We start from the raw sequence: 140,230 nt of genomic DNA, 5'->3' as shown, positions 1-140,230 counted from the left end.
ATTAGGTTAAGAAAAGAAGTAGTAATTATAGTATTAGTCAGTGTTTGAAAGGATGTTTCTGGTTAGATTCCAAACCTTATGATAAAATAAAGAATTTGTTGCGTTATTGCAACTCTTTCCTTAAATAAATCTTAATTTTGTTGCATTATAGCTGTTCTTTCCTTGAATAAATCTTATCTTGTCTAATCTCAATTCATTTTTCTTTTGATCAATAATCTGAATCATTTTATCAACAAGAATCTTGATCATGTGGATTTGATGATTATACTCTAATCCTATACTTTCATTTAAAACAAAAAAAAAACAAAAGTTGATATAAGAACAATTTATAACAATTAAATAAGACTGGGTTTTTTTATTGGTTGATGATGGTACAATAAAAGAAAGTATAATGGTCGAAAATACTTACAACGTTTATGGATTTTTGGTTTTGTGCTGTTAACCTTTTTTTTTATTGATGTTATTTAACATTACGATTGTTTCAAAAATCAATCCAATTTTAAAGGAAAACGTCAATTGATCGCCAATCAAGCGTCGGTCAACGAAATAGCCTATGTGGCGTGCTGACATGTCAAAAATAAAGAATTAAAGATGAAATTAAAAAGAAATAAATAATTTATAACAAATAATTTTAACCCTAAAATTAAAATTGATCATTCCCTTATTCTCAAATCTTGAAATCCTTAAAACTATGAAATCGGTATATGTATTATAATTTTTGTTGTTTTTCAGAGCTTCAACAGACACCAATCAATTTATTCCTTCATCATTGCTCTCCATTGAAGGCAAACATTAAAAAGAGAGAGAGAGAGCGTAGAAAAGTAGTTATTTTGAATCCAGGTAACACAGAATCGATCTCCTTTCCACTTTGAACAAAAAGGCGAAAATGGATTTTACTCTTCCTGTGTTTCTAGTTGTTGGAAACTCATCGTCGATGATAGATTTTAGGGATTTCATGATTTGGGAATAAGGGATTATGGATTTTAATGATAGGTTTTAATTTTAGAGTTAATTTTTTTTACAATTTTTTTTATAATTTTATATTTAAACTTTTTATTTTTTACATGTAAGCACTCCACATAGGTTATTTTGTTGACCGACGCTTGACTGATGGTCAACTGACTTTTTCGTTAAAATTGAGTTGATTTGTGGAAATTTTGTAACATTGAGGGTGTCAATAAAAAAAAAAATCAGTGGCAAAAAACCAAAAACCTATAAATGTTGAGGATATTTTAGACAATTATGCCTTTAAAAAAAACTATTGATGAACTATAGGACTTCTACAACCTTCAATATTGCTTCTAAATTCTAAATCATTAATTGTTAATTCGAAGTATTATTATAATATTAATTAGGCAATTTTGATGGTTTTGGTGTTAAATACTAATTCATATTTGACATGAATTATATTAAAAGTACATGGACCAAAGTTTTAATATGTAAGAATCTATCACATGGATAGTTTACAATTAGCATCTTAAAGAAAAAACAAATAACTTATGACAAATGAAAGTAATACTCTTGGTTTCTTTGAAAAACCTTTAACCAAAAAAGTTAGATTCAAGGAATCAAGTACGGATGAGGGCTCTAATATGGCGGTTGATTCAGAACTTAAGTCTATGCTTTCTTGGAAAGATAAACTATTAGATGGTAGATAGGAAGGATCTAACGCGTCAGATGCCCGGTCTCGACTTGGTGAAGATGACGATTTTAAACTTTTGGATGGGAATATTACAAGATCCCTGATCAATGACATCCCTACGATTAGTTTCTCTGAAAGAATTCATCAGTTATTGATCAAAGTCATGGCAACAATGGTGATTATTAAGCTTTTGGGTCAGTCCATTGGATATAATGTTCTGCAAAGCAGAGTCAGCAATCTATGGAAGCCAATTTTGCCGTCCCACTTAATGGACATAGAGAACGATTATTTTTTTTTTGTGAAATTTCAGAACACAGAAGATTATGAAAAAGTACTTACCAAAGGGTTGTGGACCATCTTTGGGCAATATCTTACTGTGCAGCCTTGGACTATGGATTTCAATCCGATGCAGCCTTACCTCGAATGTTGTCAAGGATTGGATTAGACTTCCAATACTCCCATGGTTTTTATACAAATTGTAAATTCTTGAAGAAATTGGAGGGATAATTGGTAAAGTCTCAAAAATCAATTTTAACACAGATAGTAGAACGAGAGGAAAGTTCGCGAGAATGGCGGTATATGTTAACCTTGATAAGCCACTGATTTCTCAGGTATTGATAAATGACACTCTTTAACGGGTTGAGTTTGAATCACTACCGGTGGTATGCTTTAGCTGTGGTCGTTATGGCCACTTGAAGGATTTGTGTCCAAATAAAGTTATAGATCTGGTTCAGAATGAGGGGAAGACATCGATAGAGGCTTCAACAAGGACTAACCAAGTTACAACAAAGGAGGTTGCGGCCTATGGGCCATGGATGATAGTTGAGAGAAAGAATTGGTGAAATCCCAGGGAAAACAATTTTACCAACGAAGAAGGTGGATTTTGGATTGGTTGGGACCAGATTTGATACTCTATTTTTAGCAGACAAGAATGCCACTATTTTAGGTGATGAAGATGGAATTATATTAGGTAAGAAACAAGGGGTTAGGGTTAACTCAAATAGTTTCTATAAAGTGAATTTTTCTAGATATATAGGAAAAAATAGGCCCGTTTAGAACAGGGCTTAAGCAACCAAACACGTTGGGATATGGAACGAGTTTCGAGCCATTTGAAAAGGGAGATTCGACTAGTAATGGTCGAATTTTGGTCCAATTGGAGCAGTGGGCTAGTGCTTTCGAAATTCAACCTAATGAAATCTTGGATTTAAATTCGGATAGCAACATGGTGATGTAACCTGACTTGGCCCAAATTGAGGATATACAGGTTGGAATTTCTACTGCAGCCATGAACCAAAATTCAAATTCAATTCGCAACGATAATATTTCTCTTGAGAAGGTTTTTTTATCAGGTATGGCTCCTTTAATTCGCAACGATAATATTTCTCTTGAGAAGGTTTTTTTTTATCAGGTATGGCTCCAAACTCTATAACCTTTTCTAATCCCTTTTTTATAGGTTCTGTTGGCATGAAGATCGTTGTGGAAAATGGAACACTTGATCAAGGTAAGCATGCAGAATTTTTTTTAAAGAAAATACGACATAAACAAATGGAAAAATTTTCAAGAAAACCATTTCAGCAAATATAAGGAAGGGTATACATATAGACAAAGGACATGGATCCAGTGGTAAAATAGATTTAAGTAAGAGTGGTAAGGTCTTTAACAGAACTCTTAAGTGCCTTGATGATAAGTTTAAGGCATATGGTAATTCACGCATTCCTCTCTCGGAGTCCACGAATTCTATGGTGGAACTTATTAATTCCCAAATGGATACTGTTGACGATATAGAGGTCTAGACAAGGAATGAAACAGGTTTGCAGAGTTCTTTTCTCTTTAATTTGTAATGTTTGAGTGCACTTCTTTTTCATTGTGATTTTGTTATGAAACTGTCAGTTTTTTTGTGTGGAATTATCAAGGTTGTGATAGTGCAAAATTCTCGCGTATTTTTTGTGAATATAATTTAGAATACAAATCAAATATTGTTAGTTTGATTGAAACAAGAGTCAGTGGCTTAAAAGTAGATAACATTATTGCCAAATTGGATTTTCAGTTTTCTTATCGAGTGGAAGTTGTTGGTTTTTCCAGAAGAATTTGGGTTGGTTGAAAGTGGATAACATTATTGCCAAATTGGGTTTTTAGTTTTCTCATCGAGTGGAAGTTGTTGGTTTTTCCAGAAGAATTTGGGTTGGTTGAGAATCATGCATAATCATCCACAATTTATTTTGACTCGAGTTTTTGGTCCTTCTCAGAATCAACCCAGTTTTATAGCTTTTGTTTATGATAGTTCTGATAGACAGAAGCAAAAATTAATTTATGATGTTTTAAATACTACTATTCTTTCCGAAAATGTCCATTGGCTCATTGTTGGGGACTTTAATGCTCTATTGGCTGATGGTGAGAAGAAATGTGGTCGGATCAGAGGTAGGAGATGTCCTTATTTTGAGGGGTTTTATGGATTTTGTAGCCTTACATGATTTGAGATTTAGAGGCCCATCCTACATTTGGTGCAAATGGAGGACTCTTAAGAGACTAGATAGAGCTATTGGTAATTATGCTTGGCTGAACGTTTTTTTAATAGTTTAGTCACTCACCTTCCAAGGCTTAAGTCTGACTATTGACCGCTTTTCTGACTATTGACTGCTTTTCTTGTATATGAGGCTAGATCTTAGGGCTCCCAAAGAGCGCCCTTTTAGATTTTTTGCTGAATGGCTAGAGCATTCTAGGTTTCTAAATTTTATTAAGGATTAGTAAGGCCTTAACGGTAATTTGGTGAATTTCATTTCTAATCTTTCCGTTGAGCTTAAGAAGTGGAATCGTACTATTTACCGTCACTTAAGTATTCATAGAAAACACATTGTGAATAAGCTTTCTAATATTCAAAGGAGGATGGAGTTCTCAAATCCTAATATGCTCTTTTAAACTGGGTTAGAAACCTAATAAGAGCTGGAAAGAGTTATTAATCACGATGAAGTTCTTTGGAAACAAAAATCCATATGTAAGCGGCTTAAATTGGGAGACATGAATACTAATTTCTTTCACTATCATACTTTACAAAGAAGAAAGTAAAACCGTATTACGACTTTAAAGAGTGATAATGGTTCGTGGATCTATGATGATGAATCCCTCCAATATGAAGCTATTAAGTTATTCCAAAAACTGTTTGAAGAAGAACCGGAACCTATAAGTAATCTTTCTCATAGTTCTTTCCATATTCTTGCAAATTGCAATATCTAGTTTTTTGGAAAAGATGTGTCAATCGATGAAATTAAAATAACACTTTTTGATATGACCCCATTAAAAGCCTTAGGAAGTGATGACTTTTAAACACATTTCTTTCAAAAACACTGAGATTTAATTGGTTTGTCGATCTGTGAGTGGGTTAAATTAGTTTTTGCTAGAAGGGGTATTGAGCTTGAGCTAAATAACATTTTGTTAGTCCTCATTCCTAAAGTCCTTAAGCTTGAGGACTTTTCTCAATTTCATCCTATTAGTTTGTTTTTCGTGATGTATAAATTGGCGATGAAGGCCATTACTAATCGTTTTAAAATGGTGTTTCCTAATATTATTGCCTAGGAATAAGCATCTTTCATTGCAAGACATAATATCACTAATAACATCATGATTGTCAGAGTAAGCACAAGAACAGGAAGTGGATGGCTGTCAAAATTTATCTGGAAAAAACTTATGATAGAGTATGTTGGGATTTCATTAAGGCTTCACTTAAGGCTGCAGGTATTCCTAACATGTTTATAAATTTTATAATGTTTATTATTTCAAATTCTATTATGGAAGTGTTATAAAATGGTACTCCAACGCAAAAATTCAAGCCTGCGAAGGGTATTCGACAGGGATGTCCGCTTTCGCCATATCTGTTTATTCTATGCATAGAATAGCTTGGCCATAACTTTCATTAAGCCATAGATGGTGGTCTCTGACAACCTATTCAGTTATCAAGATCAAGTCCGTATCTCTCTAATATTTTCTTTGTAAATAATCTTGTCAGCTTTGGTTATGCAGATTTATAGCAAGCTCTGGTCCTCAAAGACGTTCTTGAGAGGTTTTGTCCATATTCCAGTCATCGGATCAATGCTCAGAAGACTGATATTTATTTTTCTAAGGGAACAGATGATGATATTGGCAGACAGTTGAATGAAATTCTTAGATTTCACAGGGTGCATAATCTTGGCACCTATTTGAGGGGTTCCTCTTCTTTATAAAAAGATTTTGAATAGTACTTTGTGTTTCATTATTGAAAAGGTTCGAAATAAACTGAACAGATGGGATGCTAGGAAGTTATCTTTAGTTGGTAGAGCTACCCTAGCGCAGTTTGTCCTGTTATCTGTTCCTAATTACTTCATGTAGTCCATGTTGATTACTAAGGTATTATGTGATGAGATTGAACATATCGTCAGGTAGTTTATTTGGGGGTCATCTGATAGCAAACAAAAGATGTCTTTAGTCAAATGAGAGTCTGTTTGTCAACCTCAATCTTGTGGAGGGCTTGGCTTTAGACATTTGAGGAATAAGAACACCTCTTTTATGTTGAAAGTCTAATATGTCGCCTACCAAGTCTAATTGGGGACATGTCTTGTCTTGGGTATCAGAGCGGATGACTCACAAAAGATAGAGACATAGATATAATTGACTGGACTAACAATACATCAGACTAGACCTAAGAAGAATAGATCTTGAATCCGTTTATGGATTTATTCACTTATGTTATTCAAAGTGTGTCATACATTAATCCTGAGTGGATGGTGGACTATGTATGCGTGACTCGTATACTTTGATGTAAGTAAAAACCCGAGTTCAAATAGATAAGGAACCAAAAGTTAGTGTGTTGGGTATACGACTTCTGCAGTATGTAGTGTCATTCACAACAGTGAAATTCATAGCCTGAGATATAGGTAAATGATATCCTCTCATTGGCATTACATGGTTGATGAAAAGTAAACGTGACCACATGTCGTTCGTATTTGTGATGAATGACTTGATTACTATTTGATAGTAATTGACTTTTTATGAATGAAGATATAATGGTTACCATGAGATAAAATATGATCATATTAGGAGAACAGATTTATCCCAAAAAGATTATGGATATCCTATGAGGGTAACACACTTATGACAAGGTTATTGGACGAGCACTGATCGAGTTACTTTCGTAATAGTATGTCATTAGGGAGAGCTCAGTCACGATACTATAATGAAATGACTTCGTGACTAAATGAGTTTTAATTAATAGGTGAAAAGCTAAAACTTAATTATAAATCATTTAAGCCTTAATCACATTTGTCCAACCGGTCCCTCCGCTAGCTCATTAAAACCATAAATGAATTGCATGTTGAATCAAATTAATAGAAATGGATAGAAATGGTAAAGTTAGAGAAATGAATGTGATTTCTTTAAATGGAAATGACTTGGATTAATTTATGATTTTTTGAATTATTATTTAATTGATTAATTGAATAATTAAAGTTCAAAAATAATACAAAAAAATAAAAATACCAAAATAGTATAACTTTTTTTTATTTACCACATTGGTACAAAAAGAATAGTTTAAAAAAAACCTGAAAGAAGGGCCTACCACAAGCGGCACCTTTGGTGCCTGTGGCAGAGGCGACACCAATTGTTCGTATTTTGGTCATTTGTTCGTATTTTTTCCCAGATTTTATTACTTTTAAAAAATATATTATTTTCTAATTTTATTATTTTACATTATTTTAGTACATTATGTTTGAAATGTATTAATTTAGTGTGTTTTTTAAATAAATTAAAAAAAACTCTTATTTCTGCCATTTGTTCGTACTTTTTCCTGGATTTTATTACTTTCAATAAAAATATATTATTTTCTAATTTTATTATTTTACATTATTTTAGTACATTATGTTTGAAATGTAATCATTTAGTGTGTTTTTTTAAATAAATTAAAAAAAACCTTATTTCGGCCATTTATTCGTATTTTTTCCCGAATTTTATTACTTTCAATAAAAATATATTATTTTCGTATTTTATTATTTTAAATTATTTTAGTACATTATGTTTGAAATGTTTTAATTAATTGTGTTTTTTAAATAAATTTAGTAAAAAAATCCTTATTTCGGCCCTTTGTTCGTATTTTTTTCTTGGATTTTATTACTTTTAAAAATATACTATTTTCTAATTTTATTATTTTACATTATTTTAGTACATTATGTTTGAAATGTATTCATTTAGTGTGTTTTGTAAATAAATTTAAAAAAAACCCTTATTTTGGCCCTTTGTTTGTATTTTTTCCGGATTTATTACTTTCAATAAAAACACACTAAATTAATACATTTCAAACATAATGTACTAAAATAATGTAAAATAATAAAATTAGAAAATAGTATATTTTTTTAAAGTAATAAAATCTGGGAAAAAAATACGAACAAAGGGCTGAAATACGAACATGTTGGTGCCGCCTAGAGGTGTTCATGGGCCGGGCGGCCCGGCTCGGCCCGACGGCCCACTCAAATATGAGAGGGTTCGGGTAAAAATATAAACCCGAAATATTTCGGGCCGGGCCAGGCTTGGGCCTAGGACGCGAGCCGAAATTTTTTCTGGGCCCGACCCATGAACACCTCTAGTGATGCCTCTACCACAGGCACTTTTGGTGCTGCCTATGACATCCCATTTTCTACTGTTTTTTTATACCATTTTGGTAAATAAAAAAGGGTATACTATTTTGGGTTTTTTTATTTTTTTATTATTTTAGTAAAAGACCCTGAATCCGTTGAATATAAAAATATTAAATATATTTTTTATAGATTCTTTTACGATAAAGTTGTCATGATTCTAACAAAATTAGAATTGGGTTGAGAAAATTATTTAATTGAGATATTAATTAATTAATTAAAATTAATTTAAAATGTGTATTTTAAAAAATAAAAAAATGAGTATCAGGTTGAATTGAATTATAAAGTATTAGATTAAAAATTTAAGAAATACTTATAATTAGACTCAATACAGGAAATGCTAAAAAAACCTCCCATGTTAAAGCTAAGAACTACAAACCTTAATTAGCGTCTCATCTAATCTTAATTAGACTAGAAGTTGGTTTTTTCTATGGAATGTGGAAGATTTTGTAAGCAAGTAAACCCTTGTTAAAGTCAAGCCAACTCTTTAGAATACATGAGATTGGGGAAATCGTTTGACCACAAAAACAACCTTCTTTTAAGTTAACCTTTAATTATCTAAATGCATTTCAAGGACTCGGCACGGAAAACACAAAAAACAGGACTACCCTTTTTCTTGAAAATATAAAAAGTTGAGTTAATTTTTCGTATTTATCAGACTCTGGAAAAAGTCGAAAATTTTGTCAAATGTTTCGTTTTGGGGTTTGAAAATTGGAACTTGAAGAAAGTGCACACGTGAGACTACTTTGTCTCAAATTTGCCCAAAATGACGTACGATCTTTCGTAACGCTTGCGTAATCAAGCGAATCGGAACCGTCAAATTGAACGTGGGACCCGTTGAAGCCATTTATTATTAAATTAATGAAAAGCCATGTTTAGTGCTGAAATGATGGAAGGGATTAAGTGGTTGATTAAGGAAAATGTGGTAAAGCTGATTATAATAAAACTACAAGTGTTGGGGGAAGGTGAAACAATAGTCAAAATGGGTGACAAAATTTGTCGCCTATCAAACAAACGCCTTTGACGTGGCATTTAAGTTAAGCCTTCCGTACGTCTCGAAAGCAGCATGAGTGCCGGCATGATTCACAAATGGTTTCATTTATATTTAATTTTATATTGTGGATTGAATCATGAACTTATAATAAAATTATTAAAAAATAAATTTATATTATTGATTTGAAAATCATCCATTTTTGATACAATTAATCAATCAAATTTCTACATTTCTAATAGTAATATAATAATTTTATATGATTTTTGAGAGGTTTACTTTTAATGCTTTTTAATTGATAAGTATTGGTCTACGACACTTTGTTTTTTACACACGCAAAAAATAATTTATTTATTTTTACAAACATTATAAATAAATTGTTAGAATTTGATTTTCATAGTTTACAAAGAAAAGTTAATTCAATTAACTAACATCTTAAATTCTTTTAAAATCAACAATTCAACCATTTATATAAAAAATAGCAAAAATTAAAGTTTAGAAATTTATATGTAGTGAATTAACAAAACAATGGTTTAAGTTCACATATTTATCAATAATTGGATTAATTTTTCAATTTTCATATACAGTAAAGATCAAATTTTGACAAATTCAAAAGATTAATTTCTCAATTTTTATAAAATAAAAGAATAAAAATCATAATTAAATACATAAAAAAAACAAGTAGAGTGCCTTATGAGCAATTTTCAAAGGAGATAAAAAGCATAAAATGAAATATCCCATGATTACTTTATTTTTATCTCTAAAGGTTAAAATCAATTATTCTCATGGTTTTTTCTTTCCTATTTTGTTCATTTTCAATACCTTTTTAATGTTTGATATTGTTAAAAATAAATTTAATCATCAAAATTAAAAAAAATCAGAATTAAATAAGAAGGCTAATTGTAATGACAAAACTACTTTTAATTATTTTATAAGCTAGATCACCAACTATGAGCAATATAGAAAAAGGTTATCATGTACTTAATTATGTAAAATTAGAGTGATTTTATATTTTTCTGTAAATTTTTATATGATTAATATTCGAATAATCTAACCATTCAATCTGTCAAGATATTTATACTTGACATGCATGTAAAATTTAAATCGATATGATATATTTATCATATCGATCTAAATTGTTATCCATATTAATATGTATTTAACAATTAAAAGGTTTTACATAAAAGAAATAGTTTAAAAAATTTAATTTATGCAAAACTTAATACGCATTATCCATATAAATAGAGAATGAAATATGACAGTTGAATAATTAAAACATTACGGAGTGCTATAAAACTATTTTAATTTTACATCTATTCAATTACATCCCCTCTCATATTTATATATTATATTCAATTCTTTCTCATATTCCAATCACTAATGCTATTAAAAAATCTCATTAGTCAATTGATTTGAAATTAGGAAAAAGTGTCCAAAAGATGGGTCTTTTTGATGTATATGAAATACAAACTAAAATAGGATTATTTAGTAAAATGATTGAAATGGACACTCAGAGGACTTTGCAGTTAGGTCTTCAACCATTTTGCTAAATAACCCAGAATTTCGTCTATTTTACTAAATTATTTTATTTTATATATATGAAAAAACCCCCAAAAGAGGAGGGTAGGTTAATTTGTTTTTTTTTTAAATAGAAAATAATGAAAAGAACTATTTTTACAAGTATAATTTCACCTCATAAATGACCTTGTAAAGGGAAATTAATTTAAGTTTTGGATATTTTTAAATTCATATAAGTCAATTAACAATTTCTTTTGAATAATATTTGGATTAAAGCATAACATTAATAATAGTAAAAATATTTAATTATACCAAATTAAAATATAAAAATTGAATTCCAAAATTAAGTATACTAATTATAATGGCACTACAACAAAATCATTATAATTAAAATCAATCATTATAAAATATAATCTATCAGAAAAAAATATAATCCACACATTATCATATATATTATAGTAATTCGAGGGTAATTTACCAAAAAAAGCTTAATTTTTTTAAATTTATCAAAATAGGCCAGGTATTTTATTATTTACCGGAATGGACCCATTTCCCTAAATCGCGTCCACGTCAGGGAGAAGTCAGGGGATGTGTCAGCAAATCGCGTCCACGTCAGCGCGCTTTGCTTACGTGGCAACAAAGCGCGACCTTCAGAATGCGATTTGTGTCCACGTCAGCATAACGAGCTGACGTGGAAGCGACTTGCTGCAACATGGCGCGCCCTTGGGGACGTGATTTCGCCGTCTTTTCCACGTTAGGATTTTTATGGTTTTTCAGATTTTTCGGGTTCTGAAAAAATTATTTCGAGTTGACGTTTCTGAGCAAATAGTATAAAATCGATTCTACTAAGATGCTTTATGAGAAGAATTTGTGAAATTGCGCCTACGTGGACACGTTTTTGCTACAATAGGTCCTGAAAAAATTATTTCGAGTTAACGTTTCTGAGCAAATAGTATAAAAAACGCTTCAAGCAGGATGCGATCTGAGAAGAATTTCTGAAATCGCGCCCTCGTGGACGCGCTTTTGCTACAGTTGGTCCTGAAAGAAATAATTTCGAGTTGACGTTTTTGAGCAAATAGTATAAAATGGCTTCTAGCAGACTGCTTTATGAGAAGAATTTATGAAATCGCGCCCACGTGGATGCGCTTTTGCTAGAGTACCATGTTTGGGCTGAGGCTATAAATGAGGCAAAAAATGTTCTCAGAATGCATAAGTCACAGCAGAAACAATTTAGAGAGGCTAAGAAGGTTAGAGTTTCAAATATGAGTGAACGTATTACTGCTGTTATTTACTACGATGGTGAGGTTTGCCACACAGAGAATGGTGTTGTTTTTTTGTCAAAGAATACGGTGCGACTGGTTTTTAACCAGAACATAGATTTGACAGAACTTCGTAAAAGAATTAGGCGTAAGATTTTTGGAACGACGCCAATGAAAGTTCTGTCTATCACGTATTGATTTTGTTCTTCTGTTGATCCGGTGACATATAACTCGTTCAACATAAAAGGTGCTCGTAGCTTGGAGGCAATGGTGCAGACTCATCTTGCTAGTGGAGCACCTTATATTGAGTTATATGTATAATTTACACTGCCAAATGATGTACTTGCGACCGGTGTTCGATATGTATACACGACCCCTGGCCGACACTCGGTTAGCGAGTTACAAAACACGGAACAACCTATATTGGGTAGCGGTGTCGAATGCACATCCCCTGCAAGACACTCTGTCGGTGGATGGGACATGTACGTCGGTGGCTCGATGTTTGATGTTGAAAATATGTACTGAGGAACGGCATCAAGTTATAGTGGGTGGCAATCTACATCCAATTGGAGACGTTATGAAATGCCCAGAAGAAGGGATGATGTACTCCCTACGACGTCAATCGGTGAGGGGACCTCGTACGCTGTAGATGATTGTGGGTTAGAAGATGACTTTGATGTGGATCCACCTTGAGAGCCCGGGCCCGATGGTGCAGAAGTTGGCTTATTTTCTGAACCGGAGCCTAATCCAAGAGAACCTGAAGATGCTGAAAGGAGTTTAGATGAAGAAGAAAATTCACGATTCAGAGCATACTCACCTCTAGCCCACATGCATAATGTCGATCTGTCTGCAGATGATGCGTTAGAGTTTCCAGATCTACCATACCGGTTGCGTGATCGTACAAGTTCGGGGCTAGATTCGGGTGAATTTAAAGTTGGCAATCAGTTTACCAACAAGGATAGTTTTATTGGTGCTTTGAAACAACATAACATCAAAAACGGTGTTAACTACCACGTCGTTAAATCGAAATCTGATAAGTTTGAGGCGAAGTGTGCGGTGCAAGACGGCACATGTTCATGAAAAATCTACGCCTCGTTAAGGAAAAGGACAGGGTTGTGGGAGATTAAAAAGTACAAAGGTCCACATACATGTGCTGCAAGTACAGTATTGACGGTTTCTGAATAATACTTTTATTATGTAATGTTGCATTATTTAATGTACTCTGTTTATAGGTGTTTCACAAGATCATCCCAAGATGGATTCAGCTATGTTAGCTAGCTTGATACTACCCACGATAAAAGCAGATCCCAAGACTTCATTGCCGGTGTTAATTGTCAATATCCGTAGCCAAATAGGGTACACGCCCTCTTACCGCAAGGCTTGGATAGCTAAGGAAAAGGCGTTGGAGAAGATGCATAGTGGGTGAGACACCTCATATAACAAAATATGGCAGTGGTGTCAAGTGTTAGAGAGGTACGTCCTAGGTGCCATCACAGACCTTCAAACGGAACATGCGTACTACAACGACCGATTGCTACGTGGATGCCGAGTGTTCAAACGCCTGTTTTGGACCTTTAAGCAATGGCAAGATGCATTTCTATACTGCAATCCATTGGTACAAATTGACGGTAACTTTATGTTTGGTAGGTATACTCATCGGCTATTGCTTGTAGTGACACAAGATGGCGGTGGGAGAATTCTTCCAATTGCATTTGCAATAATATCGGGGGAGTCGTCTGATGACTGACATTTCTTTCTCTTTAGGTTAAGGAGGCATGTGTGCCCCCAACCTGATATCTGTGTTATTTCAAATCGGGGTGCCGATATACTAGCTGTATTTGATCGAGAGGGAAGCTTATGGCAACGCACACACCATCGATATTGCCTAAGACACGTTGCTTCCAACTACTACAGTCAATATCCATCTAAGAGCGAACGACGACACGTGACTAACATGGGTATTTAGTCTATATCTGTCTTATTTCGTTTGTCAATTTGAATTAGTTTTATTGGTATAAGTGGTATGTAATATTCCTTATGAACTTATATTGACAGGGTATGAAATAAATAAAGACCATTTTCACGAGATGTTGGCAATTTTACGTTTAATTAACGGAGAATGGGCGGACTACCTTTGTAACATACGTTTCGAATAGTGGGCACAAACATACGACGACGGCCTACGATATGGCCATATGACGTCAAACCTGGCTGAATGCATAAATTCTGTTCTTAAAGGAACGCGTCATCTACTGATAACATCGATTGTGCGAGAGACATATTTTTATTTGGCGGCACTATTTCCAAAGCGAGCAGCAAGTTATGCAGGCCAAATGTAGGGAGGCCATGTATGGTGCAGTAAAGTAGTTCAAGAAATTAACGAGGCCAAGGCGCGAGCAAATGCCATGCACACAGTGTGTCACGATCGAAACAACTTATGGTTTCGCGTGACAGAGTTTGACAGACCGCACTAAGGGATTTTGATGCACTTCGTTATCCATGCGCTTATGTTATTGCAGCTTGTCAGAATCTCCGTCTGGATCTGATGAGCTATGTGGACGAAGTGTACAAAATAGAATACATATACAACGTCTGGAGACACGTTTTCCCACCGGTCCAGATGAACGTAAGTGGCCGCCCGTATCTCTTGCTCCTTTTAAACTGTTACCGGAAAAAGAATTGCGTCATAAACCAAAGGGTCGACCTTGCTCGACTAGAATACGCAACAATATGGATATCCAAGAAACAACAAGTCAACAAAAGTTGTGCGGATGGTGTAGGAATCCAGGCCATACAAGTCGATCATGCCCTAATCGCAATACTTGAAAGTAATTGCCGCTAATTATATTTTTTCAATTATTAATTGATAATTGTATTAATTGTTAGTAAAATTATGAAATTATATCAAATTATTAATTGTTAGTACCAGTCAAAACATTTTTCCAAATCTAACATTACGTGAATGTAAAATTATTAACTGATAATTGTATTAATGGTTAGTAAAATTATCAAATTATATTTAAGTTAATGGACAATGATAGTTTTTAAGCCTTTATGTTAGGGTTTTTATGTTAAGGGTTTAGGGTTTTTAGGTTGAGGGTTAGAGTTTTTAGGTTTAGGGTTTAGAGTTTTATGGTTTAAGGTTAGGGTTTTAAGTTAAAGGTTAGGGTTTTTAGGTTTAGGGTTTAGGGTTTAGGTTAAAAGTTTATGGAATTTAGGTTAATGGTTTAGGGTTTTAGGGTTCAAGGTTAAGGTTTTTAGGTTAAAGGTTAGTGTTTTTAGGTTAAGGGTTTAGGGTTTTTAAGTTTAAAGTTTAGGGTTTAAAGTTTAAGGTTTTTAGGTTAATGGTTAGGGTTTAGGGTTAAGGGTTTATGGAATTTAGGTTAAAGGTTTAGTGTTTTCGATTGAGGGTTAAGGTTTTTAAGTTTAGAGTTAGGGTTTTAGGTTAAGGGTTTAAGGTTTTATGTTAAGAGTTTAAGGTTTTAGGTTAAGGGTTTATGGAATTTAGGTTAAGGGTTTATGGTTTTATGGTTTAGGATTAGGGTTTTTATGTTAAAGGTTTACGGTCTTAGGTTAAGGGTTTATGGGGTTTAGGTTAAGGGTTAGGGTTTTAGGTTAAGGATTTATGGAATTTAGGATTTAGGGTTTATGGTTTATATAATTTAAGTTAAAGGTTTAGGGTTTTTAGGTTGAGAGTTAGGGTTTTTAGGTTAAGAGTTTATGGAATTTAGGTTAAGAGTTAATGGTTTTTAAGTTAAAGGTTAGGGTTTTTAGGTTAAGGGTTTAGGGTTTTTAGGTTGATGGTTAGTGTTTTTTGGTTTAGGGTTTTAAGGTTAAGGGTTTAAGATTTTTAGGTTGAGGGTTAGTGTTTTTTGGTTTAGGGGCTTTAGGTTAAGGGTTAGGGTTTTAGGTGAAGGGTTTAGGGTTTTAAGTTTAGTGTGTAGGGTTTTTAGGTTTGGGGTTTAAAGGTTAGAGTTTTAGCTTAAGGGTTTATGGTTTTTAGGTTTAGGGTTTAGTGTTTTGAATTTAAGGGTTAGAGTTTTTAAGTTAAGGGTTAGGATTAGGGTTAGGGTTTTTAGTTTAGGGGTTTAAAGTTATAAATTTATAAATTCTTAATAAATTAGTTTAGGGTTTTTAAGTAATAACTCAAAAAAATTTCTATTTTATTACATCAAATAATATCAAAATATTTAAAATATTTGTACAAATAAATTTAAATACAAAAATCTATGTTTGTGTCTGCCGAATTCAGTGCCATATGGCGGCCGTCGATGGTTACGCGCTGGATTCCTCCTTTGTCTAACTTTCGGCTGCAGTTGTGGTTTTTGCGGCGGGGATTCTAGTTCTTCCGGTAGGGCATCTGGTTGTCGGAGTTGGGACGATGATCCATCTTCAAAGAATAGTGAATGTGGAGGTGTTTGCATCACCAACAGCGACGGTGTTTGAAACCCATACGGTGGTAGGGATTGGGAAAAAGAAGAGCTCCCCGATGGCCCCTCTTGCGATCCCTCATGCACCGCTGGCATATACATCGGCGGTCCACTCGGCATAATAGGAAATGGAGCTGAACCGGGCCATTGGCTCCAACCTTCCATAGGACTCGAAAACAGATACATATAAGGGTTAGGATACATAAAAAAGCTAGGAAACACACCTGGCATCATCTGAAAAGGCGGTTGCGTGGGTATCATCGGTTGAACTGCTTTGTCGGGTGACTGTGTCGATGCTCTCGTTGGGCCTGGTGATTGCATGGCCACTGATGATGGATACGTATTTGCCGTTGCCTCTCCTCTGGCATCAATAAATATAGCTTGTCATGGATCCTAAACCATGGCATGTATTCTGGCACGCACGCTAACTCCGGAACGATGATTGGTTCCAGAGTAGGTATATATTCATACCGATCTTCCCACATTTCCATGTACTCGGACCAGTATCTCGGCCAATCTGTATTCAATTGTCGAAGGTTGACTTTGTGTTGATCGTCAAACACCTCAGGTTCCACGAGAATCGGTTGTCTACATCCAAACTGTCGTAGCACTCTGTCTGACTGGTGCAGCTCCACGGTCGCGTAGTTGATCAACGCAACTTTTACGTGCCAAGCGTTTCAATTTTGTAAGAACTCATCTGAAATTACTGCCCGAATTGCCGGATCCTCGTATGGTGTCCATTGAAACTATATGAACATTATAGAAATATTAGTTATATACATAATACTAAATTCTAAATACTATTTACCATTCGACTAGCGAATGATAGAAATATCAATTTTATTTAATACTTACATGTGCTTCCGACTGTTGGTCAAATAGAAGCCGTATATCTTCAAGTTCGGTAGGTAATCGAACATGACTTGCCGGATGGTTCCACCTAATTAAATAAACTTTTAGCATACTTTTATTTTTAAATATCTACATAATAATTGTCAAATCTAATATAAAATTTACCTCGTTATGAGTGGGAATGTATATGGGTGGTCCACTCGAGGACGTAGAAATGGAAAGCGAAACCGTGCCCATGACTACAGTAGTGACAAGCAACCTCCGATTTTTGCTCTCCTCGGTCGCGTTGCCCAGCACATCTCCTGATATAATGTGGCCAAGACGGCAAACCCCCAACTCAATTCACTGGCTGCTCTAAAATCAATGACTTTCAGCAGCCATCTTAGATGTACGCAGCTCCGTGACAAGCCCGGCATCAGATAACCTCCAATTAACTGAAGAATGTATGCCCGAGCATATCAGATTCTTTCTATTTTGGTTGAATCTTCATCCGGATCCGAGAATGTGTCTCGCAACCAGCCCATCTCGATCTTACCTCCGTCCATTTTATCCAGAATAGCGCCTAGAAGCTCGTAGCACACCGCTGGCCAATCGCTAGATTGGGCAGACCCGGTGACTGGGTACCCGTCCATCGGTAATCCCAATTGCAGGCTGACGTCTTCCAAAGTGACAGTGCACTCTCCACATGGAAGATGGAATGTGTGCGTCTCGGGTCTCCGCCTCTCGATCAACGCACTGATTAGTTTCGGGTCCACCTTGCATCCCCAGCCTACCATCGCCACGTGCCAAAAACCAGCTTCCCGCAGGTAGTTCTCTACCAACGGTGATGGAGGAGCATGCATATTCTGGATATTGCATTCCAATACCCGATCTACAGACTTTTATAATAAATAATAAATTAATAATTATCTAAAAATGCATAAATAATAAATCTATTTACCGTCTTCATTTGTTCCACGGATATGTGGTGATTATCAAGGCGAGTCAATTCTTCGGCCATTACTGAAATCGTACAAATTTTTTCAGTTTAAAAAATATGATTTAAGAGAAATTTTTTTCGGTTTAAAAAAATCAATTTGTTTAAAATTATTTAAAAAATAGGGATTTAAGAGAGATTTAAAAGAAAATTGAGAGCTAATTGAGATTAAATATGAATTTGAAAGAAATTTGGAAGGAAATTGAGAGGAAATTTGAGAGAGGATTTGTTTGTGAAAAAAAAAGCGTGGGGGTATTTATAGTTTTTTTTACCGTTGGGGGTGTGGCAACGGTCAAAAATTTGACCGTTGCACTGTTCTTGCGCAGTGTAAATCGCGTCCACGTCAGCGTGCTATGCTGACGTGGACACAAATTGCGTTCTTAAGGCTGCGCTTTGTTGCCACGCAAGCAAAGCGCACTGACGTGGACGCGATTTGCTGACACATCCCCTGACTTCGCGCTGACATGGACGCGATTTACAGGAAAGGGGTCATTCCGGTAAATAATAAAATACCGGGTCCATTTCAGTAAGTTTAAAAAAATTAGGCCTTTTTTAGTATTTTTCCCGAAATTCGAAAGAAAATAAATAATTATGTTCATATTATAGTTTTTTTTATACATGACATCCTCTATTTATTGTACTTATTGATAATTTGGGTATATTATGCTTCTACTCGTTGCCTTTTAATTTTTTTAAAAAAATATTAATTATATAAAAATTACGGAAAGATGTAAAATTATTTTAGTTTTACATGGTGCAAGTAGATCCCTCCCGTAATATTAATATTCAAACCATGATGAATTTTTGTATTTATTATTAATGATTTTTTAAGAAATTCATTAAAAATTTTAAACAAAAACTAATGTTATAAAAAATTATAAATTTAATATACATAATTGATCCATACATCGCACGGTAATACAAACTAGCATATGTATTATAAAAATATGCGGTTACAAAAAAAATAGAGGAAATAATAGCTATATTCAAATTACAGCTTTTTGACATATGACACTCTCAATTTAAAGCACTTATTTACGAATTTGGTAAATTTCTCTTTTACTTGTCTTTTAATTTCTCTTAAGTTATTTTGTTAGTCCTGGTTTTTCAAATGTTGTAAAGTTATTTTCAAGTTCTTACAAACTCATCAAATGACTAAAGTTGTAAAATGCTTTTGAAAACTATTGGGTCAAGATAAATTTTACCTTATTGGGACAGTTGTATCGATACAAGATCTAATTGTATTTGTCGAAACCATTTTTTTGAAATCAAATTTTTATTTAAAAACGAAAATTAGAGTCGTCACTAATCCTTTTTAGGAGGTGTGATCGGGTCACCTCATAATTTAATTGTTTTGATAAGAAGTTTGATTTATTAAAACAATATTTTTCAGTCTAAAAAATTCGAGAAATGGGTCCGAGAGTTGGTTACGCATGAGGAATGATTAGCACTCTCGTAACACTCAAAATTGGTACCTAGTTGATTAATTAAAGCCTTAGTATTGTGAATTAAAAAATTGAAAACAATTAAAACACGATCCTTTTTGTATTAAGGCATTACTAAATTAATTTTCACGGAAAGAGCTTATTTCAAGTTAATCGAGAAGGAAGCATCATGACCTGTAAGTTAGGATACAATGCTTTAAATCCCCAAAAATAAGAATAAACGCAAATTTTTTTATTTATTTTTAAAATATATTAGATTATCTCGGTTTTAGAAAGAAGACATATTTCGTAAGTTAAGAACATGACTTTTCTAATTCTAAGATGATGAACATTACCTTGGTTTTAAATGTTTCTTATACATTCCCCTTTTTAAAACAACATTTATTTTTATTCTTATATTTGTTTATTTAAAAAAATACATTTAAATTTCGCAAAACGAATGGATATATTTGAACTCGAGACATGATATGATAATTTGGTGAGAATGAACAAAACAATGGTGGAAAAATGATACGATGATGTTAAAACGGAAAATAAGCGAATGAGTAAATAAGTAAGTAAATAAAGGAGAATAAGAAGATAAAGCCCAAAAAATGCTATGCTAATGAATAATATCGATACTTTTGTGATGATAACAAAACAACGATTAAACGATAATCATGTTGCAGTCATTATCTTAGTATTAAATTGAATGAAGAATAATAAAAAAAACAAAGAATAATATATGCAAATGAATAATATAGTGGATAAAATAAAATAAAATATAAAGATAAAATATATAAATTTTTTTGCATGAAAACCTGGCTGATATATTAAAATCACACGGCTCAAGGCAAAGATGAAAAGACATAGTCAAAACAGAAAATGAAAAGACAAAGAAATTAAAAGGTCCCAACTAAAAGCCTACACACACCTAAAAAACAATCAAAACCAAAACAGCATAAGAAAAACCACCCTGAACCCAAAACTGCAGCTAATTTCAAAACCCAATATCAGCCAATGGACGTATCGCTTCTCCTTTTGAAAAAGATCTTAAGATTAAGAAGAGAAGAGAACGAAGCTTTGAATCCATAATTGGATGAGCAGTGAGTCTTCGCCATTTTCAAAGCTGAGTCAAGAAAAACCCTGGTATTTTTTATTCCAAGCCAATCGATCCATCATCGCCATCGTCTTTACAGAATCAGAAACTCCATCTGGCCAGACACCACAAGCCTGTTGCCTCCGGCTTTCTAGCGCCAGTGTGTGAGCGATCCTATTAACATTTCGGGGCACAAAAGTGCAAGTTACAAAATCAAAGCATTTTTCCAGCAAACTAATTTGATGCGTTATTGGCCTAAAAACTGATTTATCTTTTTCCTTTTTCTTAATGCTCTTGATGACTGTTAAAGAGTCCCCTTCAACGATCAGGCACCAATAACCCATCTCAACTGCAAGCAGATGAGCCCTTTCACATACCCTAGCTTCAGCCACGCAAGCATCAATCACCTCCGTAAAAAGATAAGTTTCCGCTCCTATTAATTCTCCTGCCGAGTCTCTTGTTAAAACTACTGTTGTAACGATTCGAAATTCATTTTGAAAAGACGCATCAAAATTTAGTTTGATGACTCCACATTCTGGAGGTTGCCAAAACTCTTTTACCATAGATTTAGGAGAAGGGCGAAGACTAACTTGACTTAGGTTAAGATCTTGAACATAACCACGAATAAATCTCAACAGTTCCTGAAAAGAAAGTTTGACCCATTCATGAATAAGTTTATTTCTTCTAAACCATAGGCTCCATAAAGAGATTGCCATAACTTGTCTTTATTGATCATCTGTAGTGGAAAAAGTATGAAGAAAACGATGCTTACAACATGACAGTGTTGGATCGCCGGCACCCCGACGGCCAGCGGAAAAATTTAATAATCGGTGACCCTAACCACGGATCCATGTGTGAGGAACGAATCGGGGTGAAAAGGGTTACGAAATTACCTAATGCTGTCCGACAACAACTTCTCAACAACGTGTAGTCTGATCTACGGTCGAACTAAGCTGCAATCTATTGAGATTTCGACCTCTACGTGATCCACCCAGTTGACTACGAACAGAAGAAATCCCCAAAACAGTTTTGAAAGTGAATTTTCTTTGACGGCTGCTAGACCAGAAACAAAGAAAAACGGGATACTTATATCCTTATTATTTATTTTTAGGGTTTTTATTTATGAATTAAAATAAATATAATAATATTTTAAACCGAAAATTATAATTACATTAATTATAATATAATTTCGGTAAACCATATATTTATTTGAATTCATATGCTAACCTCATTATGTGTACAACAACCTTGTATATAATGTGTTGGAAATCGAATTAAATTAATTTTATAATTAATTTAATTCAAGTGACACCTAAAAACAATACCAACTATGGTTTATTCCGTTCATTTTAACTATAGGGTGTGACCCTGTAGGTTCTTGTAATGTTAGCAGTAATACTAGAACGATTCCAATGTTACAAACAATGAGTGGCATCTAGCAATGCATCATTGCTACCTAAGTCACAAGAGATCATGATTCGACATAACCTTTTATGATTAACCTTTTATGCAATAATCCTTAAGTCCTTTATCTCTGGATTAGACACAAGTCATGAAATAGTCACACTTGTATAGTCCATTCCAGGTTCCTTGATATTTTAAGCAGACTACGATATACAAATAAGTATGACATCTCATATCAACTTATTTGAGCATGGCCATGAAATGCATTTCTAGTATCACTTAATCAAGTGGCCTAAGATATTACTCCCATTATGTAGGCGGGACTTATTCTATATCGACGAACCATATCCCTCTACATCGATTGTGGTATATCCAACACCAGCCTTTATAGAACAACCAGTTACGGTGTACGTTTGACTGTATCAAAATATACTACTCACGATGTTGGGATTATGATGATCTCAAGTCTGAGGATCATATACATATTAATCACTATGAGTAATGTCGTGACAATTACATAATAATCCAAGAAACATATTCATAATGGGTCAGTCCAATATGTTGTTCTCTAACACACATATTCATGCATCGATTCTGATATTCCATATCAATGATAACTCTTTATCATCAATCAACTACATGTTAGTCTTAATGCATTATTGTTGTCCTATCCAACAATAATACTTGACTAAGGATCTTTTAAGAATAATCATATTATTCTTAGGACATTATTAGAAAATAGTTTATTTATACACTCAGAAAAGAAACTGAAATAATAATGGTAATGCCTTATATTAATAAACATGATAAATCAAGTATGTTATTACAACCATCTCATGATTGATCTTTGGGCATACTCTATCAGACAGTTCATCAAATTACAGAATCTTAATCTGAAACGAAGCCCACACAGACTGAAGAATGCCATAAGACCACATCAAATGACTAGAATCCTCCAGATCTACTTTGCACAAAGGACAGACAACTTCTACATTTAACAGTCGCCTCGCCAAATTACAAGAATGAGGTAATAGATTATTAAAAAGCCGCCATATGTGTATTTTAATCTTTGCTGGGGTGTGTATATTCCATAGAGCTTTGTAAAATCCTTATAGTCAGCATCATTAGGAGATGTGGAAGTATTTTTCTGTAACAGTTCTGTAGATAGAACCCGATACCTACTTTTCACTGTATATTCCCCAGAACCTTCATGTTTCTATACCAACATGTCCTCCGAATTAGCTCCAGAAATAGGAATAGAGAGAATATGCTCTGCTGTACTTTCGTCAAATATTTTGTGGATCAACTCCTTATCCTAGGTATTAGTGTCGGCCTTAATTAATTGATTTACATGCATCCAAGTAGGCATAACTTTTTGGATTAATACTCTATTGTTCTCCCTTCCACGTAACCAAGGCTCACTCCATATATTAATTCGGGCACCATACTACCAACACGCTACACTAACCCATTCGCAATCAGCTCATGAGCACTGTATATACTTCTCTAGGTAAACGAAGGGTAATATCCAATATTTGCTGATAAAATATTCGAAGATGGATAATAACAGGCTTTTAACACTTTAGATAAAAGACAATTAGGTTGGGAAAACATGCGCCAAACTTTTTTTGCTAATAAGGCCTTGTTAAACAAAAATAGATTTTTAAAACCCATTCCACCAACGTATTTCGGTCGACATAAGAAATCCCAAGTGCTTCAATGTATGCCTTTAGCAGTTTTATTATTTGTCCACCAAAACTTGTTCATTATGCCTTCAGGTTTATGACATAAAGACTTCGACATAAGGAAACACTGCATAACATAAATAGGTATGGCCTATAGAACCGACTTAATGAAAACCTCCTTCCCTCTATAGATAGATAGCGCAAACTCTACCCTTCGATGTGTTTTTTGAATCTATCAATAAAATGAGTAAAAGCCCAAGTTTTCCTCCGCCCAACCATCATAGGCAAGCCTAAGTATTTTTCTAGGCTTGAAGCCATCTGAACCTCTAGCAAATTAACTATGCTTTCCTTGATAGTGGAGTCCACATTAGCCTCAAAATAAATAAGGGATTTATCAAAATTTACACACTGCCCAGAAATCATTTCATACTCCCGAATCACATCCCAAATCACTGTAGCTCCTTCACATGAAGTGTCGCCAAAAATAAAACAATTATCTGCAAAAAATAGATGAGTAAGTGAAAATCTTTCCCTACCAATCGACGCCCCCCTCATTATTCCTTTCTACTTGGCTTCCTTAATAAGAGTGGAGAAACCTTCAGCACGAATTAGAAAAAGATAAGGGCTGAGAGGGTCTCCCTGCCTTAGTCCTCTTGAAGGAGAAAACCACTCACTATTATCCCCGTTAAGGCTCACAGAATAAGAGATGGAACAAACATATCTCATAACCAAAACTATCCAATAGGCATGAAAACCCAAATGAGTCATCATTCCCGCCAAAAAAACTCATTCGACGCGATCATACGCTTTACTCATATCGAGTTTTAGCACAAAGTTCCCCTTATTACCACTTTTCTTCATTTTAAGAGAGTGAATGACTTCATAAGCAATAAGCATATTATCCGAAATAAGCCTTCTAGGGATAAAAGCCCCTTGGGCTTCATCAATACATTGTTCCAAAACAGTACTCATTCTATTCACCAAGGCTTTCGCGATTATTTTGTAAACAACATTGCAAAGGTTTATAGGTCTAAATTGTGACAAATTTTTTGGTTTTTCAACCTTAGGGATCAAAACAATACATGTCTTATTTAATATCTCCTACTTTAGATTTGCCATTCGGAATAGACAAACAATAAGCAGAAATATCAGACCCAATTCTATGCCAGTGCCTTTGAAAAAATATTGCGGGAAACCTATCGACTCTAGGTATATTCAAAGGCGCTATCATCTTTACTGCCGATTCAATATCTTCTTCAGTGAACTGTTTAATAAGAAAATCATTCATGCTCTCAGTAACTCTTTTCTCTACTAATTCAAAAACATGCTCATCAGAACCCATCTTAGAAGCCGAAAAAAGGTTACTAAAATAATCAGCAGCAAGCTTTAAAATCTCCTCAGTCGAAAAAATTCTTCTATGTTCCCATCATCAAGCTCAGAAATTCTACCCCGTAACTGACGTTGCACAGCTATTTTATGAAAGTAGCTAGTATTACTATCTCCATTTTTAGCCAATTAACTCGAGCTCGTTGCTCTCAGAATAATTCATCCTTATCTGCCTCCAAATTAAGCCCCACTTGGACAACTATAATGTCCGCTAAAGTCTTGTCAGAGGGATCTTGATTATAAAGAAAATTTAATTTATCTTCTAAATCCACCCAGTTTTTCCTTTCCTCTTTAATTCTGGATTTGTTCCATCGTTGAATCTAATAACTTAGATTCTCAAGCTTAATCGAAATACTTCCTAAAACATCGGCCCACCATTTTTTCACCATCTCTTCAAATGAGCTATCTAAGCATCATTTGGCTTCGAATCGAAATATTTTGTCATTATTACCCTGCTCATTCCAAATTTTCCTCATAGTATCCAAAAGAATAGGGCAATGATCAGAAAAAGAATGACACAGATGATTAACCTGATAATTAGGAAAAAGATTTACCCAGTTCAATGCAGCAACTCCACGGTCCAGATGTTCCCTTATATTTGTATCTGAGAATTTTCGTCGCTCCCATGTGAACCATCGCCCAACATAGCCTAAATCATTAAGTCTGCAATCCTCTAGTGACATTCGGAAAGCATTCATCTGACATTCTGATCTAAGACAACCACCTTTCTTCTCAAAAAAATTAGAAATCTCATTGAAATCTTCCAAAATGACCCAGGGGATGGATTGGTCATAGCTTAAGTTTCTTAGTAATTCCTATGATCTATATCTATTCATTCCGTCCATATTACCATAAAATCTCGTTAACCGCCAAACATTATCACATTCATTATCATGAATTTCAATGTCAATATGAAAAGAAGAAAAACTTCTAAGGCTAAACAAAGAATTACCTTTCCAACCCAATGATAGCCCCCCTTTTGACCCCACTGCTCCAATGTCAATCCCGTTCTCAAAACTGCACTTTAATCTGACCATTTCCATCTTTTTTGAACTTAATTTTATTTTCATAAGAAATAAAATTCAGGGATTAATGGCTCGCAGCTTGTTTTTAAACCTTTTGATGGTTCGTGGCCTCTCCAAACCACGAACGTTCCCGCTTAGTATTTTTATTGGGCCCATTACAATTCTCTGCCATTTTTTTTCCTTCCATAGTTATTATTGGGTTATTTTCCTCTTCCACAACCATTTCCTTGGGCCCATTTGCCAGACCGTCAACATTCAAAGCACTATTTCCCAATTGCGTCCATTATTGATAACACTCTAGAATAACGTATTTTTATGTATTAATCATGTATTTATTCTGAGTATGATCCTGGTAATTTAAGCTATTTATGTTCTTTTATCTCATAAGGACTAAATTTAAGGCAAAATCAAAATTAAGGGCCAAAAGTGTGAATTTAGAGATAAAATGGGCCAATGTGCTACACAAGGAAAAGTTGGTGTCAAAAGTGCAAGCATGGAGGAAACAAGGGTTGAAATGTAAAAAGAAGAGATTTTTATTCTATCAGACTCTATTTTAATTATATTAGGATAGTTAATATTAAGATAATTATTAAGGATTATTTAATTTTAGGATTTAATTTTATTTATCTTTATTTATCTTCAATTAAATGTATTTATCTTTTGGGAGTTTAAGTAGGATTAGACTATTTCCCCTAGCACTATAAATAGGGGGTGAAGTGACTCAAAAAGATCTATATTTTTCTGTAAACACTCTCTCCCTAAAACTCTAGGCTTTTGTTCTTCTCATATTTACTTTCAATAAAATCTCTATTTTTAATTTATTTATTTTCTTTTCCACCACAACCATGAGCCACTAAACCCATCTAGTCGAAGGTTGTTGATATTCCCCAAAAAGGGTTCTTAAAGCTTAGAGTCCGTACTTAGCCTCCTCGCCGAGTATTCATCATTTTTCCGCACTACGGGGGTGACTCTTCCGTCCATGTACCTTAAGAAGTAAGCTTTTCAACGTATGCAAAGGCGATCGCTTTGTATGTTTTGGGAATGTTGCACAGTCGGTTCGTTAGCTTACTGCGTCAGAAGTTAGCGAGCCCAAGAGACAAAATGGCGTGGGATTCACCATTGAGAAACGTTGATCTAGCATAAGACGAACCCATAGAAGCGATTGTTGGCTAGAGTCAGGTTTCACTAAATCGTAAGTCTAAATCCTTAGAGCTGGTGGTCGTAGGCGTCCTCTTCCATTATAACTGGCTTATTCGGTTTGGGAAGGATCATCTAAAAGCTGAGGATTGAACCCAAGGCGGAACGAGACAACTGGAAGCTGGAACCCCCATAAGAATTTCCTTTCCCTCAACTCTATTTTTAATTTATCAAATTTTTGATTCAATATTCAATATTCTTAATTCTATTTTTATTTTATTTTTCATTTCCAGATCCAAACTTTTAATTCTGTTATTTTTTTATTTTATTTTTTTCCAGGAACGTAGGTTTTCTTGAGTAAGATTCTGCCTAGGATTTCATGGAACAAGATATTGTGCAAGTCCAGTCCATGAGGATTTGACCCTACTTCCCTTTTACTATTCTTTTTCATTATTTATTAGGGATATGATATTTTTAATGCTTTCAACGACTGCATCAATTATTATTCCCATTAATGAAATACTGTTGATTGGATCCTAATGGGATTAAATTGGGATTTGACATCTGTTTCCCAAAATCTCTCCCTATAATCCGTCCAGAATCAATCTCACAATTAAAGCAATTGCGTTGATTAGTACTTCCCATAATATCAGCACAACATTGCGACCTATCAACCTCACGCAACCACTTACTTACCACCGTATTCCGCTGTTGTGGCACCGCATGCAACGATAAATCCCATCCAAAACTAGTTTTTGATGGCTCAATTCTTAATCGGAATGGATAGCTCTCACCATGCCCCAATTTGCCACAAATGAAGCAAAACGAACTTAACTTCTCATATTTAAAACGAGCATAAATGGATACAGCTTCCCCCATTTTGATCTTTTTTTTGCGCTTCAACGGAGCTGTTACATCCAGACGAACACGAATGCGCATATGTGTTGCTTGGCTCAAAATCAGAATGGAGGCATCATAGTCCAGAAACTTCCCGAAGAAATAACCAAATTGCTTAGCCATCGATTCAGACATCAGCCCTAGAGGTAGATCATGAATTTAAATGCAGAACTCAATAGAGTTTAACACCAAAACTGACGGGTTTTCTCCTGGTTGAATTCTTTGCAGTAATAACAAATGGCTATTGAAGAACCACGGTGTACCAGATATCACCCTTTGGATGTTAACCTCATTGAAAAATTGAAAGAGATACTGTTTGTTACCAAGGTCTGTTATGCAAATCCCTCCAATAGGATGCCAAAGATCGGCCATGATATTAAGTAGAGAAGGAAAGTGAACGACACTATCTGTTAAACCTCGCCCCACTAGACAAAATTGAAATCTTTGATCATTCACCACTATTTCTCCTTGGATCATCTCCTCTTCTTTATCCAATAAACTCTAATTAGCTAGCTTCTCATCCATAGTTTGCTCAAAGAAACCTCGAACCAAGAAAAAGCACTGAAGCGATAAGAAGAGAAAAAAAAACAACACCAGAAAACTAAAGAGATAAAAAAGAAACCGTGTCAAGAGACAGACAGAGAAAACATGTCAAAAGATAGACCTATCTTTTATGTTTTTTTATTTGTATAGCGTTGATAGTTATGATATGAATATGCATATGTGGTAACGGAGAGGAATATTTTAATCATGGTTTGTATTGAAAAGAAAAATAAAAATATCTAAATTTTAAATACTAAATAAATGTTATAGTAAATAAATAAACGAAATTAATCAAAATACAGATTAAATTGAAACTCAAACAAAGTTTAAAACTCATATTGCAAAATAAATGAGGAAAAAGGAACAACAAATATACAAATAAAATGAAAATAAATAGTAAAAATTTAAATATATAAAAAACAATAATAAAAAGAAGAAATAACGAATAAATGACTAAATAAATAGATAAGATAAATATAGATAATATTAAATTTAAGTATTTAAAAAAATTTAAAGGAATGATAAATGTATAAATAAACCAGTAAAACAAATATAAACAATATTAGATTTAAATATTTAATAGGTAAAAGGATAATGAACAAATAAATAAATATAACAAATATAAATAGTATTAAATTTAAGTATTTAAAAAAATAAAGGATAATGAATAAATAAATATATAAATAATGAAATTAGTCAAACGAAGGACTGAATTGAAATCCAAACAGAATTAATGGCATAAATCATAATAAATTAAAATAAAAAATCGAATAAGGGCCAAAATTGAATGTGCAAAAATGAACGAGGACTAGATGAGATATTATTCCCTGTCTCCAAAACAACATCGTTTTTTTAAGGACTAAAATGAAATAAAAATAAATTATAGGGTACGAATAAAAAAAACAAAAAATGACTGAATTAAAGAACTAAAAAAAGCGGAAGGGCTAAATGCGCAAATAACCCACGCGTTAAGAAAACACGCGGATCCTAGCCTTAGGTCAGGTTGAACGCGTGTCGCATCAACGACGACTTTTGGCATCTGTTAGCACTGGCCCAAAATGGTGCCGTTTCGTTGGGTCTATTTAACTCAGTTTTTAAAAAAAAAATTATTTTTGCCTTCTCTTTAAAAAACACTGAAATCTTCCTCTCTTTTTTCCCTCTGAAACGTAGCCCTGCTCCAACCGTTAGAGTTGTTGGTCTCCGCCGTGATGGCCGCCGATCGCCGACGACGGCACCGTCGTCCACAGTGGTCGGCAAAATAATAAAGAAGCCTTTTTTGATCATTTTTTCCTCAGCCCCGATTTAGAACCAAAATGCCCAAAAAGCCCTCTCAAAATTCAGAAAAAACAAAGGGTACCGTTCGGTTCTGTCTTCAGAAATCGCAACGAAGGTAAAAACAAAAATTGTTTTTGAGTATATATGTATATATGTGATATATGTATATATGTGCTCCCGAGGCATCAAGGGCTAGGGTTTTGATTCTGAAAATTTTGTTTATGTTGTGGGCTAGGGTTTTTGTCTGTTTTGGGCTTCCCTTCCATTTTTTTTGCTTGTAAATTTAGACTAGACTTGTTAATTATTTTTATTTTTGTTTTGTTTGTTTTGGTTTTTTGGTTGGGTTCGACAAATTTGGGCATTTACAGTATCGATAGAAGTAAGTCAGTAAGTCAGAGAACACCCCAAGCATTCCTCCAAGCTTTTATCGATACTTAGGGTCTTTTTTATCGATACATATGCAATTGTATCAATACTTGGGAGAAGTTCTAAAGGTAAAAGTAAGTTAGAGAGCACGCCAAGCCATCCATCAGACTTCTACCGATACTTGGGGGGTCTTCTATCGATACAAGTAAGTCAATGAACATTTTAGTGTTCCCTTTCACTTTTTACCGATATAACTATCAATACAAGTCTGAACCTTTGAAATCCTCAAGCTTCTATCGATACAAGTGGTCTTTTACCGATACATCAGGCTCCAACAATCACATTTTTGAAGACTTCTACCGGCACAGGTCCACTTGTACCGATACAAGTGGTTTGTAGTCTACAATTAATACTCAAACTAATTACAACAACAAATATAATTTACTCCTAATGTCTCCAAACTGCCCAAGGTTGTTAGAAGGCAAAAGTACAAGTCAATAACTTCATATTGAGGACAAGAAACAAGTTTGTAAAGTCAATCTCCCAAAAAATCCAATGTTTTCATTCATATTCTCTTTGTTTTTCATGCACACTTGGGCATTTATCTCTTCTATTCTTTTCAAGTGTTGCATTATCATTGAGTGAGTTTTATCATTGTAATACCTTCCTTTGAGAGGTGTCTTTAATCCTTGTTCTTATTTCTTATCTTTGTAAGGGTTTAGTTACCCAAAAACCTCAAGGAAAGTGGCTTTAACTTGTTTAGTGAAAAGATAGTGTTTTGTAAAGGTTAAACCTTGTCCTTAAAATGTTCAAATCTAATGAATTTGAGAAATTCTTTGCTTAGTGGACGTAAGTAATTGAGGTCGAACCATTATAAAGTCTTGAGTCTTCATGGTTTGCCATATTTTCTTAAAGTTTTTAAAACTCCAAGTCACCCTCTCTTGGTGATTATCGAGCACAACATATTTCGTGCATTTTGTTTAATTTTTTAATAATTTATATATATTAAATATATGGTTAATTTTAAATAAATAATCTCTTTATTTTAAGATTTTACTTAATTTAATTAACTTTTAATATTATCATATTAAAATTAATCAATATTAAATTGTTATGCTTAAAATATAGTTTTAAAAAAGACACATATTAATAGCATTTATCAAAATAAATTTGTATATTTCAAATATAATAAGAGTTAATTATATTCATTTATTAAAGTAGGTAAAGATAAATACAAAATTACAAAAAAAAGAAGAAGAATATTAACAATTTTGACATTAAAAAATTTTAATTTAGCAATATATGAAACAAATAACTTGTAAAAAAATTATTGATAAAATTATTTAAATTATAATATATTAATATTAATATTCAAACCATGATGAATTTTGTATTATTTTAATATTAAATATTTTTAAAATTAAATAATATTAATATAACCGATTTTAAATTAATTAAATATTTTTAAAAAATATTTTTTAATTACATTTCCTTTTTAATTTATTAGTGGTTTTTTGGAAAAAAAAATCTTTAAAAATTAAAAAAAAGATATTATAAATTTAATAGAAGGAATCTACCCATACATTACTCGAGAATATAAATTAGTGTAAATTATAATAATTTCTAACATGACACATAACGAGAGGATTTTAAATTAAATAGAGATATGTATATTAATTAGTGGTATAATTTAGCATTATTTTAAGCTAAATGAAGACTAAATCAGTGAATCAGTGATTTGATAACTCATATGATTACCAAAATAGAAGACTTTTCATGTCAAAATCAAAGAAATTTGTAGACAAGTTGACGAAAGGGTCCAACAATGATTTGCTGGGGAGAAATTTTTAGGTAAACTGCACTTTACTTCATTATTTTTATTTTGATTATTCTAAATTTTCTTTTGTCAATTTAATTATTATTGCTTAGAAAATTGATCGAAATGATTCATGAATAGTTGATTGGACCTGCAAAAGAAAAAGAAAAAATTATTATTTTACTCCCTTTAAAAATTACAAAATTTTAATTAATATCATTACTATTTTCTGCTTAAAAGTAAAGAAAAAATAGCGATTGATCGTATCTCCGCCCTTAATGACGTTATCACCGCCTCCACTGATTCATCTTTTATTTGAACAAGAAAGCTTCGTTATGATTTCTGTTTAAAAAAAAAAAAAGTAGAAGTAGAGCAAGGAAAACAAATAATTTGGGTGGCTTGGCGTGATGTTAAACTCAGTTATATATATATATACATACTTTATTCATAGTATGTTTATTTCTCTGTGTGTGTGTTTTGTTTTAGGTTTTTATTCTAGGAACACACACCTTGGAAGGGAGGCAAGGCATGGATATGGTTTGCCGGTGTTTTAGAAAGTGACCCCTCTTTTTTTTTCATCATTTAATTTTGAAAATTCCCCCACCCCCCAAAAAGAAAAGGAAATAAAAAAAAAAACAAAATGGAAACATGATAATAAAACTAAAACTGAGCATTCATTAGCACTCTGAAAATCATTAGAGTTTAAATTTGACTAATTATTGTACTTTTTGATTGATAATTTTAGAAGTAGAAGAAGAACCCCAGACCAGGTAATGGTACCGAAATCCAAACCCAAGTCAACGGTAGCATCAACGGTGGAAGAAGAGAAAGGTATTGAACCGATGATGATGTTTTGGAGGGCATAAACAATGACAAAGTTTTCTTGTCCGGGTGAAAGATAACGGAGTGGAGGTGGTGATGATGTTATACAAGGTGGAGCTACTTTTCCTCCTAAAGTATAGCAATTATGCTAATTGAAATTTTGTAATTCTTTTTTGTAGGTGTAGTTAACTCTCTCTTAAAATTTTAACGGATGAGTGATAATTATGGTCAATTTTTCTAATAACAATGACTAATTAAGATTACCTCCGATTAAGTTTACTTTTTATTAATTGGTAAGGACTAAAAGTCAAACGAAATGATGCACCAAACGACATTAAAATTGTAATAGGAGAATGATAGAAATGTTTTCATTGATTCATGGATTGCACTATTGCAACGGGTTTAGAAAGTCAAAAAAGGAAAATTGCCATAAAAAAAAATTGAAATGAAGCAGCACAACACAATGAAGTTGTAATATTAAAGTTCAAAAAAAAAAAAAAAGACCCACAATTTCTGGAAAGAAAAACTGAAACAAAGCTAGAATTCTACTGAAAACTTAATTTAAGCTAGTTACATTTATAAAAAAGTAAACCATCTATTAATTCAATTATTAATGACTTGTTAACTTGGCATGATTAAATGATAATAAATTAATTGAACAAGCCATTAATGAGTGGATTTATTATTATTATTTATAAAATTTAATCATTGTATTAAAATAGTTTGTCATAATTGTCTGGTCCAATGACAAGAATATTAGGTTATAGGTACAAAAACTTAGGTTAAATCTCATTTCTCTCCCCAATTATAAAAAACATAAAAAAATAATTAATATAAATTTAGCTGTATGAGATTTGAGTTGGGTGGAGGTAAGTGACAGTCTGATTTGTTAAATAATAATAATAAACCTGCCAAATATTTTCACCCCAAATCCGGTGATTGGATGGGTTACCATAATATAGCCCACTTAAATGATAGATTATAATCCTAAAATAAGATTATATATCCAATGAAAGTCCACCCCCCAAAAACAGTCTAACATGAGGATCCTTGCTTCATACCAACAAAAAACAGAGTCAAATTTGGCTTATTACACACTCAAAACCCTGATATCCTCCTCTTCTATGGAAACACCACAAACTATAAAACTAAAGTTTCCTACAAGGTTGTTTATGTTCAACTTCAATTCTTTTTCACAGTGGCCGACTTGATGATATCCACGAACTCAGGCTGATTGAGAAAAAGTCAAGTTAAGAATAGTTGTGCACAATCTGAAGAAAAGGCATCAAATAAATGAATACCAGTGGCAGAAGCAAAGACAGACAGTTACTAACCTTCAGAGAAGCTCCACCAACCAAAAAGCCATCCACATCTGGCTGTCCAGCCAATTCCTCGCAGTTTGCTCCATTTACAGAACCTACATTTAATTTGCATTGGATGCAAAATCAGATTCAATCCGGTTTAGCCAAAAAAAAAAAAAAGGTTTAACCCGAGAATTGAAAGGTCATGGAGAACCAAGCAAAGGTTTCTAACTTTTTTAGAATGATACTATGAAATAGCAAAATCCAACAGGAATGGTGAAATACTATTTAGAAGATAGGATCGATGCAAGTAGGGTTATTTTTATTTTATTTTATTTTATAGTTATAACACATTTACATGCTAACACAGGCTATGCTATATTTCCTTAAAACCACCTGAATAAGATCAATAGTTTAGGCAATAAAGATAAATACCTCCATATATAATTCTAACTGATGCAGCAATGTCAGCACCAACATTTTGATTAAGCCATTTCCTCAATTCACAATGGACCTGGAAAAAACAATCACATGTTTCTATGAAAAATAAAAGAGTGTATGGTTTCTCTATAGGAACAAATTAAAAAGCAATGGTTTAGATGCAAAGAAAAGTAGGATAGATTGTGCTAAACCGTTATATAACAGCGCTTGGCATTTATGGAAGGACCAAACTATTAAAACAAGTGAAAAGCAAAAGTGAAGGACCCTTTTAAATGATATATGCATAAAAACTCAAACTTACTTCCTGAGCCTGAGCAGGAGTTGCAACTTTCCCAGTACCAATGGCCCACACAGGTTCATAAGCCAAAACAACATTATCCCAATTTGTTACTTTATCTGCAAACGAGCAATAGAGGTTTAAAAAGATATATCTAGAAAGAAGAAATAAAAGAAGTCTAATGCAACGTATATAGTTAAATAAATACCTATAGAGACCACAATCATAAACTTCAACCAGGCAAGCTATTAGACTACGGCTATAACATATATCTGAAAAACAAATAATTGCTTTGATCTTTATATTCTAAAAGCAAGTACCAGCAATTGCTTTGGTCTGTGCAGCAACGACAGCCATGGTAGAGCCTGATTCTCGCTGTTCAAGAGTCTCTCCAATGCAAGCAATCACTTTCAAGCCTTGAGAAAGCGCATACGCTACTTTATCTCCAACAAACTGCAAAGACAAGCATTTAAAGTTCACAAAGGGGAATGAAATATAGCAAAGAGTAAAAAAAAAAAAAACTATCTGATTCTTTGGGTGACTGAAAACCAAGACTGGAAATCCGTTAAGTAGATTACAAAATAACAGGAACCTAATCGTATTACTTACCTCATTGGACTCATTCAAGAGAGCCCTTCTCTCCGAGTGACCAATAATAACCCAAGGAATGCCTAGATTAACAAGCATCTCCGCACTGCTTGAAGAGAACATGAAGTTAACTGCTGATACGATGCAAAAATCTAGAAAGCCTTCTAAACAACAATATTACATATAGCCTGCCATAGAAATGATCTATAAAGCGGATAACAGACAAAATGCATACCTAACTTCTCCGGTAAAAGCACCACCCTTGCGAACCCAGCAGTTCTGAGCGGCAACATGAAAATCGGACCGCAACAGACTTTTGACAAGGGTAAGGAACACAAATGGAGGGCTCACAACAACCTCTGCCACAACATAAATCTTAACTTTATAAACATTCGAAGTTAATTTAAAAGTTTCAATAGTTATCAAAATTGAAGTAAATTTTAGACCCAAAAAGAGGAAAAAAAAAGAACACTAACCCACAACATCATGAGAAGGAACTTCAGCTTCATTCAATGTTGTAACAATCTTCTTAACCTCCTCAGTTGTCCCATTCTGCAACAAACCCACTTCCCTTTATTTACATATGCAGTAATGAAAATAGAACTACGGATCAGATCTCAAAAACCTAAGGGAGCTATTTAAATTACCAATCAACTAAGCTTTGGTACAAAGATCAAATGAGTCGCGACAACGTTTTTCAATATCGAATATTAATGCAAAACATGGATTCAGTGGATGTTAAAGAGAGTATGAGATCAAATTTTGAATTAAAAAGAAAAAAAAGAAATTTATTGAGAAACAGAAGAAGAAACATACACATTTCCAGTTGCCGCCGACAAAGAATTTCCGAGCCATGAAGTTTTGTGTTTGGGGGTTGATTTTTTTTTTGGGATTATTTGCGATGAAAACGAGGATTAATTAACTGCTCTTGGGCTACTCGCAACGTTTACCCTTTTTGCAGTTTAGTCGTTACCATTTAATTAACCTATTTCGGCCCAAATTAACTAAACCCGGTTTGCTAACCTTAAACCTAAGTTATTTCATATTTCTCCATTTTTCTCAGGTAGAATTTAGGGGTGTTCATTCGGTTAACTGACCGGTTAACCGACCCAAAATAACATTAACCGAATTAACTGACCTTTCAAAATTTTTAACCGTTAACCGAACCGAAATTTTTTCAAAAAAATTAACCGAACTAAAATTTTTTCGGTTAATTCGGTCGGTTAACCGAATTAATCGAAAATTATATATTTTTTATTTTTGGTTAAAAATTAACCGAATTAACCGGATTATCCGAATTAACTGAATTAACCGAATTAAATCACTACATAATTAAATTATTTTTAGACTTTTAGACTTTAGATTTAGTTTTAGAATTTTATTTTTATTTATTAAATTATTTGTAATTTTTATGATTGAATTGAGTTGAATACTTGAGTTTGGATTAAGTTTAGGTGAATAGTGGGCCTATTTATATATTATAATTTTATTTATTAATTTTTTCGGTTAAATCGAAAAAATTCGATTAACCAACCGGTTTCTAACCGAATTAACCGTTAACCGAAAAATTAAAAAATAATTAACCTACCCTCCGCCGAAATTTGCACACCCCTGGTAGAACCCTTAAACCTCCCAGGAACACCATGATCCGAATCGCCAAAAACCCCAAACCTCTAAGAATTGTGACTCACCAACTCCTCCAACGTTGCACCGTCAGTGGAACCGCCAAAGGCAAATCCAAGCTCAAAGCTGGCCAACCTTTAAAACGCTCCAAAATCTCCACTAAAAAAGGTAAAGGCGGCGCTCCTCTCGACGATTCCCTCCCCAAAGGCGGCTGAATCCCTGACGAGAAGCAAAAACTCTACGAACAATGCCTCAATGCACCCACGCCGGCCCGTCACCTCTCACCGAAAGAGCGAGCCCGCGAAGCCGAACGGGAAAAATTGGGATTAATAAGCAAGGAGCGGCAACGGGAAATGGAGATTTTGAAGAAGGGAGGAAGAAAAGCAATGGGAGTCCCTGACGAGCCTATGGTTATGGGAACTCCGGGGCTGGATTTGGTTACATTGGGCCTTGTCGATGCTGATAAGATACCCAAATATGAGCTGACGGTGGAGGATGGCCAAAGATTGGCCAAGGAGTATAGTCGGGTTTTGATGAGGAAGCATAGGGCAAGGCAGGCTGCTGAGACTAATTTGTTGAGAATGAAAAACGAGGCAATTGAAGCGTTGCCGGGGAAACTTAGGGAGGCGGCTATGATACCAGATTTGACCCCATTTCCGGCAAATCGATTGATGGCGTCTTTGAATCCACCTATTGAAGGGTATATTGAGAAGGTTAAGGAAGCGGCTAAGAAAAGTTCCACCAAGCAGAAGCTTAGGTGAAGGAGAGGTGGAAGGTATTTGAACCTTTTTCTTAATTGGGTTATTGATAAATGGTGTAATGCTGTTTTTTTCTTATTAAAAATTCAACTTGAAGTGAATGTATATTGAACTCTTCTTTTCTTTTGGGGGGTAGGGAATTAGAACTTAAAATCCAAATATGAGTGAGTGAGTGAGTGAGTGAGTGAGTGAGTGAGTTTTGATGGTTTGATTATATCAGTTATGCAACACTTTTAATCTTACTCAAACTCATAACGTGCTTTTTTGGTGGCACTATCATTCACTAATCTCTGGACTTGAAATTGATTCATTGAAGGTAGAACTATAGGATAGAATTCATATGCCTTTCACGACGACTACATAGTTTTGTTTAAAACATAGGTTTCGACTGTGTTGGATACTCAATTACAACAATATTTGTGATCAAGTTTTGTTATAAATAAATTGTTTATTGCTGTGGCTGAGTTCCAATTGGTCACGTTTGCCATTTGGTATGTTTAAGTTTTTGTTGTATTGGCATCTTCTTGTTCAATCTGACTTCCAATTTGTGATATATTCTAATGTCACATACATATAAAATTAAATCAATTGGTTGTATTCTTAATTTATTTTTTCAAAAATTTTAGAGGTATTTCCAATAATTACAACACACCTAACATAACTTTTTCCCCTCATCTGAACTCACCACCTTTGTTTTTGACACCCAAGAAGTTTGGGCGTGGAAGACTTTGCCATATGGTGGCTTTTGTTGGAACACACTTTAAACTTCTAAAAGCAAATCATGCAGGAAAAAGGGTTCATATATTTGTATACATGATGGAAGTGTCACAATGCAATTCCAAAGCTTGGAAACAAGTTTATGAAGAGAATAAAATATTTGGGGGGGGGGTTGGGTGGTTGTGGAGCTCATTCATCCAACTAAAATATTCAACTCCTCGAACACAAAATACAACAGACTCAACAATCTGTTTTCATTCCTTCTTAGAATCTTTGAGTTGCCCCCTCTTTCGAATGCCAAGACAAAAGCACAAACGCCATGCATCAACCACACTCTCTGGCAGTGAATAAGCCAAGCCCTAGAGGATGGAATGGGGACAGTAGGGCGTGCAACTGCATTGCTGCACGAGCATACCCGTCTGTTGATGGAACAAAAAAGGACGGTCTTTTGATTGATGCTGTCTTTGTTGCCACATATAATGCAACCTGCATTAGGAAACCCATTGATCGATCAGAGAATGTCAATGAATAGAGTCTAGTTGCTCTCAATATTAAGTTACCCAGATGATTGGCCATTAAGGTACAACCTTCTGCAAGCTATAGCTTTTGCCAACCAACCTAAAGACATCAAATTCATAGAGGTTGAACTTTTATCATGTGATCATACGAATGGATAGACTTCCTACCCCATTCAACAATAACCCTCCCTCCCTATTTTTGTCAATATAACAGTGTAACCTTAATTGTTGATACCGAGGGTAACTACATCAAAGTTTCCCAAAGTTAAGTCATAAGAATCATCAGAAATGCACAGTTCTGGTGGCATGTTCCACTCTTAAAACTCATCTAAAAGTATAATCAGTAGAGATTAGGGCAAAACAAGAGGTAGGAATCAGGGAAAATTGAGTGAATTAAAAAAAAAGACTTGAGAACCACTCGGGGCATGAAGTGTCTTAAAACTAATGTGAAAATTGATGACCTGTAGATGACGATGTTTTTTGTAATTCAGTAGCATGAGCGAAAGATGGTGTTATTCCTGGAATTAAACTAATGTCATTAAAACGAGAGAGAGAGAGAGAGAGAGAGAGAGAGAGAGAGAGAGAGAGAGAGAATAAAACGTTGTTGAATCAGCTTTCTTGTTCACCATCTTATACTGCAAGCAAACTTGCTTAATATGCTCGTAATAACATGTTATACTAAGAGAGTAAAAGTGATTGAAAGAGTTGCAGGGTCCAAAACAGTAACTGTTTCTTTTCCCCTAAAAGAAATTAGCTAATATAAACAATTTAATATGCCAGGGTTCTTAAATAGCATAATTTATTGACCATAGTAAGTTCAATAAGCATATCACATTCACATTTCAGGTGAATGTGACAAACAGAAACTGAGAAGCCAAAAATGGCAGAGAAAGAAGGGAAGGAAGAGAGATTCTAGAGAGAAGAAGGAAGAAGAATCAACAGAAAAGAGAGAATAATTCCTCAAAAATTTTTATTAACCACTCAATGACCTCAGCCAAAAGCAGAACAGCATATATATATAAGGGAAGATAACAGCAAAAAGAAAATTGTTGGATGAAACGCTCTGTATCATCGAGTCTTCTGTGTGCCATATCACTAAAGCAAAACGATTTCAAAACACATCGTTTTCCTTGGTATTCATTTTGGCTCGTACCAGTGAAGTAGATAAAATATGATGCCTTTTGAAACAAGAAAACAAGAAAATTATGTGTAGCTAATTTCTGATAACTTAGCAGGACAAACGGACTGCTTAAACGGCCTATACAGATTCCTTGTGGAGAACTTTGTTTTAGAATCACTATATGTTAACAAATCAGGTTGTTTGTAGGTAGAATATTGAACTGTAATTTACATATAATGGTAATTCTATAGAGTCATCGTTCAATTAAATAAGGTGGAGGAACGCTTCCCGTAATCAGATTTCGAAATAGTAAAAAAAAATCATAGCCGAGCTATTTAGACAAATCCAAAAATGGCATAAGGATAAAATATGTTGAAGTTCCATGAAAAAAAGCCTTACTCTAGCATCTAGAACTCCCGGAATCAAAGCAGTAAATCATATAGACATTTATTAGCAAACATTACCTGGCACTGAACATCAATCCCACTGTTCTTGTATTCAATATAAAGGCACCTAGAGAATTGATCAATATACCTGAAACATCTATTCTAGCTATAGATATTAAGAATGTCCATCGCTTCACTCTGCTCCTCCAACAATCCTTCACTCGCATACTTACTTAAAAGCTCCATCTTCTTCCTTTCCACAATCATTCTCTCAATCTCCTTATCATCAGGCAAGGGTACGTGCACGAAAAATTCCCTCTCCTTGTCCTTCCTCTCTTTCTCCTCCCTCTCCCTCATCTCCTCTACCATCACATCCTCCTCTTCCTCAAACAAAACCTCTCTCGGAGCAACCCCACGCTAACCACCTAATTCGCCCCTCTCCTTGCTTCTCTCCTAATCTCCTCCACTCTCTGCCACTCCTCCTCGGCTTCAGTCCTCATCTTCGCCTCTATTGGCCCCTTCACTCTAGCTAAAACTTCATCCCTATACCCATAATAACTCGCATCAATACTCTTATAAATATCATCTGTTGTTCTCCTCTTTCGCAACTCTGGCTGCTTCTCAAACAACTTTTTAACTCTTGGCAACTTTTTCGCGGCTTTGAAATACCGATACCCAGGGCCACGTCCGCTAGGGTTCGGAACATCCACTATGTTCCCTTTTAAATTCGTCATTTTAGGGGCATGTTTGGCCTAATTCGGTCCGTCGAGTTCAACCATACGTCATTTCTAATGCAACTTCACTCGTATAAGCTTATTGATCTCGTCGTTAATGTCGCAAAGTCGATGTTCCTCGAGGCCATCGTTCTGAACCTCGGTGACCTTGTGACTGATCTCTCGCATGATTTGTTGATCCCATTTTTTGGCCACGGCAAGGTCGCGACACTCGGAGGCAAGAAAATGTTGGCGTTCTTTGGGTTTCTTTTTTTCTTTCGCTTTTAGGGCTATGAATCGATTTAGCATCGACTGGGCTTTCTATTCGTTTCGAGCCATATTGTAATTAAGGGCTTTTAAAGGCCAAAAATCCAATTGTTGCTACCAACTTGGTTCACAAAAGAGGCAGAATATTCGATGAAAGATTTTTTATGAAATAATTGTGGTATTTATAGAGTTGAGTCTTGAAAATCTTAGGATATCCTATTCGATTTAGGAAAGATGTTTTTTGCACATAAAATAGTCCTAGATATTTTATATTTATATTTCCTAATTTGAGTCTGACTCTATCTTTCACAGGTGTTGTTAGGTGTTAGAAACTCTTTCTCATATATTTTTGTGTAAATCCATCAACATTCCCGATAGGAACTTGTCATGAGTTAAAAAGCTAGCATGAAGAAATTAGTTAACTCTTTTAAATGAAACGAGGAGTTTTAGGGAATTAATTAAACGGTGCATTCTAGTTATAATAGAAATACCACCACGTCATTTTCTTGTTAGTTTTCTTTTTTAAAATGTATGAGATGCATGGTAAAGTAGTTATCTGAATATTAAAGAAAAACTCAAAATTCTCTCATTTTCTCTGTTCTTTCTCTTCTCTTCTTCATTTTTCTTTACTTAAAATTTCAGAGTGTAATAAAGGTATCAGAGCTTTTACGATCCCTACAATGGCTGGCGACGGTGTGTCCACTCGATTGCAGAAAGAGGTCAGAAGTATGCAACATGAAATTTTAAAAATCTAAGAAGAGATAGCTCACTTGGAGACTAAAATGGAGACTCGGCTATAGGAATTCATAGATGAGTTTCGGGGAGACTTGCAAGCCTTGTTAGGTTAGTATTTTAGACCGCCTCCGAAAGGATCTCCAGCAAACAGCGCAACGGATAAAGGGAAAGGGGTTTTAGGAGCTCCTCCAGGGTTTTTGCCTAAGGACATTGAGTTACCACATGCTCAGACGGAACCATTTGTTGCAGATACGAGTAGTGTGCACTTAAGAAATCAATCATATGTGGCGGGAGCTTATATAAAGATCAGTAGACTAGAGTGTCCCAAGTTTGATGGCACCGACTTTCGAGGATGGTAGACCAAACTGAAGTAATATTTTTAGGCAGAAGGAACACCAGATTCTAGCAAGGTCTGTATAGTGATGTTGAACCTAGAGGGTCGATCTTTGGAATGGCATTATTTTTACTCCTAGCGAAATGGTGGCTTGCAAATGTTGCCTTGGCCAACTTACATGAAGAGCCTCCAAGACCGTTTTAGATTTGGGCAGTTTGGAAATCTGGTGAGGGAGCTGGTAAGCCTGAAGCAGCAAGGTATTATTAAGCAGTATCAAGATATGTTTGTAGGTCTATTGAATCAATTGCATCTTTCTGAGTCTTATGCCCTTAGTATTTTTCTTAGTAACTTGTAGGCTGAAATCAATCATTACCTGGATTTGTTTGAACCCTCTACCTTGATGGAAGTATTTCAGCTAGCTAGGAAAATTGAAGTACTCATTTCTTATTCAGCAAAGGGGCCTACAACATCAGAGGTTAGTTCACCTAGAATTTTACCTAATTTTTCTGTCATTTTGAGATATTCCTCCTCTCCCACAAGGGCTGTCTCGATTTCACAATCTGTTAATAATGTATCAACCAACAAACCGAGGTCTAAAATTATATCACCAGTATTGACGGTCGAGAGAAAATATAAAGGCCTTTATTTTTGGTGTGGGGCCAAATACCATGCGGGACACAAATGCATGAAATCTCAGTTGTATCAATTCTTGCTAGAACCTTTCTCTGATAGCAAGGCAGAGGATTTTCAAGAGTGCTCTGAAAAACTAGAGGAGAGTGGTATGGAAGAAGAGGCCCCCAAGTCTTCTATGATCTCGTTACATGCCCTTACTGGTCTACAAGGGCATAATACCATAAGAGTGGCTGCTCGGGTAGGGTCATGTTGGGCTATTATCTTAGTAGATTCAAGGAGCACCCATAATTTTATTGATGCAAGACTGGTCAATAGATTATCATTACCAGTGATGAACCAAGAGCAATTGAAGGTCTCGGTAACAAATGGAAGTTGTTTGTTCACTAGAGGAATGTACAAAAGGGTCGCGTAGAAGGTAAAAAATCACAAGTTTGAGACAGACTTTATGGTCTTACCATTGAAGGGCTGTGACATAGTGTTGGGGGTACAATGGTTATTGGCACTAGGGATATTATATGGAACTTTAGTTCCTTGACTATGCAATTCAAAATAAAGAGGAAATCATGCGTTATCCAAGGCATTGTTCCTGGTTCATTAGCAGCGAGAAGCAGTGAGCTGAATCTAAAGTTTTTTGTGGCTATGAGATAGTCGCTGGGGCCTTATACAATAGTGCTTAGTTCACCTGAGCAAGTGACACTCTCAACCAAGAGAGTCAATGATCCTAGTAATCAACTTCACGAGCTGTTGATAGAATTTGATGACATCTTTCAGGTTCCAAGAGGCCTATCACCACATAGAATACAAGATCACAAAATCCCTTTGAAAGATGAAGGGGCAGTGGTCAAGATACGACCCTATAGATATCCATCTATCCAAAAGAATGAAATGGAAAAGCTCATCCAGGAAATGCTTCAAGCTGGAATAATTCGAGACAGCACTAGCTCCTTTGCCTCTCCTATAGTAGTGGTCAAGAAGAAAGATGAGAATTGGAGGTTGTGTGGACTATAGCCAATTAAACCAGCATACGATTAAGGATAAGTTCCCTATTCCTGTAATTGAGGAGTTTCTGGATGAGTTAGGGGAAGCTAGAGTATTTTATAAACTTGGTTTGAGGTCCGAATATCATCAAATTCGCATCTAGGAACCCAATGTGCACAAAATCGCATTCCAGACACATGAGGGGCATTATGAGTTTCTTGTGATGCCCTTTGGCCTCACTAATGCCCCATCTAGTTTTCAAGCTCTCATAAACTTGATCTTCAAGCCGTTGTTGCGAAAATTTGTGTTAGTATTCTTTGATGACATACTTGTGTATTCAATATCGTAGTCAGCGCATCTGCAACATTTAGGGTCAGTCATTCTCATTTTAAGAGAACAACAACTATATGCTAAAAAGACTAAATGATGTTTTGGCTCTTCTCAAATTTAATATTTGGGACATGTATTACATGCAAAAACTATTTCTATGGATAATACTAAGATTGACTGCATATCATCATAGCCAACTCTTCGATCAGTTAAAGAGCTGCGCAGCTTTCTTGGTCTCTCTGGCTATTACAGGAGATTTATAAGAAACTATGGAGTCATTGCCAGACCTCTGACAGAATTATTGAAAAAGAATGGTTGGGTTGGTCAGAACAGGCCACTGAGGCTTTTCAAGCGCTAAAAGGAGCCTTGAGTACAACACTCATCCTGGTGTTCCTTAACTTTCAGTTGGAGTTCACAATAGATACGAATGCAAGCGATTTTGGAATTGGAGCGGTATTACAGCAACAAGAGAGACGGTGGCTTTTTTTAGCAAGACTCTTGGTGTGTGCCATCAAGCTTTATCAATTTATAAGAAAGAGATGCTGGCGGTTTTACTGGCTGTGAAAAAATGGCATACATATTTGGTAGGGTGGCATTTCAAAATCTAAACGGATCATTAGAGTTTGCGGTTCTTGTCAGATCAAGTGGCTATTACTCTATTCCGACAACGTTGGGTAGCTAAGATGTTGGGCTACAATTTTAAGGTGTCCTACAGAAGAGGGATTAAGAACAATGTGGCTAATGCTCTCTCCCGTTAACCACAGCTTGAGCATTGTCAATACTATCAACTTTTGACTAGTTCGGCCATCTTGAGCCTCTTGGAGCGAGTGCAACAATCTTATGTACTTGATGATAAATTACAAAAAGTTATTCAAGATATTTTAGAACTCCAACCTCATGACCAAAAGTACTCATGGGACGGTCGGTTTTTGCTCAGAAAAGGGAAAATTGTGGTAGGAAAGGTTCCTTAGCTGAGACATGAGTTGTTCTTCCATTTTTATGCTAGTGCTATTAGAGGTCATTCAGGTGTCCATGTTACCAGGAAGCGATTATCTAGTTTACTATATTGGAAGGGCATCACCATTGATATTAAGAAACGGATTCGAGAATATGTAGCCTGCCAAAAATGCAAAAGCGAGACAGTAGCTTCTCCTGGTCTCTTACAGCCATTACCAATACCTGACTGATCTTGGTTTGTGATCAGTTTGGACTTCATTGAAGGGTTACCAGCTTCAAGTAGAAAGAACTCCATTTTAGTCGTGGTAGAGCATTTAACTAAATACGGTCACTTCTTAGCTTTGCCTCACCTATACACAGCTAAAGATGTGGCTCATGAGTACTTGACTCATGTTTATAAACTTCATGGCATGCCTGATTCAATCATATCAGATAGAGACAAAATCTTTGTTAGTAGCTTTTGGCAGGAGCTATTTCGACAGGTTGGTACTAGGCTTCTGTTATCAACAACCTATCAACCTCAAACAGATGGCCAAACTAAGGTCCTGAACCGATGCCTTAAAAACTATCTACGGTGCATGACTAAGGAAACACCTGCGCATTGGTTTCAATAGTTACCACTTGCTGAGTGGTGGTATAATTCATCGTTCCACTCGTCAATTCAGCTCACCCCATATGAGGCTTTGTATGGCCAGCCTCCACCTACACATATACCTTATTTTGCTGGAGCTTCCTCTGTGGCAGTAGTGGATAGAAGTCTACAAGCTAGGGAAGCAACAAGAAAGTTACTACAGTTCTGTCTAAAGAATGCTCAGATTCGTTGAAGCATTTTGTTGACAAGCATCATTCAAAAAAAAGTTTCCAAATCAGTGATTTGGTCTACTTGATGTTGCAACCTTATAGGCAGTAGTCGATTAGGAAAGTCTTCGATAAAAAATTATCTCCAAAATACTATGGACATTTCCTTGTGATCCAGAAAGTGGGGGAAGTGGCTTACACTCTTTAGCTTCCACAAGATTCTCATATTCACCCAACGTTCCACGTTTCCCTGCTGAAGAAGCATGTTGGATTGGCACTGAATCAAGTTCACTTACCACTAGTGGATGTTCATAGTGCTTTGCGAAAAAAAAACACCAGTTCGCATTATAGACAAACAGATAGTCAAGAAAGGGAATCAGGCTATTACTAAAATGTTAGTCGAATGGGCCGGTTCTTTTCCTGAAGAAGCAACATAGGAGTCTTTTGCTGTGATTCAATCCAAATTTCCTCATTTTCATCCTTGAGGTCAATGATGTTGTTTTGGGAGGGAGTATTGTTATGAGTTAAAAAGCTAGCAGGAAGAAATTAGTTAACTCTTTTAAATAAAACGGGGAGTTTTAGGGAATTAATTAAACAGTGCGTTCTAGTTATAACAGAAATACCACCACATCATTTTCTTGTTAGTTTTCTTCTTTAAAATGTATGAGATGCATGGTAAAGCAGTTATCTGAATATTGAAGAAAAACTCAAATTTCTCTCATTTTCTCTATTCTTTCTCTTCTCTTCCTCATTTTTCTTTACTTAAAATTTCGAAGTGTATCAGAACTAATCTCTTGATGAAGCTATAAAACTGACCTTCGCACTAAATGTGGGTATAACAATCTAATTAAATAACCTTTAGTGGCTGTTAAGAAAAGAGTCGACGAAAGGGAAAGAAAAACAGAGAGGAGAAGAAAACGGAGAGGAAGAAGAAAAACAATAGCTGAAGCTCACCATTACAATTTCTTTTAGGTTTGTTAGGCACTCATATCTAAGACCATAAAATGCACCGTTTCACTCGTACAGACTCCTTACTTATCACTAAACTCAACGTTTTATTAATGGCATAAAGGTAAATAATGTTAATTTGCTAAAATGAATTGTATCATTAACGCCCCATTTTTTAGCCCGTATCAGAATCAAAACTAAAACCCATGTATTATAAGGGAGCTACAAGTGGTACTAAAAACGTAGCAATTAAATCCCTGGATTCTTAAAATGTAAGCAAATTGGTAAAATCTTTAATATTTTAAAAAGAAATCATACTAATGGATGATGTGACAGATGATTTTTCGTACCTAAAGGATGAAATTAGCTAATGTAAACAGTTTAATATCCCAAGGTTCTTAAATAGCATAATTTATTGACTATAATAAGTTCAATAAGTAAATCAAATTTGTCAACATTTCAGGTGAATTAGATAAAATAAGATGCCTTTTGAAACAAGAAACCAAGATAATTATATGTAGCTAGTTTCTGATAACTTAGCAGGACAAACGGCTTATACAGATTCCTTGTAGAAAACTTTATCTCAGAATCATTATATGCTAGCAAATTAGATTGTTTGTAGGTAGAATATTGAACTGTAATTTACATATAATGGTATTTCTATAGTCATTCTTCATTATTGATTACTCAATCTAACAAATAAGGTGGTGGAACACTTCTTGTAATCATATTTTGAAATAGTAATAATAATAAAAAGCATAGCGAAGCTATTTAGACAAATCCAACAATGGCATAAGGATAAAAGATGTTCAGTTTCCATGAAAAAAAATCCTTACCATTCTTCTCTTTCTCCTACTTCCCTTTTCCTCCTCTCCTCCTCCATCACATCCTCTTCTTCCTCAAACAAAACCTTTCTCGCAGCACCCCCATGCTAACCACCTCATTCACCTCTCTCCTAATCTCTTCCACTCTCCACTACTCCTCCTCGGCTTCAGTTCTCATCTTCCCCTCTGTTGGCCCTTCCTCTCTAGCTAAAATTCCATCCTCTTTATCCCTATACCCATAATAACTCGCATTAGTACTCATATAAATATCATATCTAGTTCTCCTCTTTCGCAACTCTGACGGCTTCTCAAACAACTCTCTAACTCCTGACAACTTCGTCATAGCTCCGAAATACCGATACCTAAGGCCACGTCCGCTAGGGTTCGGGACATTCACTATGTTTCTTTTCAAATCTATCATTTAAGAGGCATGTTTGGCGTAATTCGGGCCACCAAGTTCAACGATACGTCGTTTCCAATGTGACTTCTCTTGTATAAGCTTATTGATCTCGTCGTTAAGGTCATGGAGTCGATATTCCCCAAGGTCTTCTTTCTAAATCTCGACAACCTTGTGGTCGATCTCTGGCATGATTTGTTAAAGCCATTTGTTAGCCTTGGTAAGGTCGCAACATTTGGAGGCAAGGAAAGGGCGGCACTCTTTAGGCTTCTTTTTTTCTCTACCTTTAGAGCTATGAATCGATTTAGCATCGACTGGGCTTTCTCTTTGTTTCAAGCCATATTGTAATTGGGGGTTTTTGAAGGCCAAAAATCCAATTCCAATTAAACTCTGAAACTATTCATGGGTTTACAAGTAGAACTTGAAAATCATAATAGTCTGGTATACTTAAAGCAATTTCTTAACCACTCACATTGAAAAACATGATAGTTAACATGCTTATGATAAATCCCAGATCGCTCACCAAAAACTGAAAATTAAACAAGTTTAGTTTTGCATTTATCTTTGCTAGTAGATGGTTTAGTTGGTTTGCAACATACACAAACACACAGATTACTTAAACAAACAAAACTTATATAATTCACACGTGGAAACAACCTAGCTTTCTAGACAATCAAACCTAACAAGATAGAGACTTACCCTAGTTTCTACGAACTTGGTTCAGAACAGAGACTTGACAACATAATATTTGATAAGAGATTTCTCATGGAATAAAAGTCGTATTTATAGACTTAAGAGTCCTAGAAATCTTAGGATACTCTACTCGACTTAGGAAAGACATTACTTGCACGTAAAGTATTCCTAGATACTTCATATCTCTATTTCTTAATTTGAGTTTGACTCTATCTTTGACAGGTGCTATTAGGTGTTAGAAACTCTTTCTCGTATATTTTTGTGTAAATCCATTTGGTATGATGTAATGTTTAGGCAAAGCATTCTTGATAAGAACTAATCTCCTGATGAAGCCATAAAGTCGACCTTGGCATTAAATGTGGGTATAACAATCAAACTAAATAACCTTTAGTAGTGAAATTATTAAAAAAAATCAAAATTTGATTATAACACATTTAGCAATTAAAAAATAAATATGATTTAGTTTTTAAAATTATTTGCTCTTTGAAAAAAAAAACTAATCCACTGAAATTTTTTTTTCCTTTTATCTATAAAATAAAAATTTTCCCATTCGCATGAAATAATTTATCTTATTTTTTAAAGGTAATTTTTCTTTCAAAAATTATTATTATCTAGCACCATTATTTTTTAAAATTATTATTTTCACTAATTCTAGTATATAGTATGTATCGCATGTATTTATTTTGTCCATATACTTTATCCGTATTGTCATAAACCCGTTTCATTAAATAAAAGAATTATCAAATATAAGTTTTTTTGGTAACCCATTAAAACAATTAAATCAAAAAATTAATATTTTTTTCATTTAATTTTTACACATGTTTTAAAAACTAAATGCTAAAAGATTTTTTAATAAAAAAATTAGAAAATAATAAATAGATAAAAAACTCTTATAAGTTAAAATAAATTTTCTTTCAATTTATTTTCTTTTAATTTATTTCAATTTATCATTATTCTTTAAATATGTTACCTTTAACTTTTATCATTCAAGAGGATTTGAAAACATCAACATAGCCCTTAGGAATTGATTGATATTTTTGCTTGAATCGTTAACAACATTTATCTACTTTCAACCCAATCGAAAACAGACTCATAGCCCCTATCACTTGTAATAACAACAAAATCGTTTTTCAAAATAAACCAGATCGTTATTCATTATATATACAATTTACATTTTAACAAATGTCGTATGAAATTACTTCTTTTGGGAACTCGACGAGCCCAACACACCTACTATAAAAGACCTAGGACCTACAAGTAATGTTACACCAACTCTCTAAAGTCAGTTAACCCTTTATTTTCTAACTTCTTAGTACACTATAATACTCAGGTGACAGTGCCGACCATATATTATTCAGGTGGCAGAACCAACCATATAACATTCAGGCGGTAGAACCGACCATATATAGAAGCTAACCCAAATACATTAAGTGCTCAGAAACCTAAGGCTTATTCGAGACTTACAATTACAAGAGAAGAAAACATTTTTATCAATACACAATACAATTATAATATGACACTCACTTCTCTATTGTATACACTTACAAGAATGAAAGCTCCTACCCCTATTTATAGAGTTTAATGATTGTTGGATTGTTGACACATTTCAACATCTTTGCCATTAATTTTACAAATATCTAATAGCTAGAATGTTCATCTAGAATATCTAATCTTTTAGACAATATCCTATTTCTTTGTTTTATATTCTAAAATCTTCCAAAGAAAATGGCTCTTAAGGGATAAGTTTGGTTTTTATCTAGAAGCTTCATTGGCCTTCAACACTCCCCCTCAATTCAAACTTCTTTTCACAGATATTTACAGATTATGCCGAGTGCTTCTCTGAACTTCTCAAACTCTTCGTGAATATGTCTACAACTTGCTCATCTGTCTTTGTTGGCACCATTTTGATCTCCTCTTCAAGGAACTTTTCGCGAATATAACGATAGTGCACTTCTATATGTTTTGTCCTTGCATGAAAGATCAGATTCTCTGCTAGATGTATAACTGATAGATTATCGTAGAGAAGCTTTACTTGATAGTCTGCTGGCTGGTGAAGATATTTCATTAGTTGTTTTAGCCAAGTACTCTCTTGTGTCGTTGATACCGTCGATCAATATTCCACTTCGGTGCTTGATAATGGCACTGTTGGTTGTCTTTTGTTACACCATGATATTTCTCATGATCCAAGGCTAGAGATGTACCCAGTTGTCGATCGTCGCGTATCATAGTCTCCAGCATTGTCGGCGTTACAATATCCAACCACTAAACATTCTTTTTTTTCTTATATAAAATACCAAAATTAATGGTGCCTTTAACATACCTCAAGATGCATCGTACTGCATCGAGATGAGGTTTTTTAGGATTGCTCATGTATTAAATAACCACTCCAACTGAATAAGTTATGTCTAGTCGACTTAGAGTGAGATAGATAAGACTTCCAACCAGCTGTCGATACATGGTTACATCTTTTAAATATTTTCCTTCATCTGCTCATAGTTTTATATTAGAATCCATGAGAGTGAAGATAGGCTTGTAGTCAAGCATCCCATACCTCTGTAGAAGATCCTTTGCATATTTCTGCTGTCCCAAAAATAATCTTTCCTTCATGCGCTCTATTTCAAGTCCAAAAAAGTGTTTGATTTCTTCTAGTTCCTTCATATGAAATCTTATAGAAAGATTTTCCTTTGTTTGCTTGATTTTCTTACAATAATCTCCTGTGATGATTAAGTCATCCACATATACTAGCACTATGACTAGTTTTCTTTGATTTGCTTTCAAAAATAAACTAGAATCTGAAGGAGCAACTGTAAAACCACTTTGTATTAAGAACTTACTGATCTTCTTGTACCATGTTCTTGGAGCTTGGTTCAAGCCGTAGAATGCCTTCTTTAGTTTGTAAACATACTCAGAATGGATCTTATTCTCGAAACCTCTTGGTTGCTCCATGTAGATGTCATTGTCAAGTTCTCTATGTAAGAAAGCATTCTTAACATCCATTTGCCACAACTTCCAAGACTTTCTAGTGGCCAATGCTAGTAATACTTGAACAGTCGTGATATTTGCCACCGAGCTAAATGTTTCTTCATAATCTAGCCCATATTTTTGAGAGAAACACCGAGTAACAAGTTGAGCCTTATACCTTTCAATTGAGCCATTTGGTCGGGTCTTTACCTTACAAACCCATTTACAAGATATTGGCTTTATATCTTATGGCTTTGGCACTAAGTCCCATGTTTGATTTTCTTTTGGTGCCTTAATCTTTTCTTCTATAGCTTTTTGCCACTCAAGGATTTATGCTGCTTCTTCATAAGTATATGGCTCAATAGGTATAGACTTATCTACAAGGGCAGTGTTGGCATACATTGGGTTAGGCTGCCTTGAGGTTGTTAGTCTTCGTAATTCTTTTGTAGGCTTATTGACTTTTGCTTGTCTTGGACAAAGCTCCTCAGATGTAGGTTGATGTATGCTGGTCTTCTATGGACTCTTGTCCTTGGACGGTGAGCTTTTTCTTTTTTTCATTTGGATATGATGCTTGTTCTTTACCTTCTTCTTTATTTTCTTCTGGAACTTCTTTCTAAGCCATAAGATTCAAGAAGCTCGATCTTTTGAGGTGACCACTATGAATGAACTTCATCAAACACCACATTTCTTGAAGTGTGGCACTTGCCTGTGGTTGGGTCATAACATCTCCAACCTGTTCGTGCATCATCATAATCGGCGAAGATACACCGAATTGCCTTCTTGTCAAATTTTCTCCTTAAATGATTTGGCACAAAAACATATCATACTTAACCAAATACCTTAAAATGGTTGACAATTGGCTTGATCTTCCATGGTATCTCATACAGTAAAACGAATCCCAACTTAGCTTGTGGTAGCCTATTAATCACATAGGCTGTCGTTCTTATACACTATCTCAAAATCTTCCTAGTACATTTTTAGCATGAAACATTCTTCGACAAGTTTCAACAAGGTGATGATTCTTGCACTCTACCACTCCATTTTGTTATGGAGTATTGGGGCAAGTTAATTGTCGTCTGATGTTGTGCTTTTCAATATTGATAGTGAACTTAGTAGATATATTCTCTCTCATTATCAGTATGTAGGCACTAAGTTTTCTTTTTGAGTTCATTCTCTATCTTCTTGTTAAACTCCTTGAACTTCATAAAAGTCTCTGACTTTTTCTTTATAAAGTAAATCTACACATATCTTGAGAAGTCATCAATAAATGTCACATATACTTCATACCTCCAAGTGATGATTGCTTCACTAAGCCAAATACATATGAGTGTATGAGCTTTAGTGGTATCTTGGACTGATGCTCTGACTCCTTGAATGGCAATTGGTGAGCCTTGCCAAATTGACATCTAGCATATACTATATCTGCTCAGATGTCTACTTGAGGAAGTCCTTTTAATATGTCATTCTTTATTATTTCATTCAGTTTGTTGTATCTTACATTCTATGATGCTCATGCCAAAGATCAACTGTCTCATTCTTCCGGGTCTTATCCACATATGCTGACTTTGTAGATAACACATAAATTGACTCTGTTCTTCTTCCTTTCATAATAGGATTGTCAATGACCTTCACTTTTCAAAATACAGTTACATCTTCAGGCCCAAATAGCACATAATTCTTTGCTGTTGCCAGTTGAGGTATTGACAACAAATTTTTCATCAAGCTAGGGACAAGATAGACCTTTTCGAGTTGGAGCTGTCGAGAGCCATACCTTGGAAGTGTTGTCTTCCCAATATGAGAAATAGAAAACTTTGAATTGTTGGCTATCAACACCACTCTTCTTCCTTTGTACTTAGCCATGTCTTGTAACTTATTCTCATAACTGGTCATATGATTAGAGCACCCAGAATTGACGACCAATCCTCTTTATAGTCTATCTTTGAATCTGTGGTTGCTACAATAGTTGATTCCTCCATGTCTTTAACTTTTTTTGATCCACTCTAACAGAAAATCCAACTTCTGCATCCTATTATTCCTTATAGATGGATGCCTTCAGTGTGACCTCTTTCTTCTTTTGTTTTTTTGTGGTGGCCATATTTCCATAGAAAGTTCGCCTCTTGGGGAATTTGTACTCTCGAACAAAATGGCATTTTTTCCTACAATTGAAACATTCACCATCTTATCTTTTATCGTTCTTCCTATGTTGTTGGTGATAATCTTCTATCACATGTTCAGCTCATTCTAAAGTGTTACTTCTTTCTTTTGGATGAAGCTTGCCTCCTTGTTTCCATATTTTCTTCTTCATTCATTATTTTTGAGACGTGCCCTTCTTCTTGTTGTTGAATAATCCCTCATATCCGTCTTTTATAGTTATTCCACTCATATGTTTAGCTAATGCCTCCTAATTAGCCAACATATTTTCCAACTCCACCAAGGATGGTTGAGTAGGTCATCCCCTTATAGCGGTCATAAACCTATTATACTCAGGATCTTATGCCATGGATGGCAATTCTCTTCATCCTTGTCTCACTGCAAGTTGAGATGTCTTATGATAAATATATTTCAACTTGGTGAAAGACCGAGAAATGGTTAAGTTTCCTTTTGAGACTTATGAGCTCTTTTTTTTGGAACTAGAGGCATACTTCATTCTTTTTCAAAAATAATTTTGCCAAAGTTTCCCAGGCTACCTTTGGTGTCTTATCATCATGAATATGCTCCAATAGGTCCTCATCGATTGTGGTCTTTAATACAAATAAAGCCTTTCCAACCTTGACGTTCTATTTTCTCAATGCTTCAACATTTTCCTTTGATGGAGGAGTTGTGTCAACGCCGATGACTATTTCCCACAAATTCTAACATTGTAGGTATGACTCTATGCAAGTTTGCCAATAGCCATAGTTGTGGTTATTGAGCTTCTTAATTCCACTACTCGCGCTCGCAAGATTTGCCATGGCGACTGCCACTTGTCGTTAAGTAAACTTGGTCCCCGACCAATAAGCTTTATAGTCTCTGACTTCACACCAGCAGAGACTCCCCTTAGTGCCTTTATACCACACCAACCAATGCAAGCACCTAGTGCTTATCGAAGCTTCCTTTATTAGTGACAGTCCTAGACTGCTTACTCTAATACCACTTGTTGGGAACTCGACGAGCCCAACACTCCTACTATAGAGGACCTATGACCTACAGGTAATGTTACACCAACTCTCTGAAGTCAGTTAACCTTTTATTTTCTAACTTCTTATTACACTATAATACTCAGGTGGCAATGTAATGGCCCAAATTTAATGTTATCGGAACAGTGGTTTCGGGACCATAAATTCGATGAGGAAAATTTTATTTTTATTATTTTTTATGGCCTAAAATTTCACGAAAATATTTTTTGAAAATTTCGTTCAAAAATTTTGACATTTGGGCACTCAATTTAGTCAAAAGGACTAAATTGTAAAAAGTACAAAAGTTGATTTATATATGTTAGAGGTGTCCAATTGTTATGAAATTTTAAATTGGAGGTCTTTATATGGTAATTAGACCATTGGTTAAGTTGGTGGACAAAAATGGACATGATTAGGCATGTTTCCAAAGTTTTTCATTAAGGGCATTTTAGTTATTTAGTTATTAAAATGAATTAAAAACAAAATTAAAAGCCAATTTTTGATCATCTTCTTCATTAGGCCGAATTTAGAAAGGGGAAAAGCCATTAGTTAGGGTTTTAAAGCTTCCAAGCTCCATAGTAAGTGATCCCAAGCCCCGTTTTTAATGTCCTTTACGTTTTTGAGATCCAGGTAGCTTAATTTAGCTTATTCTAGCAATAATTTAACCTAGGGTTTATATTTGAAAAAATACCCATAGGTAAAAATTGTTTATTTTGATTTTTTAAGGTAGAATATGAAGCTATAAATTATGTTAAACAACTTTTGCTAAGCGATTTTAAGTGAAAACGAGTAAAACGACATAATCGGTAAAAATACCTAATGATTATACGTGTTAGAGTGGGAATTTGATGTTTCCATAGAAGGGAAAAATGTTCAGCATGTTATAAAACATAAGAATAAGAGATGAAGTTTAATTTTTGAGCCTTGGGGCAAAAATGCAATTATGTAAAAGTTTAGGGGCAAAATCATAATTTTGCCAAAGTTAGAGTCGAGGGATATTTTGATAAATGTGAGTATTAAATTAGTTAAATTTTCTATTTTAGATCAAGAAGAACGAAACTCGAGGTTAGACAAGGGAAATAATAAAGTTGAAGGCTAAGTTGGTAAATTTGGCTATAATTGGTACTGAGGTAAGTTTACGGTAAATAAATGCAATATTTTAATATTTATTATTAATGCTGTTATTTTCCAAAAATTATGTAATTACTTCATGAAATTATTTAATGTTAACTCAAGTATGAGATGACAGAGAATCAGTGTTAAAGGGCCCCGTAGAAACATGAGGAATGTATTGGATACAAATGTCATGACATTTGGGTAAAGAGATCCCACATAAGTCCATGTCTGGGGCATGGCATTGGCATCCTTGAGATCATGAGAGGTCCCATGTAAGACTATGTCTGGGACATGGCATTGGCACCGAGATGAGAGGTCCCATGTAAGACCATGTCTGGGACATGGCATTGGCACCGAGATGAGAGGTCCCTCGTAAGACCATGCTGGTACATGGCATGGGCACCGATATGAGAACATCCCATGTAAGACCATGTTTGGGACATGGCTTTGACATGTTATTATCAGAAAAGACCCAAGTATCCTTATTATTCCAATGTGGCTCAACGGGCTAGTAAACAAATCATGTTAATGAAAATTCATTTAAAAGCATAAATGACAAGCTCAGATGAGTTATAAGAGTTAAGAACTTATTATATTATCAATTGATACGCAATGTTTCAGCAAGAGAAGAATAAGTTACGATCATGAGTTAACTAAGTAAATCAGCAAGAGAACGAGAATGAGATTAAATAAAGAGTAAACTAGAGATCTTGACATTTGAGTTTAATTATTTGTGTTAAATGTTGTTATTTATTTGCTAGTAAACTTACTAAGCTTTATGCTTACTTCTTTTATTTTTCTTTCTCTTATATTATTGTAAAGCTACTTTCGGGAACTTAAAGACGTTGGAGATCGTCCACACTATCAACGACAACAACTCGGTATTTTATGATGAACCACGTTTGGGTTATGGCATGTATAGGGACTTAGTTATTTTGAATGTTTGTATTTATGATTTTACTAAAGAATGATGTCGAAACCATTTTTTTTATTTTTAGAAACAAAACAAAAATTAGTTGTCGATGAAAATTGGAGTCACCACCAATCTTTTATTAAAGTGTGATTGGATCACCTAAAATGATTTTTGGTCTACGAGTTTTTAGAAAAACAGGTTCAGGAGTCAGTTACGTACGAGGAAGGATTAGCACCCTCGTAAGGCCAAAATTTGGTACCAAGTTGATTAATTAGTGTCTTAATGTCGAGAGTTAATAAATATGACCCTTAGTTAAATTAAATTGTTTATTAAGGCTTTCCCATTTTGAAAAAAGAAAATACCACACCCAATACGTTAGGTCACAATATTTTATTCTTTTCAAGACGAGTTGGTCCAAAAAAAACTCATGTAAAATTTAAGAAAATATTTAATCATTTAAAATTTATGAAGAAATCGCAGCCCAATACGTTAGGGCACGATTTCTTAAAATCCTAAACATTGAATATTTCCTTTATTTTTTAGAAAATTTTTATCTCGAGAAATCAACGCGTCACATCCAATACGTTAGGACACAACATATTGAATTCCCGATGACAAGTTTTTTTATTTTTAATCAAAGAGCAATTCTCAATTGTTAGATTTAACGAAGAAAATCGGAACCCAATACGTTAGGGCTCAATTTTCTCGAAAATCCTAAATACGAGTATTATCTCTATTTTGAAAAAATTCTATTTTTAAATTCGAGTAAAAAGATGGCGTGATGTTATATTGAATGTATGAATAAATGCCTCTTTAATAAATATCAATAATAAAAACAACAATTGTATAGAAATATTATGAATAAATAAATAAATAAATAATAATGACATGCAAGATATCAAATAAATGAGCAAAAAAAAAATGAAAACATAAATTGATAAACAAATTATTGAAATAAGCAAAAAATACATACATATATATATATAAAGAAAAGAAAGTGCATAACATATACATTGAATCTATGAAGAAAAATATATATATGCACACGGATTTACATATGAAATTTTAGGTTATAAAACTTATATATATACAAAAATATATAAACATATATAGATTTTAAAATAGGTGTTTAAAAATATACGTATTTGAGCATAAATATACGCATAGGTATATATATATAAAAAACATTTGCTAAAAAATATACATATAAATATATACACATGTATATACAAAGAAAAAAATATAGATTTAAAATAATTAAATAACAAATACATTATCGAAATTAAGAAAACATATGTATTTATATATGAGAAAAACATTAGTCGAAAAAAAAAATAAATACGTACATAAAAAAATTAGTATACATATATGTATATAATAAAAAAATTACATATGAAAATTATAAAAATAAAAATTACATTATTAAAATCAATTAATTTTTAAAAAAAATATAAAAAGGGACTAAATTGAATTGCAGATAAAAAATTTGGGACAAATAAGCAAATAAATAAAGTTCAAAGGACCGTATTGAATGCGCGCATAATCCTAGAGAGACTGGAAGGGCAATTTTCCCATTTTCCTCTAAACGGCGCCGTTCCATAAGGACCAAATTGAAATTGAAAATAAATTAAAGGGCGAATTTTAAAAAATAAAAAAACTTAATTGCAAACATGTTAAAAGGTGGAGGGGCTAAAAGCGCAATTTACCCCTCCGTTCAAAAACACGCGGATCCTAGGCCGGGTCGGGTTGGATTCGGGTCGACCCACGCCCAAAACGACGCCATTTGGAATGGCTATTTAAGCCACCAAATCTTCCAAAAATTTCATTTTAAGCCCTCTTTAAAAAAACAAAAAAAGCTCTCAAAAGCTCCCTCCTTCCCCAGTCGTCCGGGCACCGGCCAATCGTCGGCCACCATACCGACCACCGGCCTCCGGCGACGGCGTCGCCATCTGCGGTGTTTGAAAAGGGGGAAACTTACCCTTTTGGCTCTTTCGACCCCTCCAAGCCTAGATCTAGGCGCAAAATCTTCAAAAAAACAACAAAAATAGCCTCTAAACCCTGGAAACCTTTTGGCTTCCGACCACCGGTCCTCGGGGGTGGTTCCCTCAGTCGTCTCCACAACATCGCAGATCCGAACCCAGGTGAGTCCTCTCTCTTTTATTTTTATTTTTATTTTGTATCAGTATATAAAAATAAAAAAGAAAAAGAAAATAGATGACAGAACGAAAATATCAACCTTCGATTGATTCTCTGTTTGTGCTGTGAAGACTTGTTTTTTTATTTGATTTTTTGGATCCGTATTACAGTGTTTTGAGTTTGCTCTTATAGCAAACATGAAATAAGAAAAGAAAAGAAATTTTCTAGTATCTTGCTTGATATCTATTTGATTTGCAATCTTGATTTTCTTGTCATTTTTGTGGTTTATTTGCTGTATTTCCTTTCTTTGGTGCAGGTGAAGATCGGGGCTGTGGTGCTTGGTGGATGCGGCGCAAAAGTTTTCCCAAAAACCCTAGGAGTTTCTGACATTGCTTTGGGCCATTGTTTTGGGCCTCTGTTCATTTCGGATTTTGGGCCACATAAGCCCATTGTAATTTGGACTATTTTTGTAGGCCGGGTAAAATTTTGATATTACAAATGATATGTAAGTATTTGATGATGAATGGTTGTTAAAATGGCTAAGTATGAATGGTTGTTAAAATGGCTAAGTATGAAGGTGTTTGTTGTTACAAATGTTTAGGTGATAAATCATGCATAGAAATCATGAAAGAGTAAAATTTGCAAAGAAACAGATTTCAAGCAGCAATAGTGACGTGACTTTGAAAAATCACCTAGGATAGTATAAAATGAATTAGAAGGTGAATGATATGTATAATTAAATCTTATTGAATCTACTTTCATAGAAAAATAATGGTGTAGAAAAATGAATTTTATATTTTAAGATATGTGAATTTTAGTGAGACAGGGTCAGAACTGCTTTTGGAGTCCCCTGTTCTAAGTTTATAAAAACATTAAAAATTGTACAAAAATGGTTATGAGTTTTAGTTTATATGTATAGATTCCTTATTGAGTCTATTTTCTGTAGAAATAAGTTAGAATACCATACGAAAATCCCACAATGAGAAATATTATTTTTAGTGACGAGAGGTCGGGGCAGTCGATTGGTGAAATAGGGGAGATTTTAAATAATAAACTGTACTAATTTTCAGAATGAAAAATTCTGAAAATTTTATGGTAAGTAGCTATATGAGACTAGTTTCAGAGAAAATTTACAGAATTAAATTTCTAGTTCTGTAGCTCGAGCTATAATTAATTTAGTAACTGCTGTGCGATTGGATATATTTGCTGTAAATAGTGAAATTAATTTTCAAAGTAAATTTTTATGTTCCGAATTAATAAGATAAGCTTAGTAATGCCTTGTGCTCGACTTCGAAAATGATCTCGGGTAAGGGGTGTTACAGGCAGAGCCGACCATATATAAAAGCTAACCCAAGTGTACTAAGTGCTTAGAAACCTAAGGCTTCACCGAGACTTATAATTATAAGACAAGAGAACATTTTTATTAATACACAATTCAATTACAATATGACACACATTTCTCTATTGCACACACTTACAAGAATGAAAGCTCTTACCCCTATTTATAGAGTTTAGTGGTCATTGGATTGTTGACACATGTCAACATCCTTGCCATTAATTTTACAAATATCTAATAGCTAGAATGATCATCTAGAATATACAATCTTCTAGATAATATCCTATATCTTTATTTTATATTCTAGAATCTTTCAAAGAAAATATCTCTTAAAGGGTAAGTTTGGTTTTTATCTAGAAATTGCATTGGCCTTCAACACTATTCAATATTCAACATGACTTATTGTACTAAAAATCAAATAATTTGGTTCATGATTCTATTTCTTCTTTTTTATCACCTATCTCTTCAATCTTCATGTCATTCACTACTTATGTAACATCACTTTTTCTTGTTCCATTCGGGATTCGAATCAATACATCCATTTTTTGCCCAGTCTCTACTTGACTAACCCTCCATTCTTCTCAATTCGATACATTAACTCACTTCTATTCGGAGTATCAATGTAAACTGTGAAGTTCACATCAATTTCTTCCTTCACAAGCATCCTTGATAGCTCTGTCAAAAAATTCTTATCAAGCAATCTCCTAATAAGTCTTGCAGCATAAACTTATATAAAAAGTTAAAAGAAGAGACATTGTTACTATTTAACCATACCCTCAATGATATTTGAATATGTATAAGATATAACTGTTAATACTTATTGGATTATAACTCTCAACAAGAATATAGTCCAATGCTGAATCTTCTACAGCCAATGCAATACCCCTTTCTGCAAGGCAGCTTGCAACATCCTTTATTTGCAATCTAGCAACTTTCCTCAATTGGTCATGTTATAGAGGATAAAAAACGACGATCTCATTGAGCTTGTTGAGCAAATCTGGTCTAAAGTGTCACCTTACCTGTCAAACAATCAAAATTATAATGTTAGTACTACTACTTCAAAACATTATATGACAAAGGTATATAGTGCCATAAATAGGTCATTTAACTACCTCTTGCATGACTTGATTGCGAGTAACTTGTATTGTACATTTCCTACTAAGTTCTGGAATAAGATGTTTCGCTCCAAGGTTTGATGTCATGATGATCACAATATTTCTGTAATCTACAGTGCAACCCTGGCCACCAATTAACCGACAATCATTGATGGGATCTTTCGAACCTAAATAGAACCTCAAAAATAAATCTACGAGACTCGTATTCAATAGTAAGTAGAATGCATGATTTTGTTATGATCTGTCTTGATTTAGGAACAATAGGATGGAGACCTTGACTCGAGGCACTTGAAGACTTAAGGAACCGGAGTTATTTAGAACCCTGCTTGCTTAAACTTACAAACTACCTAAACCTTGGTATGTTGAAGTCGCCACACTCTAGGATGGATGGAACAGAGTGATAAGACAAAGGATAAACGCCACAAAACCTTAATTTTTGATAAGTTCAAATTAGTTCAATGAAGAACTGAAAGAAATTTCTCAAAAAAATGTATATTATAATTGGTCTTGTAGCAGTCCAATTTTTAGTGGTGTTAGAAATAGTGGTTTGAAACCACTAATTCGATGAGTGAGTTCAAACATTTTATTATTTATTTATTTACGAGTCAAGTGTGATTTTAGAAAGATCTTTGAATTTGTGATGTGTGTTTTAGAAAGATTTATTAAGTAAATTGGTATAGAAAACGAGATATCGAGACCTCAATTTCATAAACCAAGCCATAAATATTTTTATAAATATTTATGGATTATCATTAAGTTAGTATTAAAGTTTTGTTAAAAAATTTTAACGTTTAGATAGCTAATTAAATAAAAAAGACTAAATTGAAAAAGGTGCAAAACTTGCTAATTAAAGAAATAGTGATTAAATAGTTTAAGTAGTAAATAAGGGAGGACCAAAAAGGCAATTATACACTCAATACAAGGCTGGGACGGCATGTATGTACAAGAAATAACAAAATTAGTGTGAACAAGGGGTAAAATAGAAAATTTTTTAAAATTAAACTTAGAAATTGAAATTACAAGAGAATTCTAGACATTTTCTCTTATAAAACTTTAGAAAAATGCCATAGGAGGGTTTCTTAAGCTGATTTTCATACTTTTTCTCCAAGTGAGTTCAATCCTTGTCTTTTTCTTGTAATTTTTATATTTTTAAGACTTCTACAATTAGGTCCAATTATCTAATTCATTAGTTTTTGAATTTATGGGTAATTTTGAAAGTTACCATTGATGAGTGCTGGATTTTTATGATGAATTAATATGGATTTAGAGATTTAATTTTATTTTATGATAATTTTATCAAGTGATTTTGATAGATATTGATTTTAGGACAAAATCGTGAAAAGGTTAATAATTAGGGTTTGGTGTTGAAATTTTGGATATCAAGAGCTGTATATTAGCCTAGAATGTTTAAATAAATTGTCAATTGAGAAAAATTAGCTCAATTGATGGATTAATTAGTAAGGGACTAATTTGCAAAAATTATCAATATTGGGGGTAATTGTGTAATTTTAAAAATTGAGGGGTATTAATTGTGAAGTAAATTGAAACTCAAATATATGCTAAGGAATGAATAATTTTACATTTTAGATCAAGAGCCCGTAGACAAACGTGAAAAAGAGAAAATTGCAGAATAGTCGTTGAACTTCTACAAATCTTGCAACTTAACCCAAGTAAGTTTGTATGGTTAAATTTAAATGTTAAATGTTAAATGTTAAATTGATTAATGGTATTATGTATTTATTCATATCATCTGTTGAAAATAAAGTTATTGTTAAAGTTATGAAATTGAATTGAATGTTCGAAGCCAACAAAACGCAAGATTGAGTACAGTAGTTCTGTGCAATGAAGGAATTGATGGTAAATTACCCAAGTAAATCGAGATTCAGCATTTGTTACAAACTCTCGTGCTTGCTTTCTGTTTAGCTCTTATGTTTCCCCTTTCTTGTTACTGTATGCATTGATAGACCCTGGGTCCACGCATTCTTATGTTTGCACTGCATTAGTAACAGAAAAAGAAATTACCTGTTGAGTCTACTGATTATGATATTTAAGTCACAAATCCATTACACCGAAGTGTGATAGTTAATTTAGCGTGTTGAAATTGTCCACTGAAAGTAAAAGGCTGTGAATTCCCTACTGATTTGATGTTGCTACCCTTTCAAGAATTTGATGTTATTTTGGGAATGGATTGGTTAACGAAGCATGATGCTGTGGTAAATTGTCGAGAGAAACAAATTGATTTGAAATGTCAGACAGGAGAAGTAATTTTGGTTAATTCAGAGAATTCGAGTGATACTATTAGAATTATCTCAGCTTTTTCTGCTCAGAGATTGTTGCGTAAAGGTAGTGAAGCATCTTTAGCCTACATTTTTGATACTCGGGATTCTGAATCAAAGTTAGAACAGGTACCAGTTGTTAATGAGTTTGCTGATGTGTTTCCTGAAGAATTGTCGTGTTTAACACTTGATCGTGAAGTTGAGTTTGTTATTGATATAATTCCAGAAACAGTTCAAATATTAGTAACACCATACCGTATGACACCAGCTAAGTTAAAGGAATTAAAGACATAGTTGCAAGAGTTGCTAGACAAAGGGTTCATCAGGCCGAATATGTCTCCTTGGGGTGCACCTGTTTTATTTGTGAAAAAGAAAGACGACTCTTTGAGACTATGTATAGACTACAGGCAGTTGAACAAGGTCACCATTAAAAATAAATATCCTTTGCCTCTTATTGATGACTTGTTTTACCAACTGAAAGGTGCTGCAGTGTTTTTGAAGATAGACCTCAGATTCGGGTATTACCAGTTGAAAGTTAAAAAGTGTGATGTACCAAAAACTGCTTTTAGAACTCGATATGGTCATTACGAGTTTTTGGTAATGTCATTCGGCTTGACTAATGATCCTGCTGCTTTCATGGATTTAATGAATTGAATTTTTCAACCTTATTTGGATAGATTTATGGTTGTGTTTATCGATGATATATTGATCTATTCCAAGACAGAATCCGAGCATGCGCAACACTTGAGAATTATGCTATAGACTTTGAGAGAAAATCAGTTGTACGCAAAATTTAGCAAATGTGAATTTTGGCTTCACAAGGTTGGATTTCTAGGTCATATCGTATCAGCTGAAGGGATTTGAGTGGATCCGAGCAAAGTATCTGCAGTAGTGAATTAGAAAACTCCAAAGAATATTGCAGAAGTGTGAAGTTTTCTGGGTCTAGCAGGTTACTATCGACGTTTTGTCAAGAATTTTTTGATGATTGCTTCACTGTTGACCCGATTGTTACAGAAGAATGTTGAATTTGTGTGGTTTGATGAGTGTCAACAGAGTTTTGATCAGTTGAAGAAGATGTTGACAGAGGCTTCAGTTTTGACTCAGCTAGAATTCGGTGTACCGTATGTTGTTCACAGTGATGCGTCTCTAAATGGTTTGGGTTGTGTACAAATGCAATCAGGATAAGTAGTAGCCTATGCTTCTCGACAATTAAAATCGCACGAGAAGAATTATCCTACACATGATCTTGAAATGGCTGCAATTGTGTTTGCTTTGAAGATTTGGAGACATTATTTATACGGTGAGAAGTGTTATGTATTTACGGATCACAAAAGCTTAAAGTATTTGATGACTCAGAAAGTTGAATTTAAGACAGAGATGGTGGTTAAAATTACTGAAATATTATGATTTGGTTATTAACTACCACTCGGGAGAGGCTAATGTGGTTGCGGATGCACTCAGTCGAAAGTCACCTTTGTTTACACTCCGAGCGATGAACACTCATTTGTCTCTTAATGAAGATGGTTTTATATTAGCAAAATTGAGGACGAAACCTTTGTTTCTTCAATGGATTCAAGAATTGCAGGATGAAAACCAGAAATTAGTGTTGAAACGACAGATGGTTCAGGATAATCTCAGTTCAGAGTGTAGAATTGATGATAGTGGTATGTTGTATTATCGTAATATAATTTGTGTTCTGAATAATTCAGATTTGAAAAATGATATTCTTTCTGAAGCTCACAGTAGCATTTATTCCATTCATTTGGGAAGTACGAAGATATATTGTGATTTGAAACAGATGTATTGGTGACCAGGTATGAAATGGGAAATTTATGAGTTCGTAGCAAAATGTCTGATTTGTCAGCAAGTGAAAGCAGAGTATCAGGTACCAACGGGTTTATTACAACCTGTCATGATTCCTGAATGGAAATGAGAACATGTCACGATGGATTTTGTATCCGAATTACCTGTGACTCTAAGAAAGAAAGATTCAATCTGGGTGATTATTGATAGATTGACTAAGTCGGCACGTTTTATCCCAATCAGGATAGACTTTTCATTTGAGAAGTTAGCGGAATTGTATATATCGGAGATTGTGAGATTACATGGGGTCCCCACATCCATTATTTTAGATCGGGATCCGAGGTTTACATCGAGATTTTGGAATAAGTTTCAAAAAGCTCTGGGTAAAGAGTTAAATTTTAGCACAACATTTCATCCTCAGACTGATGGGCAATCAGAACGAGTAATTCAGATTTTGGAAGATATGCAGAGATGTTGTATACTCGAGCTTGGAGGTAGTTGGGAAAGGTATTTACCGTTGGCTGAATTTGCATATAACAATAGCTATCAATCCAGAATAAAAATGGCACCATTTGAAGCTGTTTACGGATGGAAATGTAAGACTCCATTGTATTGGTCTGAACTGAGTGAATCCAAGCTAGTGGGAGTCGACTTGATCCGAGAAACTGAAGATAAAGTTCGAATTATCTAGAAAAGTTTGAAGGCTGCTTCTAACCGCCAGAAATCATATGCAGATTTGAAAAGAAGAGAGGTAGAATTTGATGTGGGTGATTGAGTTTTCCTAAAAGTTTCACCGTGGAAGAAAGTATTGTGGTTTTGTAAAAAAGGGAAATTGAGTCCAAGGTTTATCGGACCGTATGAAATTATTGAAAGAATCGACCCAGTAGCTTATAGATTAGCTCTACCTCCGGAACTTGAGAAAATTCATAATGTGTTTCATGTATCGATGCTAAGGAGGTTCAAATCTGATCCTTCACATGTGATTCCTCACAGTGAGATTGAATTGCAACCAGATATGACGTATTCGGAAGAACCGGTGAGAATTTTGGCTCGAGAGGTTAAGGAATTACAAAATAAATAGGTACCATTAGTTAAAGTATTATGACATCGTCATGGTTCAGAAGAATCGATGAGATCACATTATCCGAACTTATTCTCAGGTAACAAATTTCGAGGATGAAATTTCCTAAAAGGGGAGAGTTGTAACAGGCCAATTTTCAGTAGTGTCGAAAATAGTGGTTTGAGACCGCTAAATTCAACGAGTGAGTTCAAAGATTTTATTATTTATTTATTTACAGTCAAGTGTGATTTTAGAAAGATCTTTGAATTCGTGATGTATGTTTTAGAAAGATTTATTAAGTAAATTGTTATTGAAAACAAGGATCGAGACCTCAATTTCATAAATCAAGCCGTAAATATTTTTATAAATATTTAAGAAGTGTCATTAAGTTAGTATCAAAGCTTCATTAGAAAATTTTAACGTTTAGATAGTTAATTAAATAAAAGGACTAAATTGAAAAAAATGCAAAACATACTAATTAAAGAAATAGTGATTAAATAGTTTAAGTAGTAAATAAGGGAGGACCAAAAAGGAAATTATACATTCAATAAAAGGCTGGGACGACATTATGTACAAGAAATAACAAAATTAGTGTTAACAAGGGGTAAAATAGGAAATTTCGTAAAATTAAACTTAAAAATTGAAATTACAAGAGAATTCTAGAAATTTTCTCTTCTAAAACTTCAGAAAAATGCCATAAGAGGGTTTCTTAAGCTGATTTTCATGCTTTTGCTCCAAATGAGTTCAATTCTTGTCTTTTTCTTGTAATTTTTGTATTTTTAAGACTTCTACAATTAGGTCCAATTATCTAATTCATAAGTTTTTGAATTTATGGGTAATTTTGAAAGTTACCATTGATTAGTGCTGGATTTTTATGATGAACTAATATGGATTTAGAGCTTTAATTTTATTTTATGATGATTTTATCAAGTGATTTTGATAGATATTAGTTTTAGGACCAAATTGTGAAAAGGTTAATAATTAGGGTTTGGTGTTGAAATTCTGGATATCAAGAGCTGTATATTAGCCTAGAATGTTTAGATAAACTGTCAATTGAGAAGAATTAGCTCAATTGATGGATTAATTAGTAAGGGACTAATTTGCAAAAATTATCAAAATTGAGCGTTGTTGTGTAATTTTAAAAATTGTGGGGTATTAATTGTGGAGTAAATTGAAACTGAAATATATGCTAATGACTGAACAATTTTACATTTCAGATCAAGAGCCCGTAGATAAACGTGAAAAAGAGAAAATAGCAGAATAGTCGTTAAACTTCTACAATCTTGCAACTTAACCCATGTAAGTTCGTGTGGTTAAATTTAAATGTTAAATGTTAAATTGATGAATGGTATTATGTATTTATTAAATTTAAATGTTAAATGTTAAATTTATGAATGGTATTATGTATTTATTCATATCATTTGTTGACACTAAAATTATTGTTAAAGTTATGAAATTTAATTAAATGTTCGAAACGAATGAAACGTGAGATTGAGTACAGTTGTTCTGTGTAATCGATGAATTGACAGTAAATCACCCATGTAAACCGAGATTCAGCATTTGTTGCGAACTCTTGTTTTTACTTTCCATTTAGCTCTTACGAGCTTCAGTTAACTCATATGAGTTTTCGTTTAACCTTTTTGGGTTTCCATTCAGATCTTATGAACTTCTGTTCAACCCTTATGGGTTTCTGTTTAGCAGTTATGTGCTTCTGAGCAGCCTTCGGGATTCCATATACGATGTACTCATATCCGTAAGACGTTCTTTAATTTGTCAATGGTTGGTAAATGATGTATCAAATTTACGGTTGAAGATTCAAAACTATTATCGATATTGAGCTGAAATAAATGAATTCATATTGAAATTGTGATTGGCATGGTTTATTGTACGATAGGTATATTTTAATGTATTGTTATATTATGTTCGGTAAGATTTATGTTTAAAACCAATGAACTTACTAAGCTTCATTAAGCTTACTTGTGTTGTTTAATGTTTTTTTTAGATCTTTGAGAAGCCGGGAGATCGGATCAACACATCAAGCCATATTATCTAACTTAATCTGGTAGTTTTTGCAATGTATATTTTGGTTTATATGGCATGTATAGGATGGTAATATTTTGTGTAAATATTAAGAGTTATACTTTGTTTATATTTCAAACCAACTTATATGAGTATGGAAAAATCATGTATGAAGTATGTTTGATATGTTTAAATGATGGATAATTAAAAGACCTATTGAGGCATGGTTTGAACTATTGAATTTAGTAGTATATATACCTAACTGTAATTAATTAATTTGGTAAGTTAAGATATTTGATTATATGTAATGGTAAGTTAGTCATAAGAACTTGATATTAGCTTGATTTGAAGGTTTTGTTATGACTTGTGAGAGTAAAATTGGTTGTTCATAGGTAGATAACATGATTGGGTGAGAAAGTGGCCTTAAAATGGCCTATTTCCATCCACATGGGTAGAAACACGGGCGTGTGTCTCAGCCATGTGTGACACACGGCCTAGCACGTGGGCATATAATCTGCCGTGTGTCCCCTGCACCTTAAAATTTTAAAATAGAATGCCCAGGTTTTTGTACACGGCCTAGCACACAGGCATGTAACTTGGCCGTGTGGCCCTTGCACCTTGCACACAGCCTATCACACGGGCGTGTGGTTGCCCTTGTGACCCAAGCCAGAGAGTTACATGGGTAAAGACACGAGCTGGGACATGGTCGTGTGTCTCACATCGAATGTCCACACGACCGTGTGAGCCACACAAGTGTGTGTCCTTTGTACCTAGGAAAATTTTAAGATTTTGTGAAAAATTTCTTAAGTATCCGGTTTAGTCCTGATTCACTTCTAAGGTGTATATTAGGCCTCGAGGTCTCATACAAGGGACAAAGTGAGTATTTTATTATTGGTTTCTGATATGTTTATTAAATGTTATAAAATGTTCATTTTTATTTTGCAAAGTTCGATAATACTTTGTAACCCTGTTACTGTAACGGATAAGGGTTATATGTGTTATAGGTCTAACCTTACAATGACATGTTTCAAGCTATTTATAGAACTAAGAAACTAAAAAGCCACATTCGACCATTAAAGGTTGTTCATGCTTGAACTGAATACATTCATGTATAGTAATGGTTGAAAGGTCAAGTTCTTCCTCCTCTGTCGTACATGTATTCTTATGATGGAAGAAATCTTCACATGCTTTGAATGAACACCAAGGGACTCCTTCATCTCCTTTGACCATACATGAATATGCATGGGACATGCATTCTTTGTAACAACCCGGTTTTGACCCTAATCGGAACAGTGGTTTCAGGACCACAAATCCGAATTAGAAAAATATTTTTATATTATTTTCTGTGATCATTATGTGTGAATTTACTAGTGTGAAAATTTCGTGCTTTAATTTCACCATTTGAGTGTCTGATTAAATAAAAGGATTAAATCGCGTAAAATAAAAATGTAATGGTTAAATATGGAAGTGTCTAATTGTTGTTGTTTCTATAATTTAGAGGTTTTATTATGCAATTAGCCACTATGTAAGTTAGTGGGTGGCAAAGGACTAAAGTAACCTTATTATATATGTTTTATATATATATTAGTAAAGGTTAATATAGTAAATAAATAATAAGGTTAGTATATGTTTAATATAACAAATTAATATGTCATGTTCTTCACCTTTTAGCCGAATTTGAGAGGAAAAAAAAGGTTTAAAGCTTTGTTTCATTTGGCACATTCAAACTTTGATTAAGGTATGGATTTTGTTCGGTTTTTGATGATTTTTATGTTTTTGAGATCGTTGCTTCGAATACTATTTGACCCATGCTTGAATTTTTGATTTTAATGAATATTTTGAGCTATGACATTGATGAATAATTGTGTTTTGTGATGTTTGATAATGAAAAATGAAAGATATGTTTTAGATTAATATATTTTGTATTGGAATTTTTGGTGAAATTGAGTAATTAGGGCTAAATTGCAAAAATAATATTTTTAGGGACTAGAATGTGAAATAAATAAAATGTTTGAACTTAGATGGACTATAGGAAGATTCGGCCTAGATATGGTATACACAAATTTTGTGTATTTTGTGTTTTATGCAAAAAGGATTAAATTGCAAAAAGTGTAAAATATTAGGGGCAAAATGGTAATTTTCCCATTTATGTATTTTTTGAATTAATTGAATGTTTTGATGAATAAAAAGGTTAAATTTGATTATGTTTAGATCAAGAAACGAAGAAAACGAATTTAGATCGGGAGAAAACGAAAGTAATCGAATAGTCGATCGTGTTCGTCGATATCCGAGGTAAGTCTGTTAGCAAAATTCATGTTATCAAATCAATATATATATATAAGTATATTTATTTTATAATTAATGAGCTATAACTACAAGTATAAAATTTATGTTAGTTGATGTGTGAATTTTATACATATATATGTGATGTTCGAATAGGTATGTTTATAAAAGTATAAATTTTTGGATTCAATTAAAAGTTCAAATGTTATGGTTGTGTTTATATAATGTGCGAATATATATGTGTGTAATATATATATATTTAAATTCTTGATCTTACTTGAAGTATGAATGTTATATAAGTTTATAAAAGATTCGAATATATTAAGGTATATACATGTACAATTTTTGTTTTTTTTTTAATCAAAGGCATATATATATGTGGATCGAACAAGTTTGCATATACATGTATGATACCTTATATGGATTTGAGAATGAACTTATGGATGTATATATTAGATTTGAATATGTATGAGTATACAAGTATAAATTCATGCTTTGATTATGAGTACGTAATTATATATGTATATGATAGACTCAAATATATATATAAATGTATTCGGTTGAATTATTGAATTATCAAGTTTGGAATTGGTGAATTGAATCAGGTTATAAACCTAGCAGGCTAAGTGCCGGTGATCTGAATCAGGCTATAAGCCTAGCAGGCTAAGTGCCGGTGATATGAATCAGGTTATAAACCTAGCAGGCTAAGTGCCGGTGATCTGAATCAGGCTATAAGCCTAGCAGGCTAAGTGCCTGTGATATTAATCAGGTTATAAACCTAGCAGGCTAAGTACTGGTGATCCGAATATGCTAAATTAAGTGATTATATGCATTTGATATACATATATAAATATATAAATGATGTTAGTTTATTTTAACTTAATGATGGAATAAGTATAAGTATATATATATTTAAATTTTTGCTCTTGACTTACTAAGTTTTAATAGCTTAATGTGTGTTGTATTTGTTCACCTCTGTTTTATAGATTTTGAAGTCGCGTTACGAGCTCGGGGATCGTCAACATAGTCTATCACACTATCGACCGTCTTTGGTATTTTATATATTTTAAACTCGAACCTATGACATGTATAGTCTAGATAATATGTTTAAATTTGGGATATGTGAATATGAGCCATGTGAAAATGGCTTACTGTGTTTTGACCCATTTTGGTGCCTATGCATATAGTTTTAAATGTCATTAAGATGGAGATTTTATTTATGCATAGTTGATTAAATTATAAGCTATGATAGATAAGTAAGTGTTATTTAATTTGCTGAACTCAATACTTTGAAATTTTAATTAGTTTGATGCTTATTCATTATTGCATTCGATATATATAAAAAAATTTGAAGTTAATTGACGTGTTGTTCGATTTGTACTGCATAAGGGAGTTAAAGTTGAACTTAAGACAAGTTATTAGCTAATTAATATGCTGCTGTTATATTATGAAGCATTGACTGTCTTAATTAGGGCACAATTATGGTATTTAGATAATTAATATGCTAATGTTGTGATGTGAATCATTGGTTGTCCGATTTAAGACACTTATTGTATTTTAGTTGTTAAATGCTGCCGTTAGGAGGAGGATTATTGCTATCTAAAGCATGTAATTATGCTGTCCAAAATAGGACATCTTTGATTGAGTCATGCGAACATTAAATGATTGGAGTAATAAAGGTTAAAATTAACTGAAACTTGTAGCAATGCTGTCCAAAAGTGGCAATTGTTGTGTCTATTTATGTTTTAATATCTGGTCCGAATTTTGTAAGTAAATTGTTGACCAATTTTGGTGATAATAAATATCTATTACTTGATTCAATTAAAATAATAATAATTTTGAGTCGGATTTTGATCGGTAATGTCTCGTAACTCTAATCCAGCGACGGACTCGGGTTGAGGTGTTACATTCTTCATAAATGTTGCATTAAAAGCTGTCATGTTCATGAACTAGTGTAATGCATCTTTTAGATTCATCCTCCCAACTTGTGCATGTATGTGGAAATTCAATGTGCTAAATTTAATGTTGCACCTCCTCCTTGGATGCTCATTTTTCAAACTTATGATTATCAAAACCACTCGACTTTAGGGACAAACCACTTATACTTAACTATTAGTTCAATTAGCAAAAATTATCAAATCAAAATTCAATAAAAAACTATAATCAACTCAAAAAAATTAATAAACACTATTTACAAACTCACTCATCGGATTTGTGGCCCTGAAACCACTGTTCCTGATACAACTGAAAAACAAGCTGTTACAAGTATAGTTAAACTTGAAAAGCTAGAGTCGAGCTAGGAGACCTCTCATCTCATTACATTTTTAATGGCAATAAGTGTAGGTACTATATTTTGAGATAAAATGGCATGTACATAGGTAGACCAAATGTGTTCCCAAGTGCTAGGGACTAAAATGCAAACTCTTAAAACTTTATCTATTTTGGTATTTTAAATATAAGTATTTTGGTTCTACATGAAATAAATTATTGATGGTCATATGTATGCTTGTGATTGTGGTTTGATAATGTGATAATTTGGTTTATTCAGGGTTGTTTTGAATTGCTTTAAGGCATTTTGAAATGGTTTTAAGTGTTGTAAAGAATCCAAAATTTTGTAGGGGTTTTTGGCAAAATTTTCCAAATGGTTTTGAGCAAAAATTTCCCGAAGTATCAAGTATCAATGCCTATATTTACATTGGTGTAAATAGCAAGTCAGAATGCTATTTTGGTATCAATATTGATATTGGTATCGATATTGAAGGCTAGGTATCGATACCTAGGCCTAAGGTATCGATACCTTCATCAAAATTTGAATTTTTTGGAGTTCCAAAATATTATTTTGGTATCAATATTATGCAGAGGTATAGATAAAAGGTATCAATACCTTGTGTATAAGTATTGATACTTGATCCCTATTTTGAGTAAAAATAATTTTTAAATCATTTCCAAATGCAATTGAACATCCATTAATGACCCCAGATGTTTATAATAATAATTTTTGGGTTAAATAAGTTAAAACATTATGGGTAAATGCTTAAATTACACGGTGTCTAGCCAAAACTGCTTTGACACCAAATGTAATAGTCTTGTACTAAGTCCATACTGTCAGACCAAGTATAGGGGTGTTACAAAATTGCACTTAGTTACGGGTGAAAAATTAGATAAACCTTGAAATGAAAATATATTTACTATATTAATTGCATATGTGTATGCATAACAACGTTCGTAGACAAATTATCACTAGGGTTTGCATAGGAGGTGTTCGCATAACAATGTTAGCAGACAGATTATCACCAAGCATTCGCATAGGTGGTTTGCAGAGGGGTTCGCATACAGGTTCTCACATCTTCGCCTTTATTGACCCTTCCACTCTAGCTTAAACTCCTAAGATATAGAAAAATAACAATAGAAACCCTAAAAGTTTAAATACCAAAAACATAGTGCGTTTAAACCCCAAAACCATACTGAGTTCAAACACAACTATAGAAACCTAAGTTTTTTGACTGAGTTAAACCATACTAAGTTCAAACAAAAGTAACTATAGAAATAAAAACCCCAAGTTTTTTGACTGAGTTCAAATACCAAAACCATACCGAGTTCGAACAAAAGTAAACATAGAAGTCCAAGTCCAGGACAACAACTAAATTGAAGCTCATAATGGTAATTGCAACAGCAATACACCCTTCCACTTACAACTTGATTTCACAAACTTTTTTTTGTTTGGTCACTCCTCTCCAACATCTATTCTACCTATAGATATTAAACATGTCCATTGATTCACTCTACTCCTCCAACAACCCTACACTCGCATACTTACTTAAAAGTTTCATCTTTTTCCTTTCTACAATCATTCTCTCAATATCATTCTCACCAGGCAAAGGCACGTGCACAACAAATTCCCTCTCCTTATCCTTCCTCTCTTTCTCCTCCCTCTCCCTCTTCTCCTCCTCTACCACATCCTCCTCTCTCTAAAAAAACCTTTCTCATAGCAACTCCCACACTAACCACATTCGCCCCTTTCTTTGCCTCTTTCCTAATCTCCTTCACTCTTTGCTCCTACTCTTCGGCTTCAGCCCTCATCTTCGCCTCTGTTGGCCCCTCTACTCTAGCTAAAACTCCATCCTCTTCATCCTTATACCCATAATAACTCGCATCAATACTTTTATAAATATCATATATAGTTCTCCTTTTTTGCAACTTCGATGGCTTCTAAAACAAGTCCCTAACTCCCGACAACTTTTTTGTAGCTTCGAAATACTGATATGCAGGGCCACGTCTGTTAGGGTTCGAAACATGCACTGTGTTCCCTTCTAAATCCATCATTTTAGGGGTGTGTTAGGTGTAAGGCTGTCGTGTTCAAAGATACGTCGTTCCAAATGTGACTTTCTATCGTATAAGCTTATTGATCTTGTCGTTAAGGTCACAGAGTCGATGTTCCCCGAGGCCTTTATTCTGAATCTCGGTGACCTTGCGGTTGATCTTTCACATGATTTGTTGACACCATTTGTTAGCCTTAACGAGGTCATGACACTCAAAGGCAAGGAAAGGGCGACATTCTTTGGGCTTCTTTTTTTCCTCCGCTTTTAGAGTTATGAATCGATTTAGCATCGACTGAGCTTTCTCTTCATTTCAAGCCATACTACAATTGAGGATATTCAAAGGCAAAAACTCCATTTCCAATTAAATGCTGGAACTATTCATAGGTTTACAAATTACACCGCAGAACTTGAAAATCATAACAGTCTAGCATACTTAAAGTAATTTCTTAACTACTCACACTGAGAAACATGACAGTTAACATAATTATGACGAATCCCAGATCACTCACTAAAAATTGAGAATTAAACAAGTTTAACTTTACCTTTATCCTTGCTGATAGATGGTCCGGTTGATTCGCAACATACACAAACACACAAATTACTTACACAAACAAAACTTACAGAATTCACACATGTAAGCGAACCTAACTTTTTGGACAATCAAACCCAACAAGATAGAGACTTACCCTGATTGCTACGAACTTAGTTCAGAGCAGAGACTTAACAGCAAAATATTCAATGAGAGATTTCTCATAAAATAAAGATCGTATTTATAGACCTTAAGAGTCCTGGAAATCTTAGATACCCTACTCGACTTAGGAAAGACGTTACTTGCACCTAAAGTATTCCTAGATACTTCATATCTCTATTTTCTAATTTGAGTCTGAGTCTTAGTATGCCTAGTGTCGTTTAATGATTGCATGAATATCAAGAAGTAAAAACTTAAAACAAAAGCCAATTTAAACAAGACCACCTCAAATGCCCTTCCATTCATTTTTAACCGATGTCCCCTTTCAATTTTTTAATCATTACGGTTAAGTTAAGCTATCCATGAAAAAAGATTTATACCAAATTAAATATACTACCTGTTTTATGAGCAAAATCTGCTAGAGCTCCCAAGGGTTACTGGAGTGGGTATTTCGATCAAGGTTTTTAGAGGAAATGAAAACAGCAGCCTATTGTTACTTAAGACCTCATTTAAACCAGCCCAAACAGAGACACCAAATTACACAGGTATTTCTAGTCGAACTGTAATCATATTATTATTTCATTTTATGATTGCTTTCTTTTGGGGGTGTATAGGTTGTCCTTTGAGATTGTCAACTTTACCGAGGTTGCATGTTTAAGACCTGACATACTTTGGCATCTTTTGTATAAACGCAATAACACACTTTAAACTTGTAAAAGCAAATCATGCAGGAAAAGGGTTCATATATTTGTATACTTTCATCCTTGTCCTTCCCTAAGCATCCTAATACATAATGGAAGTGTCACAATGCAATTGCAATGCTTGAAAACAAATTTATAAAGGGTTGTGGATCTCATTCATCCAAGCAAAATATTGAACTCCATGAACAGAAAATAGAACAGACTCAACAATGTGTTTTCATTCCTTCTTCCTAGAATCTTTCATTTGCCCCCTCTTCCGAATGCCAAGACAGAAGCGCAAACGCCATGCATCAACCACACTCTCTGGCAGTGAATAAGCCAAGCCCCAGAGGATGGAATGGGGCCAGTAGGGCGTGCAACGAGGTTCATAGCCTATCCACCGCATTGCTGCACGAGCATATCCGTCTGTTGATGGAACAAAGAAAGATGATCTTTTGATTGATGCCATTTTTGTTGCCACATACAATGGAACCTGCATTAAGAAACCCATTGATTGATCAGAGAATGTCAATGAATAGAGTCTAGCTGCTCGCAATATTAAGTTACACAGATTATTGGCCATTAAGGTACAACCTTCTGTAAGCTATAGCTTTTGTCAACCAACCTAAATACATCAAATTCATAGAAGTTCAATTTTTATCTTGTACACGTCCAACAGAAAAACAAATTATATTCATAGACAAAATTGCACACGTCAATATACTTATACGATGTAGGTGTTGTTGGCAGTCTATGTTAATCTCTTCTAATTGCAAATCCAGTTATACTAAGAGATAGAAAAAAACGTTGTTCAATCAGCTTTCTTATTCACCATCTTATACTGCAAGCAAACTTGCTTAATACACTCGTAATAACATGTTATACTAAGAGAGTAAAAGTGACTGAAAGAGTTGATGGGTCCAAAACAGTAACTGTTTCTTTCCCCCCCAAAAGAAATTAGCTAATATAAACAATTTAATATTCCAGGGTTCTTAAATAGCATAATTTATTGAGCATAGTAAGTTCAATAAGCAAATCAAATTTGTCAACATTTCAGGTGAAGTAGATAAAATAAGACGCCTTTAGAAACAAGAAAACAAGATAATTGTATGTAGCTAATTTCTGATAACTTAGCAGGACAAACGGCCTATACAGATTACTTGTAGAAAACTTTATCTCAGAATCACTATATGTTGGCAAATCAGGTTGTTTGTAGGTAGAATATTGAACTGTAATTTACATATAATGGTATTTCTGTAGTCATCCTTCAATTATTGATTACTCAATCTAACAAATAAGGTGGTGGAACACTTCCTGTAATCAGATTTCGAAATAGTAAAAAAAACGTAGCCAAGCTATTTAGACAAATCCAGCAACGGCATAAGGATAAAAGATGTTCAAGTTCCATGAAAAAAAGCCTTAGTCTAGCATTTAGAACCCCTGGAATCAAAGCAGTAAATCATAGGCATATATTAGCAAACATTACCTGACACTGAACATCAATCCCACTGTTCTTGTATTCAACATAAAGGCACCTAGAGAATTGATCAATATACCTGAAACAATCCGAGAGAAAGATCAACTTTAGATGCTAAAAGCTAGAAATCAAAACCCAATTAGCTTTGCAAGTATCAAAACACTTACGCCTTAGTAGCAGCATAAACAGCATAAAGTGGATCAGAAGGGATGACAATGGCAGCACCAGACCCAATGTTCACAATTGCGCCTTTCTTTCTCTTCACCATCCCAGGCAAAACAGCTTGAGTTACCTTTGTGGTACCTTCAACATTAACCTTAATCAAATTCACCAACAGCTCCTCATCAACCTCGTGGAAGTACCTGGCATAAGGATATGAAATCCCAACATTGTTAATCAAAACCCCCACATCCAGTCCTTCAATAGTTTCTTTTATCTTCTTCACGCCTTCATCAAGATCGCCAGTGAAGTCCACAACAACTGTCCTGATCTGAATCTTGGCATACTTGGCCAAGATTGAATCGGAAACGTCTTTCAGTTTATCAGGATTACGGCCCACCAAGACAAGATTAAGGCCTTTCCTAGCCAGCTGAAAGGCAAATCCTTTGCCGATACCATCAGTTGGTCCAGTAACAAGACCCCAGGAACCATATTTTTTGAGATTCTTACCAGGTCTAAGAAAATTGATCCAGACCCATTTCAGAAAAACAAATGAAAACTTCAAGAGTGATAAAGAACCCAAAGTGAAAAGGAAAATAACCCAGAAAGGTTGAGCCTTGAGAGTATCGAAGAAGCAGGCTTCCATGGATTACGTAGAGGAGAAACTTGAAACTTGTGTGAGTACCAAAGAAAGAGATCTAAGGGATATAAATAGAGCGCACGATAACGAAAAGGGGAATCTTTAGCAGTTCGGTTAGGCAGAAACAGATGGGATTCAAAAAGAGAAAAAGGGAAGGATTGATTATCTATAAATGAAAAAAATAAAATAGTGGGTGAAGTAGATGAGCTGAAAACCACCTTCATTAACTACTTAGGAGTTTGACTGTTGAGGGGCTTTGGTATTTACAGGAAAATAAAATCACAGTGGAGGAGAAGAAACGTGCGAACTAGCTGATTTAAAAACAATGGTTTAATTTCTTTGGGCTACCCCCAACGTTTACCCTGTTTGCAGTTTAGTCATTATCATTTAATTTTAAATTTCCATAATAAACCAAAAAAAGGCATTTATCTTGTCATCCCTTTGGATAGTTTCCAGTACAAACGTTAATAATTTTACCAATTTGCTTACATTTAAAAAATATAATGACTTAAATGCTCTGCTGTTTGCTCCTCTTTTCATAGTGTAGGGACTAGTGGGATACTTTCACCTAAAGATATATACTTCATTTAAACACCCACACTCAGTCAATTTTTTTTAAGCCAAAATAAAAATTCGATGGAATTAAATGAAAATTTTTTTAATTAATTGAGATGACGAATTTTATTTTATCATATATTGACCCATTTACTTATAAGATGTAGGTGTTGTTGGCAGTCCATGTTAATTTATTCTGATGGTTACTTGTTTTCCTTTTTCTTTTCAAAGAACAGAAGAGTAAATTTAGGACTGTTTACAGCAGGTGTGATCGTTCAACTAAATTATAGATTACAGGAGCAAAAAGAAATGTAACAGGACCCAAATTTAGAATGCACCCAATTTTCTTTTTCTCACTCACGTTCGAATATTAATCAAATACAAATGATTGAACATGGATGCCTAAAGAAAAATGAAATGAAAATTCTCTTCTCGCAACTAGTGACGGGCAAAATTGAAACACTCTCATAAAAACAATATTGACATAGCAAATCCAGTTAACCAAACTTCGCTGCTAGGACGTATGAAGCTCTGTAAACTGTAATCTAGGAACAAGCCTATCACTTATGAGATGCATTAATCCCCTGGCTAGGCACCAAATTCAATCAGTGGGATCTGGGAACTGAGACGTGCATTCTTACCAACTAGTAGCGGAGTCCAACATTGGAGCTGAAACACAATGGTGGCTCTTCTGGATGGAGTAGTTTCCGAGCTCTGGGCTTGCTGGATGACAACATACAAGATGAACTTCTCTTACCGTTGGTGATTCGGGAGAATTTGGTCATCCGGGACTAGCATCAATACCCAAGTTTGTAGTCCTGCGTTGGAACTTCATTTAGCGTCTAAAGAAGGCAGAAAAATAGTTTCAGTCAAAAGAGACAAACGTCATAATATGAAAGAACGACTAGTAAAAAAGTTGAAATATGGATGGATGTCATAAGAGTTAAACAAACTTCCCTCAACATAAACAAAGTAAAGTAACTACAAACCTTAACAGCTTGCCTCAAAACACGCAACACTTCTTTCGCGTGCTTTCGTCTTGCAACAACCTCGTCCTGCTCCTGCAACAGCTCTTCGAAAAGGATCTCTCTGTGTATCCAAAGGTTCAGACTTCGGTAACAACATGCATACAGACATCTCCACAACAGTAACATTGAAAAGGGGGAAGAAAGAGAGAACAACATTCATGTAAGTGCAGGAATTTTGCATTAATTATTACAGCAAAAGCACATCTTTCACTTGTACATTCCTAATTGAATTAAATAACGTCAGATGATAGAATTATTCCATCATTACCCTTTTCTGTTTGTATACATTGATTTGCAATCTAATTTTTGGGCAATTAAAACACCAATATCTCCATGACTACATTATTTCAAGCGCTCATATAAGAAAATAATGTCAACCACAACTACCGAGAGGCAAATAAACATTTTTTTTTCATTTACCTATTCTGCAAGTTGAAAACTGAAACATGATATACTTCAAAAGCACCATCAACCAAAAGAGACATACTGGTACAATATTTGTATAAAAGTGTTATGAAGGTTTCCTTTTGTATGATTGACCTGAACTGATAAAAAGGGGGAAAATATTTTAGATTTGTCAGAATAATAACTTTAAACTTGACCAACAGGAGAGTTAAACGAAACAGTATTACCAGAAAGTGCATTATAGCCTTTGACACTAAGTCTTGAATGTTCTTCCGGACCTTATCAAAGTAGGATTTCACAAGTATTCTGGTGATAATTATTTCTGTAGCTTCATTCTCTGACATTTCAAGTGGTCTTAAGATTGACGGAGGCTGAGATCACCAAGGGAAAACATGAAGGAAGTGAATTTAGGACAAGCAAGATATGCTGCTATAAAGAAAAACAAAGTCATCAACACTTTCTCACACACAAGTGCAAGGCTTTAAAATGTATAGATACCTCTCTCGGTTGGATTGTTGATGACATATTCTCTGCATCATGTAGAGTTTCTTCAGGAGATTCAGTAGCTGCAGTCCCTCTAGGTGATGCCTTGCTCCAAAATATTGAAGAAATGCCCCAACTCCTTGTAGATAAACTGCCACCTAAATAAAAGTTACCTAAGTTGATGCTTATTAATGAACAGCCCTAAAAAACTGTCCATGCGACGGCCTATGGGTATCATCTATATGAGCGTCACAAACTCGCTTAGAAGATTCAGAAATAATGGTAAAACTATTTGTGGAAATATAAAATTATTTTAACTTTCTATAGTGTTAAATTTGGATCCTTCCTTCCATTGTTCTTGGCAATGTAAATACTATATTAATGAGTTTTTTCTTTGAAGCATATAACACAGAATAGTGCTGCAGTCTCTGCAAGGGACGTTAACCATAAGAATAAGATGTTCCAATAGAATGTATTATAATACACACCCATCTCATACTATATCTTCAGCCAAATGGAATGTTATCATACATACACAGATCTTGAAATTGCAGTGCACTGTTGATACACTGAAACATTCCGACCCAGATCAATCATAAACACACAGCCGGAATTTCATATTTTCTTTTCAAGATGTAAAAGAAAAAGCATCATATTTTCAGCCACTGAAATTCTCTTATCATAAAAAGATCAGTCAACCAGTCATACTAGAATCATGTGAGAAAGAAAACAAAAATAAACGAGAAACAAACAAACTTGGACTAGTGTAACAGCCCGATTTTGACCCAAATTGGAACAGTGGTTTCGGGACCACACATCCGAGTCCGAAAAATATTTTAATATTTTTTTCTGTGTTTATTATGTGTGAATTTATAAATGTGAAAGTTTCGTGAATTAATTTTATTGTTTGAGTGCTTAATTTGAGAATAGAGCTTAATCGCGTAAAATAAAAATTTAGTGGTTATTTTTAGAAGGTCAAATAGTGGTTGTTCTTTTAATATGAAGGTTTCATGTTGCAATTTTGCCATTGAATTAATGAATTGACGGCACTATGTATATATTATATAGTTTTTATAATAATTATAAAGGTTATAATAATAAATAATATATTATAAAGTTATTATAATAAAAAAAACAAACATAAGTTAAAAAGCCATCATCATTTTTTTTTTGTTTCTACTAACTGAATGTAAAAGAAAAGAAAAAGGAAAGAACAAGCTAATGGTTCAGCCATTTTGAATTTTGATTAAGGTTAGTTCTTTGTTCGGTTTTTGATAATTTTTACGTTTTTGATATCGTTGTTTTGTGTTTTTCAAAATCCATGCTTTAATTTTGTGAATTGATGATGATTTTGAAATGTGCCATTGATGGATGTTTGAGTTTTATGATGTTAGTTGATGAAATATGAAATATATGTGTTAGATTAACATGTTTTGTCTTGGGATTTTTGATGAATTTGAGTATTTAGGGCTAAATTGTGAAAATAAATTTTTGAGGGACTAAAATACGAAATAAATGAAATGCATGGACTTGTATGAGTATAATGAAGTTTCAGCCCAACCATAGTATAGTCAAAATTTGAATGTTTTGTGTTTTGTGTAATTCGGACTAAATTGTGAAAAATGTAAAATGTTAGGGGCAAATTTGTAATTTTCTATTTATGTGTTTTTGGATTAAATTGAAGTTAATAATATTTAAACTAGCTCATTTTGAATATGTTTAGATCAAGAACCAAAGAAATCGGAGCTAGATCGGGGAAAAACCAAAATCGTCGATTAATTATCCGATTTCAATTTTTCACTATCCGAGGTAAGTCTAATAGCAATTTAAATGTTATAAAATTGGAATTTATATAAATATATCTATCATACATTTAGTAAGCTGGAACTAAAAGAATATAAATTGAATAAAACTTAATGATTTTTCTATGTGATAGCCGAACATAGAAATTGATTTTGGGAGGTTGATATTAATGGTATAAATTACATGTATATTAGCTAAAGTATGCTTTAAGTTCAATGATATGAAGAATTTACATGGATAAGTAGTTCGAACGTAAAATTTAATTTCTTGAGTTGAAATTAAAGTTATGAATCATATATATAAAGTTTGAATGTATGATATAAGTTCTTTGAGCTGAACATAATATTATGAATTATATATATATGCACATATGGTTCGAATATATATATTTAAAGTTCTTGAGCTATATTTAATGTATGAATTTTATATACATATGTGGTTCAAATATAGGTTACAAAGTTTTTGAGCTGAATTTAATGTATGAATTTTACATACATATGTGGTTCGAATATAGGTTACAAATTCTTTGAGCTGAATTTTAATGTTGTAAATTATACATATGTGGTTCGAATGTTTGTTTGCTATGAAGAATTGAATATAATTCAATTCTTACAGAGATACGGTTATTGAGTAAGACTTATGTAAACATAAAGAATTATACGAAAGATCATCCTTGTATCTAAGATTTTCAGGCTTAATGCCTAGCAGACTTGATGTCGGTGAATTACTTCAGACTTTATGTTTAGCAGACTTGATGTCGGTGAATTACTTCAGACTTTATGTCTAGCAGGCTTTGTGCCGGTGAAATGTACCGGGCTTTGTGCCTAGCAGGCTTTATGCTGGTGTTTTATACAAGGTTCTATGTTCTATAAATCTTATGTGAGAAATAGTAAAAGCAAATAAATGTGTTAAGAAAGCTAAATTATTCAGGTATGTGTTAGTCATTTGCTTAATTAGTGTTAAGGTAAGTTGATTATTTTAAATTGATAATAGTTTCAAATGAAATATAGAGTATGAGTTAACCATTTGAATATAAGCATGTTTTGGCATAATGATTTGTTGAAAATTTGGCTTTGCTAAATATTTATGTGTATTTGGCCATATGGTTTGTTTATATGAAAATACAATGTGATTTTTATTAAAGTGTTATATGGTACAAAATATTAGAATATTTAGTTTATTTTAACTTAATGATGGAATAAGTATTAGTATATATATATATATGAATTTTTGCTTATGACTTACTAAGCTTTAATAGTTTACTGTGTGTGTTTTTGTTTACCTCTGTTTTATAGATTTTGGCAGTCGCGTTACGAGCTCGGGGATCATCAGCATAGTCTATCACACTATCGACTTCTTTTAGTATTTTGTTAAAGTTGAACTCGATCTTATGGCATGTATAGGCTTGATTATGTTTTGGTTAGTTTTGGATCATAATATATAAATAGGCATGCGAAAATGGTTTAATTTCCATGCTTGTGTTCGGTTTGGTTTAAAAATGGCTTGTTCATGATCATTTTGTTTAAATTGGGTTTTATGTGTTTTTGAATGGGTGCTTGATGCGTTTAATTTTTATGCTTGAATTTGACTACATTTGATCATGATTTGAGCTTGCATTTGAATGAGATATTCAAGTGACATGTATGTGATAAATTTGGTTTATGTTAGATATTAAAGTCTTGTGATATAAGTTGAATAAAAAGGTGATATTTAGTTATGTGTTTCGACAATAAGATTAATATTGGATGTTAGTTGAATTAAGATTATGTTATGTGATAATTAGGTATTTAGAAATATTGTATATGCATGTGGTGTATTTAAATTATGTTTGATTTGAAAATGTAAGTGATTATATGATTCAGTTTTGGTGTTCATATTTATATTGATAAGTATGTGTTTTGGAGAATATTAAGAAAACATAAATATGCTATGGTTTGAGTGTTATAATGACCGAATATGTCTTAATTAGTTTTGTAGTGATAATGAAATATGGATGTTCGGAAATGACCCATTTGGAGTACACACATGCACAATCTTGTAATAGGTTAATAAGTGTTTAATATGTACATAATGAACTAATTATGATTAGTGTATTAAGCCTACTTACATACGGACATGTTATATATATATTAGTGATGAGTTTGTTATAAATTGCTAATTATGGAACAATATATTTTAGTTCGGTACTATGTAATATTAATTGCATGCGATGTAATTTAGTTGAATGAAAATAGTTATTTACTAAAACATATGAATTAGCAAGTTTATTTTCAACTTTTGTATTTGGGTTTTACTATTTGAATAGTGACTTGTGTTATAATAAAACTAGAAGGGTATATGTGTTTTAAGTAAATTGGTTTTGTTATTTGAATTTTAATGACTAAGTTGTATATAGAAATATAATGATAAGTCTATTAAATTCAGTCAATGTAAATTATTGAATGTAAACGCATGATGTGCCGATTATGAAAAAGTGATTTTTGATTTATTTGATATTTTTACTTATGATTTATGTGACGACATATATGTTCGTTTTAAAATATGGAGTAAATTATAAAGAGTTTATTTTAGCTTTATGATTTAAAATTTGATTGATTTAAGAGACTTGTTTATGTGTACTTGTAAATTGTTCGGATGTGTGCTTTGTTTAGTAGTGCCTCGTAACTTTAATCGGCGACGGACGCGGGTCGGGGTGTTACAACTAGTCTTCAGTTAAAGAGTAAATTACCAGTTAATACAGGTAGCCCATTATTTGACTGAAGATGATTTCCCTGCCAAAATGCCATCATAGATTAAGTGCTTAAAAAGTAAATGATAAGCATGGTTCATAGTTCCAGATGTTTACACTTCTTTCCCCTTTTTTTTTCCCTTTAAAGAAAATTAACCCAAGTCTACCACCAAGATGTTACCTCAGTCTGAACCTTGATGCCACAATTACCCTTAGCTTACAATTGGTCCTCACAAAAATATTTAGGGATTCCTATGTGATAAAGCATAATGGTATTCTCCTACTATGTTAGAAGGGTTTCACTTGCATATACGAACAAAGGTCGGTGTGATGCATTGAAGAGCAGTACACTAAGGGTCAACCGTTCTCACTCAAAGTAATTGAAGCATGCATTTAATGCTAACAAGTATATGAACTAGATAGATAAGGATAAGTGCTTCAAATAATCAAGGGCTGAGAATAAGATTCAGTTTTAGTACTTCAAGGAGATATATCTAGGGACATGAATGGAGCTTGTTTGTTAGGGTGCTCAAAAAGAATATTCATTTATTACCAACTAAGATATCTTCACACAGATAAGAAACCTAATATATCATAAGACAAAGCCTGAAGCTTGGAGAGCTTTATGTTCATTTCTAGCAATTTCCTTTTAGCCTACTTCCTCCCCAGATGAATTCTTACAAAAAAAAAAGTAAAATAAAAATGTAAAAACAGACACCTGATTAGAAACACCATTCAAAACCGATCGAGGAGCAACATTGTTGAGTTTAAATCAGTATGCAAAGATCAAAACACCAAAAATTTGTGTTTGAAAGATGAAAAACAGAAGCAGAAGGGATGTTGGATGAAAGAAAAGTGTTGACTTATCTCATTACTTCAATTAGCAATATAACATGTACATAAGTAGTTCAAATACATTGGAAGAAAACAAACTTAACTTGCACTAGTATCCAAGCTGTAAAATCAGTTTAATGATAACCTAAAAAGCTACTAAATCAGCTAAGTACTTGACTAATCCTTGGGTAAACAAAATGTTACAATCAAACCAATAAAAGTCGCACGTTACAAAAGTTTAATAACCAAAATACATAATGGACATTAGCTTGCTGCTGCATTCTTGTGGACATTTGCATGCTGCTGCATTGTTGACAACTTTCAACAAACAGTTCGGGAGAACTGGCCCTTGTCAGATATAGGTACCTTTTCAGCATCCGCTCTCTCTTGAATGATAAAAAGATGAAGTAAATGTGTCTATATCATGTATAAAGTTAACAATATATACCCATTATTGTTGCAGAACAACAAATCAACCAATAAAAAGAACTTGAGAAGACATGATAGAATCATGCAGTTGTCAATTTAGAGTGTAAACTATTACATGTGAATCAACCTCAGATTTCAAAACAATTATTTGCTATTAATTTCTGTAATAATAGAATAGACGTTATAATATGTACTTTTAAAACAATTTCACATCCCTCCAGAAAATTCAGCTTCAACTGTCAGTCAGTCTCACAAAGGAAGATGAATGCTGCACCGAAGTGAGCAATATAAAACTATAACTCCATGCTAAAGGGCTAACTTCCTACACGTTGATTCAACTGAAATAACATCTATACCTTTGATGTCTCATCTGCTTCACAGCAAGCTCAACAGCTTTGTTCCCACCAGTAAAACTTGGATGCGAAGAATTTATATAATCCATCTGATATTAAAGAAAATGAAAACAAAAAATTTATAATCATGCATTATAGAATATTTCAAATATATGATTTTAATAGAAGACATGGTAGCTTATATCTTAGTCGGTGAATCACAAAATGGTCTGTAAAAATTAGATCTGAAACCTATACTAGTCAAATCAACTGAGGTATAGTTGCTTTCTGTGAGAGATGAAAAAAAAAGGATCATATCAAATAAATTGAATCATGAAAGCAGAAAAAATCATACCTACTAGGAACAGATACAAGCTGATAGTTCGTGCTAAATTTTTTGTACTAAAGAGGGTGCTAACCAAATCCCATCTAAACAAAAGAGCATGAATAATTACAGAATCACTAAACAGGACTCGAAATTTTCACCAAGCATTTTAGAAGTTTCTTTTTTGTTTCCTACTAAGTTTCTTCTAGGCCCAATGTATTTCCGTAAGAATCCACATGTCATACACGCAACCACATGCATATCCACGAGTAGACCCTAGGTTTCTAGAAACTCCTTATCATGTCAGTTTTTGGGTACCCAATAGATATTGCAGCATACACACTAACTCCTACATTATTGTAGATATTATATAAAAGAAGGAAAATAAGAAATAAATGACCTTCATCTCAATGACATTTCGTATCATTGTCTCAGCAGGCTTAGCACCAGCATCTAAAAAATTTCTTACAACGTCATTTATGTGTCTTCTTAACGATGGGAACCTCTTCAATCCAGTTGATTCACAAGCCTGGCAAACTGTTGCACAAAATTCACTCTATTCACCATATCCACATTTTGAACTCATAATTTCATTAGGTAAAAGATCTCAGTACTATGTGAAGTACTATTCTCGCCTTTACCAGTTCATCATAGACAATCCATAGACACTGATGACAAGGGTCTGACAACTGAGCAATTTGTCTTCTAACCAAACCTGAAACCCAGCGACATACATGATTTATAAGATCCACTGATTTCAACAATTGGTTAAGTTTTAACCAATCACTGTCATACTCACCTCTGGGACAAATGGAACATTTCTTAGACCAGAGGAATTTCTAAGGGCATACACAATATCCTCGTCAGTCAACTTTGCACGAGGGTCCACTTCCTGTAAAAAAGCAGCTAATCTCCTAGTTCTCAAGCAGGGAAAATTCCAGACAATACAAAAAGATAGAGCATCAATTACATAAGAGCTTTAGAAAGACAGAATCATAACCTCTAAGAGCTTCACAAACTGAAAAAGGTAGTGGATCCTGGCTCCTCCAAACAATTCTTTAGTTGACATGTCCCGACTTTTTCCATCAACCATAGCAGAAAAAACTTTCCAACAATGAGAAACAACAAAAACAAAATAGAAAACTTAGCAACAGCAGAAAATTTAGTGAGCAACATTCCGCTGTCCCACTTGAAATTAGAAGGCAACATATACAAATATACTAGATAATATGTGTAAGTATATATTTTTTGAAACGGTAAAAATGGAACATATTGGAAAATAAAAACCTCACCATCACAGTATCTTCTAAGAATGTGCAATAAGGCTGCTTCTTGTTCTCCCTGGATGTGGACATGAGTAATAATCAGAGATAACAAATTTGACAAAAAAGAAAAAAAGAAAAAGAAAATTCAGTTGTCTAAGAAATATGCTCAGCTTTATTGAGGCAAAGTCATGAACATGAAGGTGTAAGGGTAAGTATACTAAAAAAATAAGCAGCCATCACCAATAGCAAGAACTATTACATAGACCTCGGCCTCAGCTGTAATAGAACATTTGTTCCCTTTCATACAAGGAGAACAGGAAACTCGATGATGCTTAACTCCCAGATTACAACTCAGGCATCATGCAACATTCTTGAATATGTTTTACAGCTTGTTAAGCATACAGCTTAAAATTTAATGGTAATACATGGAGTAGTCAATGAGATTAAAAGTCACTACAAACTTAAACTCAGAAAATGTAGGCTAGTACCACTAACAATTATATTTGATAATATAAATGATAATTAAACAATTATATACTTAGAAAATAAATTAACATAAAAAATTTAAATTCATCATAGTCGATTGTATCGCATAATAAATTAACTTAAAATTCATGAAAAATGGATGATAAACTCACTTACATGCAAGGGAGAATTAGCAAACCAAAGCTTCTTCTTCTCCCAACAATGGCATTCTGTTCTCCAGCCAAAAATATAACCAAAATGATGACCAATTTCTTTTATTTCCTTTTGTTCTGGTTTCAACTTAATTACAAAAATACCATTCCTTATATTTTTAATCCATTTCCAAATCCCTACTGTCCACTAACTATTGAAATGGCTTATTTTTCATATTAACCCATCCTATTTTACTTAATCACCCAATTGGCGCTAAAACTCTAATAGCAATTAACTTTTTCACTTATTTAGTTCTTTTTACTTAATCGACTATCCAAACATCAAAATTTCTAAACCAAATTTTAATACAATACTAATGACCTCGTAAATATTATATAATTAATATTTTCAGACTCACACGTCAGAATTGTGGTTTTGAAACTATTATTTCTGACACTACTGAAAAACGAGTTGTTACAGAGATGCCTTGTAAAATGCAAGTTTTATTCTGGTACTCAAACTGCATTGTGAGTGATCCAAAATTCCATACGATGGACCCTAAGGACAAGAGCCATTGTACTTCTAAGACCACATCACAACCTTTAATAGATAGGACCAAAAAGTCTATGGTAAATTCATGTCCTTGAGCTTCCCAACTTACTACATAATTTTCAAACGGCATAAGCCTTTGTACATTGAAGCTAAAAAATGAAAATGATTTTTTTTGTTCAAAAAGCCACTTCTCTTATCATGAGTTTCAATTCAATTGATCTAAAATGTTTCAATTGCTCAATTTTGATAACTCAAATGCATACAACTTTTGTGATTTATAAGTTTGAGGTTAGGGGTAAGTAAAACTTGATTCGATTTGAAAAGTTAAATTTTTTTTTTAAATTTGAAGTTAATCAAATGGAGTTATTTGGGTTTTTCGAATAAGTAATTCGATTTTTTAGGTTCAAGTTGAGTTGAATTTTAAAACTCGAATAATTTAAATAATTCGAATAACTTGAATAATAAATTTATGTAAATACTCCTTGGCCCCTAACAGTTTTGAAAATGTATAAATTGGTCCCTATAAAAAACAAAAATTTTAAAATAAACTTCAAAATTTCTATAAAATAATTTGTTTCCAAAATTTTATATATTCAAAAAAATAAAAATTACTAAAAATATTTAAAAATATAAAAAATGCTAAATTATTATTTTAAAAAAATTATATTTATAAATTTGAGGCCTTAAACAAGTAAATTATCAAATAAAGTTTGTCATGGTTTTTTTTCTCTTATTTTGTTTTAAAAGGGTTGTCAAATATATATTGCATTTATGTTCTTTAACTTGAAATTTAGTCATATTATCAACAAGGTTTATGACCAGTCTAATTTTTTTAATTTAACTCAAACAAATTTATTTGACTCAACTCGAAATAAATCTCATTTCACTCAATTCATTTTGAGAAAATTTTTAAATCGAATTAAGATAGAAAAATTAAAAATTCTTACCTAACTTGAATTTTTACTCAATTTAACTTAATTCAATCCGATGCTTAGCCGGAGTATTCATCTTAGGAATATTCTGAATTCCTTAAAAAAAATTGATTAAAATGGATTTTGACAGCATAAGCAGAATTAGAACCCAAAAACAGAATTAAACCCCCCCCCAATTTCCTCATAAATAAAAATTATTCCAACCAAAAAAAAAAAGCACCAGCAAACCACTGTAATTTTATTAGCACATTAAAATTATTGAATTAATAAATGGCTTTAAATAATTTAAAATTTTCCAAACCAGCAGTCACTGAAAAAAGTGTGTAACATCATGTTTTTGCCGCTCATCATACTCACCAAAAAAATGTTCTCATTATAGTTGCAGACTAAAATTATTCAATTTTATCTTGATTATTAGCTCAATGATCATTTTCTGTTTCAGTAACCTGATATATTAAGGCTATTTGCAATTTGTTACAAATTGTCAGATTTCATAATACGTCCTTTAAATGATTTATTACATCTTTCATCCTTCAACAAATGTAATTGGGTGCCCATTGATGTAGCCTCTATCAGCAGCTTTGGCAGTTTTTAACGTAACTTGAACCTAAGTCACATCTGAGGCAATGAATACCCTTAATCATCAAGGCATCACATGGGGTTCAAAAAAGTTATTACTTTTAACATAGTAATAAAATCAATCATTTGGATCTCTTTCATTCTCAGACAAGTCACAGTAATGCTATGAAGGGTTAAAATCATCAAAATAAGTTAGGGTAAAGTGAAATCACAACACTTCACGCATCTGTATGCCATGTTCCATGGGTCTCTTTTTCTACTACAAGCACAACAATTCACCGAGGTATTAAAACTTGGAATTTTTTCATTATGTTTATGTGACTATCTTTGTATCACTTTTTAAGGGATTTTATGCAATGAAAAGTGATAAAAGTAAAGAATATATCTTGCTAAAGAAAGAATTTCAAAGAGATCTAGTGTAATTATCTTTTATTATTTAACAAACATGCAATCAAAAGTATTTTTATTTATCTCAAATTGTATCTCAATATTAATGGTGGTTGATCTAAACCTCTAGAGATTTTATTCTCATCACACCAACATGGAGAAAATCTTGGTGAGAGAATTGACTCATTATAATTGTACGAGAGTAGGCTCCACCAAACATTAATTAGGTTAAGCTTAAATCATCTTTTACTGTGGAATTCTTTCAAGAACAAGTCACATAAATATAAAATTAAATCTAAAGTGTATAATCATATTCTTAATTAATTTTTAAAAATAATTTTGGAGTTATTTCCAATAATTACAACTCACATAACATAAAATTTTTTCCTGCTCTAAACTCACCAGCTTTGTTTTCGACACCCAAAAAGACTAAGGTTTAAGGAAGAAAATATGCTATTTAAGCTGGAAGACTTTGCCATATGGTAGTTTTATTTGGTAAAACGAACAAAGAAAGAAAGGCAAGAACACAAAAGTCTTCTGGGCTTTAACATTGTGGCTGCAGAATTAGCCTACTCTTTAACTCAGTTAATTTAATTGAGTATTCATCTACCTTAAAGAATATTATGAATTTGAATTATTATTGCAGAAAAATTGATTTTGACAGAATTAGAACCCAAAAACAGAATTAAAACCCTCCCCAATTTCCTCATAAATGAAATTTATTCCAACCAATAACAAAGCACCAGCAAACCACTGTATTTAATTTATAAATGTTTTTAAATATTATATAAAGTTTTAAAAATTTCCAGTCTGTTTTAATTTTTAAAATTTATTTACTAAGTACATTACAATTATTAAGGAAACTTTGCAGTCAACAAAGATGAAGCAGTACTAAAATCTAATGGACTAAATGAAGATTCCGCTCATTGTAGTTGCCACTTGAGTTTAAAAGTACACATTCAAGAGAAGTTTAAAGTCAAGTATCAAAATCTCGATTAACCCCGAACTCAACTCCATTCATACACTCCTCTAATTATTCCCTGCGTTCGGTAGAAAATGGTACTAACCTTGTGGAAGTTCAGTTCATTCATATACCCTATTCCAGAACATGCACTGATTTATATATAAATCAAATCAAACCAAACCTTACTTCATATTACAGATGATAACAACCTAGTAGAAAAACAAATGATAACTAATTACCGATTGTGTTTCATCTAAACAAACTTCAAGCGCTCAAACATTAACAACAGAATGAAAAGCAAAAGCCATGAGCGTTGATGACAGATTGGTGCAATCATGAAAAAACATACAGATCTGTAAAGTTGTAACTTGTCTATTTCAAAACCTTAACGGTTTAAAACTGCACTTCCAGTGGACGCTAAAGTTGCATTCAGATTCTTTACATTGTAGGGCTTGTCCATTGCAAACCTCACCACAAATTTTACATGGAGGGCAATCCCATATGGTTTTCACAATAGTGAATGGATGCGGGTGTTTACCAAAAAAACTCTTGTCAAGGTTGCTTCCAATCTTCAGAAATGGGAGATCCCCAAAAGCACATCCGGAATGGAGAGTGTTATCACATTCAGCACAGTAGTAAAACCAATCATTTGGGTCCCTTTCATACTCACATAGATCACAATAATGTTGAGAAGGATCAAAATCATCAAAACAAGTCAGAGTAAGAGGATGTCTATCATGCTTGTACCTAGCTGTGAGTGGTAGTGTGGCACATTCTAGATCTAAAGTGAAATCACAGCGCTTCGTGCATCTATATGCCATGTTCCATGGGTCACTTTTTCTACGACAGGCATTGCAATTCGCTGAAAAGTTGTGGACAATAAATAATGAATGCTCGTGACTTGGATGCTCCAAAGTGTCCGATAATAAAATACACCGAATGTCACATTCAAAGAATTGCCTGCAATCTCCATCGTTGCATTTGTAGCTAAATCCATGGTGAAGCCTTCCGCAAGCACTACATGATGCATAAAAATTTGTGTTTGATTTTGTGAGTGTAAGCAAGTGCTTGTGAAATGGGTGTCGTTTGTTTCTCGGCAATTCAGCGCATTCTTTATGAAGAAAAAACTTGCATTGCTCACAACTATAAAAAGGAGTTGATACAGTCCTCATACACCCATCACATTGGCCATCATCATTCATCTCCCCACTAAAAGTGAGTCTTAAATTGTGATCATGGTAGGCATGTTTGATCTCAACTGTTACCGTAATCTCTCCAAAACTCATTTCTTCAACAACATCGGTAATCCAATTTATAGATTCATCAAGAGCTTCCATGGACCTCTCATCATAGTCTTCTGGGATACTTTTTCCATCCCAAACTGCTTTATTTGTTGCACAATGCACATGAGCAATATAATTGCAGCCAGAAGCAGAGCAATGGTAACTGCCATACCTGGTATCGACTTCCTCATAACAAATTCTGCACAACTCATCTTGTTGCGGAAGAGAATATGAGTGGGAAATAACATGATGATGTCGCGTTATCAAGATATTCCGTGGCAATGAAATGCAATTTTTATGGACAAGAAGGTTACATGTAGCACAGAGATAATGGGTGCGATCTCCAGTGGTGCCACAAAAATCACAAATAAATGACATTTGTCTTGATAGAAGCATCCATGGGTGTTCATGACTTGCATTTGTGATTGTTTGTGGTGAGAAAAAATCATCAAGAGTAAGCTCAATCTTGCAAAAAGAGCAAGAATAAACAAACCCTTCCCACTGAATTTTGCACAAATAACAACTACAGTTGTGAAGATGAGTAGGTCATTTCGGCAAGAGAGTAAGGGGATGCTTACGGCGGTCGTAGGGGTGATTAATCTCAAGGGATACTTCTGCACATTGTTTATGAAGGTTAAAGAATTCATCAGAAAGAGCACAATCTGAACAATGGTAAATTGGACCAGATAATGGTTTCAAACATCCGGAGCAATCGCGATTGACTTCGTCGTTATGGTCTTGACTGAAGAACAATGGATGTTGATGCAAAGAAGTAGGAAAATTTGGAGCAATGGATGATTGAAGCAAAGCACAGTTGATGTGAAGATTGAAATTACAAGGACCGCAATGATAAACGAATCCCGAAGAAGACCTCTGACAAAAATCACACTTCCATGTACAGTGGTAAGCAGATTTAGGCAGAAGAGTGAGAAGGTGTTGAGGGTGGAAAGGATGATTAAGGTGGGGGGTTAACTCTAACTCCGCACATCTCTTATGAAGATAATACATACAGCCATTGCAGCCATAGCTTGGACCGACTACAAGTTCCTCACACCCAAAGCACAGAGCTGCTTTATCTGCAACGCTTTGGTGTTGAATGAAGAGCAAAGGATGGTGATGGGAGAAATGTTGAAGTTCCATCTCTCCCCTTTTCTTACTCTCAGACAGGGTGAGATCCATTAGATGAAAACTTGGTTGTGGTTAAGCCTCCTGCTTACCAAAATGGTGAGAGGAAGAAAGGAGGAGGTAATTTGGTGATCTCAATCAGTACCACCACTAGTGTACAAAATTGAAAAGAATGGAGTTGACGTGAATGGCAATCAAAAAGAAAAGAAATGATAAACAAAGGTAAAATAGGAAGATGATCCCTCAAAAGTCAAAACCAAATAATCAAATTAGTACAGTTTTTATATTAAAGGATTAAAAGTTTAGTTCAAAATTGAAAATGATTTTATTATAATCTTTCATATTTCTTAGTTCAAAACTGTCAATCATGTGCGATGAGTGAAGCCTTTTTAAGATAATTTCTTCTATTTTCACATGAGTATTTTATTAATTAAATAGAGGAGTGTTTATTAATTGCACATATGCATATTTTACAATAAAAAGATAATATGTCAAGTAAAGAGACTGGCCACTTGTTATGATTTTAATATTTACTGATTGTTTAACTAAATGCATTATGATAATCAATGGGTAACAAATGATTTTCTTAAATTATTATAATTTTATGAGATCTTAAAATAATTTTAATATAATAAAATTTGATTTTAGGTCAATTAAACACTTAACTCTTACATTTTAGTCAAATGAACCAAATAAAATAATTCTACATTCCACCCATAAGCCTATTACAAAATCTAATCCATAATTCGATGATGAAACGCCCCTTTATATTATATTTGATACTATAAATGATAATTAACTACTATATATTTTGAAAATGAATTAATATGAAATTTTTTAATTCATCATAGTGGATTGTATTGCATAATTCTCCAAAAATTTCAACCTTCCTTATTAGTATTGGAGCAAATAATTGGGTTATTTTATTTAGGGGCGAGTAAAATTTGATTCAATGTGAATTTTTTTCTTTTTTACTTTTGACTTATTCAAATTATATAATTCAAGTTATTAAGTTTTTTCAATCAACCCAAATAAATAATTTAATTGTTTGAGATGTAGCCGAATTGAATTTTTATAATTCGAACAACAAATTGGTGTAAATATCATTTGGGCTCATGTCAATTTCGAAAATGAACAATTTGCTCCTAGTAAAAACAATACAACAAAATAAAAAAAAATCTTCAAAATTTTAAAATATCTATAAAAAATTATAAAAATATAAAAAATTAAAAATTATATAAAACTCTAAAAATTATATAACAGTGTTAAATTATAAAAAGATTAATTTTTTCCAAAATGAAAATTTTGAGAACTTAAAATTAATCACAACACTTCCTGCATCTATATCCCATGTTCCATGGGTCTCTATTTCTATGACAAGCACTGCAATTCGCTAAAAAGTTGTGAACAAGAAATAATGAATGCTCATGACTTGGATGCTCCAAAGTGTCCGATAATAAAATACATCCAATGTCACATTCAAATGCGCAACCCCTATCATTGCATTCGTAGCTAAATTCATGGTGAAGTCTTCGGCAACCTCTACATGATGGATAAAATTTTGTGTTTGATTTTTTTAGCATAAGTGGTTGTGAAATGGGTGTAGTTTGTTTCTCGGCAATTCAGCGCATTATATTTAACAAACATTTGTTGGAAGAAGCAAGAGGATGAGCCGGTGCTGAGGTTAATCAACGAGTTCGGGTTGAGAAAAATGTGTTAAGGGATTATTTATTTTATGAATTTTTTTTCTTTCTTTACTTGTGCAGTATTGGAGTTTTTACAAGTAAAGTTGAAAGTGAAGGCTCAACTTTCGGTTCAGCCAAGTCGGAGACAGAGGCCAGCCTTCAGGTTCAACTTATTGGGACAAACTCTAATACCGCGCAAGAAAGAAAAAAATCCATAAAATAGAGAATCCCTTTATCAAAGGTGTTTCTAATTGTCTCAAATTGCATCTCAACATTAAATGTGGTTGATATAGATCCAAACTTTAGAAATTTTATTCCCATAACTCAATAAAAGTCTCGATGAGAGAATTTACTCATTATAATTATATGAGAGTAAGGCTGCAACAAACATTAATTAAGTTAAGGTTAAATCGTCTTTTATAGTGGAGTACTCTTTAAAAAAATTACATACATGTAAAATTAAATCCAAATTAAGTAATCAATTAATTGTATTTTTAATTTATCTTTTCAAAAAATTTGAAGTTATTTCCAATAATAACAACTCACCTAACATAATTTTTTTCCCTGCTCTGAATCACCAGCTTTGTTTTTGACACCCAAAAAGACTTGGAAGTTTAATGAATAAAAGTATGCTCTTTGGGCATGGAAGACTTTGCCATATATGGTAGCTCAAATCATGGGCTAAAAATGAGTTCCCCATTGCTGTAGTATTCCTCTTTTGTTCAATCATAGCTTCTTTATTATTAAACTATTAATTTATTTAATTTTTAGGATGTTTTTATTTTAGTTATTTGGTTTTAAAAAGAATTTATTTTAATTATTTGTGTTATTAATATTTGATATTTTGATTATCTATCTATTAAATTATTAACACGTGAATTCTTTTTATTGGTATAATAATAAAATTAACTCTTCTAATCTTAATTCTAAACAAATGAACAAATTTAATTCTTAACTTTATACATTGAAAATGAAAATGATTTTTTTTTCAAAAAACCACTTCTCTTATCATGCGTTTCAATTCAATTGATGCTAAAATGTTTCAATTGTTCAATTTTGATGACTCATTGTAGACAACTTGAGTTTTGTGATTTATAAGTTTGAGGTTAGGAGTAAGTAAAACTTAATTCGATTCGAATTTTTTTTTTAAATTTAAAGTTAAACAAATGGAGTTATTTGGGTTTTTCGAATAAGTAATTCGATTTTTATGTTCAAGTTGAGTTGAATTTTAAAACTCGAATAATTTAAATAATTCGAATAACTTGAATAATAAATTTATGTAAATACTCCTTGGCCCCTAACAGTTTTGAAAATGTATAAATTGGTCCCTATAAAAAACAAAAATTTTAAAATAAACTTCAAAATTTCTATAAAATAATTTGTTTCCAAAATTTTATATATTCAAAAAAATAAAAATTACTAAAAATATTTAAAAATATAAAAAATGCTAAATTATTATTTTTAAAAAAATTATATTTATAAATTTGAGGCCTTAAACAAGTAAATTATCAAATAAAGTTTGTCATGGTTTTTTTTTCTCTTATGTTGTTTTAAAAGGGTTTTCAAATATATATATATTGCATTTATGTTTTTTAACTTGAAATTTAGTCATATTATCAACAAGGTTTATGACCAGTCTAATTTTTTTAATTTAACTCAAACAAATTCATTTGACTCAACTCGAAATAAATCTCATTTCACTCAATTCATTTCGAGAAAATTTTCAAATCGAATTAAGATAGAAAAAATAAAAATTCTTAACTAACTTGAATTTTTTACTCAATTTAACTTGATTCAATCGGATGCCTGAGCTTAGAAAAAATTGATTAAAATGGATTTTGACAGCAAAAGCAGAATTAGAACCCAAAAATAGAATTAAAACCCTCCCTCAATTTCCTCATATATGAAAATTATTCCAACCAATAAAAAAGCACCAGCAAACCACTGTAATTTTATTAGCACACTAAGGGTCTGTTTGATTGTAGTAAAACATTTTCCAGAAAAGGTTTTCAGCCTTTTCCAGTGTTTGTTTGGCTGAAAATATTTTCCTCACGTAAAATCAATTACAAACACGGGAAAAAGAAGCCTTTAATTTTGGAAAATGTCTTACCGTTTCTAATTCGGTAAGACATTTTCAAGAAAATTTTCCTTTCCCTTTCCCTTTCCCTTCCCCTTCCTCTATCCTTGACACCTGATCTTCTGCTTGCCATCGGCCAACACTTATTCTTAACACCAGACACCGGCGTTCATCAAGTCTGGGAATTCTGCCCTAAATCAGGAACCCCGGAAGAGCTTTCTAAGGTGGAAATGGCTCGTCAGAGTTTTCGGGATAATCGTTTCCACAAAAAACACAGTTCTGATCTTCTCATGAGAATTCAAGTTAATCTGAGTGCTAAAATTGGGATTTGGGGTTTTTTGTTAATTAGTTGTTCATGTAATTTGTTTTCCAATTTTGGAAGAATTGGTTCTCTGCTGTTGGGATTTCCATATAGTTCTCTTTAGTCTTTCCATTGCAGGGAAATTTTACTTCTATGATTGATTTCATGATTTGACAAAAAACTTCAAAAAAGGAAAAAGAAGAAGCTTAAAACTTTTCTCTTCTGCTGTGGTAAACTTCATATCCAGATTATATGGAAACAGTTAAGGAGTGGAGAAAAGATTTCTTGTTTTTGACACGTCGTCTAAACCATTGTTGTTTGTTTTAGCCATTTTGCATTTTGAAGGTCATTATAGTTCTTTCTGGATGTAGTTTGCAGAGGAGAAACAATCTGTCACTAATTTACCACAAACCAAACTGGAAGAGTTTGAAGATGTCAAGGAAGAGGCTGTAATGACAACATTGCGCAGTGCCCTTGATTTTTATTCAACAATACAAGCAGATGATGGTCATTGGCCAGGAAATTATGGGGGCCCTATGTTTCTACTTCCTGGTTTGGTAAGGCTTAACAAAGCTATATCTGATCCTGATCTATCTGTTAATGTGGAAATTACTAATGTCTTTTCTGTGGCTTAATCTACAAAGAAATTAAATTGCTGCTTCTCAAAATCTTTTGACATTTCACATTTGTAGTGTAGTGGAAGAACCAATCCTTTATTTTGTCATTATGTCTGTTTTTTTAACTCTGAGATCCCCTGATAATTACATTTCAATAGCTTTCTGATTACCTTGACATTGTTGCATCTCTCAACAACTAATAATTGGATGATATGTAATTTAAGCTTTGTTTATAAACTGCAACAGGTTATTACATTATATGTTACTGGAGCCTTGAATATTGTCCTATCAAAGGAGCATCAATATGAGATATGCAGATATCTGTACAATCATCAGGCAAGCAATGTGCACTGTGTGTGTTTAAGATTTTATGATTTCCACTTGTTGAGTAGATATTATGTTATGAACTAATTATGACATAATTATGTTATTATTTTCTACTAGCTCTCTGGAATGTTTCTCACATCAGTTGAGCTTGTTCTAAGCAAGCATAGTGCTATCTGGATGAAATGAAAACCAACCCACTTAAGTCAACTGCCTTTTACTAACTATTTGATGTCAGTTGGCATTGTCATTACCATATAAACAAATGAAGAAAATTGCTCTGTTCTGAGAGTTGTTTATTTTCTTCAGAATAGAGATGGTGGTTGGGGTCTTCACATTGAAGGTCCAAGCACCATGTTTGGTACTGTGTTAAATTATGTTAGCTTGAGGCTGCTTGGTGAAGGTGTTGAAGGTGGAGAAGGGGCAATTGAGAAAGCACGTGAGTGGATCCTAGAACATGGTTCCTTTCAAAAGTTTGTTAGTAAATAGCCTCCCTTTTATAGGTCTTATATTTGTTCCAAAGGTTCTACATTATTCTACTCTAGAAAATAATTTCGTATAATTCTGTAGGAAGAATGTGGTGTCATTATCGAATGGTGTATCTGCCAATGTCGTTTTTGTATAGAAAGAAGTTTGTTGATACGAGCCAAGGAGGTGACACTCAATGGGTTATTTTTCCTAGTGGTCCAATCACTCGAAGCAAGGCACGACAATTAAAATCAAAGATGAATGCTTTTGTCCAAGACTTTGTTGCTACAAATTTAATTCATCATGTTCGTGACATTGACAAATACAGGAATGCAATTCACTGGACCAATCTTGGAATAGTGAAAGCCCATAAATTGGTGGGTTAATCTTTTATGTATCTTATTATTATTATTTACTTAATTCTCATTGGTTGGGACACATCATTTATGAGTTAAGTAATTTTATTGGTTAGGTTATTATTTATTTATTTTCTTAGATAATTTTAAAGAGTTTTATTAGGATTCAATTACTCTTGTAATTTGCCTATAAATAGGCTTTTTTTCTACACATTGAAGGAGATAAAAAAAAGAGAGTATTTGTTTTCTTCCAAATTTGTGTGAGGCAAATTTCTGAGAGTAGAGTGATTCTTCTCTTGCTATTTAGTTTGGAGTTTGTTACTTTCGAGGGTATTTCGGAGTTACAAATATTCAAATTTCTTTCCCGTTCATCGGTGTTTCTAGAGGTTCTTCTTCTAGGGGTTTCGTAGGGAGCCGCTCAATTATTGGCGTTTTTGGTTGCAAGTTAACCAAGGGTTCCATAGGAAAAATCTATCCTTTTATTATTATTTAACTAATTTTATTTATTCTCATTTTTATTTCTAATTTGTGTTTCTCTTGTGTCTAGATCCGGAATTCCGCATCAGTTGGTATCAGTTTCAGGCCATTCGGTGTTATTTTTGAAGCTAAAATCAAATCCGAAACGAGTCAAAATACCAAAAACACTTTTCATCGGTTTCGTCGATTCTCTTTTTTTGAAGTTTGTGTTTATTCTCCTCTTATTCTTTAAAAAACAGCAAAAAAAGAAAAAGAAAAAAGAAGAAGCAAAAAACCGCAAAAAAAAGTTGCCTACCTTTCATACGTAGGTTTCTTCTTTTCCTATTATTGTTATTATTTTTTATTTTTCCCAAAATTGAATTTCTTTTCCTTCATCTTTTCTTGACTCAAGTATAATTAAAGCTTCAGTTTTTTTTTTTTGAAAATCTTAAGACACCGAACGTTTCTGATTTTTGTTTTTTTTTTAAAATTGGGTAGAGTTTTCTTAAGTTTTCTTCTTATTAAAGATTTTCTTTGACTCTAGAGTTAGGGATCGTTGCAGGTCTACGTTTTTTTTTTGTTTCTCTTACACTTTCTAACACTTTGTTTCTTCTTGCGTTAGCAGATATTAAAGGCACGCACAATTCCTTCATCCGTGTAGCCTCCATTACAAATTGCCTCGTCAAGTTTATTGGCCTCTTAAAGCAATTAGAATCTTCATTGTTTCTTTAAAGTTTGCACCTCCGTTATTTGATCTTGATTAGTAACCCTCTCCAAACATATTTACAAGTTTTGAATCATTCAGAGAGTTATTCTTTTGAGAGCTAACGAGTGAAGTTATTATTATTTTTTCTTTCTTGTTCCTGTTTGTGTGATTTTTTCACAGATACCATACCGATCACTAGATCCCAAACTAGTAAAAATGAAGAGGGTGAGCAAAAAAGAGAGAACGATCCTTTGGTCGAGTTGTTACAAAAAGAGATGAAAAAGTTGCAAACTCAATTCGAACATCGCATGACCCTGATGTTACAAGAGCAAAGGGAGTATCTTGATACAAAACTTACAACTCAAGAGAAATACATTGCTGATGATTACAAGAAGTTGAACGAAGCCTTTATAAGCCAATCAAATTCGCGAGATCGAACTTTTAAACGAAGGGAGGACCATGTTTTTGATGATGACTTTGAGTCCGAATATGTACCTAGAGAAAGATTGGAGCGAAACAATGACACCCCCAAACCAAAATTTCCTTCTTTTTCAGGGAAAAATGATCCTGATGCTTACCTTGATTGGGAGGAAAAGATGGAAGCAGTCTTTGCTTGTTACAATTACTCTGATGAGAAAAAGGTAACATACGCTGTCGCTGAGTTCATTAATTATGCACTAACATGGTGGAATCAATTATGTAAAAGCAGGATTTTTTATAGAGAGCAACCTGTTACTACTTGGGTTGAAATGAAGCGCATCTTGCGAAAACGGTTTGTTCCACCATACTATTATCGAGAACTCCATCAAAGACTCCAACATCTTATTCAAAGAGATAGATCTGTAGATGACTACTACAAAGAGATGGAGACTATTCAGATTAGAGCTAATCTTGTTGAAGAGGCTGAGGTGACTATGGCTAGATTCCTTACCGGCCTAAAGCCTGAGATTGCAAATCGAGTTGAGTTACAACACTACATGGATGTTGAAGAGATGCTTCAAACCGCACTCACCATTGAAAAGCAATTACGAAAGAAAGGGACACCGAGGGGTGCTAGTTCAATTTCTAATCCTACTTGGAGAGGAAATTGGCAAAAACAAGATGATAAATTATGGAATGGGAGAGATGCACGGTTCAAGCCAAATGAGCCTAGAACTTACTCCAAAGATAGAGGTATGCCTAATTCATTTAAAGGTTCTACTTCTACTAATTGAGCTCCATCTTCTTCTTCTACTTCTCCTAGTGCCATTAAGTAGCCAAAAGATATTACTTGCTTCAAATGCCATGGAAGGGGTCACTATGCTCGAGAATGCCCTAATAAAAAGTCATTGGTGATTCGAGAAGATGGCGAGGTTGATTTTGAGTCTGATAACGAAGATGAGATGCCTCCTTTGGAAGATGCTGATGATGTGCATACTCATGATGAGTATGAAGAATACTTGGAGTGTAGTGAGAAAGCACTTGTTGCTCGAAGGGCTTTAAATGTTCAGTTTAAAGAGGAAGGGCGCGAACAAAGAGATAACATTTTCCACACGAGATGTTTGATTGGTGGACAACCTAGTTCATTGATCATCGATAGTGGAAGTTGCACCAATGTGGTAATTTCTTCCCTTGTTGAGAAACTTGGCCTACCTTGTGTGAAGCATCCAAGACCATACTGCTTGCAATGGCTGAATGATAGTGAGGAGGTAAAAGTATCTAAACAATGCTTAGTTTCATTTTCCATTGGTAGATACTCTGATAAAGTTTTGTGTGATGTTGTTCCAATGCAAGCTGGGCACATATTACTTGGACGGCCATGGCAGTTTGATCGACAAGTAAATCATGATGGTTTCCTTAACCAATATACCTTTGTGTTCCTTAGAAAGAAGTTTACTTTGGCTCCACTTCCTCCTCAAGAAGTCTACAATGATCAACTCAAACTTGCTAGTGAGATGGGTAAGGGAAGTGAGGTCAAATCATTGAAAAAGGCTGAGAGTAAAGAGACCCTTAGTGTTAAAAGCCAACTTAAAGGCCCAACATTGGTGAGTGATTGCACATACAAGTCACGAGATGAGAGAGTGAGTTTATTCGCTAGGTTTCGAGATATCAAATTTGCTCTTTGTACAAAACAAACATTTGTAATTATTAGGTTTAGGGAAAACTTTGTTTTGACTAACCCTAATACACATTTGCCTAGTTGTTTTGTTGATCTTTTGCATGATTTTGAGGATGTATTTCCTTCTGAAATGCCTAAGGGATTACCTCCTTTACAAGGGATTGAACATCAAATTGACTTTGTGCCTGGGTCAAGTATTCCAAATAGACCAGTCTATCGAAGCAATCCTGAAGAAACTAAGGAGTTTCAAAGGCAAGTTGAAGATCTCTTAGAGAAAGGGTTGATTCGTGAGAGTCTAAGTCATTGTGCGGTTCCTGTACTTCTCGTCTCAAAAAAAGATGGTTCTTAGAGAATGTGTGTTGATTGTCGTGCTGTCAACAAGATTACGGTAAAGTATCGATATCCAATTTCTCGATTAGATGATATGTTGGATGAGCTTAATGGTGCATGCATTTTTTTCTAAAATTGACTTAAAAAGTGGTTACCATCAAATAAGAATAAAACAATGTGATGAGTGAAAAACTACTTTTAAGACTAAGTATGGCCTGTATGAGTGGTTAGTCATGCCATTTGGCTTAACTAATGCTCCTAGCACATTCATGAGATTAATAAACCACATACTTAGACATTTTTTAGGAAAATTTATCGTTGTGTATTTTGATGACATACTGATTTATAGCAAAACTTTGAATGATCATGTTGGGCATGTTAAATTAGTACTGGATGTGTTAAGGCATGAACGACTCTTTGCTAATATTGAAAAATGCACATTTTGTATGGATAAGCTTGTTTTTTTGGGTTTTGTGATAAGTTCTACAGGAATCCATGTGGATGAGGAGAAGGTAAAGTCAATTAAAGAATGGCCTATCCCTAAAACTGTTTCTGAGGTAAGGTCTTTCCTTGGGTTAGCCGGTTTCTACCGCAGGTTTGTTCGTAACTTTTCCACAATTGCTTCGCCTTTGACTGCACTTATTAAAAAGGATGTATCTTTTCATTGGACAGATAAGCAAGAATTAGCACTTAATGAACTTAAAGATAAATTGTGTACTGCTCCTATTCTTATTTTACCTAATTTTGAAAATACCTTTGAGATTGAATGTGATGCTTCTGGTGTAGGTATAGGTGCCATCCTCATGCAAGATAATAAAGCACTAGCCTACTTTAGTGAGAAACTTGGTAGAGCACATTTGAACTATTCGACCTATGATAAAGAGTTGTATGCCTTGGTAAGGGCATTAGAAGTTTGGCAACATTACCTTTTACCAAAGGAGTTTGTGATTCACACAGACCATGAATCACTTAAGCACTTAAAGGGACAAGGTAAGTTGAACAAGCGGCATGCGAGGTGGGTTGAATTCATTGAATCTTTTTCTTATGTTATAAGGTATAAGAAAGGTAAAGATAATATTGTGGCTGATGCTCTATCAAGGAGGTACACTTTACTTAGTACTTTTCATACTAAGTTATTAGGTTTTGAGTATCTCAAAGATTTATATGCCACTGATTCTGATTTTGTAAGCATTTATGACGCATGTGAACATGGTGCATTTCACAAATTTTATAAGCATGATGGCTATCTTTTTCGAAATAATAGACTATGCTTATCAAAGTGTTCAATGCGAGAATTGTTGGTTCGAGAGGCTCATAGTGGTGGTCTTATGGGTCATTTTAGAGTCACTAAGACTTATGATGTTTTACATGAGCATTTTTATTGGCCTAACATGCGAAAACTTGTTGAGAAAATTTGCTCTACTTGCATTACTTGTAAACAAGCTAAATCCACTGTGATGCCTCATGGTCTATATACTCCTCTTCCTGTTCCTAGTTCACCTTGGACTGACATTTCAATGGATTTTGTAATAGGTTTACCAAGGACAAAGCGTGGACGAGATAGCATCTTTGTGGTTGTGGATCGATTTTCTAAAATGGCTCATTTCATTCCATACCATAAGACTGATGATGCAACCCATGTTGCTGATCTATTTTTTCGTGAAGTTGTGAGATTACATGGAATCCCAAGGACTATCATTTCCGATAGAGATGCAAAATTTCTTAGTCACTTTTGGAAGGTGTTATGGGGTAAGTTAGGTACTAAACTACTTTACTCTACTACATGCCACCCTCAAACTGATGGTCAAACCAATTAGGTAAATCGAGTTTTGGGATCTTTGCTTAGAACCATAATAGGTAAGAATGTTAAATCTTGGGAAGAATGGATACCCTATGTTGAGTTTGCTTATAATCGTTCTGTTCATTCTTCCACAGGTTTTACTCCTTTTGAGAATGTATATGGCTTTAATCCACTTACTGTTTTAGATTTGCTTCCTTTACCTTTGAATGGCATTGCTAATTTGGATGGTGAAAGGAAAGCTGATTTAGTAAAAGAGATCCATGAGAAGGCTCGTAAAGCCATTGAGAAAAAGAATGAGTCCAATGCAAATCGAGCTAATAAAGGGCGAAACCAAGTCTTGTTTGAACCTGGAGATTGGGTATGAGTGCATATGAGGAAAGAACGATTTCCTTCTAAGAGAAAGAATAAACTTGATGCACGAGGAGATGGACCATTCCAAGTACTCGAGAAAATAAATGACAATGCTTATCGCATTGATCTTCTTAGTGAGTATAGTGTTAGTGCTACTTTCAATGTTTCTGATTTTTCTCCTTTTGAATTTGATGTAGGTTCAGATTCGAGAACGAATCTTCTTGAAGAGGGGGAGAATGATACGAGCCAAGGAGGTGACACTCAATGGGTTGTTTTTCCTAGTGGTCCAATCACTCGAAGCAAGGCACGACAATTAAAATAAAAAATGAATGCTTTTGTCCAAGACTTTGTTGCTACAAATTTAATTCATCATGTTCGTGACATTGACAAATACGGGAATGCAATTCACTGGACCAATCTTGGAATAGTGAAAGCCCATAAATTGGTGGATTAATCTTTTATGTATCTTATTATTATTATTTACTTAATTCTCATTGGTTGGGACACATCATTTATGAGTTAAGTAATTTTATTGGTTAGGTTATTATTTATTTATTTTCTTAGATAATTTTAAAAAGTTTTATTAGGATTCAATTACTCTTTAAAGAGTTTTTATTAGGATTCAATTGCTCTTGTAATTTGCCTATAAATAGGCTTGTTTTCTACACATTGAAGGAGATAAAAAAAGAGAGAGTATTTGTTTTCTTCTAAATTTGTGTGAGGCAGATTTCTGAGAGTAGAGTGATTCTTCTCTTGCTATTTAGTTTGGAGTTTGTTACTTTCGAGGGTATTTCGGAGTTACAAATATTCAAATTTCTTTCCCGTTCATCGGTGTTTCTAGAGGTTCTTCTTCTAGGGGTTTCGTAGGGAGCCGCTCAATTATTGGCGTTTTTGGTTGCAAGTTAACCAAGGGTTCCATAGGGCAAATCTATCCTTTTATTATTATTATTTAACTAATTTTATTTATTCTCGTTTTTATTTCTAATTTGTGTTTCTCTTGTGTCTAGATTCGGGATTCCGCATCATTTGTGGGTCCTATCACACCCACAATTCTATCCTAGAACATAGCTGATTGCATGCATATGGTTATGTATTTGTTGAATGCATTAATATATACTTATTTATGTCTGTAAATGTGTGCATTAGGATAAATTTTATAGGAGATAGCTTTGTGTTACAATGTAGATTGGTTGGCTAAGGAATTGGTTATACTTGAGAGTGGCTGAAATTTGATAATGATGCTATATGTGTTGTTTGTAAGACAACAAAAAAATTGCTTTTATGCTCAGCGTAATTTCATTAGGAGATCACTACAATTGATTCACTCCTAATTAGTAGATTTCGGAAGTGGTTTGCAATGCTTTTATATTTTAATAATTGATTATTATTATATATTTAATTTGATTTATTTACTTATAAATAAATCATTGCAATATATGTAAAAATAATTTAAAATATAAAAATTTATTAATATATATTAATATGTGTAAAAACAACTTTTTCGAAAAATATTTTCAGGAAATCTGCCAAACAGCAGAAAATATTTTACACAGATTCAATCAAACACCAGAAAATATTTTCCAGTAAATCATTTTACAGAAAAGTAAAACATTTTCCAGAAATTATTTTACGGAAAATATTTTACTAACAATCAAACGGACCCTAAAATTATTGAATTAATAAATGCCTTTAAATAATTTAAAATTTTCCAAACCAGCAGTTACTGAAAAAGTGTGTAACATCATGTTTCTGCTGCTCATCATCCTCACCAAAAAAATGTTCTCATTATAGTTGCAGACTAAAATTATTCAATTTTATCTTGATTATTAGCTCAATGATCATTTTCTGTTTCAGCAACCTGATATATTAAGGCTATTTGCAATTTATTACAAATTGTCAGATTTCATAATACATCCTTTAAATGATTTATTACATATTTCATCCTTCAACAAATGTAATTGGGTGCCCATTGATGTAGCCTCTATCAGCAGCTTTGGCAGATTTTACTTAGCAAGAGCAAACTACGAGCATTTAAACTTGGTTACTTTTGTGACAAAATAATTGGAAGAGAGGAAAAGGGCATAATGTACTGAGCAAAAGAGGCCATATTCAAGAGAAGTTTAAAGTGAGTTACCGAAATCTTGATTAACCCTTAAAACTTGCTCAACTCTATCAAAAAGAATCTAAAATCTATTCATAGACCCTGTCCCATCCTTGAACAGAACATGACACTGGCTTATATATAAATCAAATCAATATGACTGATAATAACTGATTACGGATTGCTCCATGAGCCTTGTTGGCAAATTGGCTCACTCATGCTAATACATACATATACGTGGAGTTGTAACTTGTCTGTTTCACAAACATCAGCTTGGAATATCATTAAAACGATGATTCATTGGAGTTGGAGGATCGGTGTAAATGATACGTGCAGTTCCAATGGGAGCTAAAGTTGCATTCAGATTCTTTACATTGTAGGGCTTGTCCATTGCAAACCTCACCGCAAAATTTACATGGAGGACAATCCCATATGTTTTTCATAATAGTGAATGGATGTGGCTGTTTAAGAAAAAGACACTTGTCAAGGTTGCTTCCAATCTTCAGAAATGGGAGATCCCCAAGAGCATATCTGGAATGAAGAGAGTTGTTACATTCAGCACAGCAGTAAAACCAATCATTTGGGTCCCTTTCATACTCACATAGATCACAATAATGTTGAGAAGAATCAAAATCATCAAAACAAGTAAGAGTAAGAGGATGTCTATCATGACATGGATGCTCCAAAGTGTCCGATAATAAAATACAGCGAATATCACATTCACGAATGACATGCAATTTCTATCATTGCATTTGTAGTTAAATCCATGGTGAAGACTTTGGTAAGCACTACATACAAAAATTACTGCATTTGAATTTGTGAGCGTAAGCAAGTGCTTGTGAAATGGGTGTCGTTTGTTTCTCGGCAATTCAACGTATTCTTTATGAAGAACTAACTTACATTGCTTACAATTATAAAAAGGAGTTGAGATAGTCCTCATACACCCATCTCATTGGCCATCATCATTCATCTCCCCACTAAAAGTGAGTCTTAAATTGTGATCATGGTAGGCATGTTTGATCTCAACTGCTATCGTAATCTCTCCAAAACTCATTTCTTCAACAACATTGGTAATCCAATTTATAGATTCATCAAGAGCTTCCATGGACCTTTCATCATAGTCTTTCAGGATACTTTTTCCATCCTAGGCATGTTTGATCTCAACTGCTATCGTAATCTCTCCAAAACTCATTTCTTCAACAACATCGGTAATCCAATTTATAGATTCATCAAGAGCTTTCATGGACCTTCCATCATAGTCTTTCAGGATACTTTTTCCATCCCAAACTGCTTTATCTGTAGCACAATGCATATGAACAATATAGTCGCAATCAAAAGCATTGCAATGGTAACTGCCATACCTCGTATCGACTTCCTCGTAACAAATTCTGCACAATTCTTCTTGTTGTGGAAGAGAATATGAGTGGGAAATAACATGATGATGTCGCATTATCAAGATATTCCGTGGCAATGAAATGCAATATTTATGGACAAGAAGGTCGCAATATTTATGGACAAGAAGGTCGCATATAGCACAAATGTAATGGGAGCAATCTCCGGTGGTATCGCAAAAATCACAAACAAAATGACCTTTGTCTTGACAAAATCATCCATGCGTATTCATGATTTGCATTTGTGATTGTTTGTGGTGAGAAAAAATCATCAAGAGTAAGCTCAATCTTGCATAAAGAGTAAGAATAAACAAACCCTTCCCACTGAATTTTGCACAAATAACAACTACAGTTGGGAAGATAAGTAGGTCGTTTCGGCAAGAGAGTAATAGGATGCTTACGGCAGTCGTAGGGGTGATTAATCTCAAGAGGTACTTCTGCACATTGCTTATGAAGGTGAAACCATCCATTACAATCAAAACAATAGTAAATTGGACCGGATAATGGTTTCAAACATCTGGAGCAATCACGATTGACTTTGTTGTTATGGTCTTGAATGAAGAACAATGGATGTTGATGCAAAGAAGTAGGAAAATTTGGAGCAATGGATGATTGAAGCAAAGCACAGTTGATGTGTAGATCGAAATTACAAGAATCGCAATGATAAACGAATCCTGAAGAAGACCTCTGAAAAAAATCACACATCTATCTACCGTCGACTGTGAACCTACTGTAGGGTCAGTAAGTTTACCTAAACCTCTAATTGATTGAAATGACTGTATGACTGATTTGATGATGTCCCACTGATTTGATATTGTATGCCCTGTTTACATGCATGATATTATGATATAATATGTCATATCTGTATATTGCATTGCATTGGGTTGGGGGATTATAATGTTCAGGGGAAGTGTACTAAAAGGCCTCGAGCCTAATTTACTGGCAGTTCAGCTACAAACTACTGTCTAGTCTTGCATTCGGTACTACTTAGAGTGTAGGGATGAGTGGGTTAATTATATCCCAACATGGAGTGTAGGGTTAGACGGAGATGGTGTGTAGAGGCTGGATGGGTAGGACTTTTGTGACTACATATATGTTACTGCTACTGATACTGTGATGGGCTAAAGCCCTATTGCATAATTGTTTTTGTACTGAGAGGGGCTAAGAACCAAACTGGACTGATACTGATACTGAAAAGGGCTTAAGCCCAGACTGTGATTATTTTTTTACTGTCTGTTCATTTGTATGGGGATTACACACTGAGTTTACGTAAACTCACCCATTCTGTTTAATCTATACAGGTAATCCCCAGATATAGGCGGATCGGTGCAGCGGAGGACTCAGTGGTGGTCACACGACTTCTTTTACACTATTTATTACCTATTTATGATTTTACTTTTATTTGGGAGTATTTTGCTGTAATTATGGCCTTTACGGATTTTGGTTTAAATTTTCTTTTTTATACGGTTTTATGATTTAAATCTGCTAGTGTTAGGTAAAACTAGGGTTTTCAAATGAAATTAATGATTTATCAAAAATACCACGAATATGCAAACTGTTTAAAAGCTTCCGCAGTAAGAAAACGTTTTGAAATTGAATAACAATTTGTAAATAAATAATGTTTTGAAAACGAACGACACGATTTGAAGTTGACATAAGATAATAAAAAATGGTTAAATAGAAAAGAGGATTTAGCGGTGACATATTTTTCAAAAAGCACTACCATGTGATGTCATCAGATTCGATCATAACGTCTAGGCCAGGTTTGAGGTGTTACAGGCTTCAACAAACATTAATTAGGTTAAGCTTAAATCATCTTTTACAGTGGAATTCTTTCCAAAAAAAAAGTCACATAAAAATAGAATTAAATCTATATTGCATAATCATATTCTTAATTAATTTTTTTTCAAAAATTTTGGAGTTATTTCCAATAATTACAACTCACATAACATATATTTTTTCCCCTGCTCTGAACTCGCCAGCTTTGTTTTTGACACCCAAAAAGACTAAAGTTTAAGGAAGAAAATATGCTATTTGAGCTGGAAGACTTTGCCATATGGTAGCTTTATTTGGTAAAACGAACAAACAAAGGCAGGCAAGAACACAAAAGTCTTTTGGGCTTTAAAATTGTGGCTGCAGAATTAGCCCTACTCTTTAACTCAATTAATTTAATTTCGATCAAATAGTTAGCTGTAATTGAGTTTTCATCTACCTTAAAATATTATGTATTTGAATTATATATGATTGTAGAAAAATTGATTTTGGCAACAAAAACAGAATTAAAACCCTTCCCCAATTTCCTCATAAATGAAATTTATTCCAACCACTAAGAAAGCACCAGCAAACCACTGTAATTTTATTAGCACATTAAATATTATATAAAGTTTTAAAAATTTCCAAACCAGCAGTCACAGTCTGCTTTCATTTTTAAAATTTATTTACTAAGATGGTTACATTCCAAAATACATTACAATTATTAAGGAAACTTTGCAATCAACAAAGATGAAACAGTACTAAAATCTAATGGACTAAATGAAGATTCCACTCATTGTAGTTGCCACTTGAGTTTAAAAGTACACATTCAAGAGAAGTTTAAAGTCAGCTATCAAGATCTCGATTAACCCCGAACTCAACTCCATCAAAAAGAATCTAAAATCCATTCATACACTCTTCTAATTATTCCCGGCAATTTCTCTTAATGTTCGGTAGAAAATGGTACTAACCTTGTGGAAGTTCAATTCATTCATATACCCTTTTCCATCCTTGAGCACAACATGCACTGATTTATATATAAATCAAATCAAACCAAACCTTGCTTCATGTTACAGATGATAACAACCTAGTAGAAATACAAATGATAACTAATTATCGATTATGTTTCATCTAAACAAACTTCAAGCGCTCAAACATTAACAACAGAATGAAAAGCAAAAGCCATGAGCGTTGATGACAGATTGGTGCAATCATGAAAAAACAGACCTGTAAAGTTGTAACTTGTCTATTTCAACGCCTATAACTGTTTAAACCTGCAGTACCAATGGACGCTAAAGTTACATTCAGATTCTTTACATTGTATGGCTTGTCCATTGCAAACCTCACCGCAGAATTTACATGGAGGACAATCCCATATGTTTTTCGTAATAGTGAATGGATGTGGGTGATTACTAAAAAAAGGCTTGTAACGGTTGCTTCCAATCTTCAAAAATGGGAGATCCCCAAGAGCACATCTGGAATGAAGAGAGTTGTCACATTCAGCACAGTAGTAAAACCAATCATTTGGGTCCCTTTTATACTTACATAGATCACAATAATGTTGAGAAGGATCAAAATCATCAAAATAAGTCAAAGTAAGAGGATGTCTATCATGCTTGTACCTAGCTGTGAGTGGTAGTGTGGCACATTCTAGATCTAAAGTGAAATCACAACGCTTCGTGTATCTATATGTCATGTTCCATGGGTCACTTTTTCTACGACAGGCATTGCAATTCGCTGAAAAGTTGTGGACAAGAAATAATGAATGCTCGTGACTTGGATGCTCCAAAGTGTCCGATAATAAAATACACCGAATGTCACATTCAAAGAATTGCCTGCAATCTCCATCGTTGCATTTGTAGCTAAATCCATGGTGAAGCCTTCCGCAAGCACTACATAATGGATAAAACTTTGTGTTTGATTTTATGAGTGTAAGCAAGTGCTTGTGAAATGGGTGTCGTTCGTTTCTTGGCAGTTCAGCGCATTCTTTATGGAGAAAAAACTTGCATTGCTCACAACTATAAAAAGGAGTTGAGATAGTCCTCATACACCCATCACATTGGCCATCGTCGTTTATCTCCCCACTAAAAGTGAGTCTTAAATTATGATCATGATAAGCATGTTTGATCTCAACTGCTACCGTATTCTCTCGAAAACTAATTTTTTGAACAACATCGGTAATCCAATTTATAGATTCATCAAGAGCTTCTATGGACCTCTCATCCGGGTCTTCTGGGATACTTTTTCCATCCCAAACTGCTTTATCTGTTGCACAATGCACATGAGCAATATAATTGCAGCCAGAAGCAGAGCAATGGTAACTGCCATACCTGGTATCGACTTCCTCGTAACAAATTCTGCACAACTCATCTTGTTGCTGAAGAGAATATGAGTGGGAAATAACATGATGATGTCGCGTTATCAAGATATTCCGTGGCAATGAAATGCAATTTTTATGGACAAGAAGGTCGCATATAGCACAAATGTAATGGGAGCAATCTCCGGTGGTACCGCAAAAATCACAGACAAATGACCTTTGTCTTGACAAAAGCGTCCATGGGTGTTCATGATTTGCAGTTGTGATTGTTTGTGGTGAGAAAAAATCATCAAGAGGAAGCTCAATCTTGCAAAAAGAGCAAGAATAAACAAACCCTTCCCACTTAATTTTGCACAAATAACAACTACAGTTGTGAAGATGAGTAGGTCGTTTCGGCAAGAGAGTAAGGGGATGCTTACGGCGGTCGTAGGGGTGATTAATCGCAAGGGGTAGCTCTGCACATTGTTTATGAAGGTTAAAGAATTTATAAGAAAGAGGACAATCTGAACAATGATAAATTGGACCAGATAATGGTTTCAAACATCCGGAGCAATCGCGATTGACTTCGTCGTTATGGTCTTGAATGAAGAACAATGGATGTTGATGCAAAGAAGTAGGAAAATTTAGAGCAATTGATGATTGAAGCAAAGCACAGTTGATGTGCAGATCGAAATTACAAGGATCGTAATGATAAACGAATCCCGAAGAAGACCTCTGACAAAAATCACACACCCATAATCTACCGTCGTAAGGAGATTTAGGCAGAAGAGTGAGAAGGTGTTGAGGGTGGAAAGGATGCTTAAGGTGGGGAGTTAACTCTAACTCCGCACATCTCTTATGAAGATAATACTTACAGTCATTGCAGCCATAGCTTGGACCGACTATAAGTTCCTTACACCCAAAGCACAGAGCTGCTTTATCTGTAACACTTTGGTGTTGAATGAAGAGCAAAGGATGGTGATGGGAGAAATGTTGAAGTTCCGTCTCTCCCCTTTTCTTACTCTCAGACACAGTTAGATCCATTAGATGAAAACTTGGTTGTGGTTAAGCCTCCGGCTTAGCAAATGGCTGTTACTTTCGCGCAGAGAGGAAGATAGCAAATGGGTCAAAAACAAGGGTGTTAAAGATGATGAAAACACTAAACTGTCATTGCAAAATCTGGTTGTTGGTTACATTGTTATTATTGAAACAGAAAGTACCATATAAGCATCAAATTGGTCATTTTAAAATATGTTTTCGATTTAAATGCATGAACAAAATGGGTACAAATATATATATATTTGTATAGAGATTGGCATTGCACAAAGCTCGAAAGTAAGAGCGAAACAGACGAGAGAGTCTCATGTGAACAGCAAATTGAGTTGGGAAAACGAAAACCATAGAGCCAATTGCATGCTTGGAATCCCTACTCCCAAGGATGAGTTGTTGGGTTGGCCCTCATTGTATTATTAAAAATGATTAAAATATCTTCTATATACAAGGCTCAACTTTAAAATGATTAAAAATTATTGATTAAAATAGCTTTTTAAAATATTTAATTTAAAATATATTTTGATATAATTAATAATGATTGCCTAAATTATGTGACAGCACCCTGGCGGAGGGGCTGCCACAGGCGGCACCAGTGGGGTGGAGAAGGAAAGGAGAAGAAAGAAAAAAAAAAGAAAGAAAAGAAAAGGAGAAGAAGAAGAGGGAAGGAAGGAAAAAGAAATAAAAAAAGAAGTAAAGGTATTTTTTTTTTGTAATATTTGTGTAAAAAATTTATGTTATGTACATTGTATGTGTTTTATTATTTTATTTAGCATATATATTTTTTGAAATTTATTTAGCATGAAAAAATCCATGTTATGTACATTCTATGTTGATTAGAATTATTTTTTATGAAATTTATTTAGCATGTTGTAATTAGTTTTTATACAAAAATAGCATTAAAAATAAAATGATAAAAAAATATGTTTAAGAAAACATAAAATATGAAAAGAAAAAAACGGAAATTGTATATTCAATTTTATATTCACCGAAAGTAATAAAATCCAAAAAAATGTATAATAACAAAATAAAATATATATATTTATTTAAAGTAATAAAATTCGGGAAAACAATACGAATAAAGGGCCGAAATAAGGGTTATTTTTTTAAATTTATTTAAAAAACACACTAAATTAATAAATTTCAAACATAATGTACTAAAATAATGTAAAATAATAAAATTAGAAAATAATATATTTTTTAAAGTAATAAAATCAGGGGAAAAAATACAAACAAATGGACGAAATAAAGGTTTTTTACTAAAATTTTTAAGAAAAATAGAATTAATTAATACATTTCAAACATAATGTACTAAAATAATGTAAAATAATAAAATACGAAAATAATATATTTTTATTAAAAGTGATAAAATCAGGGAAAAATACGAGCAAAGGGCCGAAATAAGGGTTATTTTCTAAATTTATTTAAAAAACACACTAAATTAATGAATTTCAAACATAATGTACTAAAATAATGTAAAATAATAAAATTAGAAAATAGCATTTTTTTAAAGTAATAAAATCCGGGGAAAAAATACGAACAAATGGCCGAAACAAGGGTTTTTTACTAATTTTTTTTGAAGTTGCAGGCATCGCAATGGCTTCATTGATTAACAGCGATCCTCACATATCTGATGCGGCTAATAACATGGTAATATATTATTATTTATTAATCACGGGTTCTATTAAAAAATGATATACGTAATATATAGAAATAAATCATGTTATCCTAATATTTTTTATGTAATTTAACACTATCAGGGCTCGTACCAAGTAATAAGGGGCCGGGTGAATGGTATAGGATATCCCCTGGATTCACAATTGATGTCGTACTTGGAGCAAGCCGGATTTGGGTCAGCGGCATTGATCCAGACGTTCGACTTCGGTATGATTTATTATCTACGCTAGTGGAGTGGTGGCGTCCAGAGACCCACACTTTTCATTTTCCGTGTGGGGAGTGCACAGTGACCTTAAAAGATGTTGCACTGCAGCTTAGGCTCCCAATCGACGGGAGTCCCGTAACGGGAGTAGCTGTATTTACTGAACAGGCTGCACTATGTTATCAACTACTAGGAGACTCGTCAAACGATGATGAGTCAAATTTTACAAGCTTGAAATTTACATGGCTGAAAGCCAAATTTGGACAGTTATCAGCGAATACCACTGAAGGTGAGTTTATGTGCACTGCTCGAGCATACATCATGCATATTATAGAGGGAGTACTGATGTCCGATGCAAACAACAACAAGGAGCATATGATGTACTTACCCCTATTAGCTGATTTGACCAATGTTCGCTCGTATAGCTGGGGCTTCGCCGTTCTAGCAGTGTTGTATCGGGAGCTTTGTCGGATGACAAAGCCTTCTGTTGTAGACATGGGCAGATGCCTTACATTGTTGCAGTCCTGGGCGCTTTATCGGATGCCATTTTTGGCATCAGTTACTCACCAACCATATGTTTATCCACTAGTGAACAGGTGATAAAATATAACTTGTCATTACTTGTAGTCATACTATATTGACTGATGTTACCAACCTTAAAACCTATATTTATTTTTGTAGGTGGAGTATTTATCCGGGTATCGGGAGGTCGTACACTGTCCCAATATACCGGCTGATGATTGAACAGCATGTCAGGGAAGGGGTAAGCTATTCTAATATTCGTGACATCTTACTTTCTATATCTTACCCACATGTGTTAAATTATAATCATGTTATTAATCATGCAGTTTATATGGATGCCATATCGTAGCCCGAAAATTACAACTGTGATACCCTCGTCTGCATACGTTCATTCTAAAATGTGGTGCATTAACGCACTAATTATAAATTTCAATGTAGTCGAGTGGTACCATGGAGATCAGGTGCTGCAACAGTTTAGTTGCATCTAATATATCCCAGATCCACCATGTGAGGTGGGGGCGATTCATGGCATCAACAAGAGAGAAAAATTACAGTTGGATTGGGTGGTTAAGCACCGAAAATTTGTTGCGCTGTGGAACGATAGGATGGGTCGAAGACCTCAGATGGTTATGGCTTCTGATTTGCAACTATCATTAAAGTACATACAATGGTACTATAGTTGCGGAAAGATATATATACTTGGAGGGCAATCGACTGTAGTCCCCCCGCACATGCAGTGACCTGAGGGATCTTACCCAGCGGCCTCGATGGAGACGGAGCCTGCGGCAAATCATGATCCCGAACCGGAGCCCGAACCAGAGCCCGAGCCAGACCCCGAGCAATTACATTCACATGGGGATTCACATTGCTATCATCCGGATTTGGTGGGCAATGACTATATTCCGAGCTTCTCAGGGAACGAATACGCATACGAGTTTGATCTCTTTAGATCCTACCCGCCGCAGTACGGCACTCACAGCCCGTATCCACAGCATCATAGGACTCCTTTTGGTTCAAGTTCGTCGATTCCGATCGAGCCACATGATTTTTCCTCTATGTTTACCACACCCCCACCTGGGCTAAATAAGGATGTTGGTCGTCACGAACACCTACAACGTGACCGTCGACCTCCTCATAGGTATACCCCTAGGAACACACCATCGAACCATCAATTTTAGGGGTTTATTGCACTTTTTTGTACATTACAAAGTTTGTACTTTTTGTATAAATTTAATTATTCTAATTTTAGGTATGCTTACTACGGAACTTTTCTTCCCTTTTTGCATTATATTAAAGCTGAATTTAAGGTTAAATGACTCCATTTTGGATATAATTTTAATTATTCCAAATTAATTATACTTTTTATAATTTAATTTGGATACAATTTAAGCATAAGCATAAGCTAAATTTAACTTAATGGGTGTTAAAACAACATTGCAACATTACACATAACAATTTTATAGCATTAGCTCAATTCCGACCTGATCCTGACGACTGTCCACCATGATAGTTTCGCTGAGGGCATTTATTTCGATTATGACCACTTAACCTGCATAATCCACAACGCTTACCGTCGGATTTCTCCCTAATGTCCATTTCATTATGGATTTTGGTTGATTACGGACGACCTCTTGGATTCCTGCGTAGCCCTCTGTCTGGGAGAAGCTTGAAAGTCGTCGGAGGCACCTCCTACGTAGACAGGTCAGGCACGATAGGGAACTCATATTCCCAGACACGCAATGTGCGCTCGAGTGTGTACACATCATCGACATATTGTTCAACATTAAGGTTCACTTTAGCACACACTGCCACGACATGCGTACATGGATAATGAAGTGTTTCGAACCTCTTGCACTCGCACCGTCTGTTCCGGAGATCAACTCCATAGGATCTAAGTGGTATATCGGGTCGACGACCGATGGTCTCACTAACTTGAAATGTTTCTAGATGTCGTGAATATATTTCTACATTCATCGACCTTGATATCTAACGATTTGCAACCATTGCATCCCTGACATCTTCGACAAACACGTGTCCTGTCTCCATTTGGTCGAGTTGTTGCTGACCTATTCTTGGCATCAAGGTAGCCAACCTGTAGAATGTAACAAAGAAGACAGATGTAATCGAAAGATGACGTGTTTTCAACAACACAGCGTTGACCCCCTCAACTAAGTTTGTGGTCATTTGACCATGACGAAAGCCCTCATCAAAATTTTGAGCCCATTGCCACGACTCCATTGTACCCAACCATTATCGAAAAGATGTGTTTGTTTGCCCCTCCATGTCACTCTCAAGTCGAATCATTCTTTGGCGATAAATATGTGGCTCTAACTCGTACGCTGTATACGTATTAAGAAAAGATAAGTTCTAGTAACTCGATAACATAAAACATTACAACTTATATTGAAAAGATAAGGTTATCATTTACCCATTACCACGACTTCTCTTCCAGTCTGCATTCTTATAATCTTTATGAATGTTAGACGCAATATGACGGATGCAGTAAACGGATCTCTATGGCACACCGGAACGCCTAATTGCTGCAAATAAACCTTTCCCTCTATGGAAGATGATGCAACTATTATCATTGCTAATAACATACTTCCGCAGGTTAATGAGGAAAAATTCCCAAGATTCCAAGTTCTCCTTATTACGATGGCAAATGCTATCGGGAGCACGTTTCTATTATCGTCTTGAGCAACCGTATATTTTCCATATAGCCAGGTCCTATTCACCTGCAAAAATGCCTTGCAGTAGGGAAATGCCTGCACACATGGATCAAACGTCCAGAACATCTGATGGAAAATCTTATTTGTAACTCAATCACAGTTTCCGGTACGTACTCCCGCATAGCAGATATCCATTCTTGTAGCTCATTATACGACAAATCATAATCCCCATACAATTATTCCATTGCCATCTGTTTAGCTATCCACGCCTTTCAGTATGATACTCGATACTGGAATCGTATTTGCATTTCGGCAATCAGTACTGAAACTTTAATGGTCGGCATGTCCTTCACCATTGGCATGATACACGTACAGATAGTTTTCGAATCAAGTTTTTCATGATCTTCTGTCATATGTGTTAATATGCATGTATGATGACCAATAAATTTTCGTATCTCTCACATTTGCGAACTTTTAATGAATGCAGCTCGTACCCGCCAATTGCAGCATTCCGCTGTCTTCCAACACTCCCCAAAATATATTGTCAGATTAGACAGTGCAACTTTATAATCCACTTATATGTTCATGCTATACCGTTTAATAGCAAGTACGCACTCTTCTTTACTTTCGAATCCCTAGCCTATGAATAACTCCTCATTATCAGAATTTACTACCAGCCGGTGAGGATGAACTATTTCAGGGTACTCCGAGAACTCAGCTACATACGCTGCGTCGGGGTCTATGAGCGACATATGTGGCCCAGGATTATTGTGTATCAAAATACGTCGCATCTGGTTCCCGACCGAAGAAGCGTTAATGTTTCCATCGTTATTCCCGCCTTCATCGTCAATATCATCAAGTATATCGTCCACATCGGGATCACCATAACTATCGACCTCTTCATCACAATTATCGCTTCCACATTCTTCGTCACCACCAACCACATCAATATCGAGTGTAATATTCAAATCGATACTGATCCCACCTATAGTCGATTCACTATGAACGTACGATATTAGAGCCACCATCCACGGTTCTTGAGCTCCGTGTTCTTCACCATATGCATTGACATATTCATTTTGCTCCATACCGGCTAACTCAGCAAATAAGTGAATCGGTGCATTCTTGTCACTCCCATTCCCACAGTAAAGAGTGACCATTGTCTCCATGTCTTCGTCGTCTACAAGTTCCATTTCGGTGAATTTGATCGGATTTGTCGAAACTGAAAACTTGTAGAAAATTTTTGATATCCTTCTCCCACAACCTCTAACCATTTTTGCATTAATCCTTCCCTTCATATCATCCAACGAGACATTTCTATTAAATCCCATTGCTATTTGTTGCTGACATTCAAATATACATCCAACAGTTGTTGTCAAGATGGTTCCATCGAAATAAACGCATACAAAAAAACTTATCATCCATCTTCAATATTCAGTCTGTCAAAAAATAAACAAAATCTCAAAAAACACTCTCGAACAATAAATAAATTACTTAAATAAAAAAATTAATGTTTCAATATGCAATTTTTTCATTCTTAAGCTCATACTTTTTCAGTTATCATTTTGTACATGAACAACGTTTAACCACTAATCCTAATAATTAACACAATAACAATAATAATAGTTTTTTACTCAAAATAATACTAACTAAAAATAATAATTAGGGTTTTATTAAAAATAATAACTAACAATAATATAATGTAAAAACTAACAATCATACTAACTAAAATAATAATTAGGATTTTTAATAATCCTAATAATTAACCATAATAATAATATTAGTTTTTTACTAACAATAATTATTAATAACTAAACCCTAAAAACTAAAAATAATAATACTAACTAAAACCATCAATTTGAGTTTTTATTAATCTTAATAACTAACAATGATAACTACACTAACAACAAAAAATAATAAAAACTATACAAAAAAACATAATAACAAGATAATCCATTATTTTTAAAAAAAAACCTTTTTTTCTTTTTTTTTCTTCTCTTTCTCTCTTTTTCCAGCACCACCTCCTCCTCCTCCTCCTCCTTCTTCTTCTTCTCCTTCAGCTAGACAGATGCTGGACTTATAATACAAGTGGTGCCGCCTGTGGCATCCCATTTTCTACTGTTTCATTTTTTTTGTATCATTTTGGTAAATAAATATATATATTATTTTGGTATTTTTTTATTTTTTTGTATTATTTTTGCCAAAGACCCCTAAACTATCCTTTTAAAATATATTTAATGCTTTGATATAAAAAGATTCACTTTTAAAATTTTAAATTTAAATAATCATGTTTATTTATATTGAAACAAGTTATATATACTATTTAAATAATCATGTTTTATTTCCAAGTATCATTAAGAATTTCTTTTAGATGTTTTTTTAAATAAATTACACTTTTGTGTTTTTTAATTTGTAGTTAAGTCACCTAACTTAAATTTTTTTATAATATGATCACTAAAATTTGTAAAATTATTAATTTTTTATGGGTAAATTACACCAATAGTCACTCAACTTTGATACGGCTGACAAAAATAGTCACTCTAATTTCAATTCGGTCACTCAACTTTCGAAAAATGAAAAATCTGTCACTAATGTTATCGAAAAGTAACAAATCAATTACCCACTAACATTTTCCGTTACAAGCCTAACAGGATAGGTGACATGGCCAATTAACTAGACATGTTGGATATGTCCACGGTGGAAGCCCACCCAATTTAAAAGGAAATTGAAAAAAAAAAACTAATAACAGAAGAACAAGAACAAGAACAAGAAGAGACTGTAAAATCCCTCTCAAAGTCTACAACGGCCCCAATACAACCGACCGTAAAACAATCGTTGCCAACGCTGCCACTAAAGTCAGCAGTGTAGCAAAAGCGGACATCAAAGGTGATACACCGACCACCTTCTCAAACAAGTTGAGCAACCCAACCAGTAACATGGTATGTAATACTGTCAGTGGTGGACATCTCTCACTGCTTTGCACCAAATGTCCTATCCTGATTTCCTTCATTTCTTCTTCCATCACCATTATTTTTTTTCCCATATTCTTCTTCCCTTAGCTGTTGCTATTGTGGATAAATTTCAACCTCCCCCGAGACTTCATCCCATCGACACACAATCAATTTTTACATACTCATTACCAAATTCAAATCCTCTAAAAATATCTTGTCAAATTTATCAACGACAAAAAGTTTTAAAAAATTTTCTTTCAATTTATTCAATTTTCTTTAGATTTGGCCACAATTTTTGTCGATTGTAAGTTCAATTGAAGGACCAAAGTTTCTCCTTATTTTTTTGGACTGGATTTGTTCACATAGACTCATACTCTTTTTGGGGAGTATTTGATCTTTAAAAAATGAAAAAAAAACCTTAATAATAGATCTCTTTATTCTTCGCTTGATTGCTTTGTTGATTTCTGATTTCGTATTTCAAATTTTCCCTAAAAAAATACAAAAAATGGCTTTCTTATGGTTTACTTTTTTCGATGATCTAGAAACATGAAATGATTAGTAATGGGAAAGAGATGGTGCTGAAGAGGGAGAGGTTTGGATTCTTGTAAGGTAAGAGATTGGGGATGGTGTAAGGTCGCCGTTGATGAATTAAAGTTGACTTGAGTAGGGAATTTTTTTTCTTTATTTTTCTTTATTCTTCTACTACAAGTTAAAGTGGGATGGTGTAGAGGCTGCCGTTTCCATGTAAGATGTCGACATAGCAAGTTAATGAGCCACCTCAGCTTTTTGTTACGCCTGTAACGATAGTGACTGATTTGTCATTTTTTAAAAGTTGAGTAACTGAATTGAAATCAGAGTGGTTGTTTTGTCAACTGCATCAAAGTTGAGTGACTATTGGTGTAATTTACCCTCTCTCTTTTTTCAACACAATTGGATTTTATATTTCAATTAGAATTTCTTAGTTCACTCATGAAGCTTGTAATAATTAAATTTATTTAGATGTTGAAGGAATGAATTTAAATAGTTGTGTTAATTAAATTTATTTATCCTAACTTTAAATTTAAAGAATATAATTACAATAAAGTAAAAGTTAACATATAATCTTAATTTTGTAAAAAATAATAATGAAAGCTTATTTTTAATTATATAAAATTTGAAATATTTATTTAAGTGTTCTCTTAACATATTTTAATATAAATAATATAAGTAAAAAATTTAATTTATTATATCCAGCATAAAAAATGTTGACAATTAAGCCATTATAAAAAGTCTTATGGATGATGAATTATTGGTAATAGAGACCAAATATTAATACAATAAATTTTGGAAAACATAAAAATTGGAAACCACATAAATTTTCAAATTTTAATAATTAAAATAAAACTTCTCAACAAACTTAGCGGTCAAAATTATCATTTAGATTTTTTACTTCCAAACATATAATAGCATGTGGACAATGCAATGTTATATGTTATAAGTTAGAAGATGTGGCAATATCACGTATCATTGCCATTCAATCATTAATCTTTAATGATTAGGTGACCATAATTTTTATATTTTTAATTTTAGTGTCAAAACAGATGATTGTAAAAGTTGGTTGATCAAATCTAAATGTCTTATATAATTGAATAATTATTTTCGTAATTTATTCCTATCATATACCAAACTTCATACTTATAAAATAGTAATGTTTCATAAGCAACATAATGAAAAATAATTGATAGATGATAATAATAAATGATTAATAGTAACTAACAAAATTATTTTTAAGATGATATCACATTCAACACATCTGGAATGAAAAGAGTTATCACCTTTTTTTTTGGTGAGTTATAATAATAGGGCAAAACCTAAACAACAAACGCGAACTAGCACGACTTGAACCCAGGCCATATCTGGGTTAATGAACACCTTTGACTTTCAAGCCATCACATGGGGTTCAAAAGAGTTATCACTTTTAGCATAGTAATAAAACCAATCATTTGGATCTCATTCATTCTCACACAAATCACACTAATGCTGTGAAGGGTTAAAATTATCAAAATAAGTTAGGGTAAAGTGAAATCACAACGCTTCACGCATCTGTATATCATGTCCCATGGGTCTCTTTTTCTACAACAAGCATCACAATTCGCCGAGGTATTAAAACTTGGAATTTTTTTCATTATGTTTATGCTACTATCTTTGTATCACTTTTAAGGGATTTTATGCAATAAAAAGTGATAAAAGCGAAGAATATATTTTGAAGAAATCTAGTCTAATTATCTTTTCTTATTTAACAAACATGCAATCAAGTATTTTTATTTATCTCAAATTGTATCTCAATATTAATGGCGGTTGATATGGGCTGAAAACCTCTAGAAATTTTATTCTCATCCCACCAACTCTGGAGTAAGGCTGCAGCAAGCATTAAATAAGTTAAGCTTAAATCGTCTTTTATAGTGGAATCTTCTCTAAAAAAAAAGTCACATACATATAGAATTAAATCTGAATTGTGTAATCAATTGGTTGTATTCTTAATTAATTTTTTCAAAAATTTTGGAGTTATTTCCAATATTTACAACTCACATAGCAATTTTTTTTTCCTGCTCTGAACTCGACAGCTGTGTTTTTGACACCCAAAAAGACTAGAGTTTAATGAATAAAATATGCTATTTGGGCTGGAAGACTTTGCCTTTAGTTGATGAAAAGAACAAACAAAGGCAGGAACACAAAAATCATTTGGGCTTTAAAATTTGGTGGCTGCAGGATTTGATTCTTCAATATAACAAAGGAATATAATCGTCGGCTAAAAATGAGTTCCCCATAATATTAGTTGCTGTTGTATTCCTCTTTTCTTCAATCATAGCTTCTATATTATTTTCTCTTAATGTAAACTACCATATTCAATTTTTAGTGTTTTTCAATTTAATTTTTTTAAATCATTAGTGTTATCAGGATTTGATATTTTGATAATTCATTCATTAAATTATTAATGGAATGCCAACATGAACCTTTTTTATTGACATAGTAATAAATTTAACTTTCCCATATTTATAGTTTCCATCAATTTAATCTTATTTCTAAAAATTTCAACAAATTACATTGATGCTAAAAAAATGAAAATGAAAAAAAATTTCGAAAAACCTTAAAAAAAAAGTTAACATATGACAAAATTGACACCTAAAAGTTTACAACTTTTGGCATTCTTTTTTCTTGAACACTTGGCCTAGACCTATTCATGGGCCGGGCTATCCATCAAGACTCGAAGGTTTACTTAAAATTTGAGATGGTTTGGATAAAAATATTATACCTGAAAAATGGGCTTAGGCAAAAAAATTAGGCTCGTTTAAAATATAGGTCGGGCTCGAGCTGGAACATTCAAAGCCCGAGCCCGGCACGACCCATTTTAAGTTTATAATAATAATTTTTATAATGTTATTTTTATGTATTATGTAATTTAGAACACATTAAAAAAATAAATCTATATTAAATATATAATACTACTCTAATGTAAATATTAAAATAATGTTAACATGATTATATAAAAAATTTCAATAAATAAAAAATATATAAAATTATTAAATAGTAAATATTAAAATAATATAATATAAATATTTTTTTTAAAAATAATATGGGCAGGCCTAAAATGGGTTCGGGTTAGTTTTTTACAAATATGGACATGTTTAAACAAAATTTTATGCTCAGATTTTGGATCCAGCCGAAATTGAACAAATATAAAATATATTAATATCATACTTAGGCTTAGCTCAAACCTGACCCGACCCGGTCCATAAGTACCTCTAACTGCCCCTAACCTTACATTTTGAGTTAAATTATTTGTTTTTAATAGAAAACCTTGAGTGAACTATCAAAATGAATTGATGTTGATGTGACAATTTAACCATGAAAATTTTAAATGATAAGTTTTGAAGTTATGAAACATAAAATAATTATACCCCACATTTGGTATGAAAATAAAATAAAATACAATTAAAAAAGAAATTGTAAGATCAACATTCTTTTGTTGCAATTGTTCAATTTTGTTGTACAACTCAAATAAGTTTCCATACTCTTCTCATGAAGCTTCCAAACCACTGCTCTTCGTGACTCAATTGCATTAAAATGAAAACTCAAGTTTGTACCTTTAGGGGTAGGTAAAATTTAATCAAATTGAGTTATTTGAGTTTTTTTAAAACAATTCAAATAAATAATTTGGATTTTCGAGTTAAGTTGAGTTGAATTTTAAAACTTGAATAATTTAAATAATTCAAATAACTCGAATAATAAATTACTGTAAATACTTCTTGGGTCCTTAATAGTTTTGAAATTGTACAAATTGATCCCTATAAAAAACACAAAATTCAAAATATTTCTAAAATATTTTTTTCCCAAAATTTTATATATTCAAAAAATTAAAAATTACTAAAAATATGAAAATTCTAAGTTATACCTTTTTTTAAAAAAATGATAATTTTGAGGTCTTAAACAAGTAAATTATCAAATCAAATTTGTCATAATCTTTTTTTTATTTTATTTTGTTTTAAAAGAGTTTTTAAATATATATGGTATTTAGAGATAAATCTCAAAATTATATATGAACTTTAATTCAATGTGCAACTTGATACATCAACTTTAATTTGGTGTAATTGTACATATGAAATTTTGATTGTAGTTCAAATTTATCCATGAAACTTTAATTTTGATTCAATCATACATATTTAAAAAAATACATCAATTTACTTTTATATTGGGTTAAATATAATTATTTGTATATGCAATATATAAATATAAAGTGGTGTTATATCAATAATTGTATTAATAATTTGTGAGAATTAAATCAAATTAAAATTTCATGTATAAAATTGTATAAAACCAAAATTCATATATAATTTTGAGATTTATCTGATGGTATTTATGTTTTTAACTTGGAATTTAGTCATATTGTCAACAGGTTGTGATCAATTTAATTTTTAAAAATTTAACTCAAACAAATGTATTTGACCTAATTCGACGCGAATCTCACTTCATTCAATTTAATTCGAAAAAATTTCAAACCGAATTAAGATAAACTAAGACTCCTCAACTCGATTAACTTGAATTCTTTTACTCAATTCTACTTGATTCGGTTGGATGCTTACCCCTAATTGAGAATATTCTGAATTCAAATGACTAAATTAAAATGCCCACTTATTATCCTCACCAAAAAATATTTTTTATTGTAGTCGCGACTTGAGTATTTAAACTATGCCGGTGAGTTGGACAAAGGCATAAAAAGTTCAAATTCAATGATATCGACCCGATAATGAAGAAAAATTGACACATCTATCTCTTTCTATTGTCATTTTTAGATGACTGATATGCTTTTAAAGTACAATCACTACACCAAAACAGGCTTTTAGTGGCATCTTTTGTGGCGCTTAGACGGAAAACGCCGCTAAAAATAGAGCATTAGCGGCGCTTATCATAAAACGCCGCTAAAGATCTAGCATTAGCGGTGAACACTGTAAAACGCCGCAAAAACGCCGTAAAAATGCTGACAAAACGCATTGTTTAATCTTCAGGAATAGCCGCAGTAGCGGCGCACTATAAAAACGCCATTATGTAGCACAATTAGCGGTGTTTATTTGTAAGCGCCGCAGAAAATGTTAAACAAAATGCAGCGTACGATCTTGAGGTATATTAGAATTAATGGCGCTTATGCAAAAATGTCGCTAAAGCACAGCACTAGCGGCGCTTATATAAAGCGCCGCAAAATATCTTAACCAAAACGCAGCGTATGATCTTAAGGTATAATAGAATTAGTGGCGCTTATGCAAAAACGCCGCTAAAGCAAAGTATTAGCGGCGCATTATAAAAAACGCCACAAAATATCTTAACCAAAACACAGTGTACGATCTTGAGGTATATTAGTATTAGTGGCGCTTATAAAAAATCGCCGCTAAAGCACTCTATTAGCGGCGCATTATAAAAAGCGCCACAAAATATCTTAACCAAAACGCAGTGTTTTAGTGGCGCTTATAAAAAAACGCTGTTAAAGCTTAGTATTAGCAGCGCATTATAAAAAACGCCGCAAAAAAGCTTAACCAAAACGCAACGTTTGGTCTTGAGGTATATTAGAATTAGTGGCACTTATGCAAAAACGCCGCTAAATCACAGTATTAGCGGCGCATTATAGAAAGCGCCGCAAAATTGTTAACCAAAACCGCGCCGTTTTTAGTACTTCAGTGACGTTTTAAGTAAAATCGCCGCAATAAAATTAATTTATTTTTCCATTTTAGGATTTAGAATTTAAGAATTAATGTTAATGGTATAGAGTTTTAAGGTTTAACTATTTTTTATTTTGGGCTAGGAATTGAAGGTTTGATGTTCAAGGTTTAAAGATACTATTTGAAAACTAATTAAAGAATAACATTTGAATTTTACTGGGATTCATGCCACTTTGTAGCACACCTATATTATTTAATATAATTAAGAATATAAAATATATGTTTTGTACTAAACTAACATTAGCCACCCGAGTTCCCAAAGATATGGTTTAGGATTATGATTTATGGTTTATGGTTTAAACTTTAGGGTTTGGCTAGTTTTAGGATTTAGAGTTTATGACTTGGTGGTTGTTGTTTGTGGTCTATGGGTTTAATGTTTATGATTTGGGGTTTAAGATTTATGGTTAATGTTTACGATATAGTGTGGATTGGATTTTAGGGTTTTGTGGTTTGGTGTTTTATGGTTAATTGAGGTGTTTAGGGTTTAAGGTTTACGATTTGGGGTTTAGAGTTTAAGGTTTATAGTTTAGGGTTTAAGATTTACGGTTAAGGCTTACAGTATAATGGGGATTGGATTTTGGGGTTTGATGGTTTGGTATTTTATATGGTTGATGGTTTTAGGGTTTCCACTTTGGGGTTTAGGGCTTTGTGTTTAATCTTCAATATTTTAGAATATAAATGTAAATAATATTAATATAAATTAATATTTAAAAAATATATCAAAATGGGTTAAATCTCAAAAGCACACATGAACAATGTTTTATTGTTCAATTGTATACTTTATCTTTAATTAGTTTGATCCAAGTATTGTAATATAAATATTGATATAATTAAAATAATTTTTTATTTATATTGCATACATAAATATTTAAATTTATTCAATATAAAAATATATTGATGTATTTATTTTTTAAAGATGTATTACTCTCCTTTTTTATTAGTTAATATTTTCTCTCTAATTTAAAATAAATTATAAACATTAGCGGCGTTTATATTAAAACGCCACAAACAATGAGGCATTAGCTGCGTTTTTATAAAAACGCCACAAATTTTATTGAAATGTTAGCAAAACATGGTCGTTTTGTTCTTTGCTTTTGGTGGCACTTTTTTGTAAACGCCGCAAAAGTGTATTATGAGTTAAGAAACTGAGTCGTTTGGCATTGTCTATAGTGGCGCTTTCCTTAAAGCGCCGCAAATCTGTTTTATGTTTTACGTAAACGGTGCCGTTTTCTCTATATAAGTTGTGGCGTTTTTTTTAAAAACGCCAGGAGTTTGATTTAACTGATGTGGAAACGACCGCGTTTGACTAATTATTTAGTGGCGCTTTTGTATAAACGCCGCAAATGGGTTAAATAGGAAAAAAAACAACGTCATTTGTTTTCCATCCTTTTGATTGAAACAAAACCAAACCCCGATTCTTCCCCTCCCCAAACTGTCATCTCCCTAAATCCCTAAAATTTCCCTAATCCCTAACAGTTCCCCAAACCCGACGTTATCCTCTACGGCACCATCTACTTTGGTGCATCACAGCCACCGTGCGTCTCCGGTGCCGCAACCATCGGTAAGTTCGGCAACTTCCTTTCTCTTCTTCATGCGTGAATGTTATCTGGAATACCAATTTTGAAAAAAAAAATCCATTTCGGGTGTTATCTTCATGCGTGAATTTGGGGCTTCCAAACATTTTTTTTTCATTTTCAGAAAACATTTGGGGCTTCCTTTTTTTTATTTTCATTTTCAGAAAAGTGTCCTAGTATGTTAAAATTTGACAACACATATATGCAGTAAAGATTTAGTGTTTTAATATTTTCTAAGTATTTTAATTTTTTTTAAATCGTTTGTGCATTGTATTGGCATTGAATTTTTTTAACATATTTGAGATTTTAAATTCTTAAACATGCTAGTTGATTTTGTATTCACATCATTGTATTGTCTTCATCAATGGATGCTAAGTATCTTATGTTTCACTTGACTTTATCAATTGATACTTTGTTTAGTTACTTTTCTATAGTTTCGTAAATACCTGACTGCTTTTAGTTCTCTTTTCTTTATATTTGGTTTAGGGTCACTGGTATTCATTAAGTTTTTATATTTGGTTCTCATATTGGTAAAGTTTTAAGCTGCCATTTAATGTTTCCAAGTAATATTTGGTTGTGATATCAATAAAGTTTTACATATTTGATGGCTAAATTGAAAAAATATTTGCTGCTAGTCTGATCATGGTCCATCTATTGTAGGCAGAAATAATATTTGGTGCAACTTAATACATATCTGACCATTGACATCTGGTTTGCTGCCTGTGTTTTGGCGGAACTATTGTTTGGGCAGGTACATGTTAAAATCTGAACGTTTTTTCCCTTATTTATATGCATTTTCCCAAATTACTTAACAAAATTCATATTTCTGACGCAATCTCTGTTTGCTGGTGAGAGTGAAGTAGACAAAGTTGAGTTAAATATTAAGGTATGTTGTAGTTCATAACTAACATCAGTAATAGTTTTATCATGATGATTTTTGAAAAATATTTCTTTTGGGGCTTTGGTTTTGTATACATGTAATTGGTTTTGGTTGTTTTCCTTTAGCTTATGTTTCATTTTACTTATTTTACAATTACCATGTACTTTTCTAACTTATGTTTTCTGTTACATCCATCAACGATTGCCAACGGTACTGGGATTTGGATTAATTTTTTTTTTATTTTAAAATTATTCGAAATTTCTTAACTACACGTTACATTAAGTAACAAATTAATCCACTTTCTTTTCACATTTGGTTAAATGCCTGTATAGTTTGCAAATATTTATATGTTTTCCTCCAAATATTTTTATTTTTTTTCCTTTAGTTGCTATTTTAATCACGGAAATTTAGTTCGTTTTAAGATAACTTATATAATATTAAGATAAAATTTCTAATTACATAACTCGTTTAATATTAATTTCTAATTTCTAAGTACACATCAATTTCTAATTTTAGATAACTTATACAATATTAAGATAAAATTTCGAATTACATAACTTATATAATATTAAGATTACTTATAATATTAAGATAAAATTTCTAATTACATAACTCGTTTAATATTAAGATAACTTATATAATATTAAGATAAAATTTCTAATTACATAACTCGTTTAATATTAATTTCTAATTTCTAAGTACACATCAATTTCTAATTTTAGATAACTTATGATAATATTAAGATAAAATTTCGAATTACATAACTTATATAATATTAAGATTACTTATATAATATTAAGATAAAATTTCTAATTACATAACTCGTTTAATATTAAGATAACTTATATAATATTAAGATAAAATTTCTAATTACATAACTTACATAAATTACATAACTTACATAACTTACATAAATTAAATAACTTACATAACTTACATAAATTAAATAACTTACATAACTTACATAATACATAACATTCCTAACTTACATTATTTAGATAATACATAGCCTACATAACTTACATAAATTAAATAACTTCCATAACTTACATAACTCACATAATACACAACTTACATAACTTACATAATACATAACTTAGTACATAACTTACATAATACATAAAAATATATCATATCATAACTTACATAACTCATTTATAGTTATATCTGGTGTTTTAACTTACCCGTGCAAATTTTTGTCAACGTCAGACTTCAATAATTAAGAAATGGACCGGTCTTGGATGAATTTGTCAAGGGCAAGCAACGGCTATCGAAATGGAGTACAGACGTTTCTAAATTTTGCATTTCAATACGCAAGCCAAGAGAATATGATTCTTTGCCGCTGTAAGAATTGTGTCAACATAAACTGGCATTACCGTGAGGTTGTATACGAGCATCTAATTGTTGATGGGTTTGTTCAGGGTTATAAACAATGGTTATTTCATGGAGAATTCCCGCCTAGTACTTCCTCTTCAAGGATGGATGTAACTTATCCTGATACTGCTTACCATCAGTCTGATAGAGGGGATGACATGGAAGGTATGTTGCGGGAAGCATTTAATATGCACAATCATGGTGTCCAGTCGTTCCCAGCGGACTTTGTGGCATCTGATCATTGTAATATTGATGGAAATGCTTTTACCGAACCGAGAAGTAGTGTACGTCATGAAGAGCCGAATGGAGAAGTGGCGAAGTTCTACACGCTACTTAATGACATGAACGAGAACTGTATGAGGGATCAAAATTTTCAAAAATGTCATTCTCTGTTCGTCTTTTTCAATTAAAATGTTTGGGAGGGTGGACCAAAAACTCGTTGACAATGCTGTTAGAGTTTTTGAGAGAAATGTTTCCGTTTGCAAAAATCTCTCAGTCATGCAAAGATATGAAGAAAATGATAAAAGATTTAGGCCTTGGGTATAACAAAATCCATAGTTGCCCAAATGACTGCATGTTTTATTGGGGCGGTCGGAGAAACTAACAGTGCTATCATGTATGCGGCCACTCCCGTTGGATAAGTAGAAATACAGAAGATGGGAACGACGATAAAAATGATGCACAGTCAAGAAAAAAGCCAGTCAAGATTTTGCGGTATTTTCCGCTAATACCAAGGCTTCAAAGGCTTTTCATGTCGTCGAAGACAGCGGAGTCAATGATGTGGCACCATGATGGATAAACCGATGATGGATTACAAAGGCATCCGGTAGATTCTTTAGCTTGGAAATCATTTGACAATAAATTTCTAAGCTTTGCAAGTGATCCTAGGAGTGTGAGGCTTGGGCTAGCATCTGATGGATTTAATCCTTTCAAGATCATGAGCATTGCGTACAGTACTTGGCCAGTAGTGCTTGTTCCTTACAATCTGCCTCCATGGATTTGCATGAAGCAATCTTCCCTTATCTTATCTATGATTATCCCTGGAGAGAAAAGGCCCGGGAATGATATCAACATTTATTTACAGCCACTTATTGAAGAGTTAAAACAATTATGGGCTGGTGTCGAGACATACGATGTGCTGAGAAAGGAGAACTTTAATTTACGTGCAGCTTTGATGTGGACCATTAATGACTTTCCCGTTTATGCCAATTTATCAGGTTGGAGTACCAAGGGTTGTTATGCGTGTCCTTGTTGTGCTGCACAAACATGTTCTCAATGGTTGTACAATGGGAAGAAGTTCTCTTACATGGGGCATCGTCGGTGGTTACCGAAAAATCATAGATTTAGATTTTAGAGTTCTATATTTGACGGTACTGAAGAGTTCAGAGAAGCTCCTTCGCAGGCCAGTGGCTCTGAAATCTTGTTCATGTTGGAAGATATGAATTTTATTTATGGGAAGATGAACCAACCGCCAAACACGCAAAGAAATAGAAGATCAAATGATGAAGTTGATGATGACTTTGATGAACAGGACGATTCTAATGAGGCGGACTTGTGGAAAAAAAGAAGTTTTTTTTAAGTTGTCTTATTGGGAGCATCACCATTTACGACACAATCTTGATGTTATGCACATTGAGAAAAATGTCTGTGAGAACATTGTGGGTACAATTTTGAATGTCGACAGAAAATCAAAAGACAATCTTCAGAGTCGACTTGATTTAGTTCAAATAGGAATCCGACCTGATCTTCATCCCAATCCACTTCCAAATGGGAAATATCGGTTGCCGCCTTCTATTTTTTCAATGTCGAAGACGGAAAAAAAAGTGTTTTGCATGGTGTTGAAGGATATAAAGGTTCCAGATGCGTATGCATCAAATATATCTCGATGTGTTAGTGTTCAAGATCGAAGATTATATTCGCTAAAATCACATGACTATCACATCTTGATGCAAGATTTACTGCCAGTTGCTCTACGATGTTATATGTCCAAGAAGGTGACGTCTTGTATAATTGAATTATCCAATATAATGAAAGCCATTTGTGGAAAAGTTTTGGATGTTCAAGAACTTCAAAAGGTATAGGATCGAGCCGCTTTGACTTTATGCAACATGGAGAAAATCTTCCCACCTTCCTTCTTTACCATTATGGTTCACTTGGTAATCCATCTCCCGCATGAAACAATTCTTGGCGGACCCATTTTCTATCAATGGATGTATCCCATAGACAGGTGTTAATTAAAATTTTTTAAATTTTCCTTCATTCACCTCTATGCCTTTAGTTACAACTTTTGATAATGTTGTATATCGTGTTTAGGTTCCTATCCAAATTAAAGTCTTACTGTCGCAACAAGCGATATCCAGAAGGATTGATTGCTGAAGGCTACTTGGCAGAGGAATGTATGACCTTCTGCTCAAGATATTTGGAAGATGTTGAAACAAGGTTGAACAGACCAAATAGGAATATTGGACTCACAGGCCATAACTTCGCTGATACTTATTTGTTCCAAAGTTTTGGAGAACCAATCGGCAAAATTAAAATTACAGAATTAGATCATTTATCGTGGGTACAAGTACATCGATATGTTCTGTTTCACCACGAATCAATGGAACCTTTACGGAAGTAGGTTTTACAAATTTGATAAATATTTATCAAATTAAAAATTATTTATCTTCTAACAAAGTAAACAAATTTTTTTAACATAGTGAGTACAAACAAATATTGAGATCTCGTTCGCGCTCCCGAAGAACACAACATCGAGATATCAATAAGTTGTTTACAGAATCTTTTCATGAATGGTTAAGCGAACGGTATGCAGTTGGACCTTCCGCTTACAAATAATAATGTTTTCTCATAACAATTTTTAATTACTCGGTTTACTATCCATTCAATAGGTTTAGAGTGGGAAGAACGTAAACAACGAAGTTAAATGCCTCTACCAAGGTCCAAATCGAGTGGTTAAAAGATATAGTGCGTTCTTCATCAACGAATTCAGATTTCGTACAAAATATCGCTAGAGGTTGAGGAGAACGCAAAATTGTGGAATAGTTGTTAATTCCTCAATTACAAGTTATGCTAGTGCTAGGGACAATAATCCTGTCGAGGGAAATGTGGAATATTTCGGACTTCTTACTGACATAATTGAGTTGGATTACTACGGCAAATGGAAAGTTGTCTTATTTCGAGGTGATTGGGCCGATGTTAATACTGCTCGTGGAATTAAGCAAGATCAATTTGGTTTTAAAATGGTGAACTTCGCCCGATTGATTCACACAGGACAACAACTAATAGATGAGCCGTACGTATTCTCATCTCAAGTCAAACAAGTTTTTTTCTCAAAATATCCAACTGATGAGGATTGGTACGTTGTACTCTGTAACATCCCTAGAGACTTGTTTGACATGGCCAATGGAAGTAGAGATAACATCGACGACAGATCAGAAACTTTGTCCTTTCCAGAACAAAACTTAAACGATAATATCCCTAGTACTAGTGCACAATTTCAATGGGTTCGTCAGGATACGGATGAAGATATTTACGAATAATGATGTAGTAAGGTTTTACGATTGTTTAATTATATGTAATATCATAATTAGTTGTATATTTCAACTATTTTATATGTGTTGTTATTGTTGTAATTAGTTATTAAGTTTTCAACTATTTTATGTGTATTGCAGATAAAATGCCTAGAAGAAAAATTCTAAGGGGAAGCATTGTTCAAAATGATCCAAACTCGACAGAAAAAAATAGTACTGAACAACAGACAGTAATTGGATCTTCGAATGTTTCGATTACATCTGAGGATCCTACAGAAGTTCAAAGTAATTTTACATTTAATTTACATGCTGTTGACTTATAATTGATTTATTTTTCAAATTCTTATATTATAATATACCATCTGTAGCTGAAAATGATGGGACGCGCAGAGGTCGAGGACGTTTAGAGAGTTATACGAGTTAGATCCAGTCGAGCGTGTTAAGGTATGCAGAAACAGTTTTGGTCAGCCTGTTGGATCAGAAGCTCGACTTTTAGCAGGATACATGGGCATTTTAGCACGAAATGCGAATATGTTGCCTATCAACTACGAGTCATGGCATCAAATGCCCGATAGCAACAAAAACCAAGCCCTCGATAATATTAAGGTAACAAAATGTTAATGTCATCTGTTATGCTTGGGAAATAGTTTCATTTATATTTACTTTATTAACTTGTGTTTTTTGTAGGCGAGGTTTGCTTTAGAGGTCTCGGATGCTTATGTAAAGAAGGCATTGGGAAAAAGATGGAGAAACCATAAAAGTACTTTGAAGAAATATTATTATAAGACAAAAACAACCCTCGATGAGAAATTGCAAAATGTCCCGCCGAGTATGCTGAGGTACCAATGGGAAGATGCGGTTAGATTTTGGCATTCGAAGAAAGACGAGGTATGACGTACTTCCAAACTATTGTAATTATTTTGGCTTATAGTATTTACTATTTACGTACTAAAAATTTCATAACGTAGGATCGCGAACGAGTTGGAAAAAGTAACAGGCAGAAACAAAAATTCACTCACACAGCCGGGTCGAGAAGTTTTGCATGTGTAGCTGAGGCGGAGGTATTTTTAAATTTTTAATATTGTCAAATATGTATAACTTTCCATTAAATAATATTTTTACTAGTATATTGTAGGAACTGTCGTCCGGTCAAAAAGTTGGATGCCTTAAACTTTTTGAAATTACACATAAGAAGAAAGATGGATCTCCTATGACTCTTGAAGCTGGTGAAATTATCGCACGTTTACTTAATACGATTTGACTTGTTTTAGTTATTTATAGTGTTTATTTTCTAATGGTTTAATTCATTGCTTGTAATGTGACTATTGTTATGTTGCGTTTGTTTTTTTAATATATATTGCGTTCCTAACTATGTGATTTATTTATTAGGAAAAACTAAATGATAAAAAGGCGAAGTACAAAGCGATTGCTTCTAGTGATAGTTCTGTTCATTTTGAAGACATTGATAACCAGATTATTACTGAAGTTTAGGGTCCTGAAAGGTATGGTCGGGTTTGATTTCAAGGATCTTTTGTTAGCCCAACCCAATATTTTGGATCCAACTTGCAGCATGGCTTCGGGGAGTCAGGCTCAAGCTGAAGTTCAAAGGTTAAAAGACCAGATGGCTCAGATGCAAGCGACCACAGTTGAGGTTCAAAGGAAATATGAAGAACTCCAGCTATAACTTAAAGCAGAGGCGGCAGCGAGGGAAGCAGAGGCGGCAGCGAGGGAAGCAGAGGCTGCAGCGAGAGAAGCAGAGGTTCAAAAGAAATATGAAGAACTCCAGCTACAACTTAAAGCTGATGCGGCATCGAGAAAAGCAGAGCAGAGCAGAAAGTACGACGAACTCCAACAGCAGCTTTAGAGTATGATGAAAATGTTTCAGTCGCAACTTCCGCCGTCATAGTGTATTGCATAAATATTTTTATCATTTTAACTTTTAACATTTTTGCAAAAATAATATGAATTCACTTTTATTTATTGATATTAATATTATTTTATTCGTTTAATTTGAAATATTATATTAATTTATTTCTTTTGGCTGGTTTAGATCTGGTTGCTTTTGATTTGTTGCTACAGGAGGGCTGAAAAATGGAAAATTTTATTTTAAAAAATCTCAAAATTAGTGGCGTTTTTATAAA

The 140,230-nt window shown here is 33.6% G+C and overlaps 7 protein-coding genes, 2 long non-coding RNA genes and 4 pseudogenes across 13 annotated transcripts; 3 read left to right on the top strand and 10 right to left on the bottom strand.

Annotated features, from left to right (window-relative positions):
- Window positions 1–34,236: 34,236 nt before the first annotated feature.
- Window positions 34,237–37,165, bottom strand: LOC107950159 (triosephosphate isomerase, cytosolic). Its single transcript, XM_016884940.2, has 9 exons — window positions 36,624–37,165; window positions 36,284–36,359; window positions 36,043–36,166; window positions 35,829–35,913; window positions 35,540–35,672; window positions 35,244–35,338; window positions 34,937–35,015; window positions 34,535–34,617; window positions 34,237–34,430 (listed from the first exon to the last, which is right to left on the bottom strand). The coding sequence occupies exons 1-9, from the start codon at window positions 36,660–36,662 to the stop codon at window positions 34,383–34,385; spliced, it is 762 nt and encodes a 253-aa protein (XP_016740429.1). The 5' UTR covers window positions 36,663–37,165; the 3' UTR covers window positions 34,237–34,382.
- A 285-nt stretch (window positions 37,166–37,450) lies between these two features.
- LOC107950158 (uncharacterized) lies at window positions 37,451–38,293 on the top strand (annotated as a pseudogene).
- A 677-nt stretch (window positions 38,294–38,970) lies between these two features.
- Window positions 38,971–41,981, bottom strand: LOC107950156 (pre-mRNA-splicing factor ISY1 homolog; annotated as a pseudogene).
- A 6,473-nt stretch (window positions 41,982–48,454) lies between these two features.
- LOC107950863 (pre-mRNA-splicing factor ISY1 homolog) lies at window positions 48,455–49,184 on the bottom strand (annotated as a pseudogene).
- A 26,123-nt stretch (window positions 49,185–75,307) lies between these two features.
- On the bottom strand, window positions 75,308–76,347 carry LOC107950862 (pre-mRNA-splicing factor ISY1 homolog; annotated as a pseudogene).
- Window positions 76,348–77,442: 1,095 nt separating this feature from the next.
- Window positions 77,443–79,766, bottom strand: LOC107950155 (very-long-chain 3-oxoacyl-CoA reductase 1-like). The gene is made up of 3 exons (NM_001327565.1): window positions 79,041–79,766; window positions 78,883–78,952; window positions 77,443–77,889 (listed from the first exon to the last, which is right to left on the bottom strand). The coding sequence occupies exons 1-3, from the start codon at window positions 79,676–79,678 to the stop codon at window positions 77,635–77,637; spliced, it is 963 nt and encodes a 320-aa protein (NP_001314494.1). The 5' UTR covers window positions 79,679–79,766; the 3' UTR covers window positions 77,443–77,634.
- Window positions 79,767–80,553: 787 nt separating this feature from the next.
- Window positions 80,554–82,792, bottom strand: LOC107949939 (dynamin-related protein 3A). 5 transcript variants are annotated; one of them, XM_041090297.1, is made up of 5 exons: window positions 82,159–82,792; window positions 81,888–82,031; window positions 81,676–81,800; window positions 81,217–81,316; window positions 80,554–81,045 (listed from the first exon to the last, which is right to left on the bottom strand). In XM_041090297.1, the coding sequence occupies exons 1-5, from the start codon at window positions 82,183–82,185 to the stop codon at window positions 81,025–81,027; spliced, it is 417 nt and encodes a 138-aa protein (XP_040946231.1). In that variant the 5' UTR covers window positions 82,186–82,792; the 3' UTR covers window positions 80,554–81,024. The 5 variants fall into 5 exon arrangements, 4 of the variants coding, with proteins under 4 accessions (XP_040946231.1, XP_016740185.2, XP_040946229.1 ...); XM_016884696.2 differs by having other exon boundaries at window positions 80,554–81,069; window positions 82,159–82,756; XR_005911461.1 differs by having other exon boundaries at window positions 80,554–81,069; window positions 81,217–81,795; window positions 82,159–82,764.
- Window positions 81,277–85,284, top strand: LOC121215544 (uncharacterized). The gene is made up of 3 exons (XR_005911462.1): window positions 81,277–81,415; window positions 83,867–83,952; window positions 85,242–85,284. It is a non-coding gene; the product is annotated as an uncharacterized lncRNA (long non-coding RNA).
- A 2,231-nt stretch (window positions 85,285–87,515) lies between these two features.
- Window positions 87,516–88,817, bottom strand: LOC121215543 (uncharacterized). The gene is made up of 3 exons (XR_005911460.1): window positions 88,625–88,817; window positions 88,294–88,379; window positions 87,516–87,894 (listed from the first exon to the last, which is right to left on the bottom strand). It is a non-coding gene; the product is annotated as an uncharacterized lncRNA (long non-coding RNA).
- Window positions 88,818–94,077: 5,260 nt separating this feature from the next.
- LOC107950154 (uncharacterized) lies at window positions 94,078–95,570 on the bottom strand. Its single transcript, XM_016884937.2, has one exon. It carries the CDS (start codon window positions 95,568–95,570, stop codon window positions 94,269–94,271), a length of 1,302 nt encoding a protein of 433 aa, XP_016740426.2. The 3' UTR covers window positions 94,078–94,268.
- Window positions 95,571–95,720: 150 nt separating this feature from the next.
- Window positions 95,721–96,353, bottom strand: LOC121215426 (uncharacterized). Its single transcript, XM_041089903.1, has one exon. The coding sequence runs from the start codon at window positions 96,351–96,353 to the stop codon at window positions 95,721–95,723; it is 633 nt and encodes a 210-aa protein (XP_040945837.1).
- Window positions 96,354–96,395: 42 nt separating this feature from the next.
- Window positions 96,396–101,792, top strand: LOC107949938 (cycloartenol synthase-like). The gene is made up of 6 exons (XM_041089902.1): window positions 96,396–96,419; window positions 97,906–97,982; window positions 98,066–98,147; window positions 100,734–100,979; window positions 101,226–101,315; window positions 101,613–101,792. Exons 1-6 carry the CDS (start codon window positions 96,396–96,398, stop codon window positions 101,790–101,792), a joined length of 699 nt encoding a protein of 232 aa, XP_040945836.1.
- A 12,130-nt stretch (window positions 101,793–113,922) lies between these two features.
- LOC107950861 (uncharacterized) lies at window positions 113,923–116,599 on the bottom strand. The gene has a single exon (XM_016885793.2). It carries the CDS (start codon window positions 116,451–116,453, stop codon window positions 114,372–114,374), a length of 2,082 nt encoding a protein of 693 aa, XP_016741282.2. The 5' UTR covers window positions 116,454–116,599; the 3' UTR covers window positions 113,923–114,371.
- Window positions 116,600–140,230: the final 23,631 nt, after the last annotated feature.

Source organism: Gossypium hirsutum, chromosome D03 (assembly GCF_007990345.1).
Source record: "Gossypium hirsutum isolate 1008001.06 chromosome D03, Gossypium_hirsutum_v2.1, whole genome shotgun sequence".
Classification (NCBI taxonomy): domain Eukaryota; kingdom Viridiplantae; phylum Streptophyta; class Magnoliopsida; order Malvales; family Malvaceae; genus Gossypium; species Gossypium hirsutum.
The sequence above is the reverse complement of the archived record's forward strand: the minus strand, read 5'-3'. Positions and strand labels throughout refer to the sequence as shown.

What these genes read in the sequence shown, in the direction of transcription:
- LOC107950155 (NM_001327565.1), bottom strand. Translation starts at nt 79,678, where the DNA reads ATGGAAGCCTGCTTCTTCGATACTCTCAAGGCTCAACCTTTCTGGGTT. An exon ending in GTTTATGCTGCTACTAAGGC is followed by an intron (nt 78,953 to 79,040) that starts GTAAGTGTTTTG and finishes GGATTGTTTCAG; the next exon opens with GTATATTGATCAATTCTCTA. An exon ending in GGATTGATGTTCAGTGTCAG is followed by an intron (nt 77,890 to 78,882) that starts GTAATGTTTGCT and finishes TTCTTAATGCAG; the next exon opens with GTTCCATTGTATGTGGCAAC.
- LOC107950159 (XM_016884940.2), bottom strand. Translation starts at nt 36,662, where the DNA reads ATGGCTCGGAAATTCTTTGTCGGCGGCAACTGGAAATGT. An exon ending in TCGGCGGCAACTGGAAATGT is followed by an intron (nt 36,360 to 36,623) that starts GTATGTTTCTTC and finishes GGTTTGTTGCAG; the next exon opens with AATGGGACAACTGAGGAGGT. An exon ending in AGTTAGAATTATATATGGAG is followed by an intron (nt 34,618 to 34,936) that starts GTATTTATCTTT and finishes AATTAAATGTAG; the next exon opens with GTTCTGTAAATGGAGCAAAC.
- LOC121215426 (XM_041089903.1), bottom strand. Translation starts at nt 96,353, where the DNA reads ATGGATCTCACCCTGTCTGAGAGTAAGAAAAGGGGAGAGATGGAACTT.
- LOC107950861 (XM_016885793.2), bottom strand. Translation starts at nt 116,453, where the DNA reads ATGGATCTAACTGTGTCTGAGAGTAAGAAAAGGGGAGAGACGGAACTT.
- LOC107949939 (XM_041090294.1), bottom strand. Translation starts at nt 82,185, where the DNA reads ATGTCATCAACAATCCAACCGAGAGAG. An exon ending in CAACAATCCAACCGAGAGAG is followed by an intron (nt 82,032 to 82,158) that starts GTATCTATACAT and finishes TGGTGATCTCAG; the next exon opens with CCTCCGTCAATCTTAAGACC. An exon ending in TTTTGAGGCAAGCTGTTAAG is followed by an intron (nt 81,070 to 81,216) that starts GTTTGTAGTTAC and finishes TGCCTTCTTTAG; the next exon opens with ACGCTAAATGAAGTTCCAAC.
- LOC107950154 (XM_016884937.2), bottom strand. Translation starts at nt 95,570, where the DNA reads ATGCTTCTATCAAGACAAATGTCATTTATTTGTGATTTTTGTGGCACC.
- LOC107949938 (XM_041089902.1), top strand. Translation starts at nt 96,396, where the DNA reads ATGGTGAGAGGAAGAAAGGAGGAG. An exon ending in TGAGAGGAAGAAAGGAGGAG is followed by an intron (nt 96,420 to 97,905) that starts GTAATTTGGTGA and finishes AAATGGGTGTAG; the next exon opens with TTTGTTTCTCGGCAATTCAG. An exon ending in GATATCTGTACAATCATCAG is followed by an intron (nt 101,316 to 101,612) that starts GCAAGCAATGTG and finishes TATTTTCTTCAG; the next exon opens with AATAGAGATGGTGGTTGGGG.